The sequence below is a fragment of the Triticum aestivum genome, chromosome 1D (genome assembly GCF_018294505.1).
Source record: "Triticum aestivum cultivar Chinese Spring chromosome 1D, IWGSC CS RefSeq v2.1, whole genome shotgun sequence".
In the NCBI taxonomy this organism is placed as follows: Eukaryota; Viridiplantae; Streptophyta; class Magnoliopsida; order Poales; family Poaceae; genus Triticum; species Triticum aestivum.
Genome location: NC_057796.1, coordinates 439,259,090 through 439,380,584, shown reverse-complemented (window position 1 = coordinate 439,380,584; position 121,495 = coordinate 439,259,090). Strand labels below are relative to the sequence as shown.

At 43.6% G+C, this 121,495-nt stretch overlaps 1 long non-coding RNA gene, 10 other non-coding genes and 1 pseudogene across 11 annotated transcripts; all 12 read left to right on the top strand.

Moving 5' to 3' along the window:
- Nucleotides 1-45,211: 45,211 nt before the first annotated feature.
- LOC123182721 (uncharacterized) lies at nt 45,212-49,569 on the top strand. Its single transcript, XR_006492286.1, has 2 exons — nt 45,212-45,622; nt 48,803-49,569. It is a non-coding gene; the product is annotated as an uncharacterized lncRNA (long non-coding RNA).
- LOC123183830 (small nucleolar RNA Z43) lies at nt 45,719-45,814 on the top strand. Its single transcript, XR_006492824.1, has one exon. It is a non-coding gene; the product is annotated as a small nucleolar RNA Z43 (small nucleolar RNA).
- LOC123183905 (small nucleolar RNA U31b) lies at nt 46,445-46,531 on the top strand. Its single transcript, XR_006492892.1, has one exon. It is a non-coding gene; the product is annotated as a small nucleolar RNA U31b (small nucleolar RNA).
- On the top strand, nt 46,687-46,791 carry LOC123183863 (small nucleolar RNA Z107/R87). The gene has a single exon (XR_006492852.1). It is a non-coding gene; the product is annotated as a small nucleolar RNA Z107/R87 (small nucleolar RNA).
- On the top strand, nt 46,879-46,974 carry LOC123183737 (small nucleolar RNA R30/Z108). The gene has a single exon (XR_006492766.1). It is a non-coding gene; the product is annotated as a small nucleolar RNA R30/Z108 (small nucleolar RNA).
- LOC123183915 (uncharacterized) lies at nt 47,027-47,111 on the top strand (annotated as a pseudogene).
- Nucleotides 47,153-47,252, top strand: LOC123183850 (small nucleolar RNA snoR31/Z110/Z27). Its single transcript, XR_006492839.1, has one exon. It is a non-coding gene; the product is annotated as a small nucleolar RNA snoR31/Z110/Z27 (small nucleolar RNA).
- On the top strand, nt 47,293-47,373 carry LOC123183871 (small nucleolar RNA snoR77Y). Its single transcript, XR_006492860.1, has one exon. It is a non-coding gene; the product is annotated as a small nucleolar RNA snoR77Y (small nucleolar RNA).
- Nucleotides 47,432-47,611, top strand: LOC123183835 (small nucleolar RNA Z112). Its single transcript, XR_006492828.1, has one exon. It is a non-coding gene; the product is annotated as a small nucleolar RNA Z112 (small nucleolar RNA).
- LOC123183724 (small nucleolar RNA SNORD14) lies at nt 47,773-47,891 on the top strand. The gene has a single exon (XR_006492755.1). It is a non-coding gene; the product is annotated as a small nucleolar RNA SNORD14 (small nucleolar RNA).
- A 32,520-nt stretch (nt 49,570-82,089) lies between the features above and the next one.
- On the top strand, nt 82,090-82,176 carry LOC123183906 (small nucleolar RNA U31b). The gene has a single exon (XR_006492893.1). It is a non-coding gene; the product is annotated as a small nucleolar RNA U31b (small nucleolar RNA).
- Nucleotides 82,177-82,304: 128 nt separating this feature from the next.
- LOC123183866 (small nucleolar RNA Z107/R87) lies at nt 82,305-82,408 on the top strand. Its single transcript, XR_006492855.1, has one exon. It is a non-coding gene; the product is annotated as a small nucleolar RNA Z107/R87 (small nucleolar RNA).
- Nucleotides 82,409-121,495: the final 39,087 nt, after the last annotated feature.

The following is a 121,495-nucleotide window of genomic DNA, read 5'->3' as shown; positions in this document are numbered from 1 at the left end:
TTGTGTGTGTGTGTGGGGGGGGGTGCGTGCGTGTGTGTGTGTGTGTGCGTGTGTGTGTCGCGGGGTCCTCTGTGGCGGATGTAATTTAAGTGTGCATGGCTTCATCATAGAGAGGTGATGTGTATGGCAGAGGCCGCCAACGATGGGGTGCGAGAGAGAAAATGCCCGTAGAGAGGGAAGAGAAGGTATGTGCGCGTGAGAGGAGTCGACATCGAGAGAACGTGTTTGTTCGAGAGACACCGGGGAAGACTACTATATATCGATGGTGCATGTAGGCGGGAATTAAACAAAGGGATGGTCTTATTGGTTTCGGGGATATAGGGGAAGGGTGAGAGGCGGGGGGTAGCTAGAAGGAGATTGTTAAGTGTGAGTGTGTGTTTTACCCATCCAGGCGGAAGTTATGTGCACAAAAGAGGAGAACGATTCGATGTGGCGTTAGGATTGAGGGTAATTAACTACGTATGGAGACATAGAGACCTTGAACGTGCATGTGTGAGAGGTATACATGTATACGTGGGATGTGTGTGTGTGTGCGAGCGCGCATGATCGAGATAAAAGAAAGAAGACATAAGTCATAAGATCAACGACATGGGAGAGACAGATCGGTATGACAATATGCATGCATGTGAGAATGCAGGGAAGAAGGCCCGACAATTGAGCATGTGTTTTTGTCTTTAAGAGATAGTGGCGTGGGCTGGAGCATGCATCTATGGCGAGCAGAGGGAGTGAGGCGCAACGATTGTGCAAAAGAGACCAACCTATAAATGCATATGTATGGAGAGACATATATAGTGTGGGTGATAGGAAGCAAGACTCCGTGCGAGAAAGAAATGTTGACGGAGAAACTACAGATAGATACAGAGATGGAGATGCTAGCTAGAGGGACATCCGCTAGTTTGGGTGTTGGAGATGACCGTCGGGTGGTTCAAAAGGTGAAGTTATATATGTGTGTGAGAGGGCACTTGACTGCATGTAGAGAGAAACATATGTAGTGTGCGTGATAGGAATCAAGAGTGAGGGCGAGAAAGAAGGTTGATGGAGAAACAGATAAATAGAAAGATAAAGATGCTAGCTAGTGTGCGTTAGAGATAGGAGTCGAGTGGATCAGAAGGCTGGGTTATGTGTGTGGGTGTGAGAGAGATAGAGAGAGGGTGCATGTGAGTCACATACAAACATATATCAGAGAGAAATGAGATCCAGAGAGACGGAGTTTTGTGTCTGCGAGAGAGAAAGATATTTCACAACGAGAGGGATAGCTAGAGAGACATACGAGGGGACGCAAGATATCTCTAGGGAGAGAGGGTGTGTGTGAGCGACATACAAGAGAACAATGGAGAAATATGAGACCCTGGGAGACAGAGTTTGTGTTTGTGTGTGATAAAGAGATATTGAAGAGGAAGAGTCGTAGGTTCTCATATCTAAGGAGCGAAAGACATCTCTGTATGAGGGGTGTGCGAGTGGCACACATGGGAATAGTAGACAGAAATGAGACCCCGGGAGACAAAGTTTTGTGTTTGTGTGAGAGAAAGAGATTCCACATGGAGAATCATAGTTAGAGACACATAGCAGGGAGCGAGATATACTTAGAGAGAGATAGAGTGATGAAGGTTGAGGGAGAGAGTATCGTCAGTGTGTTACGAAGATAAAAGATCATTGTCGACATACAGGTAGCACGAGAGATACCTGAGAGACGATGAACACGTATAGGTCTAGAGAGATAGTCCTATATAAGCATGAGTGATAGCTATATGAGACGAATATCTGGATTAAAGGGGATTCAAATATTTAAACTGGAGATCACGACATCGATAATATCATAACGCAAATTGGTGTATCAAACATGCATATTCATTTGAATTGGGCACACGTGTAATGTTATATAGTTTATCAATATTGGTGATCCATAGATTCTTCAATTACAAACAATGCATGGTTTATATGCAATTAATGTCTAAACGGGATTACACTATATGTTGCGTGTGTGAAACACATTATACATGTTTGAGAAGTAAAAAAAACCCGCATGAAACACACATTAATTGGAGACAGTTAGCGAGGAATGCATACATTGGATTTCAACATAAAGTGGTTTCAAATATTTGAAAATCCAAATTGATGGATACAACCTTATGAATTTGAGATCATGCCATTTGTAAACCATATTTATGAATAAATGGTGTTGTGCTTTTGAAAGTATATATAAAAAATGATGTATATAGAATGTAATTCCAATTGAAAATGGATCCCGCCCGAAAAAAATAGAATACAAACGGGATTCGAATTGAGTTGGCACGGTAAATGTGCACTCTGCAAAATTTGAACGAAGCGGGGAAAGTCGCAGTAACCGCCCGAAACCAAAATCTGCGAGATGGAAATCACTACTGCCTATCCCTGCCACGCAAAGCCTATCTGCTGGATTTCTATAGGTTTCGATAGGGGTAGGTTTGTAATTTCACCCAAACGGGACGTAACCGCCTCTCACCCAGATTCATACACGGTGGGCGCCAAAACACAGTGTGTCCTCGGCCGAAATCGAATCCCTCCCCGATTCATATTCATACACGGTGGGCGCCAAAAACAAACTCTCGTCGGCAAATATTCGGTGTATGCGAGATTACCGTCCTATCCCCAACCGACTAATGTTGCTGTGATGTAGTAGAAATTTGAAACGGGGGCTAAGTTTGTAAATTTCCTCGCATTTGAGACAAGCGCGCCCTGAATACATGGTTCCCCCCTTCCTCTCTACCTCCCTTTTCCCCATTCGTACTCCGTGGGCGCCAAAACACCCTCTCCACCCCACCCTCCTCCGTCCGCTACCGTCCGCCACCCCATCCACCGCCGTCCTCCTCCACCATGCCGGAGCTGATACCCCAACGCCGCCGTCCATTACAAGAGATCGACCTCTCTCATCCACGACTTCAGACCGGGATCCTTGCATCCCGTCCTCTTGCTTCATCCCCGCCGTCGTCCACCTTGCCGGCGCCGCTCCTACGACCGTCTCGTCCACCGCGCCCCGCCGCCACCGTCTACCCTCCTAGATCTGCTTCCACGCCGCCGACAGCCATCGCTACCGCAGCACCGTCAAATTCTCAGCAGATGCGTACACGGCGCCGCACCAGAGGCGGTACTCTTTTGTATCTGCTCAACTTATTTATCGCAGCAAGAAAATAGATCGCCACTGCTTTACTCTGTTTTCTTGTCTTGGTTGTGAAGTTGCCTTTGTCCGGTTTGCACCTTCAGATCCGCCATGGCACGCTCAACACTATACTCCCAATGCTTATGGTTTTCCCCTTTTATATTCCACACTAGTTAAATCACAGTAGACTAAATTTCAAAATTGGGTCAGTCGATTTTTCAGAGCTCGCCGGAGTTCGCCGGTGCGATCGGAGGGGCTCGGGTGGTTGTGGGGCCTTGCCGAACGAAGAAAACTCGACACAAGTGGGGGTTGGGGCGGGGGTGGGGGTGGCGGAGGAACACAGGCGATGGGGGCCGGTGGTCCGGCTGGCGGCCCGTGCGGTGTTCTGTATGGGAAGAATCAGAGACGAGGAAGAAGAAGGGTTAGGAGACGTAGGATCTTCATCCAACCGCCTGAAATGGTCGAGAGACAGCAGGGAGTTGCATTCTTAATGCGCTCTGGTTCATCATGTGTGGGCACTCCGCAACCAACATTTTATTATCCAAAATCTGCTTGGTCTTCTTTACCATGTTCCTCTTCCGTTCTTCTTTAATATGTACTCTCTCCGTTCCTAAATGCAAGTCTTTGTATAGATTCCACCATGGACTACATATGGAGCAAAATGAGTGAATCTACACTCTAAAATGTATCTGGATACATCTGTATGTGAACCATAGTGGAAATCTCTACCAAGACTTATATTTTGGAACGGAGGAAGTATGATAGTAGTACAGTATGTTCCTTGTACTGAAGATGAGCAGGGACATTTGCAGTGTAGAGGTCTATACGGTCGGTTGTGATGGACACTTTGAGCCTCTTTGATTCGTAGGATCTTGTAAACATAGGAATAGGATTTGTAGTGGCCTGCCCACTTGAATCCTATAAGAATAGCAAGGAAATGCAGGGAGCTGTGTCGCCTTTGAGAGTTACACTGATATTAACAGTACCGCACCTTCACTTGAAGAGAGCTGGTATCCGAAGCCTTTCTAGCCGTACCGGCAATACTAGCACATATATTCTAGCAAGTTCCACTTTGCTGATTTTACTTTGATGCTTAAGGTTTTCCCGTTATATCTACACTATGATATGTGTAGCTGCTTTGTGTCGCACTAGCAGTAGTCCACTCTTGAAGCTAAACACTGCAATGACTTACAAAATTGGCACCAAGGCATTGAGTGCCATTCTGGATGCAATGAAACTCATACGCTCCCCACCTGTTGATTCTTGTTCAGAATATGATCCTAATGAATATTCTAACCTCGAGGAGTCAAAGGCAGATGGCCTGTCCTGTTCACCCATCAAGGTGCCTGTTCTAATTTGGCAATGTTTTATTGATTGCGGGTATCTTGCATATGTTGTCTTGCATTTCTTCTACTTTGTTGCACCGCCATCTGCTTAGTTTACTCATCATATATGTTGAGATGCCATGCCCATCCATTATCAATACATATTCCATCTGTCATCATACCATGTTTTTTCCACTCAAATGCTGTTCTTGTGCATCAGACATCAAAAAGGAAGAGGGTGATTGCCGAACCTGAAGGAGCACCAGCAAAGTCCTTGAAAAACGTGGTGGTGCCGGAGAAGTCAGACAACACCCCACTTATATTGGCTGTACAACCAGTGACACAAAACGTAGGACCGACTCCAGCAGACTGTACCCATACTTCACTGGCCACACCACTAGCCCCACCACACAGGACCTGCGCTCCAGCAAAAGGTATACCAATTTCATTTGCCATAGCACCAGCTGTACCACAGAAAAATCCCACTCCAGCAAAAAGTACAGCAAGTCCACCGGCCGAAGACCTATCCCAACTGCAGAGACGGCCAATTCCTGCAGATTGGAACCCCATTCCATTTATTCCCAGTTTAAAAGACAATGCTTTCAATGTTGTTAGGGACTACGTGCATATATTCCCATCATGGGAAGATTATTGTGAAGACAAACACCATTTTCACATCTTCCTGTCCAACTTACGTGTAAGTGCTATTATTCATGGTTATTATTTTCCTGTTTTCTGCTGATTGAACACATCAATGATTTACATTACATTTTTGTAACTAGGCGAGGGTCAATCTGGATAGTCATGACGAGCAACGCTTGCTTGTGCTTTTCAAGGAAGCATTGCAGCAGTATCGGTGTTACCTGAGGAAATCACACTTTGATGGCAAGTCTATAAATGAATTTCTGGTGAAGTCTCCAGTGCTAAATTTAGAAGACATTGAATGGAAAAACCTTGTTATGCACTGGTCTCGTTCCCAGGATGAGGTACTGTCTATGAAATCACATGACAATTTGAACTTCTACTTTTCCGCATGTGCCTAATGGATCTTTTTTGCAGGAAATCTGCTCGAAGAAGAATTCCGGTTTGACAAGAACGACAGGATATCGCAAATATGTTGCCCGCTGCTTTGCTCTTGTTAGTACCTGTTGTCTTGTATCACTGTACTTGCATACATACCTGGTACATTATGTGACAACAGTATGCATGATAGCTTGCTTATCAATTGTTCGCTCCAAATTATCTGATCTGTATGAATGGTTACATTAGTGTAGAATATATCCAATGCCAATGTTTTTAGCTCTGCATTGTTCTTGTAAGTACATGCTGTCCTTTATCAGTGTACTTATAATGACAGGTAGTTGTTCATGTACCATCACTCTGCAACTTATTTTCCTTTGCCCTCCATTTTCTACACATCAGATCTATATTTACTCTTACCATAAGGTTGGTACTGAAGAAGTTTAGCTGTGCATTGCTCTTGGCTGTACCTTTTGCCTGTATCGCTGCACTTACATTTATAGCTACTTGGTTATGTAGCATCACTCTTCATCTTATCTTAAATATTCTCCATTTTTTCGTATATTATCACATCTATATTTACTCTTAACAAAATGTAGAATAAAGGCAATGCTTTTGAAGAAGATTCTGTGGTAAACTTCTTGAATTGCCCCCCCATCAGCATGGACAAGGCCTTTATAGAGCCTGTCTTCACCAATAATGTAAGTTTATCCATCTCAAGCCTTAAAACTTTGTTGTATATATTTGGTTAGGCATGACTGCAACAGCTGTTTATTTTTGGTGTTTGCATCAAATTGCTTGTTTAAAGTTTATTATGTAGTTCATAAACAAAAGTTTGTCCTTTCTCAATTTAAGTTTTCAGTTGTACAACCAAGTTCCTTCTTCATACCATGTAAATTAAACTATACAGAGCAAGTGATCTTCTTTTGCACTGCATGTATGCTTCTGTTCTTCATTCGTAATCCAGTGGTGTGGTGAACCTACCCACTACAGCACAATGTCATATTCTGCAATGTCTTAACTATGAACAATGTCATATCATTCTACTATTATTTAAACCGTCTCTTTATTTGCCAATCTGAAATGGTATAAATTGACAGCACACTAACCATTGATACTTATGAGTTCTCTATCTGTAATCCAGTGGTGTCGTGAAGCTGCCAACTCCTTCACAATGTCATTTCCTGCCATGTCTTGACCTGAACAATACCATATTGTGTTAATGCAATTTTAAACTATGTCACTTTATTCGTCAGTAAGAAATATGATGAATTGTCAGCACTGATACTTTTATGCGCAAAACATGTCATCTGTCTGCTTGTTTATCTTTCAGAGTGAGGAAGATATAAGTGTTGAACAAGCGCAGTCTCATCATCTTGCTCAGCTGCTTGCGCTGCAGCTCCCCAGCAGGGCTAACCTTTCTTGAACTCTATTGAAGTGCTGTCGGTTTTGTATATTATTTTGTCGGCGTGTTTATTTGCACTGGTGGCGATCTTTGATGCCCAGTGTATGTAATCTGCTGTCTGCTTGTGCTTTATTATCATAGTGGCGAACTTTGATACCCAGTGGATGTAATATGACGTAATTTCTTTATTGTATAGTCTAGGTTTTTTCTTATTCACGATGTTGCAGTTATTTTACTGTATATATATCCTGTCTTCGCAGTAAACCGGCCAAACCGTAAAATTACGGTACATAATCGGGCCGTCATGCAATCATGATGTAGGTTGGGCCTGAAACGTGCCGAACAGCTCACGGGCCGGCAGCAGCCCGAAATGAACCCCGGCCCATGATTGTGCGAATCAAATCACGGGCTTTTAACAAGCCAAAATTGTCTCGGTCCTTGTTTGGCCCAATCAGATATCGGCTGCAAGCAGGCCGGATGCAAACCGGGCCGTAGTTAGGCCCAACTATATGACGGGCTTTTAACAGGCCGAAATTAATATAGGGCCGAAATGTTAAACGGACCCTTAACAGGCCAAAACTAATATCAGGACGAATTACTAAGTGGGCCTTTAGCAAGTGGGCCCAAAAGCATAGTGTCCAGTTGACGGGCCGAATCTGATATGGGCCATAATTGAGCCCAAAGCCTCTTAAAGGGCCGGACCTGATCTGGGCCGTAATTTGGCCCAGAACGTGGTAGGCTTTTAATGGGCCGGATCTCATATGGGCCACTATTAGGCCCGGAGCGTGGCAGGCCATTAATGGACCGGATCAAATATGGGCCGGCATTTGGCCCAAAACATGGCAGCCAGTTAATGGGCCGGCCTACTAGGGTCCTCAAAATCTTGTGGGCCTATAGCTGGGCCGGCCCATTAATGTCGGCGAAATCTCGTGGGCCTTTAGCTAGGCCGGCCCATTATGATCCGTAAGAATCTTGTGGGCCTTTACCTGGGCCGGCCCATTATGGCACAGAAAAATCTTGTGGGCCTTTACCTGGGCCGGCCATTATGGCCCGCAAAATCTTGTGGGCCTTGAGCTAGGCCAGCCCATTATGGTCCGCAAAATCTCATGGGCCTTTAGCTGGGCCGACCCATTATGGTCCGCAAAATCTTGTGGGCCTTCAGTTGGGACGGCCCATTTAAACTTGATGGGCCGTTCCACGTGTCAACATATCATAGGCACGTCTCGCCCATTGGATGAGTGACACCTGTGCCAACGCGGACCTGACACGTGTCTCCTCCAGCCAATGATGATTTTACACGTGGAAAATCCCCATTGGCCGGGGCTGTTAACGGGTTATCGGATCCAAAACCCGACCTGATAGCTTAATGGCGTTCCGTTACGGTGGATGCCACGTGTCGGTCACCCTTGACGAAAGCACTTCTGTGACACGCGATTTATCGTCATGGAAGTGGACACTTCCGTGATGATAATTTTGGTAATGTCATGGAACTCTTCTACGACAGCACAGGTATGACTATCTTGATTCTGTCATAAATTTGTCATGGATGTACATGCATGACAAAAAACGCGACCTACTGTGACAAACACGTATCATCACGGAAGTGTATTTTTTTGTAGTGATTAGGACTAATTTTATAACCAAAGCAAATTACCATGCTGTTCTAAAAGACTCTCAAAATAATATAGGTGAAGCATGAGAGTTCATCTATTTCTTCAAAATAAAACCACCGCCGTGCTCTAAAAGGATATAAGTGAAGCACTAGAGCAAATGACAAACTACTCCGAAAGATATAAGTGAAGATCAATGAGTAGTCGAATAATTACGTAACTATGTGAAGACTCTCTAACATTTAAGAATTTCAGATCTTGGAATTTTATTCAAACAGCAAGCAAATGCTAACAAAAGAAAATGACGCTCCAAGCAAAACACATATCATGTGGTGAATAAAAATATAGCACCAAGTAAAGTTATCGATGAGCGAAGACGAAAGAGGGGATGCCATCCGGGGCATCCCCAAGCTTAGGCTCTTGGTTGTCTTTGAATATTACCTTGGGGTGCCTTGGTCATCCCCAAGCTTAGGCTCTTGCCGGTCCTTATTCCATGGTCCATTGAATCTTTACCCAAAACTTGAAAACTTCACAACACAAAACTCAACAGAAAACTCGTAAGCTCTGTTAGTATAAGAAGATAAATCACCACTTTTGGTACTGTTGTGAACTCATTCTAAATCCATATTGGTGTAATATCTACTGTATTCCAACTTCTCTATGGTCATACCCTCCGATACTACTCATAGATTCATCAAAATAAGCAAACAACACATAGAAAACAGAATCTGTCAAAAACAGAACAGTCTGTAGTAATCTGTAACTCTCGAATACTTCTGTAACTCCAAAAATCCTGAGAAATTAGGAAGTCCTAAGCAATCTGTTTATTAATCTTCTGCAAAAAGAATCAACTGAAAATCACGTTCTTGTCATTTATTAAAATTATTTTCATGCGTGCAAAAGTTTCTGTTTTTCAGCAAGATCAAATTAACTATCACCGTAGGCTATCCTAAAGGTATTACTTGGCACTTTATTGAAACAAAAGCTATAAAACATGATTACTACAGTAGCTTAATCATGTGGACATACAAAAACAGTAAGGGTAAATATTGGGTTGTCTCCCAACAAGCGCTTTTCTTTAATGCCTTTTTAGCTAGGCATGATGATTTCAATGATGCTCATATAAAAGATAAGATTTGAAACATAAAGAGAGCATCATGAAGAATATAACTAGCACATTTAAGCCTAACCCACTTCCTATGCATAGGGATTTTGTGACCAAACAACTTATGGGAACAAGAATCAACTAGCATAGGAAAGCAAAACAAGCATAGCTTCAAGATTTTCAACACATAGAGAGGAAACTTGATATTATTGCAATTCCTACAAGCATATATTCATCCCTCATAAAAAATTTCAGTAGCATCATGAATGAATTCAACAATATAACCATTAAATAAAGCATTATTTTCATGATGCATAAGCATAGAAATTTTACTACTCTCCACATACGCAAATTTATTCTCATGAATAGTAGTGGGAGCAAACTCAAGGAAATAACTATCATGTGATACTTTATTCACATAATCAATTTGAGCATTAAAATCATGATGACAAGTTTCATGGATATCATTGCTCTTTATAGCATAAATTTCATCACAATAATCATCATAGATAGGAGGCATGCTATCATCATAATATATTTTCTCATCAAAACTTGGGGGCCTAAAAATATCATCTTCATCAAACATAGCATCCCCAAGCTTGTAGCTTTGCATATCATTAGCATCATGGATATTCAAGGAATTCATACTAACAACATTGCAATCATGCTCATAATTCAAAGATTTAGTGCCAAACATTTTAATGCATTCTCCTTCTAGCAATTGAGCACAATTATCGGAATCCTTATTTTCACGGAAGACATTACAAAGATGAAGCATATGAGGCACCTCAATTCCATTTTTTTGTAATTTTCTTTTATAAACTAAACTAGTGATAAAACAAGAAACTAAAAGATTCGATTGCAAGATCTAAAGATATACCTTCAAGCACTCACCTCCCCGGCAACGGCGCCAGAAAAGAGCTTGATGTCTACTACACAACCTTCTTCTTGTAGACGTTGTTGGGCCTCCAAGTGCAGAGGTTTCGAGGACAGTAGCAAATTTCCCTCAACTGGATGACCTAAGGTTTATCAATCCGTGGGAGGTGTAGTATGAAGATGGTCTCTCTCAAACAACCCTGCAACCAAATAACAAAGAGTCTCTTGTGTCCCCAACACACCAATACAATGGTAAATTGTATAGGTGCACTAGTTCGGCGAAGAGATGGTGATACAAGTGCAATATGGATGGTAGATATAGGTTTTAGTAATCTGAAAATATAAAAACAGCAAGGTAGCAAGTGGTAAAAGTGAGCGAAAACGGTATTGCAATGCTTTGAAACCAGGCCTAGGGTTCATACTTTCACTAGTGCAAGTTCTCTCAACAATAATAACATAATTGGATCATATAACAATCCTCAACGTGCAACAAAGAGTCACTCCAAAGTCACTAATAGCGGAGAACAAACAAAGAGTTTTTTGTAGGGTATGAAACCACCTCAAAGTTATCCTTTCTGATCGATCTATTCAAGAGTCCGTAGTAAAATAACACGAAGCTATTCTTTCCGTTCGATCTATCCTAGAGTTCGTACTAGAATAACACCTTAAGACACAAATCAACCAAAACCCTAATGTCACCTAGATACTCCAATGTCACCTCAAGTATCCGTGGGTATGATTATACGATATGCATCACACAATCTCAGATTCATCTATTCAACCAACACAAAGAACTTCAAAGAGTGCCCCAAAGGTTCTACTGGAGAGTCAAGACGAAAACGTGTGCCAACCCCTATGCATAAGTTCACAAGGTCACTGAACCCGCAAGTTGATCACCAAAACATACATCAAGTAGATCACGTGAATATCCCATTGTCACCACAGATAAGCACATGCAAGACATACATCAAGTGTTCTCAAATTCTTAAAGACTCAATCCGATAAGATAACTTCAAAGGGAAAACTCAATCCATTACAAGAGAGTAGAGGGGGAGAAACATCATAAGATCCAACTATAATAGCAAAGCTTGTGGTACATCAAGATCGTGCCATATCAAGAACACGAGAGAGAGAGAGAGATATCAAACACATAGCTACTGGTACATACCCTCAGCCCCAAGGTTGAACTACTCCCTCCTCGTCATGGAGAACGCCGGGATGATGAAGATGGCCACCGGTGATGATTCCCCCTCCGGCAGGGTGCCGAAACAGGGTCCTGATTGGTTTTTGGTGGCTACAGAGGCTTGCGGCGCGGAACTCCCCATCTAGGTTATGTTCTGGAAGTTTGGGTATATATAAGAGGTGTTGGCGTCGGGAACAAGTCAGGGGGATCTCCGACGCGGCCATGAGGTAGGGGGCGCGCCCAAGGGGTGGGGCGCGCCCCCCACCCTCATGGGTGCCTCGGGACTCTTCTGGTCCATCTCCAATACTCCGTGGGCTTCTTCTGGTCCAAAAATAACCTCCGTGAATTTTCAGGTCAATTGGACTCCGTTTGGTTTTCCTTTTCTGCGATACTCAAAAACAAGGAAAAAACAGAAACTGGCACTGGGCTCTAGGTTAATAGGTTAGTCCAAAATCATATAGAATAGCATATAAATGCATATAAAACATCCTAGATGGATAATATAATAGCATGGAACAATAAAAAATTATAGATATGTTGGAGACGTATCATGCCTATATACATGATCATTGCCTTGGATATCGTCATATTATTTGCTCTTCTATCAATTGCCCAACAGTAATTTGTTTACCCACCGTATGCTATTTTCTCGAGAGAAGCCACTAGTGAAATATAGGGTCCCCGGGTCTATTTTCTATCATATTGTTTTCAGATCTATTATTCCAAAAACCGAAAAATACCTTGCTGCACTTTTTCTTTATTTATTTTATTTTGTGTTTTTGTCGGATCTATTTATCCAATCTCATACAATTTAATCTATCTCAATACTGGGAGGGATTGACAACCCCTCTTACGCATTGGGCTACAAGTATTTGTTATTTGTGTCCAGGATCCGTTTACATAGTGTTGCTTGGTTCTCCTACTAGATTGATAACCTTGGTTTCACAGCCGAGGGAAATACTAACCGTTGTTGTGCTGCATCATCCTCTCCTCTTTGGGGAAATACCAACGCAGATACAAGCAATCAATCACCACTTTTCAAATATCATTGGGAAATAATATATGGAGTTGAGCACTATGTTTAAGTAGAGATTACAATAGAGAGAAGAGGTGTTACACCGCTGTATAGAGGGGGAGAGAGTTGTTGTTGACGGTAGCAAGATTGTTGATGTAGATCGCCGTCATGATCCTTGCCCTGGCGGCACTCCGGCGCCACCGAGAGAGAGGGGGAGAGAGCCCCACTCCTTCTTCTTACTTGGCCTCCCCCCTAGATGGAAGGAGAGTTCCACCTCTGGTCCATGGCCTCCATGGCGGTGGAGGGGCGGGAGCCCCTCCGAGATTGGATCTCCCTCCCTGTTCTCTTCTGTTTCGCGTTCCCCAGATTTGGCCGAAAACCGTTTCTTATATTTTGGGAGATCCGTAACTCCGATTGGGCTGAGATTTTAACACAATTTTTTTTCCAGATATAAGCTTCCTTGCGCCCGAAGTAGAGCTCCAATCAACGTACGAGGTGAGCACAACCCACCACCACGCGCCTGGCACCTAGGTCGTGCCCTGGTGTCTTGTGGGCTGTGTGGGCCTCCGTTTGCGTTGATTCCAAGTCCCAAAAATCACATATATTCCAAAATAATTCTCCGTAAAATTTTATTGCATTTGGACTTCGTTTGATATGGATTCTCTACTAAACAAAAAACATGCAACAAACAGGCACTGGCACTGGGCACTGGATCAATAAGTTAGTCCAAATAAATCATATAAAATGTTGCCAAAAGTATGTAAAACTTGTATAATATTGGCATGAAACAATCAAAAATTATAGATACGACGGAGACGTATCAGTATCCCCAAGCTTAATTCCTGCTCGTCCTCGAGTAGGTAAATGATAAAAAAGATAATTTTTGATGTGGAATGCTACCTAGCATAAACTTGATCATATATCCAATCATGGCATGAATATTAAGACATAAATGATTCAAAGCAATAGTCTATAATTTGACATAAAGACATCAATACTCAGGCATCCCAACAAACAATCATGTCTTCCAAAATATCAACGCTAAAGAAAGTTATCCCTACAAAATCATATAGTCTTGTCATGCTCTGTCTTCTTAACACAAAGTATTTATCATGCACAACCCCGATGACAAGCCGAGCCATGGATATAGCACTATGGGTGGAATAGAGTATGATGATAGGGGTGAATATAGAGAAGACAAAAAAGTAAGAAAGTCTCACATTGACGCGGCTAACCAATGGGCTATGGAGATGCCCATCAATTGATATCAATGCGAGGAGTAGGGATTGCCATGCAACGAATGCACTAAGAGCTATAAGTGTATGAAAGCTCATCATGAAAACTAAGTGGGTGTGCATCTAATCCTATAATGAAAAATTCCCACTAGTATATGAAAGTGACAACATAGGAGACTCTCCATATGAAAAACATGGTGCTACTTTGAAGCACAAGTGTGGTAAAGGATACTAACAATGCCCCTTCTCTCTTTGTTTATTTTTATTTCTTTTTTTCTTTTTCTTTTTTTCCTCTCATTGTCCGGAGTCTCATCCCGACTTGTGGGGGAATCATAGTCTCCATCATCCTTTCCTCACAGGGGCACTGCTCTAAAAATGAATAATGATGATCATCACACTTCTATTTACTTATAACTCAAAAGAAATAAAAATTACAACTCGATACCTATGACAAAGTATGACTCTATATGAATGCCTCTGGCAGTGTACCAGGATGTGCAATGATCTAGCATAACATGTATGAAGAATGATGAACGGTGGCTAAGCCACAACTACTATGTCGGCTATATGATCATGCAAAGCAATATGACAATGAATGCTCAAGTCATCAAACGGAAGCGGTGGAAGTTGCATGGCAATATATCTCGGAATGGCCATGGAAAAGCCATAATAGGTAGGTATGGTGGCTGTTTTGAGAAAGATATAATAAGGCTTATGTGTGATAGAGCATATCATATCATGGGGTTTGGATGCACCGGTGAAGTTCACACCGACTCTCGAGGTGAGAAAGGGCAATGCACGGTACCGTAGAGGCTAGCAAATTGCGGAAAGGTAAGAGCGCGTATAATCCATGGACTCACATTAGTCATAAAGAACTCATATACTTATTGCAAAAGTCTATTAGCCCTCGAAGCAAAGTACTACTACGCATGCCCCTAGGGGGATAGATTGGTAGGAAAAGACCATCGCTCGTCCCCGACCGCCAGTCATAAGGAAGACAATCAATAATAAATCATGCTCCAACTTCATAGCATAACGAGAGACTATACGTGCATGCTTCGAGAATCACAAACCTTAACACCAATATTCCTACTAACCACAACCGTTTACTAGTACCTCCCACATATTATCATCTCTATATCGCAAAACTATTGCAAGGAATCAACCATATCATATTCAGTGATCCATAAGTTTTATGTAGGATTTCATGACTAACCATGCAATTGACCAATTCCTGTTGACTCTCTAAATGGATATAAGTGAAGCATGAGAGTTTAATTCTTTCTACAAAAGATCATGCTCTAACAAATATAAGTGAAGAAAAAGAGCATTCTACGAGTAACGGTTTTCTATGTGAAGAGAAATAGGCAATCCAAACTTCAAATGATATAAGTGAAGCACATGAAGCATTCTATACAGCCACAGTCAAAAGATATAAGTGAAGTGCAATGAGAATTCTATAAATCAACCATGGACTATCTCATACTAGCATGGTGCATAAAAGAAAAGTGAAAAATAAACACAAAAGACGCTCCAAGATTTACACATATCACATGAACGAAACGAGAACGAAAACATACCGATACTTGTTGAAGAAAGATGGGATGCCTTCCGGGGCATCCCTAAGCTTAGACACTTGAGTCTCCTTGAATATTTACTTGGGGTACCGTGGGCATCCCCAAGCTTGAGCTCTTTCCTCTCATCCTTCTCCTCATATCGAGACCTCCTCGATCTTTGATCACTTCATCCACACAAAACTCAATAGAAAGCTCGGTAAGATCTGTTAGTATAATAAAGCGAATCACTACTCTAAGTACTATTGCAAACCAATTCATATTTTGTTTTCGCATTGTAGCTACTGTAATATAACTTTTCCATGGCTTATACCACCGATAGAATCGATAGTTTCATCAAAACAAGCAAAACAATGCATCAAAAACAGAATCTGTCTTAAACAGGACAGTCTGTAGCAATCTGAACATCTACCATACTTCTTGTACTCCAAAAATTCTGAAAAATTAGGAAGAAATAAACAATTTGTATATCAATAGTGTGCAGAAAGTTTCAGGACCTTTTGATGTTCCAGTAAAAAATGAAAATTCACGAGCTATAGCCAAAGTTTCTGTTTCTGCACCGCACATACCAACAAGCAATCTTCCCATCCTAAAGGCAAACCTTGGCACAATAATTTTACAGGGGATAATTATTTTTGTTGAAAAGTTTCTGTAATTCAAGAATCACAAAGTTTCCATGGGCATGAACAAAGTTCAAGGCATGCTTCAGCTTCCACAGTGCTCGTCCTTCTCACTTTCACTTTTCTTTTTGTGAAGTTTTAAGTTCCCCTCTATATTTTTTTGTTTTTAAACTTTATAAAAGCACTCAACAGTAAATGACTCTCTAAAACTTCCGGGTTGTCTCCCTGGCAGCGCTTTCTTTAAAGCCATTAAGCTAGGCATAAAGTGCTCAAGTAATGGATCCACCCGGATCCCAAGGTATATCAAAGCCAATTTTAATTAGCAATGATTTGGCATTTAGTAATGAGCACAGAGCAACATATATCATGCAATGACGAAGTCTAACTCTCTTCCTATGCATCGGCATGTCATACAAGAACAATTCATGCACATCAAGTAAAGGCCAATACATAACATAAGTGGTTTCTTGGAATTTTATCGTGTTGGAGACATAGAGAGGTGGAGATATAGTTCCTCTCTCATAATAATTGCAAGTAGGAGCAGCAAGCACATGCATATTATACTCATCAAAATTATCATGTGCAACGGTAAAAGGCAACCCATCAATATAATCCTTAATAAGAACAAACTTCTCCGTTATAGTGTAGTTTGGAGAATTCAAAAAGATAATAGGACTATCATGTGTGGGTGCAATAGCAACAATGTCATTCTTAACATAAGGAACTACATCAAGTTCATCTCCATAAGCATAATTTAAATTGGCATCATGGCCACAAGCATAGCAAGCATCAAGTTCATCAAAAAGGGATATTTCAAAAGAATCAACGGGATCATAGCATTCATCCTTCGGTAAGAACGAAGGGGAATTAAACAATCTATGAGTTGAAGAGTTACTCTCATTAGAAGGTGGCCACGGGTGATCAAGCCGCTCTTCCTCCTTTTGTTCTTTGCTCTCCTCCTCACCTTTTTCATCCAATGGGCTCACAATATCATCAATTTCTTCTTCCATAGACTCCTGCAAAATATTAGTCTCTTCTTGGACAGCGGAGACTCTCTCAATAAATACATCAATATCGTAATTGCATTCATAATTATCATAGCAATATTTAAGGATAGAAAAATTTTCAGGTCCATAAACAGAATCATCAAAATCTTCAAACTTTTCAAACAAAGGTTCAATTTCATAAGCACCCTTAAAAGCAACAAATTCTTCTATTTGTTCCACATCATAATAATCATATATATCATTAGCATAAGAAGCCAAAGTTTCATTATCATTAAATTCACATGAAAAGGGAAGGTGTGGGGCCTTCATCCTAGAGCAACAAGTATAATCATATCTCAAGCATAGCTCCCGAGCATACCAATGCAACATATGAATTTGATCCCATAACAATTTCCCTTTATGAGTCAAGCGATAATCTCTAAAGTATTCACGTTGATCCAACGTTACTCCCATTATATAGTTGAATGGGGTTTTCTCAGGATTATCAAAGTAGTGCATAATATCTTTCACATAACGAGCATCGAGGGTTTTAGGAGGTTCCCAATCTCCACGAGTAGCAAGTACCACTAATTTTTTTGGTGTTTCGTGTTCCATATCCAAAACTAAAGATAGAGAACCACTTAGAACAGGAAATAAGAACTACTTAGTGATAAAGCAAACAAGCACACACGAGAATATTCACCCCACGCTATTGCTCCCCGGTAACGGTGCTAGAAAAAGGTCTTGATAACCCACAAGTATAGGGGATCGTTTGTAGCCTTCTTCAATAAATAAGCATGTCGAACCCAACGAGGAGCTAAAGGCAGAACAAATATTCCCTCAAGTTCTATCGACCACCGATACAACTCTACGCACACTTGACGTTTGCTTTACCTAGAACAAGTATGAAACTATTTTGCAAGAATAAAACTATGAGTACTTTGCGAGAATATAACTATGAGTAAATTGTGAGGTAATAAAGGTAGATAGCTTTTGTCAATGAGAAAGTCGTTTGTCCCTAGGCAATCGATAACAAGTACCGGTAATCATTCTTGTAATTTTATATGAGGGAGAGGCATGAGCTAACATACTTTCTCTACTTGGATCATATGCACTTATGATTGGACCCCTAGCAAGCATCCGCAACTACTAAAGATCATTAAGGCCGTGAAACCCAACCATATCATTAAGTATCAAGTCCTCTTTACTCCCATACGCCATGACCCACTTATCCGCGTTTAGGCTGCTGTCACCCCCGCAACACCGACAATAAGCAAACCATGAACATATTGCAACACCCTACAACGGGGGCCCCTCACATTTGCGCGAGACGGAGGGCACCGTAGGACAGCACCATAAATAAAATATGCAATCATACCAACCAAGATCACGATTAACCCACAGGACAAAACGGATCTACTCAAACATCATAGGATAGCCAAATATCATTGGGAAATAATATATGGAGTTGAGCACCATGTTTAAGTAGAGATTACAATGGAGAGAAGAGGTGTTACACCGCTGTATAGAGGGGGAGAGAGTTGGTGTTGACGGTAGCAAGATTGTTGATGTAGATCGCCGTCACGATCCTTGCCCCGGCAGCACTCCGGCGCCACCGGGAGAGAGGGGGAGAGAGCCCCACTCCTTCTTCTTCTTCTTCTTCCTTGGCCTCTGATACGTCTCCAACGTATCTATAATTTTTGATTGTTCCATGCTACATTATATTCTGTTTTGGATGTTTAATGGGCTTATTTATACACTTTTATATTATTTTTGGGACTAACCTATTAACCTGAGGCCCAGCCCAAATTGTTGTTTTTTGCCTATTTCAGAGTTTCGAAGGAAAAGGATATCAAACGGCGTCCAAGCGGAATGAAACCTTCGGGAACGTGATTTTCGGAACAAATGTGATCCAGAGGACTTGGAGTGGACGTCAAGCAACCGACGAGGAAGCCACAAGGTAGGGGGGCGCGCCTACCCCCCTGGGCGCGCCCTTCACCCTCGTGGGCCCCTCGTGGCTCCACCGACCTACTTCTTCCTCCTATATATACCTACGTACCCCCAAACCATCGGGGAGCACCACGAAAACCTAATTCCCTGCCACAACCTTCTGTACCCGTGAGATCCCATCTTGGGGCCTTTTCCGGCGCTCCGCCGGAGGGGGCATTGATCACGGAGGGCTTCTACATCAACACCATAGCCTCCCCGATGATGTGTGAGTACTTTACCTCAGACCTTCGGGTCCATAGTTATTAGCTAGATGGCTTCTTCTCTCTCTTTGGATCTCAATACAAAGTTCTCCTCGATTCTCTTGGAGATCTATTTGATGTAACTCTTCTTTTTGCGGTGTGTTTGTCGAGATCCGATGAATTGTGGGTTTATGATCCAGATTATCTATGAACAATATTTGAATCTTCTCTGAATTCTTTTATGTATGATTGGTTATCTTTGCAAGTCTCTTCGAATTATCAGTTTGGTCTGGCCTACTAGATTGATCTTTCTTGCAATGGGAGAAGTGCTTAGCTTTGGGTTCAATCTTGAGGTGCTCGATCCCAGTGACAGTAGGGGAAACGACACGTATTGTATTGTTGCCATAGAGGATAAAAAGATGGGGTTTATATCATATTGCATGAGTTTATCCCTCTACATCATGTCATCTTGCTTAAAGCGTTACTCTGTTCTTATGAACTTAATACTCTAGATGCATGCTGGATAGCGGTCGATGTGTGGAGTAATAGTAGTAGATGCAGGCAGGAGTCGGTCTACTTGTCACGGACGTGATGCCTATATACATGATCATACCTAGATATTCTCATAACTATGCTCAGTTCTATCAATTGCTCGATAGTAATTCGTTTACCTACCGTAATACTTATGCTATCTTGAGAGAAGCCACTAGTGAAACCTATGGCCCCCGGGTCTATTTTCCATCATATTAATCTTCCCGCAACAAGCTATTTCTATTACCATTTATTTTGCTTTCTTTACTTTTAGTCTTTATCATAAAAATACCAGAAATATTATCTTATCATCTCTATCAGATCTCACTCTCGTAAGTGACCGTGAAGGGATTGACAACCCCTTTATCGCGTTGGTTGCGAGGTTCTTATTTGTTTGTGTAGGTGTGTGGGACTCAAGCGTGGTCTCCTACTGGATTGATACATTGGTTCTCAAAAACTGAGGGAAATACTTACGCTACTTTACTGCATCACCCTTTCCTCTTCAAGGGAAAACCAACGCAGTGCTCAAGAGGTAGCAAGAAGGATTTCTGGCGCCGTTGCCGGGGAACCTACGCACAAGTCAAGACATACCAAGTACCCATCACAAACTCTTATCCCTCGCATTACATTATTTGCCATTTGCCTCTCGTTTTCCTCTCCCCCACTTCACATTTGCCGTTTTATTCGCCCTCTTTCCATTTGATCTTGTGTTACCATGTGCCTTCTTTTTGCTTGCATCTTCGCTTGCTAAAAGTTTATGGATCCTTATCCCCTTGCTAATCTCTTTAAGAGATCCAATTATGATGAGCCTATTGCTAGTGAGTTGAGTGCACTAGATTATCTTTATGAGGTTTTGCTTGAAATTCGTGAATCTGGAAATTGTGATGAAGTGCTTTATAAAGTGATTCATGATAGATCTTTGAATAAAAAGCATGATTGCAATGATGTTACTATAAATTCTATTGATGTCAATTGTGCTAATAATGTGCAAAACCCTAAGCTTCGGGATGCTAGTTTTGCTATGTCTACTACTTGTTGCAATGATCATGATTGGGGTGATTCTTTTTATGATCTTGAAAATTTATTTAAGCCCCATGATGAATATGAGATTGATAATAGTGTTTGCAATAATATTGAAAGTGGGTTTGGAAGAGTGTCAACTTTAGATCCCACTATTTTGGAAGAGTGTCAACTTTGCATGCATGTGGATCATGTTGAAAATATTTTATGCGATAGCTATTTTTTTGAATTTGCTTATGATCCCACATGTAATTATTATGAGAGAGGAAAATATGGTTGTATAAATTTTCATGATAATAAATTACCTCTCATTATGTTGAGATTGCTATTGTTTCTTTCCGCTTCCTTGCATATGCTAGTTTTTGCTTGCCTTGATAATTTGTTTGCCTATAAAATGCCTATGCATAGGAAGTATGTTAGACTTAGATGTGTTTGTCACATGCTTTATGATTCTCCTTTTGTGCCTCAATTCTTGTCTTCCATGTGAGCATCATTAAAATTATCAATGCCTAGATAGGGGCGTTAAACGATAGCGCTTGTTGGGAGGCAACCCAATTTTATTTTAGCTTTTTTCTTTTTTCTCCTGTTTAGTAATAAACCTTTGATCTAGCCTCTGGTTAGATTTGTTTTTGTGTTTTTATTAGTGTTTGTGCCAAGTTAAACCTATAGGATCTTCTCGGATGATAGTTATTTGATCTTGCTGAAAATTCCAGAAACTTTCTGTTCACGAAAACAATTGTTCAAAATCACCAGAACGTGATAAAATACTGATTCCAATTGCAGTAGATCAATAAAAAAGTTATCTAGGTCTTCCTATTTTGGTAGAGTTTTCTGAGTTCCAGAAGTTTGCGCTAGTTACAGATTACTACAGACTGTTCTGTTTTTGACAGATTCTGTTTTTCGTGTGTTGTTTGCTTATTTTGATGAATCTATGGCTAGTAAAATAGTTTATAAACCATAGAGAAGTTGGAATACAGTAGGTTTAACACCAATATAAATAAATAATGAGTTCAATACAGTACCTTGAAGTGGTGTTTTGTTTTCTTTCGCTAACGGAGCTCACGAGATTTCCTGTTAAGTTTTGTGTTGTGAAGTTTTCAAGTTTTGGGTAAGGATCTGATGGATTATGGAACAAGGAGTGGCAAGAGCCTAAGCTTGGGGATTCCCAAGGCACCCCAAGGTAAATCTAAGGACACCAAAAAGCCAAAGCTTGGGGATGGCCCGGAAGGCATCCCCTCTTTCGTCTTCGTCCATCAGTAACTTTACTTGGAGCTATATTTTTATTCACCACATGATAAGTGTTTTGCTTGGAGCGTCTTGTATGATTTGAGTCTTTGCTTTTGCCACAACCATCCTTGCTGTACACACCTTTTGAGAGAGACACACATGATTCGGAATTTATTAGAATACTCTATGTGCTTCACTTATATCTTTTGAGCTATATAGTTTTTGCTCTAGTGCTTCACTTATATCTTTTAGATCACGGCGGTGGTTTTGTTTTATAGAAACTATTGTTCTCTCATGCTTCACTTATATCATTTTGAGAGTCCTACAAAACAGCATGGTAATTTGCTTAAATTGAGAAATTAGTCCTAATATGATAGGCATCCAAGATTAGTAAAAACCTTCTTATAAGTGCGTTGAATACTAAGAAAAGTTTGATGCTTGATGATTGTTTTGAGATATGGAGGTAGTAATATTAAAGTTGTGCTAGTTGAATAATTGTGAATTTGAGAAATACTTGTGTTTAAGTTTGCAAGTCCCGTAGCATGCACGTATGGTAAACGTTGTGTAACAAATTTGAAACATGAGGTGTTTTTTGATTGTCCTCCTTATGAGTGGCGGTCGCGGACGAGCGATGGTCTTTTCCTACCAATCTACCCCCCTAGGAGCATGCGCGTAGTGCTTGGTTTTTTATGACTTGTAGATTTTTGCAATAAGTATGTGAGTTCTTTATGACTAATGTTGAGTCCATGGATTATACGCACTCTCACCCTTCCATCATTGCTAGCCTCTTCGGTACCGTGCATTGCCCTTTCTCACCTTAAGAGTTGGTGCAAACTTCGCCGGTGCATCCAAAGCCCGTGATACGATACACTCTGTCACACATAAACCTCCTTATATCTTCCTCAAAACAGCCACCATACCTACCTATTATGTCATTTCCATAGCCATTCCGAGATATATTGCCATGCAACTTTCCACCGTTCCGTTTATCATGACACATTTCATCATTGTCATATTGCCTTGCATGATCATGTAGTTGACATCGTATTTGTGGCAAAGCCACCATGCATATTATTCATACATGTCACTCTTGATTCATTGCCCATCCCGGTACACCGCCGGAGGCATTCATATAGAGTCATACTTTGTTCTAGTATCGAGTTGTAATCATTGAGTTGTAAATAGATAGAAGTGTGATGATCATCATTCATAGAGCATTGTCCCCAAAAAAGAGAAAGGCCAAATAAAAAAAGGAAAGGCCCAAAAAAAAGAAAAGAAAATAAAGAAGGGACAATGCTACTATCCTTTTTTTCCACACTTGTGCTTCAAAGTAGCACCATGATCTTTATGATAGAGAGTCTCTTGTTTTGTCACTTTTATATACTAGTGGGAATTTTTCATTATAGAACTTGGCTTGTATATTCCAACAATGGGCTTCCTCAAATGCCCTAGGTCTTCGTGAGCAAGCAAGTTGGATGCACACCCACTTAGTTTCTTTTGTTGAGCTTTCATGCATTTATAGCTCTAGTGCATCCGTTGCATGGCAATCCCTACTCCTTGCGTTGACATCAATCGATGGGCATCTCCCTAGCTCGTTGATTAGCCGCATCAATGTGAGACTTTCTCCTTTTTTGTCTTCTCCACATAACCCCCATCATCATATTCTATTCCACCCATAGTGATATATCCATGGCTCACGCTCATATATTGCGTGAAAGTTGAAAAAAGTTTGAGATTACTAAAGTATGAAACAATTGCTTGGCTTGTCATCGGGGTTGTGCATGATGAGAGCATTCTTGTGTGACGAAAATGGAGCATGACCAAACTATATGATTTTGTAGGGATGAACTTTCTTTGGCCATGTTATTTTGAGAAGACATAATTGCTTAGTTAGTATGCTTGAAGTATTATTACTTTTATGTCAATATTAAACTTTTATCTTGAATCTTTCAGATCTAAATATTCATACCACAAATAAGAGGATTACATTGAAAATTATGCTAAGTAGCATTCCACATCAAAAATTCTGTTTTTATCATTTACCTACTCGAGGACGAGCAGGAATTAAGCTTGGGGATGCTTGATACGTCTCCAACGTATCTATAATTTTTTATTGTTCCATGCTATATTATATTCTATTTTGGATGTTTAATGGGCTTATTTATACAATTTTATATTATTTTTGGGACTAACCTATTAACCGGAGGCCCAGCCCAAATTGCTGTTTTTTTGCCTATTTCAGAGTTTCGAAGGAAAAGGATATCAAACGGAGTCCAAACGGAATGAAACCTTCGGGAACGTGATTTTCAGAACAAATGTGATCCAGAGGACTTGGAGTGGACGTCAAGCAACCGACGAGGAAGCCACGAGGTAGGGGGGCGCGCCTACCCCCCTGGGTGCACCCTCCACCCTCGTGGGCCCCTCGTGGCTCCACCGACCTACTTCTTCCTCCTATATATACCTACGTACCCCCAAACCATCGGGGAGCACCACGAAAACCTAATTCCACCGCCGCAACCTTCTGTACCCGTGAGATCCCATCTTGGGGCCTTTTCCGGCGCTCCGCTGGAGAGGGCATTGATCACGGAGGGCTTCTACATCAACACCATAGCCTCTCCGATGATGTGTGAGTACTTTACCTCAGACCTTCGGGTCCATAGTTATTAGCTAGATGGCTTCTTCTCTCTCTTTGGATCTCAATACAAAGTTCTCCTCGATTCTCTTGGAGATCTATTTGATGTAACTCTTCTTTTTGCGGTGTGTTTGTCGAGATCCGATGAATTGTGGGTTTATGATCCAGATTATCTATGAACAATATTTGAATCTTCTCTGAATTCTTTTATGTATGATTGGTTATCTTTGCAAGTCTCTTTGAATTATCAGTTTGGTTTGGCCTACTAGATTGATCTTTCTTGCAATGGGAGAAGTGCTTAGCTTTGCGTTCAATCTTGCGGTGCTCGATCCCAGTGACAGTAGGGGAAACGACACATATTGTATTGTTGCCATCGAGGATAAATAGATGGGGTTTATATCATATTGCATGAGTTTATCCCTCTACATCATGTCATCTTGCTTAAAGCGTTACTCTGTTCTTATGAACTTAATACTCTAGATGCATCCTGGATAGCGGTCGATGTGTGGAGTAATAGTAGTAGATGCAGGCAGGAGTCGGTCTACTTGTCACGGACGTGATGCCTATATACATGATCATACCTAGATATTCTCATAACTATGCTCAATTCTATCAATTGCTCGACAGTAATTCGTTTACCCACCGTAATACTTATGCTATCTTGAGAGAAGCCACTAGTGAAACCTATGGCCCCGGGGTCTATTTTCCATCATATTAATCTTCCAACAACAGGCTATTTCTATTACCGTTTATTTTGCTTTCTTTACTTTTAGTATTTATCATAAAAATACCAAAAATATTATCTTATCATCTCTATCAGATCTCACTCTCGTAAGTGACCATGAAGGGATTGACAACCCCTTTATCGCATTGGTTGCGAGGTTCTTATTTTTTTGTGTAGGTGCGTGGGACTCGAACGTGGTCTCCTACTGGATTGATACCTTGGTTCTCAAAAACCGAGGGAAATACTTACGCTACTTTACTGCATCACCCTTTCCTCTTCAAGGGAAAACCAACGCAGTGCTCAAGAGGTAGCAGCCTCCCCCTAGATGGGAGGAGAGTTCCCCCTCTGGTCCATGACCTCCATGGCGGTGGAGGGGCGGGAGCCCCTCCGAGATTGGATCTCCCTCCTTGTTCTCTTCTGTTTCACGTTCCCCAGATCTGGCCGAAAACCGTTTCCTATATTCTGGGAGATCCGTAACTCCGATTGCGCTGAGATTTTAACACGATTTTTTTCCCGGATATAAGCTTCCTTGCGCCCGAAGTAGAGCTCCAACCGACGTACGAGGTGAGCACAACCCACCACCACGCGCCTGGCACCTGGGGCGTGCCCGAGTGTCTTGTGGGCTATGTGGTCCAAGGTTTGCGTTGATTCCAAGTCCCAAAAATCACATATATTCCAAAATAATTCTCTGTAAAATTTTATTGCATTTGGACTTCGTTTGATATGGATTTTCTGCGAAACAAAAAACATGCACCAAACATGAACTGGCACTGGATCAATAAGTTAGTCCAAATAAACCATATAAAATGTTGCCAAAAGTATGTAAAACTTGTATACTATTGGCATGAAACAATCAAAAATTATAGATACGACGGAGACGTATCAGTGGGTGAACAAATTACCGTTGAGTAATTGATAGAAAAGCGCAAAGTTATGATGATATCTAAGGCAATGATCATGAATATAGGCATCACATCCGTGACAAGTAGACCGACTCCTGACTGCATCTACAACTATTACTCCACACATCGACCGCTATCCAGCATGCATCTATTGTATTAAGTTAACAAGAACGGAGTAACGCCTTAAGCAAGATGACAAGATGTAGAGGGATAGATCCAAGCAATAAAGTATGAACCCCATATTTTTATCCTTAATGGCAACAATGAAAATACGTGCCTCGCTACCCCTACTGTCACTGGGTGAGGACATCGCAAGATTGAACCCATCCCAAAGCACCTCTCCCATTGCAAGATAGATCAATCTAGTTGGCCAAACCAAATCAATAGATCAGAGATACAAAACTATCTTAATCATGCATAAAATACTTCAGAAAAGACTCAAATAATAGTCATAGATAATCTGATCATAAATCCGCAATTCATCAGATCTCAACAAACGCACCGCAAAAGAATATTACATCGAATAGAACTCCAAGAACATCGAGGAGAACATTGTATTGAAGATCAAAGAGAGAGAAAGAAGCCATCTAGCTACTAGCTATGGACCCGTAGGTCTATCGTAAACTACTCACACATCATCAGAAGGGCAACAAGGTTGGTGTAGAGGCCCTCCGTGATCGAATCCCCCTCTGGTAGAGTGCTAGAAAAGGCCCCAAGATGGGATCTCACGAGAACAAAAGCTTCCGGCAACGGAAAAGTATTTTTGGTGTGCCCTCTGGTGTAGGGTGAATATTTGGGTATTTATGGAGCTGAGATTAGGGTTAGGAGAGTCCCGAGGGGCCCACAAGCCCTGAGGGCGCCCCCCTGGGGCGCGGCCAGCGGGCTTGTGGCCTCCTCGTGGCTCTTCTGTCCTCCTCCCGAAGCTTTGTGGGTGTCTTCTGGTCCAAGAAAAATCCTCAAAAAGTTTAGTTCCATTTGGTATTGATTTTCTGTAAAAGACAAAAACAAGGAAAAAACAGCAACTCGCACTTTGGCACTGGGTTAATAGGTTAGTCCAAAAAAATGATATAAAATAGCACCAAAATGCATATAAAACATCCAAGATGGATAATATAATAGCTTGGAACAATAAAAAATTATGGATACGTTGGAGACGTATCAGTATGCTTCCATGGATGTGCATCAAAAGGAAGATATCATGTAACCCACGGAGGATGACATCAAGTGGTGATCGTCATCAAGGTTGCGGTGTGCCAGTTCAAGTGGGGCATCACGAAGAGATCGTGCTTGAAGCTTGCCATCCATTCTCGTGATAACGGACTTGTGAAGATGTGCCGAAGAGTGGCTCTCACATAGTGGAGTATGAGGGAGCAATCTACTAGTCTTCATCGAGCCAGCGCAATCAAGAAAGTGTTGGGTTCTACGGTAGGGTGTGTCAACTGCAAATTAAAAATTCCTACCTGCAGAACATCCAGGAACATGCTACGAGAGATGGATCACTGATCATTACCACTAGACGCGCAGTGTCGTGCAACGGAAGTAGAGTTGGGGCAGAGCGTCTTCGGAGTCGTCTCCTCCTTGTCCGATCTCCCTCGAACAGCCGGTCGTCGGATCCCATTAACAGGTTTGCTGGAGCGGCGCAAGCGCACCGCCTCAAACGTATCCACGCATGCAGGAGGAACACTGTGCAGCGGACTGCTAGGTCCGATCACATAGTCGGTGGCGAGTGGAGGTGGCTACTTGCAACACATGCAAATCCCTAGTGACTCCGCTGAAGCGATCAACCAAATGAGTGTGCCGCACCTCCACTTTATATAGGCATCCGTCGTGGGCTCAACACTTGGGCCTCAGACGGATCCTCAAGCCCAAAGTGTTTTCAGCCTGGATTCGAGTCCGAGTAGGATCACATCTGACTCGTGGAGTCGGATCCAGCCTCACTGGTTCCTTCCCTTAAGCGCGCGACCCCTTAGTTTCTCGTTCACTTGGTCATGAGTCCGATCGCATCTGGCTCGGCTAGTCGGTAGCGGCCTCTAGCAAAGCATGCCGACTCCAAGTGTCCGATGAAGCTGGTTAGGCGAACCTGTACATAACACTTCTGTTCCCTTTGCCACACAATATATGTTGTCGGGCTCAAGGCGAGTCTGTCATCCTTGTGCTAGCCCAACCTCTTTCTCTCGTTCCAGTGATGCCGACCACAAACTGGATTATCTCATAATCCTTGTCGCATGGCCATCCTTATCTTGGCCAAATCACACGAGGGCCCCAGAATATATCTCTCCTGATCGGAGGGCCAAATCCCATCTTGCTCGACCATGTCTCGCAGCATGGGTCTGGACAAGCCCAAAACCTACCTTTGTAACTACCCAGTCACGAAGTAGCGTTTGGTTGACCCAAAGCAGGTCTGTCACCATCCCGAGTACATGCGTCAGCTCGGGTCTTAGGACATAGAATGTATGTTGTACTAGAGACTCACAGATGACCTATCGCTGCGTCTCATAGTTGGGACTGTTCAAATCGGACCTTATCTCAACTCAGATCCGACTATGTCGAATCCGACCAGATCCTTCTGAGTTCATATTATCCGGTTAGCATCCAATGCTCCATGGCTAGTGAGACCAAGCCATCGACCGTGTCATATGCTAGTCTAGTCGGCTGCGCATCCACACAACCCTTTCGACTAGGGACCTTTTAGGGCAGTCATCATATAATGCATAGTCCCACAAACAAGTCACATACTTTATGATATACATCATTGATAATGTCCAAGGACTATCTTTATTCATAAACACATAGGAAATATCATCATACATGATTGCCTCTAGGGCATATCTCCAACAGAAAGGTGGTCCATCTTGAGGAGGACAGGATCATCATCATCTAGCTCAAGTGGACTATGCACAAGGTAAAGGTTTCACCTTGATAGGTTTTCTATTTTACTAGTCTCATGGTGTTAGTTGGGAGACCGGGTTATAGGTTTGTTTACCGTACTATCAAGGGGGCTCTCGAGTGAGTGGCTTTACCGCATCGTTCATAGAAAGCTCAAACCATCTCATCCTTGGCATCATCTTTCTTGGTTCTTGTTTTACTTTTCTCCATGTGAGTTTTTGAGCTTGTTGCCATCTTCATGACAATCTCAAGTTCATTGAAAATGGATTTCGTATGCATCATCTATTTGTGTTTTCGATGTTTTTGCCGGTTCTTCGCTCATGGAGGTTTCACACCTATATATCATTGGCATATTTCTCTTGCCCCTTCTGAAGATTTCCATCAAGCTCGAGCTCGTCAAAATCAGAGTTCATTTGCAGAAGTTATGACAAGTTTGGTCTTACTTGCATCCTTCTATTTGTGCTTGGGCCTTTTCGCAGAACCTAGGCGGTACTTCCGCTGGCTGGTACCGTGGCTACTTCCGCTTGGGATTAGTCTTCTGTTTCCTCTCCAACATTTCGCGGTAGTTGGACGGTAGTAGCACGGTAGTACCGCTAGTGCGGTACTTCCTATTACCACCGCTACTACTTCCGCTTGTGATCGAGGGTGTGCAAGCTCTTTGTTGCCCAAATTGCTCTCGAGGCAGTTGGACGGTAGTTACACGATACTTCCACTCTGGTGCCTCTCCACTACCGCCGGTTCCTCTTTATCCAGTGACAATTAGTGGTAGTACCGCTCATTGTAGTCGGTAGTACCGCTATGGCGAAACTACCGTGCGTGTACTACCACAGTAGACACTCGCTAGCACTGGAACTACCGCTCTATAAGCGGTAGTACCGCTTGAGCACGAGCAGAGTGCATAACGGTTGGATTTGTGCCCCCTCTATAAAAGGGGTTCTTCTTCCCCATTGCTCCCAACGACTTTGGGCAAGATTTCTCCTCCATTGTTGACCTCCAAAAGCTTTGCTTTCTCTCCATTCCTCCTATGAATCTTGCATCTTTTTGAGGGAAAAGAGAGAGAGGAGATCTAGATCTACATTTCCACCAATCCATCTCCCCTCTAAGTGAGGGGAACCCTTTGGATCTATATCTTGGAGTTCTTTGTGTTCTCTTCTTTGTTCTTCCTCTCATATTCCTCCATAGTTTTGTTTATTGTGGTGGGATTTAGGAGAGAAGGAATTGAGCACTCCGTGTATTCTTGCCATTGCATTTGGTGCATCGGTTTGAGTTCTCTGGTGATACGTGGAAGTGAAAAGTTGAGTAGCTTATTACTCTTGGGTGTTTGGGCATGCTAGAGCTTGTGCCTCTTGGGTTATTGGGCTCCCTAGACGGTTGGTGGCATCACAGAGCTCAATCATGTAAAGCTCCGGGTAAGCTTCGGGGTCTCCAATTAAGTTGTGGAGATCTCCTTAAGCAATTTGTACGTGTTTGGTGACCGCCTCCAAGGGTCGCCAATTGTACGGGTTCGGTGACCGTCCCCAAGGGCCGCCAATTGTACGGGTTTGGTGACCGCCCTCAAGGGTTCTTCAGTGTAATCACGGCACCTTGCATTGTGCGAGGGCATGAGGAGAATACGGTGGCCCTAGTGGCATTTTGGGGAGCATTGTGCCTCCACACAGCTCTAATGAAGATTAGTATCCACAAGGGTGTGAACTTTGGGATACATCTCATCTCCTCGTGCCTCGGTTATCTCTTATCCGAGCTCTTTATTATGCACTTACTTTGTGATAGCCATAGTGATTCATGTTATATATCTTGCTATACCATAGTTTTTTATATTGCTTAGCATAGGTTGTTGGTGCGCATAGTTGAGCCTAGTATATTTAGGATTTGTGCTTGACAAATTAAACGGTAGTTTTATTCCGCATTTGTTCAAGCCTAAACTATATTTGTTTTAAAGCGCCTATTCACCTCCCTCTAGGCGACACCCACGTCCTTTTGAAAAGTAGTGTTGATACTCGTGGAAGCGAACAAAAAATCATAGAAGAATCATATATACAAGACCCTTTATTTAGCCAATAGGAAGGATATCCAAAAAATATGCCTACTTTGGCACACGGCGGAACCGTTCTATTTATGCCTAGTGACCTTGTGATTGCGGGCAAAGGGGTCCACAAACACGAAGATAAGAATAAGTGAGATTAGTATGAACAAGAACTTCATGGCCCGAGAACATGGGTGTTAGAATTTTATTGATGAAATACAATTCTTGCCAACTCTATATCCTTTCATTTGGATGAACGAATCATAATTTTACACCGTAGAATTCTATGCTGCTGGCGACGTTTTGAGGTCTAGTATTTTTCCTTCCCGTTGGGCAGTACCAAGGAGAGGAGTAAGCAAAAGAAGTCCAACCTGTTTGGATTTTTTAGCATGTCTCAAAGACCTAAATATAGACTAAATCGTTTTTTTGTTAAAAGACGCATTTGTTAATTTAGATGGAATCTATAAGTCGTTGGAAGGGAAGATTGTTTTTTATTGGAGAGATTATTGGTTCACGTTGTCGTAGGCTTTCTGAAAGCAACACAGGGAATATATCATAGCTTCTTTCATAATGTTCTCCACCTCCCAACAAGAAACTTTTCTAGCGAGAGAAGAGTTGGCCTTAGGAATCATAATTTTTAATGAATAAAAAAGGGTTCATGTGAAGGATTGGTGTTAGAATCAGTCCTAAAAGTATGATAAGGATAAGATCACTTGCCAGACCTTTTCCTTGGCATCTTCAGAGCGGCAGTAGTAGGCATCGACATCCGGAGGACAGTCATTGTTGCTAGGTGTGCCGGAGGACTCACGCGAGGAGGGCTGATACATCTTCAAGATATCTATAATTTTTTATTGTTCCATGCTATTATAGTATCAACCTTGGATGTTTTATATGCAATTATATGTAATACTATATTATTTTTGGGACTAACCTATTAACCTAATGCCCAGTGCCAGTTGGTGTTTTTGCTTGTTTTTGGCTTTTCAGAAAATCAATATCAAATAGAGTCCAAACGGAGAAAAATCTTTGATTAATTTTTTCTGGACCAGAAGGGACCCACGAAGGTTTGGGAGAAGACCAGAAGAGCCACGAGGGAGTGATACGTCTCCGTCGTATCTATAATTTTTGATTGTTCCATGCCAATATTATTCAACTTTCATATACTTTTTGGCAACTTTTTATATTATTTTTGGGACTAACATGTTGATCCAGTGCCCAGTGCCAGTTCCTATTTGTTGCATGTTTTATGTTTCGCAGAATATCCATATCAAACAGAATCCAAACGGGATAAAAACGGACGGAGCTTATTTTTGGAATATTTGGAAAATTCTGGAAGAAAAATCCACGCAAGACGGTGCCCGAGGTGGCCACGAGGCAGGGGGCGCCCCTGCCCCCCTGGGCGCGCCCCTGACCCTCGTGGGCCACCCGTAAGGCGGTTGATGCCCTTCTTCGGCCGCAAGAAAGCTAATTTTTGGCAAAAAAATCACGGCGAAGGTTTCAGTCCAATTGGAGTTACAGATCTCCATATATATATATACGAAACGGTGAAAGGGCAGCGGAGAGAACGCAGAAACAAAGGGAGACAGAGAGACAGATCCAATCTCGGAGGGGCTCTCGCCCCTCCCACGCCATGGAGGCCAAGGACCAAGGGGGAAACCCTTCTCCCATCTAGGGAGGAGGTCAAGGAAGAAGAATATCAAGGGGCCCCTTCTCCCCTTCTCTTCCGGTGGCGCCGGAACGCTGCCGTGGCCATCATCATCACCACAATCTTCACCAACAACTTCACCGCCATCATCACCAACTCTTCCCCCCTCCATGCAGCGGTGTAACCTCTCTCTTACCCGCTGTAATCTCTACTTAAACATGGTGCTCAACGCTATATATTATTTCCCAATGATGTATGGCTATCCTATGATGTTTGAGTAGATCTGTTTTGTCCTATGGGCTATTTGATGATCAAGATTGGTTTGAGTTGCATGTTTTATTATTGGTGCTGTCCTATGGTGCTCTCTGTGTCGCGCAAGCGTGAGGGATTCCCGCTGTAGGGTTTGCAATATGTTCATGATTTGCTTATGGTGGGTGGCGTGAGTGACAGAAGCACAGACCCGAGTAAGTAGGTTGTTTGCGTATGGGATAAAGGGGACTTGATGCTTTAATGCTATGGTTGGGTTTTACCTTAATGATCTTTAGTAGTTGCGGATGCTTGCTAGAGTTCCAATCATAAGTGCATATGATCCAAGTAGAGAAAGTATGTTAGCTTATGCCTCTCCCTCAAATAAAATTGCAATAATGATTACCGGTCTAGTTATCGATTGCCTAGGGACAAATAACTTTCTCGTGACAAAAAGCTCTCTACTAAAACTAATTTAGTTGTGTCTTTATCTAAACAGCCCCTACTTTTTATTTACGCGCTCTTTATATTCTTGCAAGCTTATCCAAAAACACCTACAAAGTACTTCTAGTTTCATACTTGTTCTAGGTAAAGCGAACGTCAAGCATGCGTAGAGTTGTATCGGTGGTCGATAGAACTTGAGGGAATATTTGTTCTACCTTTAGCTCCTCGTTGGGTTCGACACTCTTACTTATCGAAAGAGGCTACAATTGATCCCCTATACTTGTGGGTTATCAAGACCTTTTTCTGGCGCCGTTGCCGGGGAGTCATAGCGTGGGGTGAATATTCTCGTGTGCGCTTGTTTGCTTTATCACTAAGTAATTTTATTTGATGTTCTTAGTTGTTCTTTATCTTTAGTTATGGATATGGAACACGAAATACCAAAAAAATTAGGTGTACTTGCTACTCATGGAGATGAGGAACCTCCTAAAACCCTCGATGCTGGTTATGTGAAAGATATTATGTACTACTTTCATAATCCTGAGAAAATCCCATTCAACTATGTAATGGGAGTAACATTGGATCAACGTGAATACTTTAGGGATTATCGCTTGACTCAAAAAAGGAAACTATTATGGAATCAAATTCATATATTGAAGTGGTATGCTAGGCAACTATGCTTGAGTTATGATTATACTTGTTGCTCTAGGATGAAGGCTCCACACCTTCCCTTTTCATGCAAATTTAATGATAATAAAACCTTAGCTTCTTATGCTAATGGTATATATGATTACTATGATGTGGAACAAATAGAAGAATTTGTTGCTTTTATGGGTGCTTATGAAATTGAATCTATGTTTAAAGAGTTTGAAGATTTTGATGAAGCTGGTTATCGATCTGAAAATTTAGCTATCCTCAAATATTGCTATGAGAATTATGAATACAATTCTGATATTAATGCACTCATTGAGAAAGTCTCCGCTGTCCAAGAAGAGACTAATATTTTGCAGGAATCTATGGAAGAAGAAATTGATGAAACTGTGAGCTCATTGGATGAAAAAGATGAGGAGGAGAGCGAAGAACAAAAGGAGGAAGAGCGGATTGATCACCCGTGCCCACCTTCTAATGAGAGTAACTCTTCAACTCATACATTGTTTAATTTCCCTTCGTGCTTACCGAAGGATGATTGCTATGATGACTATTATGACCCCGTTGATTCTCTTGAAATATCCCTTTTTGATGATGCTTGCTATGCTTGTGGCCAAGATGCCAATATGGATTATGCTTATGGAGATGAACTTGCTATAGTTCCTTATGTTAAACATGAAATTGTTGCTATTGCACCCACGCATGATAGTCCTATTATCTTTTTGAATTCTCCAAACTACACTATATCGGAGAAGTTTGCACTTATTAAGGATTACATTGATGGGTTGCCTTTTACCGTTGCACATGATGATTTTGATAGATATAATATGCATGTGCTTGCTGCTCCTACTTACAATTATTATGAGAGAGGAACTATATCTCCACCTCTCTATGTTTCCCACACGATAAAATTGCAAGAAACTGTTTATACTATGCATTGGCCTTTACTATGTGTGCATGAATTGTTCTTTTATGACATGCCGATGCATAGGAAGAGAGTTAGACTTCGTCATTACATGATATATGTTACTTTGTGCTCACTACTAAATTACAAATCATTGCTAATTAAAATTGGCTTTGATATACCTTGGGATCCGGGTGGATTCACTACTTGAGCACTATATGCCTAGCTTAATGGCTTTAAAGAAAGCGCTGCCAGGGAGACAACCCGGAAGTTTTAGAGAGTCATTTATTTCTGTTGTGTGCTTTCATATAGTTTAAAAACAACAAAAATAAAGAGGGGAACCCAAAACTTTTTCAAAAAGGAAAGTGAAAGTGAGAAAGACAAGCATTGTTGAAGTGGGAGAGCTCCTTGAACTTTGTTCATGCTCACGGCAACTTTGTGAATCTTGATTACAGAAACTTTTCAACAAAAATAATTATCCCCTTGTACAATTCCATTGTATTATAAAAATAATGTGCCAAGGTTTGCCTTTAGGATGTTTACAATGCTTGTTGGTTTGTGCGGTGCAGGACAGAAACTTTGGCTGTAGTGCGCGTATTTTACTTTTTTACTGGAACGTCAAATGGTCCTGATTCTTTTTGCACTGTCTTTCTGTACAAATTTTTTATTTTTCCTAGTTTTGGCAGAATTTGTAAAGTATCAGAAGTATGGTGAATGTTCAGATTGCTACAGATTGTTCTGTTTTAGACAGATTCTGTTTTTGATGCATAGTTTGCTTGTTTTAATGAAACTATCAATTTATATCAGTGGATTAAGCCATGGAAAAGCTATATTACAGTAGACACAATGCAAAAATAAAATATGAATTGGTTTGCAACAGTACTTAGAGTAGTGATTTACTTTATTATACTAACGGATCTTACCGAGTTTTCTGTTGAAGTTTTGTGTGGATGAAGTCTTCGATGATCGAGAAGGTTTCGATGTGAGAAGAAGGAAGAGAGGCAAGAGCTCAAGCTTGGGGATGCCCGAGGCACCCCAAGTAAATATTCAAGGAGACTCAAGCGTCTAAGCTTGGGGATGCCCCGGAAGGCATCCCCTCTTTCTTCAACAAATATCGGTATGTTTTCAAATTCGTTTCATTCATGTGATATGTGCAAACCTTGGAGCGTCTTTGCATTTAGTTTTCACTTTTCTTTTATGCACCATGCTGGTATGAGATAGTCCTTGGTTGATTTATAGAATGCTCATTGCACTTCACTTATATCTTTTGAGTATGGCTTTATAGAATGCTTCATGTGCCTCACTTATATCATTTGAAGCTTGGATTGCCTGTTTCTCTTTACATAGACAACCGCCATTTGTACAATGCTCTTTTCCTTCACTTATATTTGTTAGAGCGTGGGCATATCTTTTGTAGAAAGAATTAAACTCTCGTGCTTCACTTATATCTATTTAGAGGGATGACATGAACTGGTCATTCACATGGTTAGTCATAAAACCCTACATAAAACTTGTAGATCACTGAATATGATATGTTTGATTCCTTGCAATAGTTTTGCGATATAAAGGTGGTGATATTAGAGTGTGCTAGTTGAGTAATTGTGAAATTGAGAAATACTTTTGTTGAGGTTTGCAAGTCCCGTAGCATGCACGTATGGTGAACCGTTATGTAACGAAGTTGGAGCATGAGGTGTTTATTGATTGTCTTCCTTATGAGTGGCGGTCGGGGACGAGCGATGGTCTTTTCCTACCAATCTATCCCCCTAGGAGCATGCGTAGTACTTTGTTTCGATAGCTAATAGACTTTTGCAATAAGTATGTGAGTTCTTTATGACTAATGTTGAGTCCATGGATTATACGCACTCTCACCCTTCCATCATTGCTAGCCTCTTCGGTACCGTGCATTGCCCTTTCTCACCTCGAGAGTTGGTGCAAACTTCGCCGGTGCATCCAAACCCCGTGATACGATACGCTCTGTCACACATAAGCCTCATTATATCTTCCTCAAAACAGCCACCATACCTACCTATCATGGCATTTCCACAGCCATTCTGAGATATATTGCCATGCAACTTCCATCATCATCATATACATGACTTGAGCATTTATTGTCATATTGCTTTGCATGATCGTAAGATAGCTAGCATGATGTTTTCATGGCTTGTCCGTTTTTTGATGTCATTGCTACGCTAGATCATTGCACATCCCGGTACACCGCCGGAGGCATTCATATAGAGTCATATCTTTGTTCTAGATATCGAGTTGTAATATTGAGTTGTAAGTAAATAAAAGTGTGATGATCATCATTATTAGAGCATTGCCCCAGTGAGGAAAGGATGATGGAGACTATGATTCCCCCACAAGTCGGGATGAGACTCCGGACGAAAAAGAAAAGAAAAGAGAAAGGCCAAAAAAACAAAAAAATGAGAGAAAAAGAGAGAAGGGGCAATGTTACTATCCTTTTACCACACTTGTGCTTCAAAGTAGCACCATGTTCTTCATATAGAGAGTCTCTTGAGTTATCACTTTCATATACTGGTGGGAATTTTCATTATAGAACTTGGCTTGTATATTCCAATGATGGGCTTCCTCAAATGCCCTAGGTCTTCATGAGCAAGCAAGTTGGATGCACACCCACTTAGTTTCAGTTTGAGCTTTCACATACTTATAGCTCTAGTGCATCCATTGCATGGCAATCCTTACTCCTCACATTGACATCAATTGATGGGCATCTCCATAGCCCGTTGATTAGCCGCGTTGATGTGAGACTTTCTCCTTTTTTGTCTTCTCCACATAACCCCCATCATCATATTCTATTCCACCTATAGTGCTATGTCCATGGCTCACGCTCATGTATTGCGTGAAAGTTGAAAAGGTTTGAGAAACGTCAAAAGTATGAAACAATTGCTTGGCTTGTCATCGGGGTTGTGCATGATGTGAATATTTTGTGTGGTGAAGATAGAGCATAGCCAAACTATATGATTTTGTAGGGATGAGCTTTCTTTGGCTATGTTATTTCAATAAGACATAATTGCTTGGTTGGTATGCTTGAAGTATTATTGTTTTTATGTCAAAGGATAGACTATTGCTTTGAATCACTCGTGTCTTAATATTCATGCCATGATTAGACATATGATCAAGATTATGCTAGGTAGCATTCCACATCAAAAATTATCTTTTTTATCATTTACCTACTCGAGGACGAGCAGGAATTAAGCTTGGGGATGCTGATACGTCTCCATCGTATCTATAATTTTTGATTGTTCCATGCCAATATTATTCAACTTTCATATACTTTTTGGCAACTTTTTATACTATTTATTGGACTAACATATTGATCCAGTGCCCAGTGCCAGTTCCTGTTTGTTGCATGTTTTATGTTTCGCAGAATATCCATATCAAACGGAATCCAAACGGGATAAAAACGGAAGGAGCTTATTTTTGGAATATTTGGAAAATTCCGGAAGAAAAATCCAGGCGAGATGGTGCCCGAGGTGGCCACGAGGCAGGGGGCGCCCCTGACCCTCGTGGGCGCGCCCTTGACCCTCGTGGGCCACCCGTAAGGCAGTTGATTCCCTTCTTCAGCCGCAAGAAAGCTAATTTTTGGTAAAAAAATCACGGCGAAGGTTTCAGTCCAATCGGAGTTACGGATCTCCATATATATACGAAACGGTGAAAGGGCAGCGGAGAGAACGCAGAAACAGAGGGAGACAGAGAGATAGATCCAATCTCGGAGGGGCTCTCGCCCCTCCCACACCATGGAGGCCAAGGACCAGGGGGAAACCCTTCTCCCATCTAGGGAGGAGGTCAAGGAAGAAGAAGACGAAGGGGCCCCCTCTCCCCTTCTCTTCCGATGGCGCCGGAACGCTGCCGTGGCCATCATCATCACCGCAATCTTCACCAACAACTTCACCGCCATCATCACCAATTCTTCCCCCCTCCATGCAGCGGTGTAACCTCTCTCTTACCCGCTGTAATCTCTACTTAAACATGGTGCTCAACGCTATATATTATTTCCCAATGATGTGTGGCTATCCTATGATGTTTGAGTAGATCTGTTTTGTCCTATGGGTTATTTGATGATCAAGATTGGTTTGAGTTGCATGTTTTATTATTGGTGCTGTCTTATGATGCTCTCCGTGTCGCGCAAGCGTGAGGGATTTTCCCGCTGTAGGGTTTGCAATATGTTCATGATTTGCTTATGGTGGGTGGCGTGAGTGACAGAAGCACAGACCCGAGTAAGTAGGTTGTTTGCGTATGGGATAAAGGGGACTTGATGCTTTAATGCTATGGTTGGGTTTTACCTTAATGATCTTTAGTAGTTGCGGATGCTTGCTAGAGTTCCAATCATAAGTGCATATGATCCAAGTACAGAAAGTATGTTAGCTTATGCCTCTCCCTCAAATAAAATTGCAATAATGATTACTGGTCTAGTTATCGATTGCCTAGGGACAAATAACTTTCTTGTGACAAAAAGCTCTCTACTAAAACTAATTTAGTTGTGTCTTTATCTAAACAGCCCCTACTTTTTATTTACGTGCTCTTTATATTCTTGCAAGCCTATCCAAAAACACCTACAAAGTACTTCTAGTTTCATACTTGTTCTAGGTAAAGCGAACGTCAAGCGTGCGTAGAGTTGTATCGGTGGTCGATAGAACTTGAGGGAATATTTGTTCTACCTTTAGCTCCTCGTTGGGTTCGACACTCTTACTTATCAAAAGAGGCTACAATTGATCCCCTATACATGTGGGTTATCAGGGAGTGACAAGCTCGTTAGGCGCGCCCTAGAGGGGCGCCCCTAAGCTTGTGGGCCCCTCGTGGCACCTCTTGACCTAATTGCGCTTCTATAAATTCCCAAATATTCCCAATATACTAGAGAGCCGCCCGAAACACTTTTTTCGCCGCCGCAAGCTTCTGTTTTCCGTGATCCCATCTGGAGGCCTTTTTCGGTACTCTACCGGAGGGGGAATCGATCACGGAGTGCTTCTACGTCATCCTTGTTGCCTTCAGATGATGCGTGAGTAGTTTACCATAGACCTATGGGTCCATAGCTAGTAGCTAGATGTCTTCTTCACTCTCTTTGATCTTCAATACAACGTTCTGCTCGATGTTCTTGGAGTTCCATTCGATGTAATCTTGTTTTGCGGTGTGTTTGTTGGGATCCGGTGAATTGTGGGTTTATGATTTGAATATTTGTGAGAAGTAATGGAGTCTTCAAATTTATTATGCATGATTGTTATAGCTTTGTATTTCTCTCTGATCTATCCGTTTGGTTTGGCGAACTAGATTGATTTATCTTCAGTGGGAGAGGTGCTTTGTGATGGCTTCAATCTTGTAGTGCTCTATCCTAGTGATAGAAAGGGACAAGACACGTATTTGTATTGTTGCCATTAAGGGTACAACGATGGGGTTTATTCGTATTGCTTGGATTTACTTTGCCTACATCATGTCATCTTGCTTAGGCATTACTCTGTTTTATACTTAATACCATAGAAGCATGCTGGATAGCGGTCGATTTGTGGAGTAATAGTAGTAGATGCAGGCAGGAGTCGGTCTACTTGTCTCAGACGTGGTGCCTATATACATGATCATTACCTTGAATATCTTCATAACTATGTGTTTTCTATCAATTGCCCAACAGTAATTTGTTACCCACTGTATGCTATGTGTTCGAGAGAGAAGGCTCTAGTGAAAATTATGGCTCGAGTCTACTTTTATCATATATAAAACACAAAATACTTTGCTACAATTTTATTTTATTTCTTTTATTTTGCAATTTACTTTATATTTATCCACCACTACAAGATTCGAGCCTTGCAAGTAAGTGCCAAGGGGATTGACAACCCTCTTGATCATGTTGGGTGAAAGTATTTGCTTCTGTGTGTGCAGGTGTCGTTCACGTGGTCTTGTGTGATTCTCCTACCGGATTGTTAACCTTGGTTCTTAACTGAGAGAAATACTTATCTCTACTTTACTGCATCTCCTTTCCTCTTCGGGGAAATCCCAACACAGCTCACAAGTAGGAAGGGCCTCTAGCTACCCCGTACCCTGAGATCATTGCCACCAAGACCAAGTTCAGTGACCGCTCCGGAAGTCGTGAACAACTTCCGACGACATGTGTACCACTACCGCCGTTGAACCCCCAAAACCGCATCGCCACATGCTTCAAGGTATAACCTTTGAGACGACTGCCGATGCGATGAACATGTGATGTATGAGATGCCGTATGTATGCACCAATAGTTGCAGGTACCTCGATCGTTGTGTCACCGGCACGTGGGACTCCAGTTGATCGGGATCACCCTACTGTCACTTCTCACGACACACCCACACCCACACTTTAACCTTTGTACTGGATATCTAGCGGGATACAAGGTCACCAAGACGCCGCCATGGCAAAAGAATGTGCCACCATGGTGATCAAAACATTAGATGGGGCATTATATATCGAACTGCTCAGTAAATTGCATACATTCCAAATATGTTATTATCATGCATGTTGACAACATTTAAATTGGTTTGGGTCGCTAAATAAGAATGAGCCTTTCTTTAGATGTGAGTCTAGTTGAATAGCATTGCAAGTCACATTTCACTTAACTTATGAAATAATTGCATTGGATCATGTCAACATCATTTTTTTCATCTCATTAATTGCATGTCAATTTGCACCTATTGTTCCTTTCAAGTGTTTTGCTTCTTCGTGGATAGGATCCAGAAATGATGTGAGCTACGAACTAGGATCTGGCCATGTATCAGGCTACTAGTCCATCTGGCAAGCAAACCCTCCTTCAAAATTATTACACACCCTATGCTTTCTTCCTTATTCATGCACTAGTATGCCGATGTTGTGTATTGAGTCTTGAATTCTTGATCACATGCATAGCCTTATTATTTCCAACATGAATTGCTTTTACCTTCCATTCCTAGCATGCTATGTTTTGCTCGATCCATTGACATGCCCCACATATCGTAGTATGCATGCTTAGGCCAACTCTAGCCAACCCCCTATAAAATAGAGGAGGATCTGGTGGAGTAAAGCTTAGTGGAGTATATTTACTCCACTAACTTTTGGTCGGCCCTAGCCGATTGCCTAAATATAACAAAATATTTTTTTCGTTTGCATTTCAATTTCGGCCACCAGAACAAACTTCATGGTTTCTTTATTTCATTAAACGACATTTTGATACATTGGAGTACATAGTTCACCATTTCTTCACTACAAGAAGGAAACAAAAAAAACAAGAACCACAATTAGACACTTTAATAGATATCCAACTTCTATAACTGCTCCCACTAGTTGGACTAATATTTTCTCTATGCTTTCATTGTTGATTCTCTCCTTTGGCTTCTCGAGTTTGCACACTTCTTTCTTCTTCGGTTCACACGAATTCAACATTGCGTTGCATCTAGTCTCATCTCTATTATCTACTCTAGCAAGGAGTGCACGGACATCTATCAAATTTCTCGCTATTAATAGATCAATGTAATCTTCTTCCCGATACCAAAACTTGCATCCACCCTACACACAAATTTGAGCAAACAATGAGCTACGAATTGCGCCGAATCCGATGAACAACTGAATCAAAACAAGCACTCACCCATTCGAGCTGCTCCAGCGTGGTCGAAACTCGGCGCACTACCCATCGCCGGCAGTCGTCGCACTTTATGACCAGCAACGGGGAGCCGACTAGTTGTTGGGCCAGTGTCGAGCCTGGCCGATGGTCAGGCGTGTCTTTGCCGGTGAACCGCCGACGAGTGAGATCCGAGCGGCTAGAGGAGGAGGCCATACCTGCATGCGGCACAGAGGCGTTGCCGAGGTTGTGCGGTTCGGTACCCGACCAATCCATGACAAAAGCACCATCGTTGGCGGCCAGATGCTTCAAATCTGGCGGCGGAGGCAGCCGTAGATCTGTTGACTCTATGTTGGCGATGACGCAAGAGAGGCTCAAATCCGGGTGGGTGAGGACCGCAGCGGGGCCTACGGAGCGTCCGCGATGGCGGGTGGTGGCCAGCGAGGGCGGGAAGGATGGCACCGGCGTAGATGCGGCGGGGAAGTGGAGTGGGGGAAGACAGCGAGAGGAGGGGATTTTTTTCTCCCAAGTGGTAGCGGCCTAGTAAATATAGGCGCCGAATAGGAGGCAGTTTAAAAATTATCCTTCTCTATTCGGTTTAGGGGATTGACTAGGTGCATGTCAGAGTAGTAAAACCAAAATTTTACTCCTCTAACGCCGGATAGGGAATCGGCTAGAGTTGGCCTTAGGGCGTTGCCAAGTCATGTTATATCCTATTGTTGTTGCCTACGGGTAGCTGTTAACCTGGCTCCGACACACTCTTTAGTTATGTTATGCTACGATGTGAAATGTGGTAGTAATTTAGGATGATAACCTCAGGAGGCTATATATGGTTATGCATTGGTGGATTTTTCCACACGAGCCGACTTAGGATCCGACTTCGTATTGTCTTGATCAAAGAAGAAGCACGCTGACCACATGTGAGTCTTTGTTTGAGCCCCTTGATCGGGTATCCGAGGCCGTAGATTTTTTCAGGTTGCTTAACTTGGTTTTCCATTTTCTTTTCATACCTTTGAGCCATTAGGGGGGAATCTCCTGGTGTCTCGCAAACTTAGTGGCACGGTAGGCGGCTATTCCCGTGTTCGAGCGCTAGACAATCCTATTAGTTCTCACAAATGGTTGAGTTCGATTCGAAGACGTCAGGTGGCACATACAATCTCGTTGGCGAGGTGACTTGCTTTGGCGTGGTGGCCACAAGCTCTTTGGACTCCTCGACACCGAGCCACAATGCTTTCGCATTTTTGCAGCGGCGGGCAGTCCGTCTTAGGGGCAAACCCTAAACGGCGCCCTCTGCGCCCGTTCCTTCAGTGTACGCAAACCGGCGCACACCCCCAGCGCTGAGATGGGCCGGCCCATATCGCGTCCCACTTTTCGGGGATAAGTGATGCAAAGAAGAGTGCGAGCAGCGGGTTTCAAACCTACGACCTCGCCGTGCAAGCAAGCTGCGTAAGCCAGCTCGACCAATAGCACACACGTGTTTATAGACAACCTTTCCACTGCTTTATCATTCCTTCATTTTATTCTTCCTTTTCTTTTTCCTATTCTTTTTTTTCCTTTCTACCAACAAGCAAATGCGACCTTTTTAAAATTTGTGAAATTTTTTAAAATTGAATGAACTTTTATCAAATCGATGAACTTTTTCAAAAATTCGATGAAATTTTAAAATTCCATGAATTTGTTAAAACGTGAACAATTATTGAGAACATGAACAAAACTTTATATGCGACGAGCAATTTTCAAATATACACTGAACATTTTTTTCGGTGTACGATGAACAATTTTTAACTACACAGCGAACACTTTTTTGATAGACATTGAAATAATTTAAAACATATTTTTTTGATATAAGATGAACAAATTTTATACATTGAACATTTTTGTAATATAATCTGAACATTTTTTAACTACACATTGAACAATTTTGTGATATGCGCTGAAAAACCATTTAAATACCCATTGAACATATTTTGATGTACACTGAACGTTTTTGTTAAATTCGTGAACTTTTTCTGAAGTTTGTACAGTTTTTTCAAGACCAATGAACTTTTTTTCAAAATCGGTGAACTCTTTCAGAATCGATGAACTTTTTTCAAAATTGATGAACGCTTTTTTCAAATTTGATGAACTTTTCGCAGAACCGATGAACTTTTTTAAAATTCGATGAACTTTTTGCCTAATTTGATGAACTTTTTCAACTTGATGAACTTTCTTTCAAATTCGATGAGCTTTTTTGAAAATCGATGAACTTTTTTCTAATTCACTCAACTTTTATTAAACATCAATGAACTGTTTTTTAAAATTTCGTTAAGTTTTTTCAAAATTTGATGAAGTTTTTTCATAAAAAATCAACTTTTCCAAATTGTTTGCAAATACTTCACAAATCTAATAAATAGCGCTGATGCATTGGTTCATAACTATTTTGCGTTCTTTGTACTGTAGTCACTAGTCCTCACAAGCAGTAGTGGTTAGCGAAACAGTTCTTTTGTTGTAGCCGCAAGTCGTGAGGTCGAGTGCCTTTTTTTTTTTTGAGAATTATGAGGTCGAGTGCCTGTATCTGCACTTTTTTTCGCGAGACGTTTTTACCTTCTACTGCGCGCGGTGGGCCGGCCCATGGGGTGCGGCATGCGAGCGCCAGCTGCCTGAACCGGCGCTTAAGGCGCCGGTTAGGAGCTCCCCCAAACGCATTTAGAAAAAAACAAAGCGATGCGTTAGTGGGCCCCATCAGACGTGATCTATGGGCCGAGCAGATTACACCAGACTTATCGTACACATTTCTCTCGATCCTGGGCCGGTCGCCTGCGAGCCACGACGATCGGGTCTCAAAAAAAAAAAGGGGGGAGCGACGACGATCCAACGGCACGGGTCGGCCGGGCGCCTCTGCGAAACCCTAACCACCAGCGAAGAGGGACCTTCTTCCCCGCGCCGCCACCTCCCGTCTCAACAGGTTCCCTCTCCCTCCCCCATTCCTCTGCAGTTTTCGATCTCTCTTTTCTCTGCGTTCTACTCTGAGGGATTTTACTTGTTTTTGCATCCGGTTTGAGGTCCGTGGCGATTGATATTTGGTCTCGTTCGTCGTAATTGGCATTCATTTCCCTTGCCGACCATCCCGCTGAATCACCACCCATATTCTGAGTCTTTTTATTACATATAGTACTATCTTCTAGGTTTGACATGTTAATTCTTTTTATTGATTGTCTAGGAGTAATAGACAAGCATATGTCTCAACTCATTTCCCTTCATGAGGTAAGTATAATTAATAATGAGGCCAGAATCTTTTTGTTTTTGTAGTTCAGATGACCAAACTGTGAACTTGAACAAAAGTCTTTAGCTCCTAGTTGACGACCTTTAGGTTTGCCTGTGTAGTTTCAATTCTAATTGCACATGAGAAACCATTTCCTGAATTGAAGTTTTTGTTTTTGCTTGGGTTTTGAGCATTGATGCGAAAATTCACTCAATATGATCTATCTGGTGTGATTATCCATTGCTACTTCCTTACTGAGCTCCTTTCCGTTGACTTTTGCTTGACGTCATTGTGATGTCTTCTGGGTATTCTTTAAATATATAAACTAAGAACCAGTTTGTAAGATAGCAATTCGCAAATTGTTGGACAATTTGAAATTCTTTTAGAACTTTCATGTAGTACCAGCTGTAATAATTAATTATGTAGAGTACAAGATGATACAAATTGAGATAAAACAGAGCAGGTATAGTTGGAATGATTGAGGAGCATAGCTAGCTGATTTTGAATTGGCTATATTGAAGTTATGAGGATGATGAGTAAATATTTGTCGCCCCAGTCTTAGGATCTGCTTCGGTGGATCTGTGCTGATTGACATACTTGCGAATCTGACTTTGTAGATGAGAATTTGACTGCACAGCGGTCTTATGATGCTATGCTTACTTCTATACTGTTTTATTTTTGAGTTATCGTGCCTTCGTGACGCCTTTTGTGAGCAGTGTGAACCTTTCTCATTTGGTTCGATATTTTTTCTAGAATTTGGTTTGGATGATGGCAGTGGCGGTTTGCAAATATTCAAGCTCAACAGACCAAATCACAGGCTTTTCTCTCAGGAGTCGATTTGTGTGCTGATTATCCCGCTGAACCAAGCCATCTGATACCTGGTTTTTAGTCTGATGCCCATTGTTGTTTTCTCTTTCATGCGTCTTTTTGTGTTTGATGTGTTTGTTTGCTTTGGAGGATGTAGTTGCGATGAGGATAACAAGCTCCCTCTTCTGAAAGCATTGACGACATCGCTGGCAGAATCGAACCAATTAAACATTGCCACAACTGAGCAACTATGTATCTTTCTTTACTGCTATTCATCGTTTGCTTCTTACAACATCTGTTTCGATTGTGAGGAGGTATCGATGCATAATCCAACACTTGGTCCGAGGATGGCTTGAGCCGCCTGTATCTTTGCAACTGAATCCATTAGAGATCAGCTTTTCCAATGTTTTGTTTCTTTATTCCGTTAGTATCATGGGATGAAACCTTGAAACAATCTTAGGACACTTTCTGACATAGTGCTTATTTTTACCTGTGAATGAGAAGGCATTTATATTCTGATGATACGCCTTGTTTCCATCGATTTTATTTGAGCTATAATGCAATTGAAGCCCATGATGATTAGCTTTTTGTTGGAATTACCATCAGATTCTGAATGACGATATTTTTGCGGCTTTCTGAGGCTTAATACCAATAGCTTCAGGTCCTAGTATAGTTTGTATAGTTAATTTTGTCCGTTCTTAAATTATCCTTGTGAAGATTCTCAGACCATAGGAAGTGCCGTATGACACTGTAAACAACAGCTGGTTCTCTCCACTGCAAGTGTCCTCCTTCGCCCATAACCTTTGTTGTTTGTGGGCTGGAATATCCATTTGCAGCTGGTTTGGTTCAGCTGTGTGCATGATTTTAAGCTGGTCTCTGAGGGATTCTCTTTGATCTTGTTTGCTCTGTTTTTTGCATCGTATCTAATTTTTTGTTGGTAGTAACCTGAGACTGTATTTTGGTCGGTGTACTGAACTGTTTATTGTGATTAAATTTTGTTACGACTAGCTAACAAGTTGTGGTCAATATGATTTGAGGATAAGTTCTGGCGATGAGATAAATTTAAGGCTTGTTTCTCAAACATTCTCAGTTGCCACCTAAGAGCTTTTTCCCAGCTAGACTTTAGAGTTAATGCTGCTAATTCCTTCCTTGGATGTCTGAGCCTTGTTAACATCCCCATTTATTTCAATTTTACTTTGCTGTCTTCACTTATTCTTTGCATTGCAAATGTTGATAAATCAAAACTTGATTTTTTTCTGAAAACATTCACAGTTGCCGCCTAAGGCTCCTCTTTGATGCTTTCATTTTTATGTGTTGGTATTTCATTTGTTTGACTTGGGAATCACTGTCCCATTGTTTGGCCGCCATTCTCTTGGTGCATCTGAGTTTACAACAGTCCCGAGAGCTCTGTTTTTGAGTCGCCGACTAATCGCCGACTAATCGCCAAGTCGTCGCGGCGTGGCTGGCTCGCGCAGGCAACTTGACTCAGGGAGCAAGTCGCGCGACTCGCGTGGCTCGCCGGTGACTTGGGGCGATTAGTCGCACGACTCGCTGGCTCGCTGGCTCGCGTGGCTTGCTGCTGTTGTATATGTGATCATGTGGGGACTGGGGAAGGAGGAGGACCGAAGGAAAGAGAGCGCAGGGTGGGCCATATATGTGCTCTGCTTAGATATAGTATATGAAAGAGAGCGCAGGGTGGGCTCTATATGTGCTCTGCTTAGATGTAGTATATTTTCTCTGTTCTATATGTGCTCTTCTGCTGCTGTATATCTATGTGCTCTGCTGCTCTATGTACTGTTGTGCCATGGCGACTTGGGGCGACTAATCAAGCCAAGTCGCTGACTCAAGCCAGCAAGCCACTAGCCGCAGCCTCGGCGACTTGGCTTGACTTGGCGACTCAAAAACCTTGCCCGAGAGGTAATTCAGGTGGCGCTTAAGAGTGCAAATCCGTCTAGATGGATCTTGAGTTACGCTCGCCCCCAAATTCCAGTTTAATCTCCGTTATTTTTTTTTGTCTGTATAATTCTAGTTTTTGTGGGACTGCTGATTTAGCGATATGAACCTTTTTTGGTGCAGTGATTACTGATGGGAAATCCCCTCCTATACACCCATAGAATCTGAGCACCAACAAACAATATTTTTCTTGGATTCCTCTGATCCAAACATGAAGATGCACCGCGCATGCAAAATCTGTGGAGAAATAGGACACACCGATAAGGAACACCAGGATGGATGCCCCTATTGTGAAGCGAGCCACTTGGGTGAAGAATGTCCCACTACGCAAGTCACCTGTTTCATGTGTGAAGGGACTAACCACAATCCAGCCCAGTGTCGTCTACTCACCACGACACAAGTGGTTCAGCAACAGAGGAAAGGAATGAAGGAAGCTATCCAGGAATTCATGGCAGCACCCATGAAGAAAAGGAAGAAGAGGCGCTACGCCAAGAAGTGTAGAACAAGGGGCACTGTGCCAACGCGTGTCCAGAACTGAAAGGAGAGAGAAAGATGGGGGCGCTACTCCAGCCCTTGTCCAGAATTGAAAAGAGGGAGAGGGAGATGGGAACCTTGGAGCAAAGAAGCCCCATGACTTGTCAGGAGTAGTTTGTTTGATACTCTTCCTTTCTGTAAGAATTCATTCAGTACACTATTCCAGGGGAGCCAATGTTAGTAATTGGAGGACAGCTATCTGAGGCAAGCAATAAGTGTATTAGGAAACTTTTTACGTTATCTTGGAGATGCTGGGTTGATACGTGCAATGTCAATGGAAGAGGCTATACGTTTCCTGTGTTGTAATTGCTATTTCTTTTGTGAGCAGAATATGACTAATGGGTCCTTGCGCGGTGCTTTGCTGGTATGTCAATGTACTGGGTTTTTTGTATTTGGCGTAAACTTGTATGCACTGGGCGCTTCGCTTGTACATCGTGCTGGAATATGTGGGGTTTTACATATTTTTCTTCTTAATCACCATGCAGGCATAAATCTGTGGGCACACATTGTGCCGGAATGGGTGTTGTTGGTGAGATTCATAAGCATCAAGCTACAAAATTTGGCTTTGCCTGGTGCCGCAGCTGCTGTGCGGACTATAAGAGATGGCCCTACATTCCAATATCGATTGTGCTAACTGCTAAGTTGGTTGTGCAATATGCTCGGTGCTTTCCTGGGATGAGCACAAGGAAAACGTACGCGTTTATACTGTGTAAATGTTAGTTAGCTTGTGGAGTTTTGATTCGAATGACAAATTGATTTATAATAGAGCAAATAAAAGGGGTAGCCCTATTTATAAGCTGGTCATTTGACATGGATCTTCACACTTGTGCGGACATTACGATCTCTCAGGTCTCAGCCCTGGATGGCCAAGCTTGTGCGGACATGGATCAATATTTATAGCCGGCTCGTGGATGCACTGGCTGGTTTTGTCGCTCCTCTGTGTGTCTGTGGTAGAGCTTGTAACTTATGTTCCATCCAACATATGCAGACAGTGCGACCTACTAGAGTCTACTAACCATAGAGGTACAGCTTACGGTAAAACTACAGAATGTTCTTAAGAAAAACGTACGGGAAATCTGTGCAATCAAAAGGGTAGTACTATCAGATTTAGATCCACTAAACTAATCCACGTCATGATCATCTAGCCATGGTTTCTGAAGTGAATTTTTTTTTAAATTTAATCATGACCAAATCCACATGCAATAGCACACAAGAAAGGCACTCTTCGGGCGCCACCGCATCAACATGAAGTATTTCATTTAGGCGAAGCAGAGGGCGAAATTCAAAGGCATGCTGACCGGATCTTATCAGGAACGGTCCAGAACTTAAAATCCGATGACCAACCGAGGCAGCAGAAGCCAATGCAGGTGAGCATGGACATCGCAGGGGTGTACTCTGTCAGCATTCTACTTCCACCACCTACCTGATGTGGAATTCGACGATCAGACCTGCAGAATTCGGACCTTTTAGTTATTATTGGACCAACCCAAAGGCTAGCTTCAACGCCAGAGCTAGCCTATTTGTGGTGATGTTTATGTGGTCATGATGGATTCCAAATGGACAGAAGCATGGGTTCCAAGAGCCCTGCTCCGGTGCTCCCCCCTAACCTAATTTCAGAGGGGTATTTTTGTCCCCGCGAGTTTGTTTTTTTCCTGGCCCGCCGTAGCCCAGATCCAAGCCCTGTCTAGCCCTGTATAACCCAGACCGTATACGTACAGTACCCTGGTCCGAAAAAAAAACATCACACGACCCCACGTCCACGTAAGACCTGCCGAATCCAATCATTCACGCAGCTCCATCAATCTCGCGAGCATTGACGCAGCTCCATAAGTCACGTAGTAGATCTCCAGCGGCGGCTATCTCGTCGCCGGCGATCTCGTCGGACAGCGGGCGCGACAACGTCGTGAATCTCCAACGAGCGCGCACAGGTACCGCATCCCGCATCCCCCCTCTAGTCTCGCTCGCGGCAACATCGAATGAACTGCCGCCGCCAGTGGTAGTGGTTAACCTAGCGGGGCGGGTAACCTAGCTACCCGGCGGCGCATGCGATCGTGGATCTTATTCCAATAGTGCTGCTCCTCGTGATCTGGGTTCACGTAGCGTTGGTTGCCGTCGGCTATGCGCACCACCAGTATCGTTATTTGATGTGGCGGCTAACCTAGGTATCCGGCGGCAGAGGTAATCACATATCTAGCTAGGTGTTGAGATCGTGCAGTTCCTCGCGATTGAAAGTGATCACGACGGGTGCCGTGGCCATCTTCCTTACTAAGTTTGGCAGATCTGAACGACATCGGTTGCGGTTGTTTACATAACATCCGTGATCGTGTGCTATGTGTTGTATATTTCATCATTGATAATGTTTGCACATGTGATGATAAATATTATTGGTTGTAGGAAATGGCGGACGAGGAGTTAACTGATATCATGGTAGACATGGAGTTTGGAAAACTGATGAAAGACTGGATAGAAGATTGGTCAGATGATGAAAATTCAGATCGTGAAGATCGGTCAGAGAATGGGAACGAATGGGACGATCTTAATGTGAGTGGCATTGTCATGTTGTAATTTTTTGGTGGCATCCGACAACATTAAATCTTTGTGTTGAAAATTTATAGATCGATGAGCTTGATGATGATCAAGAAAACAACTCGGAGCTCTCGAATGGAGATTACATTAGTCAGGTACGTAAGTGAAATTTTTTGTTGGCATGCAAATTGAATTTCTTCTGGAATATTATATGATAAGTAATTATGTATTTGTGTTGTATTTTTCAGTTCATTTCCGAATGTCATAATGCGTACGACTATTACGATGAATCCGACGCGGAGACAGGCCTTAACGACGAATCATTAGACGCACCTGATTCTGGGGAGTCCTAGTCGTCGGTCATCATGAGTGAGGTATGTGTGTAATCAATGTTCTATGGAAGTAATGTTAAACCATAGAAAACTGTTTTCATGGCTGTTGTTTGATTGTGTAGGTGACACAAGATGATGGGGCAAAGAATGTCCAAGATACTGCCAGTGCAGATGATAAGAGGGATATGTTCAAGCAGATAATGGAAATGACCTTTACGTCTCACGATGCTGCGTATGATTTCTACAACAGCTATGCTAGAGATAATGGTTTCAGCATTAGAAAGAATAAGGTCAGGTATAGCAAAACGGAGTCACGTCATATGCGTTATAGGCGGTTTGTTTGTTCCAGACAAGGAAAACGTGACAACAAGTTGCTAACCGAGGAAGGACACAACCGTAGGCTCAGAGCCGAGACACGCTGCTTTTGTGAAGCGCACCTGACCGTCAAGCTTGACCAAAAGCATGGGGTTTGGTATGTTGAAAGTTTTGAGGACAAGCATAGCCATATGTTGGCAGGACCGGACGAGGTACCTTTTCTTTGGTCCCATAGAAAAATCAAAGAGTACCAGAAGCATGAGATAATGTCCACGGGAGCTGCAGGGATTAGAATTCACGACATGATGGATTGCTTCATCAGCAAACATGTATGGTACGACGGTTTTGGTTTTACCAGGCGTGAAATATACAACCTTTGCGCCAAGGAGAAGAGGAAGCTGCTTTCAAAAGGTGATGCTGCCACAGCCATAGGCATCATGGCCAGTAGGAAACAGAGGGATCCTAGCTTCTTTTTCGAGTACAAGCTAGATAAGGAAGGACATTTGAATAGGATGTTCTGGTGCGACTCCCAGTCTCGTCATGACTATGAGGACTGCGGCGACGTGCTTGTATTTGATAGCACGTACAAGATGAACCGCTATGGTATGCCATTCATACCTTTTGTTGTTCTTAACAATCACCGGAAGACCACTGTTTTTGGTTGTGCCATAATTTCGGACGAGACCGAGGAGACATACGTGTGGCTTCTGCAGACTTTTTTGAGGTCCATGTGTCAAAAGATGCCTAAGAGTGTTATCACAGACGCCGACGCTGCGATGATCAAGGCAATTCGCGAAGTCTTGCCAGACGTGTGGCACCGTATATGTACGTGGCACATAGAGAAAAATATGAAGATTCACCTTAGTCACAAGTCCTTGAAGGAGTTCCGAACTCTTCTGTACTACAGCATGTCCACGGCCATGTTTGAGAAGAGATGGCACGCATTTTCCAAAAGATGGCAGTCGGAAAAAACTGTAACATGGTTGAGGCGGATGTATAAGAAGAGGAGACTGTGGGCCGCGGCTTATCTAACAGAGGGGTTTTGGCTTGGCATGAAAAGCAACAAGCGGAGTGAAAGCCTGAACTCATGCCTTCACCTCCACCTAGACGGTGAAATGACCCTGGTGGATATGATTTTGCACTATGAGAACGCCGTTGTGCGTATCCGTGAAAACGAGGCGCGAGATGACTGCACGGCCTCACAGAGTTTACCGGTACCAGTTACTAGCTCGAGGGAACTTGAGATAGCTGCTTCTCACGTCTTCACTCCAGCAAACTTCTATATGTTGCAAGATGATCTTAGAAAAATTGACGGCATGGAGATTGTAGAAATTAAGCTGGGAGATGGATCACAGCAGTACATCGTGGCCTGGAAGAATAACCGGAAGCGCCGTTTTTGGGTGGAGTATACACCAGTAAATTCCGCAGAAACTATAAGGTGCAGCTGCAGAAGAATGATTCGAAAGGGTCTACCTTGCAAGCACATATTCCATGTAGTGAAGCACTTGAACATATATTCACGAAAGAAGCAAGGTTGGGACTGCCCGCAAGGCGCACAAGCGATTTGTTGGGATTTGGTTGGACTGGGGCCAGGGAAAGAATGAAATATAGCCAGGTCAGTGTGTTAGCGTCTGAAGCTATGCATGCGGCATGCAAACACCCTGCTTTGTGGGATCAGTTACAGGAGTGTTTGAAGGCTGTGATAGCTAAGAGTCATGAGTATGATCTGCTATAGGAAAATTTGTTGAAGCAAACAAATGACGTCAGTAAGTGTGCAGTTGAATATGTGGACGATGGTGAAGGCAACATGATTGAGGTTAAAGATCCTATGAAAGTGTCAAGCAAAGGTGCAACAAAGGTAGATGAGAGCCGCCCTGTCTCGAAAAATGGTAGACCACTCTCTTTTGATGAGTTGAAAACCCGGTGCGGCGCTTGCAAATTGGTAGGACACACTAGACGTAGCAAGAAATGCAAACTAAATCAGAAGTAAGTGTTTGTATGCATTGTGGATTATTAAATTTTGTATCATTCATTAACTTAGCTTGTCTTTTATCATGTGCAGAAAAGTGGAGAAGGAACAAGAGTAGAACACTTGCTTCAATTATTTACTGTGTTAATCGGCCGGCTCATACTTTGGCTAGGTAGCTATAGGCGATTGTGTTTCTTTGGTTTGGAGGCTTTCGCCCCCTGATTGTATCCTTAGTGTATTAGCAGAAGAGATCCCAGTCTTTGTTTAAATAAAGTAAGATGTTTCCCTCTAAACAAAAATCAAAAAAATTCTTTACTGTGTTATGACCGGGGCGGGAGGTAGAAAGAATATTGTACATTTCCCCTACCCATGTCCTAAATGCCATTAAATAAGTAACTGTACCACTCTCCCCCCACCACACACTCACCCACCTCCCACGGGCGCCGGTTCGAACTCCCCTCTTATCCCCACCTACAGTAGATCGAGAAAACCCTCGCCGGCGACCGCTGCAGCCGCCTCCATGGAGAGAAGCCTCGGCTGGCAGAGAGCGATGATGGACCTGTTGGAAATATGCCCTAGAGGCAATAATAAATGGTTATTATTATATTTCTTTGTTCATGGTAATTGTCTATTATTCATGCTATAATTGTATTATCCGGAAATCGTAATACATGTGTGAATACATAGACCACAATGTGTCCCTAGTAAGCCTCTAGTTGACTAGCTCGTTGATCAACAGATAGTCATGGTTTCCTGACTATGGACATTGGATGTCATTGATAACGGGATCACATCATTAGGAGAATGATGTGATGGACAAGACCCAATCCTAAGCATAGCATAAAAGATCGTGTAGTTTCGTTTGCTAGAGCTTTTCCAATGTCAAGTATCTTTTCCTTAGACCATGAGATCGTGCAACTCCCGGATACCGTAGGAGTGCTTTGGGTGTGCCAAACGTCACAACGTAACTGGGTGACTATAAAGGTGCACTACGGGCATCTCCGAAAGTGTCTGTTGGGTTGGCACGGATCGAGACTGGGATTTGTCACTCCGTGTGACGGAGAGGTATCTCTGGGCCCACTCGGTAATGCATCATCATAATGAGCTCAATGTGACTAAGGCGTTAGTCACGGGATCATGAATTGCGGTACGAGTAAAGAGACTTGCCGGTAACGAGATTGAACAAGGTATTGGGATACCGACGATCGAATCTCGGGCAAGTAACATACCGATTGACAAAGGGAATTGTATACGGGATTGACTGAATCCTCGACATCGTGGTTCATCCGATGAGATCATCGTGGAACATGTGGGAGCCAACATGGGTATCCAGATCCCGCTGTTGGTTATTGACCGGAGAGGCGTCTCGGTCATGTCTGCATGTCTCCCGAACCCGTAGGGTCTACACACTTAAGGTTCGGTGACGCTAGGGTTGTAGAGATATATGTATGCGGAAAACCGAAAGTTGTTCGGAGTCCCGGATGAGATCCCGGACGTCACGAGAGGTTCCGGAATGGTCCGGAGGTAAAGAATTATATATAGGAAGTCCAGTTTCGGCCACCGGGAAAGTTTCGGGGGTTATCGGTATTGTACCGGGACCACCGGAAGGGTCCCGGGGGTCCACCGGGTGGGGCCACCTATCCCGGAGGGCCCCGTGGGCTGAAAGTGGAAGGGAACCAGCCCCTAGTGGGCTGGGGCGCCACCCTTGGGCCTCCCCCCTGCGCCTAGGGTTGGGAACCCTAAGGGGGGGGAGTTCCCCCTTGCCTTGGGGGGCAAGGCAACCCCTTTCCCCCCTTGTGGCCGCCCCCCCCCTTGAGATCTCATCTCTTGGGGCCGGCGCCCCCCCTAGGGGCCTATATAAAGGGGGGGGAGGGAGGGCAGGACACAACAGCCTTGGCGCCTCCCTCCTCCCCTGCAACACCTCTCTCTCTCTCGCAGAAGCTCGGCGTAGCCCTGCGGATACCCGCTACATCCACCACCACGCCGTCGTGCTGCTGGATCTCCATCAACCTCTCCTTCCCCCTTGCTGGATCAAGAAGGAGGAGACGTCGCTGCACCGTACGTGTGTTGAACGCGGAGGTGCCGTCCGTTCGGCACTCGGTCATCGGTGATTTGGATCACGGCGAGTACGACTCCGTCATCCACGTTCATTGGAACGCTTCCGCTCGCGATCTACAAGGGTATGTAGATGCACTCCCTTCCCCTCGTTGCTAGTATACTCCATAGATGCATCTTGGTGAACGTAGGATTTTTTTTTAAAATTATGCTACGATTCCCAACAGTGGCATCATGAGCCAGGCCTATGCGTAGTTACTATGCACGAGTAGAACACAAAGCAGTTGTGGGCGTTGAGTTTGCCAATTCTTCTTGCCGCTACTAGTCGTTTCTTGTTTCGGCGGCATTGTAGGATGAAGCGGCCCGGACCGACCTTACACGTACGCTTACGTGAGACAGGTTCCACCGACTAACATGCACAAGTTGCATAAGGTGGCTAGCGGGTGTCTGTCTCTCCTACTTTAGTCGGAACGGATTCGATGAAAAGGGTCCTTATGAAGGGTAAATAGAAATTGGCAAATCACGTTGTGGTCGTACGTAGGTAAGAAACGTTCTTGCTAGAAACCTACAAACCACGTAAAAACTTGCAACAACAATTAGAGGACGTCTAACTTGTTTTTGCAGCAAGTGCTATATGATGTGATATGGCCAGAAGATGTGATGAATGATATATGTGATGTATGAGATTGATCATATTCTTGTAATAGGAATCACGACTTGCATGTCGATGAGTATGACAACCGGCAGGAGCCATAGGAGTTGTCTTTATTATTTTGTATGACCTGCGTGTCATTGAATAACGCCATGTAAATTACTTTACTTTATTGCTAAACGCGTTAGCCATAGAAGTAGAAGTAATCATTGGCGTGACGACTTCATGAAGACACAATGATGGAGATCATGATGATGGAGATCATGGTGTCATGCCGGTGACAAAGATGATCATGGTGCCCCGAAGATGGAGATCAAAGGAGCATGATGATATTGGCCATATCATGTCACTATATGATTGCATGTGATGTTTATCATGTTTTTGCATCTTATTTGCTTAGAACGATGGTAGCAAGTAGGATGATCCCTTATAATAATTTCAAGAAAGTGTTCACCCTAACTGTGCACCGTTGCGAAGGTTCGTTGTTTCGAAGCACCACGTGATGATCGGGTGTGATAGATTCTAACGTTCGAATACAACGGGTGTTGACGAGCCTAGCATGTACAGACATGGCCTCGGAACACACGCAATACACTTAGGTTGACTTGACGAGCCTAGCATGTACAGACATGGCCTTGGAACACGGAGGACCGAAAGGTCGAGCATGAGTCGTATAGAAGATACGATCAACATGGAGATGTTCACCGATCTTGACTAGTCCGTCTCACGTGATGATCGGACATGGCCTAGTTAAACTCGGATCATGTTTCACTTAGATGACGAGAGGGATGTCTATCTGAGTGGGAGTTCATTAAATAATTTGATTAGATGAACTCAATTATCATGAACTTAGTCTAAAATCTTTACACTATGTATTGTAGATCAAATGGCCCACGTTGTCCTCAATTTCAACGCGTTCCTAGAGAAAACCAAGCTGAAAGATGATGGCAACAACTATACGGACTGGGTCCGGAACCTGAGGATCATCCTCATAGCAGCCAAGAAAGATTATGTCTTAGAAGCACCGCTAGGTGAAGCACCAATCCCTGAGAACCAAGACGTCATGAACACTTGGCAGCAGCGTGCTGATGATTACTCCCTCGTTCAGTGCGGCATGCTTTACAGCTTAGAACCGGGTCTCCAAAAGCGTTTTGAGAAACATGGAGCATATGAGATGTTCGAGGAGCTGAAACTGGTTTTTCAAGCTCATGCCCAGGTCGAGAGATATGATGTCTCCGACAAGTTCTTCAGCTGTAAAATGGAGGAGAACAGTTCTGTTAGTGAGCACATACTCAGAATGTCTGGGTTGCACAACCGCTTGTCTCAGCTGGGAGTTAATCTCCCGGATGACGCGGTCATTGACAGAATCCTCCAGTCGCTTCCACCAAGCTACAAGAGCTTTGTGATGAACTACAATATGCAGGGGATGGAAAAGACCATTCCCGAGGTATATTCAATGCTGAAATCAGCTGAGGTAGAGATCAGAAAAGAACATCAAGTGTTGATGGTGAATAAAACCACTAAGTTCAAGAAGGGCAAGGGTAAGAAGAACTTCAAGAAGGACGGCAAGGGAGTTGCCGCGCCCGGTAAGCCAGTTGCCGGGAAGAAGTCAAAGAATGGACCCAAGCCCGAGACTGAGTGCTTTTATTGCAAGGGAAGTGGTCACTGGAAGCGGAACTGCCCCAAATATTTAGCGGACAAGAAGAAGGCCGGCAACACCCAAGGTATATGTGATATACAAGTAATTGATGTGTACCTTACCAGTACTCGTAGTAGCTCCTGGGTATTTGATACCGGTGCGGTTGCTCATACTTGTAACTGAAAACAGGAACTACGGAATAAACGGAGACTGGCAAAGGACGAGGTGACGATGCGCGTCGGGAATGGTTCCAAGGTCGATGTGATCGCCATTGGCACGCTACCTCTGCATATACCCACGGGATTAGTTTTAAACCTCAATAATTGTTATTTAGTGCCAGCTTTGAGCATGAACATTGTATCTGGATCTCGTTTAATTCGAGATGGCTACTCATTTAAATCTGAGAATAATGGTTGTTCTATTTATTTGAGAGATATGTTTTATGGTCATGCCCCGCTGGTCAATGGTTTATTTTTGATGAATCTCAAACGTGATGTTACACATGTTCATAGTGTGAATACCAAAAGATGTAAAGTTGATAACGATAGTCCCACATACTTGTGGCACTGCCGCCTTGGTCACATTGGTGTTAAGCGCATGAAGAAGCTCCATGCAGATGGACTTTTGGAGTCTCTTGATTACGAATCATTTGACATGTGCGAACCATGCCTCATGGGTAAGATGACCAAGACTCCGTTCTCCGGAACAATGGAGCGAGCAACCAACTTATTGGAAATCATACATACCGATGTGTGCGGTCCAATGAGTGTTGAGGCTCGCGGAGGATATCGTTATGTTCTCACTCTCACTGATGATTTAAGTAGATATGGGTATGTCTACCTAATGAAACACAAGTCTGAAACCTTTGAAAAGTTCAAGGAATTTCAGAGTGAGGTTGAGAATCAACGTGACAGAAAAATAAAATTCTTACGATCAGATCGTGGAGGAGAATGTTTAAGTCACGAATTTGGTACACACTTAAGGAAATGTGGAATAGTTTCACAACTCACGCCGCCTGGAACACCTCAGAGAAATGGTGTGTCCGAACGTCGTAATCGCACTCTATTGGATATGGTGCGATCTATGATGTCTCTTACCGATTTACCACTCTCATTTTGGGGTTATGCTTTAGAGACTGCCGCATTCACTTTAAATAGGGCTCCGTCGAAATCCGTTGAGACGACACCGTATGAATTATGGTTTGGGAAGAAACCTAAGCTGTCGTTTCTAAAAGTTTGGGGATGCGATGCTTATGTCAAGAAACTTCAACCTGAAAAGCTCGAACCCAAATCGGAAAAATGCGTCTTCATAGGATACCCTAAGGAAACTATTGGGTATACCTTCTACCTCAGATCCGAAGGCAAGATCTTCGTTGCCAAAAACGGGTCCTTTCTGGAGAAGGAGTTTCTCTCGAAAGAATTGAGTGGGAGGAAAGTGGAACTTGATGAGGTGATAGTCACCCCTTCCGAACCGGAAAGTAGCGCAGCGCGGGAAAATGTTCCCGTGGTGCCTACACCGACTGGGGAGGAAGTTAATGATGATGATCATGAAGCTTCGGATCAAGTTACTGAACTTCGTAGGTCCACAAGGACACGTTCCGCACCAGAGTGGTACGACAACCCTGTCCTGGAAATCATGTTGTTAGACAACGGTGAACCTTCAAACTATGAAGAAGCGATGGCGGGCCCAGATTCCGACAAATGGCTAGAAGCCATGAAATCCGAGATAGAATCCATGTATGAAAACAAAGTATGGACTTTGACTGACTTGCCCGATGAGCGGCGAGCCATAGAAAACAAATGGATCTTTAAGAAGAAGACGGACGCAGATGGTAATGTGACCATCTACAAAGCTCGACTTGTCGCTAAGGGTTATCGACAAGTTCAAGGGGTTGACTACGATGAGACTTTCTCACCCGTAGCGAAGCTGAAGTCCGTCCGAATCATGTTAGCAATTGCCGCATACTATGATTATGAGATATGGCAGATGGACGTCAAAACGGCATTCCTTAATGGCTTCCTTAAGGAAGAGTTGTATATAATGCAGCCGGAAGGTTTTGTCGATCCTAAGAATGCTAACAAAGTATGCAAGCTCCAGCGCTCAATCTATGGGCTGGTGCAAGCATCTCGGAGTTGGAACATTCGCTTTGATGAGATGATCAAAGCGTTTGGGTTTACACAGACTTATGGAGAAGCCTGTGTTTACAAGAAAGTGAGTGGGAGCTCTGTAGCATTTCTCATATTATATGTGGATGACATACTATTGATGGGAAATGATATAGAATTCTTGGAAAGTATAAAGGCCTATTTGAATAAGTGTTTTTCAATGAAGGACCTTGGAGAAGCTGCTTATATATTAGGCATCAAGATCTATAGAGACAGATCGAGACGCCTCATTGGTCTTTCACAGAGTACATACCTTGATAAGATATTGAAGAAGTTCAATATGGATCAGTCCAAGAAGGGGTTCTTGCCTGTATTGCAAGGTGTGCAATTGAGCACGGCTTAATGCCCGACCACGGCAGAAGATATAGAAGAGATGAGTGTCATCCCCTATGCCTCGGCCATAGGGTCTATTATGTATGCCATGCTGTGTACCAGACCTGATGTAAACCTTGCCGTAAGTTTGGTAGGAAGGTACCAAAGTAATCCCGGCAAGGAACACTGGACAGCGGTCAAGAATATCCTGAAGTACCTGAAGAGGACTAAGGATATGTTTCTCGTTTATGGAGGTGACGAAGAGCTCGTTGTAAAGGGTTACGTCGACGCTAGCTTCGACACAGATCTGGATGACTCGAAGTCACAGACCGGATACGTGTATATTTTGAATGGAGGAGCAGTAAGCTGGTGCAGTTGCAAGCAAAGCGTCGTGGCGGGATCTACATGTGAAGCGGAGTACATGGCAGCCTCGGAGGCAGCACAGGAAGCAGTCTGGATGAAGGAGTTCATTACCGACCTAGGGGTGATTCCCAATGCATCGGGCCCGATGACTCTCTTCTGTGACAACACTGGAGCTATTGCCCTTGCGAAGGAGCCCAGGTTTCACAGGAAGACCAGGCATATCAAGCGTCGCTTCAACTCCATTCGTGAAAGTGTTCAAAATGGAGACATAGATATTTGTAAAGTACACACGGACCTGAATGTAGCAGATCCGTTGACTAAACCTCTCCCTAGGGCAAAACATGATCAACACCAGGACGCAATGGGTGTTCGATTCATCACAATGTAACTAGATTATTGACTCTAGTGCAAGTGGGAGACTGTTGGAAATATGCCCTAGAGGCAATAATAAATGGTTATTATTATATTTCTTTGTTCATGGTAATTGTCTATTATTCATGCTATAATTGTATTATCCGGAAATCGTAATACATGTGTGAATACATAGACCACAATGTGTCCCTAGTAAGCCTCTAGTTGACTAGCTCGTTGATCAACAGATAGTCATGGTTTCCTGACTATGGACATTGGATGTCATTGATAACGGGATCACATCATTAGGAGAATGATGTGATGGACAAGACCCAATCCTAAGCATAGCATAAAAGATCGTGTAGTTTCGTTTGCTAGAGCTTTTCCAATGTCAAGTATCTTTTCCTTAGACCATGAGATCGTGCAACTCCCGGATACCGTAGGAGTGCTTTGGGTGTGCCAAACGTCACAATGTAACTGGGTGACTATAAAGGTGCACTACGGGTATCTCCGAAAGTGTCTGTTGGGTTGGCACGGATCGAGACTGGGATTTGTCACTCCGTGTGACGGAGAGGTATCTCTGGGCCCACTCGGTAACGCATCATCATAATGAGCTCAATGTGACTAAGGCGTTAGTCACGGGATCATGCATTGCGGTACGAGTAAAGAGACTTGCCGGTAACGAGATTGAACAAGGTATTGGGATACCGGCGATCGAATCTCGGGCAAGTAACATACCGATTGACAAAGGGAATTGTATACGGGATTGACTGAATCCTCGACATCGTGGTTCATCCGATGAGATCATCGTGGAACATGTGGGAGCCAACATGGGTATCCAGATCCCGCTGTTGGTTATTGACCGGAGAGGCGTCTCGGTCATGTCTGCATGTCTCCCGAACCCGTAGGGTCTACACACTTAAGGTTCGGTGACGCTAGGGTTGTAGAGATATATGTATGCGGAAACCCGAAAGTTGTTCGGAGTCCCGGATGAGATCCCGGACGTCACGAGAGGTTCCGGAATGGTCCGGAGGTAAAGAATTATATATAGGAAGTCCAGTTTCGGCCACCGGGAAAGTTTTGGGGGTTATCGGTATTGTACCGGGACCACCGGAAGGGTCCCGGGGGTCCACCGGGTGGGGCCACCTATCCCGGAGGGCCCTGTGGGCTGAAAGTGGAAGGGAACCAGCCCCTAGTGGGCTGGGGCGCCACCCTTGGACCTCCCCCCTGCGCCTAGGGTTGGGAACCCTAAGGGGGGGGAGTTCCCCCTTGCCTTGGGGCAAGGCAACCCCTTTCCCCCCTTGTGGCCGCCGCCCCCCTTGAGATCTCATCTCTTGGGGCCGGCGCCCCCCCAGGGGCCTATATAAAGGGGGGGGAGGGAGGGCAGGACACAACAGCCTTGACGCCTCCCTCCTCCCCTGCAACACCTCTCTCTCTCTCTCGCAGAAGCTCGGCGTAGCCCTGCGGAGACCCGCTACATCCACCACCACGCCGTCGTGCTGCTGGATCTCCATCAACCTCTCCTTCCCCCTTGCTGGATCAAGAAGGAGGAGACGTCGCTGCATCATACGTGTGTTGAACGCGGAGGTGCCGTCCGTTCGGCACTCGGTCATCGGTGATTTGGATCACGACGAGTACGACTCCGTCATCCACGTTCATTGGAACGCTTCCGCTCGCGATCTACAAGGGTATGTAGATGCACTCCCTTCCCCTCGTTGCTAGTATACTCCATAGATGCATCTTGGTGAACGTAGGAAATTTTTTAAAATTATGCTACGATTCCCAACAGGACCTCGCCGGCGATGACGAGGGGTGGCGCGCGCAGTTGACGGAGGTGTGCGGCTGGTTCCCCAACACGGAGATGTTGGTCAACCACGCGCGTGGCCTCGTCAAAGTCCTCACCGACGCTGATAGGAAGCGCGCCTTCCCCTACGGCCGCGGCGTCCCGCCGGCTGTCCTCCTCGTGTGGGCAATGCGAGAGGCCATGCTGAGTGACTCCCCTGTTCAGCGCACAAGGTGGTGGATGTACCGCTCCACCACCATGACGCTGCGGCCAGATTCAGCACGCGTCACGTCGAGGGCAGAGCGCGTCGACGTCGAGCTCGCTCTCCCTGCGCCCGTCAGCTCGGACTACCAGGTCTGCCACGTGCCGAAGCCAGTGCTGCCGTTGGGCTCTGACGTCGTGGAGGACGACGTGGAGGAGGTACTGGTCATCCCTGATGACCATGAGGAGGGCGAGGAGGACGCTATGCAGATGGTACCGCCGGTCGCCGTCGAGGGTGGTAAGACAATGCCCATCGACGTCGAGCTCCTTCCCCTCCTCCCTGACATAGTGAAGGTGGAAGAAGAGGAGGTGGCTCAGGATCAGGTGGCGCAGCTGTCGAACAGAACGGCGGTCAAGAAGAAGGCTTCTCCATGTGTGGTGCGCCGCTCACACCGCCTCAAATTTCTGAAGAAGTGAAGATGGGCACAGTTGCTGAAGGAGGAGGAAGCTGCTGGTTATCTTAAGTTAGGTATGCTGTTATATGTTTCAGCATATAAGTTAACATTATTTTGGGTTTGATGTTGGTTAGGTATGCTTTTATATGTAAGCATATAAGTTATGCAATCGGTACGGTTTGATTAGGTTCTTTGTGGCTGAAGAATTGAATATCTACTGCTCACCCTAAGTGTCAAGTTCAGTTAAATTTCTGAATATTGAATATGTACTGTTGCTTTGCTTCAGTGTTGCATCAAAGGTGTAGGTGCTGCTAGATGTTGCTCCTATGTTGCAACAAGACAATGAACTGGGCTGCTGCATAAATCAGTAGTGTTGCTAGGTGATGTGCCCATGTGCATCACATACCAAATATAGAACATGCCAAAAGTGCATTGTCTGCCAAATATACAACATGCCAAAAGTGCATTGTCTGCCAAATATAGAACATGCCAAAAGTGCATTGTCTACCAATCATGATGGCCCCATGTTATTTATGCTGCAATCTCTGTTACACTTTGCCCATAAACTGAATAGCAAATAATTCAGCAGCATTTCATCATGTCAATTACAATGATGTCAATAACTTTATGAACAATCTACTTGCTAACTATGACAGCAATCATAATGGCAAGCAGGCCAAGATACAGAAGACCTCCAAATCCTAAAATCCTATCCCTATAGAGCAATATTTCCTTGTGCATCTTAACCATTGCCCTCTTTTCTTTCTCATTCCTTTTAATTTCAGTTTCATATTCTGTAATCTTAGTCTCCAGTTTCTTGTTCTTCATGGCAAGATACTTAATGACTGACTTTGCTTTGCTATCCCACTCCCCATCAACCCATTCAACATACTCAGAAGTGATATCTTCCTAAATAAATCATGATAAATTCAAGTCATTTTATAACTGAACTTGTCACTGCAAGCGTTAAACACTGAACTTTTTTGCAGCTTGACCGCAATAGCAGTACTAGTTTGAAGATCATGCTCAGTAGACTAACCTCAAACACACATCCCCCGAGTGCACTGCCAAAATTGTCTGCATATATGTAGACACGGCCACCAGGAGTTTCCTGATGACCACATAGATGGAGCTTGTCATGGCCACATGTGATGAATTGTGGGCGATAATGCTGGGATGTAAAGAACAACGGTAAAGAACTTACCTTTTTGCCACCAAAGTGTAGCACTGAAGAAACCCTAGCCATGGGTTCTCCCGGCCCGCCGCCGCCCACGAAACCCCCGTCCCCTGTTCCACTTGATCCGCCGCCGCTGCCTCCTGTGCCACTGAATCCGCCCCACCTGCTTGCAGGACCCAGGGTTCGACCTAACTTGCGGTTGCCACCGCTCTTCTCGTCGCAGCCGCCGCCGCCCGATGCCCAGCTCACTGTCATGATTTCGCCGTCGAGATTTGGAGGCGCAAATGGAGAGAGAGGGCTAGGGATTTGGAAAGGGAAACGAGAAAAGGGGAAAGATCGATGTGAACCTGGCAAAATGGGCTGGTGTAGCGCTGCCGGCACGATAGCCCGCCTGTGGGGCCCCTCACGTGGTTAGATGGGCCGTGCCTGGCATCATGGTGAGTACAGAAAAAGTTAATTATACATATAATAAAAAACGATGGGTTTGTAAAACAAAATAGAAAAACATGATGCCTGATAACACGCGATAGAGCCAACGAGCTGACATGACTAATTTTGATCAGTGTAATATTACATTTTGGCTCGATATATTTACTTATCTACCATGACTACTTTTCATAATCATGTGATGAGGGGGAATTACCAGGAGATTATGCAAGATGATGACATGCAGATAGCTAAGGCAGATGGCTAAGCTTGGTAGAGGTTTAAAAAAAAGTAAAGATTGTGAAAATTTTAATATGAAACTTACGAGAGCAGTTGAAGAGAAAAATAGACTATTATAAAAAATTGGAGAACGAGAAAAATATTAAGCAAGAACACTTGATAAGTGAAGCCGTGAAGAATACAATTATAAAAAATTGGAGAACGAGAAAAATATTAAGCAAGAACAATTGATAAGTGAAGCCAAAACTTTATTGGTACGACCAAATTGTCTTCTCCGAGCGAATTGTATGACCGAATTGTCTGATACGAGCGAATTGTTTGACAGACACATACACATGTATGTGTCACAATATTCGGGATGCCCTGTTTATTACATAAAAATGATAGAACCCCTAAGATAATCATGCCGTCGAAACCTTCGACCGGACTAAATCTAAACCACTAAAACTTCAATCTTGCATGCCGCATGAATTCTTCAGGCGCGCCTTTTCCTTGCGATTTTGCAAATTTTGTTCTTCACACACTCCATCGTGTTCGAAGGTGACATAATCAACTCCGCGACGAAACGTCTTCTCCTTGCGTCAACGGTGGCCTGCAAAAAATGACATAAAGGTTACATGAACCGAAGTTGCTACACGACCATAGTAGCTAGTCTACAAACGTAAATAATAGCATACCTGTGAAAAATCACGGGTCATTCGGTCCCGGTCCCAATGTTCTAGACATTCTGTGACAAAAGGCCACAAGAGTTCCTGGTACATATGCAAACATTAGCGGTGGGCAATACGAACATGTGTGTTGTTGTTTGAATGTGCATGATGTCCTATTAACTCACCCATCCTCTTGCTGGGGCATGTCATACTCCTTGATAGGCCACTTACTTACGTCTGGATATTTCCCTAGTGTAATAAGATTTGCTAGGTGCATATCGTGTGCTATAGCCATTCGCTATAAAGAGGATAGTGTTAAAGAATAATCATAAACAACATGTAAGACCAATGGTACAAATGTTGGTTATATTACCGGTGCTTTCACAATCTTTTCTATCAGGTCCAGAGGATAGAGCGAATCGAGAACTTGGAATTCTTGCTTGATCAAGTGCATGACCACGGTCATCTAGTGGGCATTGTCGATATTCAACGCGATATACGTCTACAGTGCAAAAAACCATTGTGGATCAAATGAAATACTTGATGAAATGTCTTGCAGTGAAGAATTACAAACATAACGTACCTTATCATGCACAGTATACTCTTTCGTGACTCTATTAACTGCTCCAGCTTTGGACAGAGCACTATCCATGTTGCAGCTCGACGGCAATGGATCGTCTCGTGCGATAGCACGATCTACAAGGAATTTGGACCTCCACGCTGGACAGAGGTAACGATCATGACCAACGCGCAGCTCCAAATGTCCCATATAATCATCAATTACCTTCATAGAATATCAGGGCATTACATGTTGAAAGTTGAGACATAGATTATTGAGAATTTTAATAACAAGACATGCAAGTAGTACTCACATCGTCTGACAGCCATCTGTGAGTTAGTACCGGTCGAATCCTTTCGGAAGTCAGAGGTATGCCACGCCCTTCACTGTAGTAAAGTTTCTTCCCCTTATTCTTCTTGGTGCTAGCAGCTAACTCGACAAATGAAACAGCTGCATCAATTATTTCCGGCGTCAACTCATCTGCCACAACCTCCGGCTCATGATTTTCAGAAAACAGAGCTGCATGAAATAATTTGAACATCAACAATAGTGATCATATGCATTCGTAGCATATAACAAAATAAGAAAGTTAGTTATGATACCTCTAGTAGTAGTAGAAGTACCGGAGGGTTTCTGACCACGGTTGGGACGCCTGCTGGGCTTGTCAAGTGCGTAGGGGGATTCAAATTTCTTAGAAACGGTCCTCTTGCGCTTACCAGACATAACTTCCTCATCCTTATCGATTGTTGCACCCTTTTTTCCATTCGCCTTAGCCATGAACTTGCTGACAGAAGATGGACAAATGTCTATGTCCGATGAAGGTGCTTGAGTAGAAGTACCAACGACCCAAGGGTTTTCGGGTGTAGCACCACATTCATCATTACGCCTAATAGGTGAAGCTTCCTTGTGTCCATTCATCTTCGGTGGGGTTTTCTGTTTGGCAAACAAAATCGTGTGAATATTTCAGAACGTAAATAAATTAAAGGAGAAATTATAGACAGAAATATATATACATAGTACCTCAGGTACGGTTTTATGGTTGGGAACCACTTCATCAGGCTGCGTCATGTCAATGACATGCTCTCCGCGTGAGTCTATGTCATCCTTGTACACGAATTCCTTCTTTTCATATGGACCATTCTCGAACGAATCCAGTTCTTCATCCACATCATTGTCCGCGGATGGCACGGCAGCAGTCGGCTTGTACATGACATCTGATTTGTTCAACTTCTCCAACAACCTCTGCGATAGAAATATAAATTTAGTAATGCTAGCATGGTTTAAAACAGCAAACATACTGTAAACTATAAAGTTTGGGTGTGACACCTCAGCAACTTGATCAGGGATTTCCCTCATCTGGGTGTGTATGAAGTCCATGAACCGCTTCATTAGAAGCTCCATCAATTCTTCCGACATTGGGGCTGTCGTCGACTTCTTTGCGTTTCCATTTGCAGGCTTGGTTTTTGGCTTCATGTTAGGCGCATTATTTGGGATGTTGGGCTCCTGAGCCCTATACTCCTGGGTGATATTATTTTCGATCTGCATGCGATATTGAAGTACATGTGATGAATAAAAAATAAATATTATTAAGTTACAAAGCATTTAAGAAAGACGGAACACAATGACTTACCCTGACGTTACCACGGCCGCGCCCATTGTCATAGTCGAACCGATCTCTCCTAGTGGCTGCACCTTCGGTCCAGTTCCTCATAAGAGGTTGTATGGACAAGTTGGGATTATAGGCGCATTCGCCTTTGACCGGTTGCACCTTCTCCCAATACAAGTACTACAAAAAAATATAAGGATTTAGAGTTAGTACAATACATCACATAAAATTGCAATGATATGATAATTGACATTATGCAACAGGTCTCATATGTGTACCTGCAAGAGAGCCAAATTGCCTTTCGGCCATTGGCGGAGGTGTTTGCCTTTCTTCACTATGCGAAGGCAATCAAGGAGAACACACAGGGTGAAGGCATTCCAGTTAATCTTTGAAATACGTTTCACATCATCGACCAAAGCGTAGTACTGCTTTGGCACAATCTTCCTCGACATGGGAGCAATAATTGTTCCTAACAGGACAAGGACTACTTTCCGAAGGAAATCGTCATCGGTGGCTTTACTTTTAATTATGTCCTCAATGAGATTATCTATCACTATGTTTTCTGATGTCTTACTAAGAAATTGTGGCGGCACCCGCTCCTTGATGTCCTCGCCTTCTTCAGTCAGAATGTCCGAAGCGGACAGTCCTTGGTTCTCGAGGTTAACGATGCACTCGACGTCGACCGCACCGAGAGTCACCTCCCCAACCTGCTCTTGTATAATGAATCTGGCCGTGCTGGCCTGAAAATTCTCAATCATATACCTAATCAGTAGGGTATGCATCTTAATAGATGGTATCTGCAGCATGCTGCACAATGTTGTATCAGCCACTCTAGCGCGTTGACCGCTCGATAGAGCTGCAACAAGCTTGCACCATTTCTCAACGGCGCATACTATTTCTCCATTCAGCTCGTCCATCCTGTTGAAACAAAATATATAACTTCGTGACATTAGCGAACACTAAAGCAAAAATAACAATAGACATGCAAAAATATAAAACTTTTTGGCAGTAGCTAACACTAATGCAAAAATAACACTAATGCAAATATAAAACTAGCACCATGTATACTGCAACATGCAGCCAAGTGTGTGCTGACATGAGGCAATAAAAAAATAACTACAATTGGTAATTGAATTTACTTGCATCTGATCAAGTTCTTTGAGTATCAGATAAATTATATAATCAATAAATTTAATATGGTAAACTGTTACTAATTCGTCTGGTTGTCTTATTAACAGGGTGACAAATTGATGAGCTCTAAATAACTAGAGTCTATAGCAATGGTACCTATTTGAGGTTCATCAACATCTAATGCTAATAACTCTTTAATGTTCTATGTGCACAACAATATAATTGGATCGTGTGACAAAAATATAATTGGATCATGTGACAAAAAATCTATTGCATCATGCTTCTCGAGAAACAACATCTTATTCTACCATGCTATGAAAGAACCAAAGATTGTTTTCATCTACGCCATCTGGTCAGAACGCATCTAGTCGAGTTGATACTAGTTGAAAATATGTGGTAAACCTAAGTCCATCAAAGCAACGAGACGGAGGAAGTAGCTTGCTATGAAGGCGCGAGGTAAGGAGGACAATTTTACTTGATCGGTCGACGAAGATGAAAGAAGTCGGCGATGCGTTGTCGACATAGTTCGTCGAGGTCGGCCTGCACGTGCGGACGGCCTTGATCTTCTCGGGGTTTTTGTGGTGTGTGGGATACGGCGGACGGAGCTGTCGATGACTCGCCGACAGGAGGCGATCTAGTCGACGACATGTGCGAGGAGGAGGAGATTATATACGAGGTCGACTCCTAGGTTGTCGTAACTTCCCTGTGGCCAATCTCGCGATTTATATTTTCCTCCGTTGAAGCGAGGCTGAACGTGCTCCTCAATCGTAGGGATTAGAAACATATGGATTATCATGATCCCAGAATTGTGTAACAGAACGGCAACTACTCCCGTGATCGACGTGCGTGTGATCGACGTGCATGGAAAGCGCAGCGTTGTGGCCCCCCACAATATGGATCCGATAGTTATTTGCGGTCTGGGCCAGCCCACCTACCTGCATTGTTTCTTCCCTCAAAATAAATATCATTGGTTCTTCCCTAAAAAAACTCTTTGTGACACCTATTAGTTATTGTATACTTGTATATGTTCAACAATATTTATAGTATCTCTATCATTTCTACAATATTATACATTCAAATGTATTGTTCCTCTTTCCCTTTTAATTTGGTTTTCCTGTTATTTTATGTTTTCTCCTTCTTATTACTATTTTTTTTGTTCATGTTTCATAATTCCATATCACTTCTTCTCATTGTTTTCAATTTCATTTCAAATATGTATGATTAAATGTTGTCCTATTTATGACTTCCTAATTGGTGGGACCGGCAAGGAAAACCACTTTCAGACCTGCCCTCCGGCAGACCCGAATGGTCCTGTTTGTACACGGTGCATGTGGAGGCATGCATGAGATGACCCCAACTTTTGGGACCATGTGGGCATGGCCAATGTGGTCCCCAGGGAAGGTGTGCACAAATTCGGACACAAAACGCACGTTGCGTCACGTGGGGGCAGTGTTGTAGGGTTTTGTCGCCGGAAAAATCCTAGAAAATGCATCGAGTGTCGGAAATGAACGATACTTGTCATGCATGCATGCCATGGTCATCCTAGGGTATGCATAAAGTTTGGGATCATTTGGTGGGACCGTCAAGGAAAACCACTTTCAGACCTGCCCTCCGGCAGACCCGAATGGTCCTGCTTGTACATGGTGCATGTGGAAGCATGCATGAGATGACCCCAACTTTTGGGACCATGTGGGCTTGGCCAATGTGGTCCCCCAGGCAAGGTGTGCACGAATTCGGACACAAAACGCACGTTGCGTCACGTGGGGGCAGTGTTGTAGGGTTTTGTCGCCGGAAAAACACTAGAAAATGCATCGAGTGTCGGAAATGAATGATACTTGCCATGCATGCATGCCATGGTCATCCTAGGGTATGCATAAAGTTTGGGATCATTTGGTGGGACCGTCAAGGAAAACCACTTTCAGACCTGCCCTCCGGCAGACCCGAATGGTCCTGCTTGTACATGGTGCATGTGGATGCATGCATGAGATGACCCCAACTTTTGGGACCATGTGGGCTTGGCCAATGTGGTCCCCCAGGCAAGGTGTGCACGAATTCGGATACAAAACACACGTTGCGTCACGTGGGGGCAGTGTTGTAGGGTTTTGTCACCGGAAAAACCCTAGAAAATGCATCGAGTGATGGAAATGAACGACACTCACCATGCATGCTTGCCATGGTCATCCTAGGGTGTGCATACAGTTTGGTCTCAATTGGTGAGACCGAGAAGATAAACCTGCTTCTAGTACATGGTGCATGTGGAGGCATGCATGCGATTGTCCCAACTAGATTTGATTTAATAATATTTCAAGTATCAAATAGAAAATAAAATTTATAATTAGGAAGGACAACATATTATCTTACATTTAAAAAATAATTCAAATGTAAAAAAGATAAGATCTATCAGAATGAAGAAGTGCAATAGAAGATAACATATTATCTTACATTTTGGAAATATTTCAAATATAAAGAAGAGAACAAATATTAGAATGAAGAAGTGAAATAAAACAGAACATTTTATCTTACAAACTAAAAATATTTCAAAAATAATAAAGATAAGAAATATTAGAATGAAGAATTGAAATAAAACACACCATTTTAGTTTATATTTCGTAAATATTATCAATATACAAAAGAGAACGAACAAATGAAATAAAACACAACAGAATTTGGCATATTTTTTTAATTTTAGTAAACACTGTTAGAAATAATATAGAAAAAAATAGATTTGATTTTAAATATTAGAAATATAAACAAGAAAAGAAATTTTGGAGTTAAGAAGTGAAAAACAAAGAAAATATAAAACAGATCAGCGCGCGGGTAAGGCTGCCTTAGGCCAGCCCGCCCGAATTGGGCCCAAGGCAGAGTCGTGCAGGGCACAGCGCAGCGCACAGCCGTGGGGTGGTGGGAGTTTAGTCCCACCTCGCCAAGCGAGAGAGCGCCGCACCGGTTTATATACCCGGCTGCGACTCGCCTCCCAAGCTGCTATCATATGCAGGCAGTACATTGCCTAACTCCCGTCCCCTCTGCCCCGTGGGGCCTACTAGCAGCAGAAATTCTGCACCACGGGCGTGCATCCTGGCGCATGAACGGCTGGGTTCCTAGTCATATGCAGGCCGGGGTGTATGAATTCTCCTGCTCTGGTAGGTGGGCACTTTTTTTGGCATTTTGCCATGTGTTTTGATCTTCAAATCACACACTAAATTATACACATGCTCACTTGCATTCAATACACATATTTTTTGCATATATGACAAGTTAATGTTTTCACCTTCAAATCATCTAATAAATTTTACACATGCTCACTTACATGTAATACACATGGATATTAATGGGATTTCAAAAAAAATGAGGCCGTGGTGTATGAATTCTCCTCCCACATGCATGCCATGGTCATGGTAGGGTGTGCAAAAAGTTTGGGATCATTTGGTGGGACCGGCAAGGAAAACCACTTTCAGACTTGCCCTCCGGCAGACCCGAATGGTCCGGCTTGTACATGGTTCATGTGGAGGCATGCATGAGATGACTCCAACTTTTTGGGAGCACGTGGGCATGGCCAATGTGGCCCCCCAGGCAAGGTGTGCACGAATTCGGACACAATACGCACGTTGCATCACGTCGGGGCACTGTTCTAGGGTTTTATCACCGCAAAACACCTACAAAATGCATAGAGTGTCGGAAATGAACGGTAGTTGCCAGGCATGCTTGCTATGCTCATCGTAGGTGTGCATAAAAAAGTTTGGTATCAATTGGTGAGACCGAGAAGAAAAACCTGCTTGTAGTACATGGTGCAAGTGGAGGCATACATGCGATTGTACCAACTATATTTCAAGTATGAAACAGAAAAGAAAATATATAATTAGGAAAGACAACCATGAAAAGTGAAATAAAAGACAACATTATATCATACATCATTTAAATTTATAGCTGTCAAAACAAAGAAAAGAGGAGAATATAGAAAACAGAAGAAAAATTTGAATGAATAAGTGCAATAAAAGACAACATATTATCTTACATTTAAAAAATAATTCAAATATAAAAAGATAAGATCTATTAGAATGAAGAAGTGAAATAAAAGATAACATATTATCTTACATTTTCAAAATATTTCAAATATAAAGGAGAGAACAAATATTAGAATGAAGAAGTGAAATAAAACAGAACATTTTATCTTACAAACTAAAAATATTTCAAAAATAATAAAGATAAGAAATATTAGAATGTAGAATTGAAATAAAACACACCATTTTAGTTTATATTTCGTAAATATTATCAATATACAAAACAAAACGAACAAATGAATTAAAACACAACAGAATTTGGCATAATTTTTTAATTAGTAAACACTGTTAGAAATAATATAGAAAAAAAAGAGATTTGATTTTAAATATTAGAAATATAAACAAGAAAAGAAATTTTGGAGTTAAGAAGTGAAAAACAAAGAGAATATCAAACAGATCAGCGCGTGGGTAAGGCTACCCTGGGCCAGCCCGCCCGAATTGGGCCCAAGGCGGAGCCGCGCAGGGCACATCGCAGTGCACAACCGTTGGGTGGTGGGAGTTTAGTCCCACCTCGCCAAGCGAGAGAGCACCGCACCGGTTTATATACCCGGCTGCGACTCCCCTCCCAAGCTCCTATCAATTGCAGGGAGTACATTGCCTAACTCTCGTCCCCTCTGCCCCGTGGGGCCTACTAGCAGCAGAGATATTCTGCACCACGGGCCTGCATCCTGGCCCATGCACGGCAGGGTTCCTAGTCGTATGCAGGCCGTGGAGTATGAATTCTCCTGCTCTGGTAGGTGGGCACTTTTTTGGCATATTGCCATGTGTATTGATCTTCAAATCACACACTAAATTATACACATGCTCACTTGCATGCAATACACATTTTTTTTGCATATATGACAAGTTAATGTTTTGACCTTCAAGTCATCTAATAAATTTTACACATGTAATACACATGGATATTAATGGGATTTCAACAAAAATGAGGACGTGGTATATTCTCCTCCCACATGCATGCCATGGTCATGGTAGGGTGTGCAAAAAGTTTGGGATCATTTGGTGGGTCCGGCAAGGAAAACCTCTTTCAAACATGCCCTTCGGCAGACCCGAATGGTCCGGCTTGTACATGGTGCATGTGGGGGCATGCATGAGATAACCCCAACTTTTGGGAGCATGTGAGCATGGCCAATGTGGCCCCCCAAGCAAGGGGTGCACGAATTCGGACACAAAACGCACGTTGCGCCACGCCGCGACAGTGTTCTAGGGTTTTTTCGACCACCTCCAAATCACCTCAACTTTGGCACACATGATCTCTTGCACAAACAAAGGTAGGTTTCCAAGGTTTAACATTTTTTGAATTTTTTATTAATTTATAATGCCCTCTAGACTGACTGGTGAAAACATCGGTCTATACCTCAGGGGGGCATTGTAAAATATTCTTTTGCCAAATTTTCTTTATTAGGCATGATTGGCACATGTGGGTCACCATGTTCAAGAAAGTTTGGGTGATTTGGAGGTGGTGGGAAAAATCACATTTGTTCAAAAACTGCCCCTCCGGAATGCGGTCATTTTTTCGACCACCTCCAAATGACCTCAATTTTGGCACACATGATCTCTTGCACAAAGAAAGGTAGGTTCCAAGGTTTTATATTTTTTTGAATTTTTTATTAATTTATAATGCCCTCTAGACTGACTGATCAAAACATCGGTCTATACCTCAAGGAGGCATTGTAAAATATAATTTTTCCAAATTTTCTTTCATGGACATGTTTGGCACATGTGTGTCACCGTGTAAAAGAAAATTTGGGTGATTTGGAGGTGGTAGAAAAAACCACCTTTGTTCAAAAAATGGCTTAAGTTAAAGACCAAATGGCCCGTCCGAAATGCGGTCATTTTTTTGACCACCTCCAAATCACCTCAACTTTGGCACACGTGATCTCATGCAGAAACAAAGGTAGGTTTCCAAGGTTTTATATTTTTTTGAATTTTTTATTAATTTATAATGCCCTCTAGACTGACTGGTCAAAACATCGGTCTATACCTCAGGGGGGCATTGTAAAATATTCTTTTTCCAAATTTTCTTTCATAGGCATGATTGGCACATGTGGGTCACCATGTTCAAGAAAGTTTGGGTGATTTGGAGGTGGTGGGAAAAATCACATTTGTTCAAAAACTGGCTTAAGTTAGACCAAATGGCCCCTCCGGAATGCGGTCATTTTTTTGACCACCTCCAAATCACCTCAACTTTGGCACACATGATATCTTGCACAAACAAAGGTAGGTTTCCAAGGTTTTATATTTTTTGAATTTTTTATTAATTTATAATGCCCTCTAGACTGACTGGTCAAAACATCGGTCTATACCTCAGGGGGGCATTGTAAAATATTCTTTTTCCAAATTTTCTTTCATAGGCATGATTGGCACATGTGGGTCACCATGTTCAAGAAAGTTTGGGTGATTTGTAGGTGGTGGGAAAAATCACATTTGTTCAAAAACTGGCTTAAGTAAGACCAAATGGCCCCTCCGGAATGCGGTCATTTTTTCGACCACCTCCAAATCACCTCAACTTTGGCACACATGATCTCTTGCACAAACAAAGGTAGGTTTCCAAGGTTTTATATTTTTTTTGAATTTTTTATTAATTTATAATGCCCTCTAGACTGACTGGTCAAAACATCGGTCTATACCTCAGGGGGGCATTGTAAAATATTATTTTTCAAATTTTCTTTCATAGACATGATTGGCACATGTGGGTAACCATGTGCAAGAAAGTTTGGGTGATTTGGAGGTGGTGGGAAAAATCACATTTGTTCAAAAATTGGCTTAAGTTAGACCAAATGGCCCCTCCGGAATGCGGTCATTTTCTCGACCACCTCCAAATCACCTCAATTTTGGCACACATGATCTCTTGCTCAAACAAAGGTAGGTTTCCAAGGTTTTATATTTTTTGAATTTTTTTATTAATTTATAATGCCTTCTAGACTGGCTGGTCAAAACATCGGTCTATACCTCAGGGGGCATTGTAAAATATTCTTTTTCCAAATTTTCTTTGAAATTTATAATGCCCTCTTATATTTGTTTATAATGCCCTCTTATATTTTATTTGAAATTTATAATGCCCTCTTATATTTTCTTTCTATTTTTTTGAAATTTTTGGAATTTATAATGCCCTCTTAAATTTGTTTATTTTTTTAATGCCTCTTATTTTTTTGAATTTTTTTATTTATAAAGTTAGGTTTCCAAGATGGCTAGGCTGGCCCATGCTTTTCCTTTTCCTTTAGTTTACATAAAAATTACCTGAGCACTCAAAAAATAACATAAAAATTACATGACCCCTCAAATTATAACATACCAAAAATTCAAAAGGTATTTTTATCAAACACGTCTTTTTGAATATTTATATTTTCTTTTCTTATAAGTAAGTGAAATTTTCAAAATTCTAATAAGTAGGGTAATATAACTTTATTAAAAAATAAAGTAGATCTTATTTCAAATTCTTTTTTTGCACACATTATAAAGTAACTAGTATTACATTACTCTTCTAAATTTACATAATTCCTTCACACTTTGATGATGGAATATTTGCTCTGTTATTGCAACATTGGTTCAAATGATGGAACATTTGATCTTTTTTCTTATTGAAATTATGCATTGATGGAATGTGTGAGGATGAACAATTATCAGTAACTTTACGAAACCCCATGTACTATAATTCATGACAGCCAATTTGGAACATTGCCAGATTCAATATTTGGTATAATTGGCACATGCGCACAGCATGTTGCACTTGCCCACAGCATAGACAAGTGTTGCAGCATGTCTAAAGCAACACTGAAGTGCCATTTGTGATCATTGCACCATCGAAACAACAACTAAACATGAAGGAAGCATTCACCACCAATAAAGTTAAGGCCACACATATATAGATAGCATTCTAGGTTACCACCACAGGTACCAGGCAGTTCACAACATATCCAGTTCAGACACACAATACATTACATTACATTACATTACATTACATTACATTAATAGAGGTAGTTTCCAACCAGTTCAAACCCAGATGCAGCTTTCCAAAAGTAAAACATCATCAAATATACTGATGATGAGTACGGCTTCCAGCTTCTGATGATCAGCATGATGTAGGACTAGAGGTTAGGGTTTCTGAGGACCTTCAGGAGGGCAGAATGCTGAACCCTGATCTTGTACTCATCACTGGAGATCGATGTAGCCCGGCAATGTTCCATCAGATGCTCCAATAACCCAGACCCGGGCTTGGGCTTGCTGCAGAAGGGGCAGCGGTACTTTTCCGTCCTCCAGTTGTGGTACATACCAGGTCCTTGGGCCCTGATCTTCAACACCACCTTCTCTTCAAAGGACTCGACGTTCCCCTCGACCACATCATCTCCAGATTCATACTACACACATTAATGACTGACATTAATACATTATGCATTCAAATACTATAAACACGTAATACTAACTCAATGCACAATTAACATTTCAACTAGGCCTTACCTCATACGGCTCATCTTCATCAGAGTCATATGGGTAGAACCCAGTCTTGTCCCACTTCCTCTTATTGCCCACAAGATCCTCCTCCTCCTGCTATATTGTCAAACAAGCACATCAATTACAATGAATTGAATTGCAGTTCAAAGAATGTCATTACAGACAAAATTGTGAATGTGAACCACATTGGTATGTTGCAAGTGACCAAATGCTTTCCTTATAAATACAGAATCTAAGCAATCAATCAACAGACAAATGATTTCCTTCATAAATGCTAATGAAAATCCAAGCTGGATTCTTGACATTCCCTGGATTAACCCAACACTTTTCTTTTGAGGGAATCCCCCCCCCACACTACTTAATGGAAACATATAGTATATTTTGTTGCTAGGATCCTGCCTTGGAATGTTTACTTCATAGTTATACAATGGTGACATCCTAGCTGCATATTTTTGTAATTCATCATAAGTATTTGCACAAGAGGAAAATCTCTGGCCAGGTTAATTTTATGAGGCTGGACAATAGGCCTGCCTACAACATTTGGTTTATAAAATTTTGGGCAAGGACAATATTTCAAGGCCATGTTACTGTTTTTGAGGCCACCCTTCTGCAATTGTAAAGTGAGTTATCTCTTAGCCCCCTAAATATAAAATTACATCCATTGCTACTAATTACAGAAGCCAACTACAAATTTTAATATGCACAAATTACTGTTTTTGGGATAATGCAGCAAAGCTCCTACACATATTAACATAATGCAGTAGTTAATTAGGTACAACTTCAACTATAAATGCATACATCTCCAACAAACATCTAAAATTTCATTACTTACCTAAACAACAACAAATTATACTATAGATGAATCTTGTATCATCTAAATAAATTCATTGGCACATCAAAATTAATGCATTCCAAATCAAATATGTTTCCATCCAGTATCATTGAACCACAGATCAAATCAAATAATCATATATGTCTGCAGCATTGAGCTACAGATCTAATAATCATATGACGTCTATCTGACCTTAAATTCCCCCTTAAATAAGGTATTTAACCTCATACTAATTAAAATCTAACAAGCAAAAATTCCACTACTAATCTAATAAGCATCTGAAAAAACCCCAAGGTGCTATTATCTTTGAAGCAACGACATTGGAGAGGATGTTCAATGCTGTAAATATCTCTGAAGCAACGGCAAAATTCCACTACTAACCCAAACTAAATAAGCATAGACTGCCCCTTCCCCTCTCCTTCAGAAGCCCCAATCCAACACAAACAAATCCAGCCCTTGAGAAGCTCTTTTTGATTAACATGACAACACCCATTACATGAGTACATCCTTCACTATATTTACAACCAAACTAATGCACCATCTAATCACCTCAGGTAGACATTTTCCAAAAACACAAGGCCATGCACAACCCATCTCATAGCCTCTGCCTGACAGGCATCAATCAAGCATCAAAGAACTGCAACTATGACAACATGCATCAATCAAGCATCTAAGAATTGCAACTATGACAGGCATAATCCCTAGAACTAAGCATCCATTTAATTAATCATCAAGCCAAAGAACTAAAGCAGGCACCAACCCAAACCAATAGAGAAGTATATATTTGACTAATCCATCGTCTAATCCTCAAGCCAAACACCTAAAGAATTGCAAAAATTCCACTACTAATCTAATAAGCATCTGAAAAAACCCATCCCTCAATCCGGCTACTTCTAACCTAATCTAATAATCATATGAGGTCCACCATTCTTGCACGAATCAAATACACAAAAACCCTAATGCAGAGAAAACCCTACATCCAACAAATCTAACCAAAAAACCTTCTGGCCACAAACCCTACAATCTAAAAACTACCACATTAAAGTGATAAGCAGATACCTTCTGCTCCGCCTGCTCCTCGCCAGAGCCGGCCTCCACCTTCTCCACCTCGTGCGCCTCGCCAGAGCCCGCCTCCACCTTCTGCGCCTCGCTAGAGCCCGCCTCCACCTTCTGCGCCTCGCCGGAGATCGCCAGAGCGGGCGCATTTGGCTGGACTGCGCCGCTGCAGCCCGCCCCCGCCTTCTCCAGATCTGCAGCGGGGGGAGCACCGCGCTGGACGCCGACACGTCCCCTCACAAAGGTGCCCGCAGCGACCTGCCGCGCCTGCTCCACCAGATCTGCGCCCCAATCGGGGCGCTCGCCTCCTGCGTCCGCCATGGCGATGGAGAGGATGCGGTGAGGGCGACGAGGAGGTTGGAGAGGAGAGGGAGTGGGGAGAGGGAGACGATGCGGCGGGGGGAAATGGTGGGTGATGCGGCCGGAGGTGGTTGCCGTCCACATTTATATGATGGGACGGTTTTGGAATCTACCTGTGACACGTGCTGCCCCACACGCGGGCGGCTCCACGCGTGCACGAGACGCCGCCATATACAAATACGTATACGGCCGGGCATACAATCTAATCGGGCCCGTACGGGCCTCCCAGGGCTCCTCGACGGCTATACGCGGGGGCAACAAAGACGATCGTGCCCCTCGTTATGAACCGTTTTTGGTTCATCCTGGCCGTCGATGTGTTTTTCCACCTCGCGTTCAGCCCAGGGGGGAGCACCGGAGCAGAAACAGGGTTCCAAATGGTACGAACTGGAAAATTGTGACTATCCGTTGGGGTAATCTCCTTTCAAAAATTGGGGACCTTATTGATCCCATCACAAGAAAATGGGATGTAGAGCTTGTGAAGCAGACTTTCTGGCAGGTTGATGTGCAGCGTATACTCGCAATCCCTTTACCGTCGTATGGTATGGAACATTTCGTGGCATGGAGTTTGATGAAGAAAGACAGGTTTCTGGTCGAACTGCCTATTTTGAGGAGTGGGATCATCAACATGGATCGAAGTTGAGGCGCACCAATGAGATGGGAGCTGCAGGCTCAAATATGATCTGGGAATGTATTTGGAGGTTAAAATGCCCTAGCAAAGTAATATTCTGAAAGTCTGTTTTTTTAATAATGAGGTCAAAACCTGTTTGTTTTTGTAGTTTGGATGCCCAAATTGTGAACTTGAACGAAAGTATTTAGCTCCTAGTTGACGACCTTTAGCTTGCTTGTGCAGTTTCAATTCTAATTGCACATGAGAAGCTGTATCCTAAATTGAAGTTTTTTTGCTTGGATTTGGAGCACTGGTGCGAAAAATCACTCAGTATGATATATCAGGTGTGATTATCAATCTCTACGTTCTCACTGAGCTCCTATCCGTTTACTTTTGCTTGAAGTTATTGAGTCAGTTTGCAAGAGACCTGTTTTTTTTGCATATTGTTGGACAACTAAAATTCGTTCAGAACTTTCATGTCATGCCAGCTGTAATCATTATGTAGCGCACAAGATGGTACAAATTGAGATAAAACAGAGTACATATGGTTGGGATGACTGAGGAACATAGCTACCCGATTGTGAATTGGCTATATTGTAGTTATGAGGATGATGAGTTCATATTTGTCGCCCCCGTCTTAGGTTCTGCTTGGGTGGGTCTATGCTGATTGACGTACTTATGAATCTGACTCTATAGATGAAAAATTGACTACATAGTATGGTGCTATGCTAACTTCTATACTGTTAGTTGATCAAAATAAAACATGGATTTTATATTAAGATATCGTGCATTATTTTTGAATTGTTCTTTTCCTTGGATAATGGCAATGATGATTTGCAAATATTCAAGCTCAACAGACCAAGTCACATGTTTTCTCTCAGGAGTTGATTTGTATGCGGATTATCCCGCTGAACTGAGACATCTGATATCTCATGCGCTTTTGTTTTTATTTGTTTGTTTGTTTGCTTGCTTTGGAGGGCATAGTTCACGAAAAAAGCTTCTGCCCCCTTTTATAGATAAAGCACAAACCACAAATACTCGGCCAAATGATGTCACGTAAAAAGTGCAAAAATAACACCCACATGGTATATAGAATGATGATAACTCAGAAACACAAGATGTTACGTAGGAAACACAAGATAATGGCTCGTCATCTCTTTATCACGCAACCGTAGCACATGATGGGACTATGATTTAATTCAGTGCAGATTTATTGAGTAAGCAAAAAATTAAAGTCTTGGTCCTGAGAGAAAAGGAGAGGGTGAATTAGTTGTTTATATTTTTTGACATGACCATGCGGTAAAACTCATGTTGGTGTTGAAAATGCTCAAATATTGTTTGGAAATTTTTAAAGGAAATTATAGAGGAAAATAAATATGTTAACCCTATAAATACCATTTGTGGCCTTTCCAAAAGGATTTTAATAAATATATTTTTAAAAAGAATTTTTTTTGAAGTAATAGTGATCTTATATATAATAGACATTGGAAATGATTTTTAATGAATTACTGTTTTGAAATATAAATATTTTTAGTTCAAACCTCTTTTTTGGGGTTTTCAAAAAGGGTTTATTTGCTTTTTGGCCAAAATAAATTTCAGTACAGATATTTTTGGGCTCTACCCACATGGCACGATCATTGGAAAATATTTGGGCCACGTGATTGGAAGAGGATACCAAATAAAATAATTAAAAGAAACACTAAATTTAAACAAGGCAATAATAATATTCTAAAAAATTGAGTGAAGTAATGCAAAACACAAGATGTGAAAGATACCCCACCTCGAAGGTTATTTTCATAACAATAGGAACTAGCAGAATGTCCGTGGGTTGCTACGGGCTATCCGCAATATCTGTAACACCCGGGTTCAACACAAAAACCCCATCCTATGACTCACCTTCCCTTTTTCCATCGGAACCTCACAGTCCCGACCGGTTTCCCGCCGTAGTGGGACATTTCTCGTTTTTTTCCTCGCTGGAGCTACCTCCTTTAAAAGCAGATGGCGTACACCTCATCTTCGTTGTGCATTGCAATAAGGATGAAAATTTTCATGTTTACAATATAATAGAGTGGGTTAAACTAACACATAGTATTGACACAAAACAAAAAATAACTACAGAGATCATTCTCAAAGGTCCATTCAACTTTGCAAATGCAAATTGACATTGGAGGAGAGTGGCAACGTGAACGTATTCCTAGTCACCAATAAGCTCCACCTCCATCCCACATATGCTAGAAGGGATAATTGTCGTTCTTATCTTCCTCGTCTTTCCCTACATCTTCTACTCATCGCCTCTTCGCCAACCCGTTTCATTGGCGCCAACCAGCACCATAGCAACATTAGTGTGTTCGTCATCGATGCCTCATCTTCTTCTTTCTCCTTCCTCGCCAACTTTAGTACTCGTTCCTACTTATTTCCTACTGAAAGATCGTGGATGTCGCCTAGAGGGGGGGGGGGTGAATAGGCGCTTTAAAATAATTACGGTTGAGGCTTGAACAAATGCGGAATAAACCTAGCGGTTAATTTGTCGAGCACAAAACCTACAACAACTAGGCTCACCTATGTGCACAAACAACTTATGCTAAGCAAGGTAAACTAATAGGTGATAGCAATATGTATGGCAAGACACAATATGGATATCACAAAGTAAAGTGCATACGTAAAGGGCCCGGGTAAGAGATAACCGAGGCACGCAGAGACGACAATGTATCCCGAAGTTCACACCCTTGCGGATGCTAATCTCCGTTTGGAACGGTGTGGAGGCACAATGCTCCCCAAGAAGCCACTAGGGCCACCGTAATCTCCTCACGCCCTCGCACAATGCAAGATACCGTGATTCCACTAAGGGACCCTTGAGGGCAGTCACCGAACCCGTACAAATGGCAACCCTTGGGGGCGGTCACCGAACCTGTACACTTTGGCAACCCTTGGGGGCGGTCACCGGTACCCGTCAAATTGCTCGGGGAGATCTCCACAACCTAATTGGAGACCCCGACGCTTGCCCGAAGCTTTACACCACAATTATTGAGCTCCGAACACCACCAACTGTCTAGGGCTCCCAAGCACCCAAGAGGAACAAGCTCAAGGGCACCAAGCACCCAAGAGTAATAAGCTTCTCAACTGTAACTTCCACGTATCACCGTGGAGAACTCAAACCGATGCACCAAATGCAATGGCAAGGGCACACGGAGTGCCCAAGTCCTTCTCTGCCAAATCCCACCAAAGCAACTAATGCTAGGGAGGAAATGAGAGGAAGAACAAGAAGGAGAACACCAAGAACCCAAGATCTAGATCCAAGGGGTTCCCCTCACATAGAGGAGAAAGTGATTGGTGGAAATGTGGATCAAGATCTCCTCTCTCTTTTCCCTCAAAAACTATCAAGAATCCATGGAGGGATTGAGAGTTAGAAAGCTGGAAGAAGGTCAACAATGGGGGAAGAACACGAGCTCAAGAGATAAGGTTCATTGGGGAAGAAGACCCCCCTTTTATAGGTGGGAAACAATCCAACGGTTATGCTCACAGTCTGCACAGAGCGGTACTACCGCTCATGGGAGCGGTTCTACCGCTAGGGCGGTGGAAGCCCTTTGAAAAACAACAGCGAGGAGGCAAAAGGCTGGTAGAACCGCCGGAGCGGTACTACCGCTCGTCCTCATGGTACTACCGCTAAGGGTAGCAGTACTACTGCTTGCAAGCGGTACTAAAAAAATACATCCGTGGCTACTGCCGCTGAGTTTCGGTCAGTGCAAAAATCCGGCACGGTACTACAGCTCATAGGGAGCGGTACTAAAAAATGACATCCCCTCCAAGCGGTAGTACCGCTCCCATGAGCGGTAGTACCGCTGCAGCTTTTTTAAGAACACCAAATTGACACAACTTCTGCAAACAGACTCCGAATTCAACGAAACCAAGTTTGTTGGAAAGCTAGAGAAAAGGGCTAACACAATCTTGATAGAAAAAACAATAAGAAGGTAATTATAAAAGGCCCAAGAGAAAATGGTGAGAACCCTTCCTCGAATAAGATCGGTAAAACCTCCAACACCGAAAACGCAATAGAAGAAGCATGTGAACTCCGTTTTTGATGGAATCAAGCTTGTTAAGAAGATGACCAAAAGCTCCAAATCTCACAAGGAGAAAACCAAACAGGAACCAAGAAAGATGATGCAAGGATGCAATGGTTTGAGCTCTCTACGAATGATACGATCAAGCTACGCATCGAGAGCCCCCCTTGATAGTACGGCAATCGATCCTATAGCCCGGTCTCCCAACTACCACCATGAGACCGGTAAAATAGAAAAGCTATCAAGGGCAAACCTTTGCCTTGCACAAGGTCCACTTGAGCTAGATGATGACGATCATGACTCCCTCAAGTTGGACCACCTTTCTTGATGGCGTTGGCTTGATGAAGACTAGTTGATTGCTCCTCCATACTCCACTATGGGTGAGCCACTCTTCCGCACATCTTCACAAGTCCATTGTCACCACTATGGACGGCAATCTTCAAGCACTTGATCTCTTCGTGATGCTCCACTTGAACTTGCACACGGCAATCTTGATGACGATCACCACTTGATGTCATTCTCTCCATGGGTTGTATGATGTCTTTCTCTTGACGCAAGCCCATGGACACATACCTAACCCTACATAGAAATCTCACATAGACCATGGGTTAGTACACAAAGCGTAATGGACAATGCTTACCATACCATGGGATCACTTGATACCTCTCGGTACATCTTCTACACTTTGTGAGTTGATCAACTTGATTCACTCTTGACTTAGTCTTGATCAACCTTGAATCTTTCAACCTCTCCTTCATTTGTATGATGTTTTGAAGATAAACATGAATGATCACACAATATTCTTATTCAAGACATGCTTGCAATAAGCTCAACACTCACATGACCAATCTTTGGATAATTCCTTAATACCACCTTGGTCAACTCATAAACTCCTTGAAACCAACACATGGACTTCAAGAAATGCCTATGGACAAATCCTTCAAATATAACTCAATGCAACCATTAGTCCATAGAGAATGTCATCAATTACCAAAACCACACATGGGGGAACCGCATGTCCTTTCAATCTCCCCCATTTTGGTAATTGATGACAATCAATTTCAAGAGCGTTTATATAAGGAATTATGCATCACCATGCAATGCACAACCAATAATGCATGCGTATGAGATGCAAATGCTTAGGAATAAAACCAAAGCAAGAAGAAGAAGAAATAACTCTCTAAACTTCTCCACAAAACTCTCTGAAACATCTCCCCCATTGGCATCGATTGTCAAAATTGGCGAAAAGCTTAGAAGGCCAATATAAATTGTGGTCCTTCATAAATTGTGTATTTCTCAACAAGAGAGTGGAATGCAATACACATATCCATAGGTAAATACTTGGAGGAAGACAAACTATATTGAGGCCCAAAGATTGCAAAAGAATGATATGCCACAAAGACATAGCAAAGAGAGAAACAAGCAATCAAGCAATCAAAAGATACCAATTGAAGCAAGATATCAAAAGATACCAATTGAACCAACTAGACCAATGATCCTACGTGCCACATGAATAAAGGATATTATGATATGAGCAAAGGAGTGTTCTAAAGAAACTAGAGAAGCTCCCCATGATTTGTGCACACATAAGAATTTTTGTATTGGGATACACCTTACACAAAATAGGATCATAGCCCCCCCCCCAAATCAATAGAAACTCACAACAAGTGCAAGTGAGCATATAGGAAACAAAGCCTAGCACTTGCAACAAACAAATGGTTGAGCAACATGTAAAAGAGGCAATTTAAGAAAAGGCTCAACCAAAATGATGTGTGCGAGTCATGACAAAGCACTTGAGAAGACTAATATAAGGATGAGCATAAAGCATCAACAAAGTCTCGAAAAAATGAGACACACGGTGCATGACATGTCCTCCCCACACACACCCAACAAGCAAAAGGGTTCATAAGCTCACTAAAATGTGAATTAACAACAAGGCTTGCGACAACCCATGGTGAAGATAGAAGATGAAAGCCTTATCAAGACGAGGGATACCAATTAAGATGGCAAAAGCCTCGTAAAGACAAGCATGATAAAAAATCTTCACCACACGAGAGTGAAACAAGATGCAAAGATATAAGATCTGCACTCAAGACAAATCCTTTCACGGAGCCACCTAGGGAATACAAAGGAAAGAAATATGGACGTGAAAGAATAAGGATATCCACTAAAGATGTAACATCTCTCAAGTGTGTAAGATTCTAGGTAGATGAAATGATATCAATCCACAAAGAAGGATGCACACAAGAAATGGTTACTCAAGGGAAGAAAGGGATACCCAAACGGAAGTCACAAAATATACTGATAATATCTTTGCTTGAAAAGCATATCACAAGGCTAAATATTATCTTATTGTATATCAAAGAATTCCACACATGAACATCAAATATATCACAACTATCAACAAGAGATCATTGTTGGGTTGCTTTGACAAAGGAAACATGTATCACAAGAAAGAATGAATTACATGCCATGATGCAACCTACACAAGGTTGATGCAAGAAATGTGTGCATGAAGAAGATGGTGATACTTGTTCCCGAGATATCAATGGAAGGATGTAGTAGATACCAAAGGTAGACAGTAGTTCATTGATCATCCTAGCTTGACTCCAATAAGCACATGGTGACACCACCTTCCTTGTGAGTGAGCCGAGCATCCAATGCATCTCCAATTGTTCCTAGAACAACAACACAAACAAAATGGTACCAAAACTCATTGGGACCATAGAGTTAGAAACACCAATACATAGGACAAACTCCACATAGATATGTACACATAGATATGAAATAGAATTTCATGCACATCTCATCCAATTTGAGAATTGGTGGAGTTTCCCCTATATAATGGGTCAAAGAAAGAAAGCATGCCAAAGAAAATACATGAAGTAAATATGCATGCTCAAGACTTTCAAGGACCGAAACCAAAAGAAAAAGAAATACCAAGTGAAAAAAGAATACCAAATGGAGAAATCATCACTAGGAAGATATCATTAAAAGATACATCAAGGAATGAGATATCCATTAAACACACAAAAATATGTCAAACCCCCAAAAGAGAGGTTGGTTCCAAACAAACCAGGCTCTCTACAAAGTTTCATGTTGGCACAAAGTACCAAAAAGAAACGGCTTGCCTTCCACCAACAAACTTGATAAGGATCACAAGATGAGTGTTCTTATAGAAAATACGATTGCTCCCCCAAGAGTAGTGCATTATAGAGAATTTGCATTTGAATACAAAATGCACAAGGTGGGATCACCACTTTCACTATGTCTAGAAAACACTAGACAAGATCAAGAAATTAACAAGATCCACAAGTGGTATGGAAGACAAAGGTAGTTGACACAAACCTAGGCAAGAGATAAGGCAAATAAAAGCAAAGGCCAATGTAAAGATGATCAATAATTTCTACCACACATAAGTGAGTACCAATTGCCAAAAGACAAGAAGTATTTGGAAATAATTCCCGTTGGTAGATAGCAAGGATATCCAACATCATCTTCACACCAAACACAAGCAAATTGCAACTTGTAGAGCTAACATGCCACCTAGGAACAAGATAATTTACAATATCAATTCTAGGTGAAAATATCTCAAATGTACGCATTTTCTAGGCTTGTAATATGCACATATCATATTACTCCCCCATAATGTGATGCCAATAAAAACTTAACAAGAGGCAATAAGAGGATACAACAAGAGATAATTAATGGACTATTATATTTAGATTTTGAATTTCTCATGAGAAGACATACCACATAGCGACTAGATAATCTTGTAATATCAATACTAGATGGTATTCGTCATGTACACACATTTATAGGATTGTGAGGTGTACAAAGCACATCACTCCCCCATAATGGGATATTCCATTAATCTCTCACAAGAGCCAACTAAGATACAAACAAGATGCATAAATGCTCAACGTACGACACACATGTACATGATGTGTAAACCAACACGCACATACTTGATTACTCAAGATAAGCAATTGGAGGCACAACATATACAAACACATGCAAGGAACAAAACCAAAACATGCAAAGGGGCAAGTAACTTTCAAGTAAACAATTTAAGTACAAGTTACCGCCAGGAGGGACATTGGATAAAAGATAGAAACTTGAAAACCCAATTCACTTGGCTTGAGACAATAAGAATGATGAAGTCCCCTTAATTCTTCATATTGTAGCCAAATATTCAATGCCCTCCAACAACACCTATTGATCAAGTTTGAGCTTGTTGGTCCCCAACCAAGTTGGGTCCTAAGAGGTTAGTCACAATAGGCTTGGCAACCCAAATGGTTCTTTTCTTGACACCACTTTGAGTACCAACAAACTTGGCAAACACATTGCCAACCTTATCCTTCCCAAGAGAATAGATACTATCAATAATAATTGGGTTGGAAAAGTTACCACTAGTGCATGAAGAAGCGACGTGACCTTTCTCATGACATAAGTAGCAACGTCTACTCTTCATTTTCTTCTCACTTGATTTCTCAACAAGAGAAGCAATAACTTGAGTATTCTTGCGAAGTGGACTTTCTTCAACTTGAGGTTGAGCTTGAGATTGAACTTGTGTCCTCTTCCCTTGTTGCTTGTCACAAATTGCCTTCTTCTTCAATGGGCAAGATCTAACATGATGCCCTTTAATTTTGCACTTGAAGCAAATAATCTTGGCCGAATTCTTGAGTTGTTCTTGGCCCTTCTTCTTGTTTCTCTTGGATTTCTTCTTCTTATTGGAGTTGAATCCAAGTCCACCTTTGTCATTGGGGGATTTTTGCACACTCAAGATTTTGTTGAGTGTGGACTTCCCTTCATGACACTTTTCCAAGTCTTTCTTCAAAGAAGTGACTTGGTCCTTGAGCTCTTTTATTTCCTCTACATGGTTAGTATCAACACACGTGCTAGAGGAAGTATAAGCTTAATAGTTAGAGAACCAAGGCAAGGAAAGCAATTCATCACAAGATGTGCCAATGTTATGCATAGATGAATTACGAGGACTAGCACATGGCAAGATATCATTTTGACTTGAATTAGTGCTAGTATCCACATGAGACTCACCAGATGTTACTTTGATAATCATAGCCTCATGAGCTATCTTTAGCACATTATGGGATACTAGAAGATCATCATGAGAGCTTGTGAGCTTTACATGACTTTCTTCCAATTTCTCATAATTGCTAGATAGCAACTCAAGTTGAGCCCTTAGCTCAACATTCTCCTTCAAAATGGATGCTTAACTAGAAATAGAGTTAGTAGCACAAGCATCATCAATAATAGCAAGAGTAGCAGGCAACTTGGCAAGCTCTTTAGAATATGAAGCTTTAAGTTGAGCATGAGACTCGCTAAGTTTGATGAGCTCACTCTTAATGACCCTTGAGCCATTTTCGAGGTGCCCAAAGTCCTCAAGGAGTTTAGCATGCACAACATCAAGCTTCTCATTTTTAGTTTGAAAACATTGGCCACCTCAGGAGCTCTATCATGAGATTCCTTCACTCTAGATAATTCAAGAGCAAAAGTCTCCTCAAGAGATTCCTTGGTGGTTTGTTCAAGTTCGAGAGCTTCGGAGAGGTCCGCAATCTCATTAGCATAATCACGCTCATGACCTTCCATTTTATCAATGGTGACCTCATGCTCCTCAAGACAAGATTCCAACTCATCAATATATTTCTTGCCCTCAATAGCAATAGACATGATTTCCATGAAGTTGGAACGAGCAATTTTATTCTTAAGAAGAGCTTTAAAAATCATTTCCCCCTTAATTTTAAGGAGGCAACATTATCGTTCTCTTCATCATAATCAACATCATCATCATTCTTGCCATCATCAATATCATCACAAGATATATTGGGATTCAAAGTGGGAGATACCTTTGAAGCCCCGGCCATAAGGCAAACTGCAATAGATGATGATGTAGGATCCCTTGAAGCACCATTCAAGACCACATCTTGTTCCATGGGGTGTTGGGTTTCCTCTAGATTGTTAGCACAACAATTCGAGGAAATAGATGCATTTTTATCATGGCAACAAGACATAGTAAGCATATCATCATGAGATTTAGTCAAGCAATTTCTACATGATATGCAAGGACTATCAACACAAGCATGTGAAACATTTGGAGTGCTCGAAGTGCTAAAGTCCAAAGATAAAGCATTGCAATAAGAGAGTGATGAAGGATTATCAACAATAAGCCCACTGTCATCATTGCAATGAACACCACTACTCACCATGTCATTACCTTGTGGCAAACCACATGTAGGTGAAGTAGAAGAAGTTGAGAACACAACACGACCGGAGTGTTGGGGAATGCAGTATTTCAAAAAATTTACCTACGATCACGAAAGATCTATCTATGCAATGCATAGCAATGAGTGGGAAAGTGTGTCCACATACACTCGTAGACCGAAAGCGGAAGTGTTAAGTAATGCGGTTGATATAGTCAAACGTCTTCGCGATCCAACCGATAAAGTACCGAACGCACGGCACCTCCGGGATCTGCACACGTTCAGCTCGGTGACGTCCCTCGAACTCTTGATCCAGCTGAGGCCGAGGGAGAGTTTCGTTAGCACGACGGCGTGATGACGGTGATGTTGATGTTACCGACGCAGGGCTTCGCCTAAGCACTACAACGATATGACCGAGGTGGAAATATGTGGAGGGGGGCACCGCACACGGTTAAGAATCAACTTGTGTGTCTATGGGGTGCCCCCTTCCCCGTATATAAAGGAGGGGAGGAGGACAGGGCCGGCCCTCATAGGGCGCGCCCAAGGGGGGAGTCCTACTCCCACTAGGAGTAGGTTTCCCCCCTTCCTAGTTGGAGTAGGACAAGAAAGAAGAGGGAGAGGGAGAGAAGGAAATGGGGGCTGGCCCCCACCCCAATTCGGATTGGGCTTGAGGGGGGGGCGCCCTCCACCTGGCCGCCTCCTCCTCTCTTCCACTAAGGCCCAATAAGGCCCATTGACTCCTGGGGGGTTCCGGTAACCTCCCGGTACTCCAGAAAATGCCCGAACTCATCCGGAACCATTTCGGTGTCCAAACATAGCCTTCCAATATATCGATCTTTATTTCTCGACCATTTCGAGACTCCTCGTCATGTCCATGATCACATCCGGGACTCCGAGCAACCTTCGGTACATCAAAACACATAAACTCTTAATACCGATCGTCATCGAACGTTAAGCGTGCGGACCCTACGGGTTCGAGAACTATGTAGACATGACCGAGACTCATCTCCGGTCAATAACCAATAGCGGAGCCTGGATGTTCATATTGGCTCCCACATATTCTACGAAGATCTTTATCGGTCAAACCGCATAACAACATACATTGTTCCCTTTGTCATCGGTATGTTATTTGCCCGAGATTCGATCGTCGATATCTCAATACCTAGTTCAATCTCGTTACCGGCAAGTCTCTTTACTCGTTCCGTAATGCATCATCCCGCAACTAACTCATTAGTCACATTGCTTGCAAGGCTTATAGTGATGTGCATTACCGAGAGGGCCCAGAGATACATCTCCGACAATCGGAGTGACAAATCCTAATCTCGATCTATGCCAACTCAACAAACACCATCGGAGACACCTGTAGAGCATCTTTATAATCACCCAGTTACGTTGTGACGTTTGATAGCACACTAAGTGTTCCTCCGGTATTCGGGAGTTGCATAATCTCCTAGTCATAGGAACATGTATAAGTCATGAAGAAAGCAATAGCAACAAACTAAACGATCATCGTGCTAAGCTAACGAATCGGTCTTGTCAATCACATCATTCTATAATGATGTGATCCCGTTAATCAAATGACAACTCATGTCTATGGCTAGGAAAGTTAGCCATATTTGATCAACGAGCTAGTCAAGTAGAGGCATACTGGTGACACTCTGTTTGTCTATGTATTCACACATGTACTAAGTTTCCGGTTAATACAATTCTAGCATGAATAATAAACATTTATCATGATATAAGGAAATATAAATAACAACTTTATTATTGCCTCTAGGGCATATTTCCTTCAGTCTCCCACTTGCACTAGAGTCAATAATCTAGATTACACAGTAATGATTCTAACACCCATGGAGTCTTGGTGCTGATCATGTTTTGCTCGTGAGAGAGGCTTATTCAACGGGTCTGCAACATTCATATCCGTATGTATCTTGCAAATCTCTATGTCTCCCTCCTTGACTTGATCGCGGATGCAATTGAAGCGTCTCTTGATGTGTTTGGTTCTCTTGTGAAATCTGGATTCCTTTGCCAAGGCAATTGCTCCAGTATTGTCACAAAAGATTTTCATTGGACCCGATGCACTAGGTATGACACCTAGATCGGATATGAACTCCTTCATCCAGACTCCTTCATTGGCTGCTTCCGAAGCAGCTATCTACTCAGCTTCACACGTAGATCCCGCCACGACGCTTTGCTTGGAACTGCACCAACTGACAGCTCCACCGTTCAATATAAATACGTATCCGTTTTGTGACTTAGAGTCATCCGGATCAGTGTCAAAGCTTGCATTGACGTAACCATTTACGACGAGCTCTTTGTCACCTCCATAAATGAGAAACATATCCTTAGTCCTTTTCAGATATTTCAGGATGTTCTTGACCGCTGTCCAGTGATCCACTCCTGGATTACTTTGGTACCTCCATGCTAAACTAATAGCAAGGCACACATCAGGTCTGGTACACAGCATTGCATACATGATAGAACCTATGGCTGAAGCATAGGGAATGACTTTCATTTTCTCTCTATCTTCTGCAGTGGTCGGGCATTGAGTCTGACTCAACTTCACCCCTTGTAACACAGGCAAGAACACTTTCTTTGCTTGATCCATTTTGAACTTCTTCAAAACTTTATCAAGGTATGTGCTTTGTGAAAGTCCAATTAAGCGTCTTGATCTATCTCTATAGATCCTGATGCCCAATATGTAAGCAGCTTACCGAGGTCTTTCATTGAAAAGCTCTTGTTCAAGTATCCTTTTATGCTATCCAGAAATTCTATATCATTTCCAATCAACAATATGTCATCCACATATAATATTAGAAATGCTACAGAGCTCCCACTCACTTTCTTGTAAATACAGGCTTCTCCAAAAGTCTGTATAAAACCATATGCTTTGATCACACTATCAAAATGTTTATTCCAACTCCGAGAGGCTTGCACCTGTCCATAAATGGATCGCTGGAGCTTGCACACTTTGTTAGCATCCTTTGGATCGATAAAACCTTCTGGTTGCATCATATACAACTCTTCTTCCAGAAATCCATTCAGGAATGCAATTTTTACATCCATTTGCCAAATTTCATAATCATAAAAATGCAGCAATTGCTAACATGATTCAGACGGACTTAAGCATCACTATGGGTGAGAAGGTCTCATCGTAGTCAACTCCTTGAACTTGTCGAAAACCTTTCGCAACAAGTCGAGCTTTGTAGACAGTAACATTACCGTCAGTGTCAGTCTTCTTCTTGAAGATCCATTTATTCTCTATGGCTTGCCGATCATCGGGCAAGTCAACCAAAGTCCACACTTTGTTCTCATACATGGATCCCATCTCAGATTTCATGGCCTCAAGCCATTTCACGGAATCTGGGCTCATCATCACTTCCTCATAGTTCATAGGTTCGTCATCGTCAAGTAACATGACCTCTAGAACAGGATTACCGTACCACTCTGGTGCGAATCTTACTCTGGTTGACCTACGATGTTCGGTAGTAACTTGATCTGAAGTTACATGATCATCATCATTAGCTTCCTCAGTAATTGGTGTAGGAGTCACATGAACTGATTTCTGTGATGAACTACTTTCCAATAAGGGAGCAGGTATAGTTACCTCATCAAGTTCTACTTTCCTCCCACTCACTTCTTTCGAGGGAAACTCCTTCTCTAGAAAGTATCCATTCTTAGCAACGAATATCTTGCCTTCGGATCTGTGATAGAAGGTGTACCCAACAGTCTCCTTTGGGTATCCTATGAAGACACATTTCTCCGATTTGGGGTCGAGCTTATCTGGTTGAAGCTTTTTCACATAAGCATCGCAGCCCCAAACTTTAAGAAATGACAACTTGGGTTTCTTGCCAAACCACAGTTCATAAGGTGTCGTCTCAATGGATTTAGATGGTGCCCTATTTAACGTGAATGCAGCCGTCTCTAAAGCATAACCCCAAAACGATAGCGGTAAATCAGTAAGAGACATCATAGATCGCACCATATCTAATAAAGTGCGGTTACGACGTTCGGACACACCATTACGCTGTGGTGTTCCGGGTGGCGTGAGTTGCAAAACTATTCCGCATTGTTTCAAATGAAGACCAAACTCGTAACTCAAATATTCTCCTCCACGATGATATCGCAGAAACTTTATTTTTCTTGTTACGATGATTTTCCACTTCACTCTGAAATTCTTTGAACTTTTCAAATGTTTCAGACTTATGTTTCATCAAGTAGATATACCCATATCTTCTTAAATCATCTGTGAAGGTTAGAAAATAACGACACCGCCGCGAGCCTCAATATTCATCAGACCACATACATCAGTATGTATTATTTCCAATAAATCTGTTGCTCGCTCCATTGTTCTAGAGAACGGAGTTTTAGTCATCTTGCCCATGAGGCATGGTTCACAAGTACCAAGTGATTCATAATCAAGTGATCCCGAAAGTCCATCAATATGGAGTTTCTTCATGCGCTTTACACCAATATGACCCAAACGGCAGTGCCACAAATATGTTGCACTATCATTATCAACTTTGCATCTTTTGGCTTCAATATTAAGAATATGTGTATCACTACTATCGAGATTCAACAAAAATAGACCACTCTTCAAGGGTGCATTACCATAATAGATATTACTCATATAAATAGGGCAACCATTATTCTCAGATTTAAATGAATAACCGTCTCGCATCAAACAAGATCCAGATATAATGTTCATGCTTAATGCTAGCACCAAATAACAATTATTCAGGTCTAAAACTAATCCTGAAGGTAGATGTAGAGGTAGCGTGCCGACGGCGATTACATCGACTTTGGAACCATTTCCCACGTGCATCATACCTCGTCCTTAGCCAATCTTTGCTTAATCCTTAGTCCCTGTTTCGAGTTGCAAATATCAGCAACAGAACCAGTATCAAATACCCAGGCACTACTGCGAGCATTAGTAAGGTACACATCAATAACATGTATGTCACATATACCTTTCTTCACTTTGCCATCCTTCTTATCCGCCAAATACTTGGGGCAGTTCCGCTTCACAGAACCAGTATCCTTTGCAGTAGAAGCACTCAGTCTAAGGCTTAGGTCCAGACTTGGGATTCTTCACTTGAGCAGTGATAATCCCCAAGTGCAGGGAATCATCGTAGCAATTCCCAATGGTGGAAGCGATAAGTATAGAGTGTCGAACCCACAAGGAGCTAAAGGTAAGATCAATATTCTCTCAAGTCCTATCTGCCACTGATACGACTCTACATACACCGAACGTTTGCTTCCAACTAGAAACGAGAAATAAAACTACGTTGGGTATGAAGAGGATAACTTTGCATGATATCAGAGAGATAAAATATAGAAGTAGGTGCTGTTATCATAAAGTTAGAACATATTACTAAGTATTATAAATAGCGAGTGTGGAATAATGATGGGTGGGTGTGCGGAATTATCCTAGGCAATCATTAACAAGACCGATAATCACTATTGCAATTTCATATGAGGGAGAGGCATAAGCTAACATACTTTCTCTTCTTGGATCATATGCACTTATGATTGGAACTCTAGCAAGCATCTGCAACTACTAAAGATCATTAAGGTAAAACCCAACCATAGCATTAAAGCATCAAGTCCCCTTTATCCCATACGCAACAACCCTCTTACTCGGGTTTATGCTTCTGTCACTCAAGCAACCCACTATAAGCGAATCATAAACGTATTGCAACACCCTACAACGGGAATCCCCCACGCTTGCGCGACACGAAGGGCACAATAGGACAACACCAAAATAAAACATACAACACATACCAATCTATATCATCAATCAACCCAAAGACAAAGGATATCTACTCAAAACATCATAGGATGGCAACACATCATTGGATCATAATATTTTTTATATTTTCCAGAAAAAATCTCCTTTGATTTTCAGCGCATTCCGAGAACTTTTATTTCTGCACAAAAACAACACCACGGTAGTTCTGCTCAAAATAGTGTCAGTCCGGGTTAGTTCTAATCAAACCATACCAAAGTCATATAAAACTATTGCAAACATGGCATGAATACTTCATAAATTATAGATACGTTGGAGACGTTCAGTATCCCCAAACTTAATTCCTGCTCGTCCTCAAGTAGGTAAATGATAAAAGAAATTATTTATGAAGTGTGAATGCTAGCAAGTGCATAAGTCCGATCAATGATAGTTCCAATCACTTTTTCTAGCATCATTATATATCATAACAGTAGTTCAACTCATGAAACTTCTCATGATTAAGTAACAAGCTATTCACATGTTAAAGTATGGATCATAAACTTTCTTGAAACTAACAAACTATATTCTCAGTGATCAAACAATTGCAATTCATCTTATTTTCAGGAAGGGTCTGTGTCAGAGCTTTGATTTAGCAAACTCCACATACTCAACTATCATTTAATCTTTCACAATTGCTAACACTCATGTGATATTTATGGGTTCAAAGTTTTAATCGGACACAGAGAAAGATAGGGGCTTATAGTTTCGCCTCCCAACCTTTTACCTCAAGGGTAATGTCAACAATAATAGTTCATGATAACTTACATCCAATTGGATATATATATCAGGATCTTTCCAACACAATGTGCTTGCCTAAGGATAAAATGTAAAAAGGAAAGGTGAAGATCACCATGACTTTTGTATAAGGTATAAGACAAGAATAAAAGATAGGCCCTTCGCAGAGGGAAGCAGAGGTTGCCATGTGCTTTTATAGTTGGATGCACAAAATCTTAATGCGAAAGAACGTCACTTTATATTGCCACTTGTGATAGGGACCTTTATTATGCAGTCCGTCGCTTTTATTGCTTCCATATCACAAGATCGTATAAAGCTTATTTTCTCCACACTAATAGATCATACATATTTAGAGATTTTTTGCATGCAACAATGACAACTTACTTGAAGGATCTTACTCAATCCATAGGTAGATATGGTGGACTCTCATGGCAAAACCGGGTTTAAGGATATTCGGAAGTACAAGTAGTATCTCTACTTGGTGCAAAGAATTTGGCTAGCATGAGGGGGGGGAAACAAGCTCAGCATGTTGGATGATCCATGACAATATACTTTATTTCGGATATAAGAAAACATAACCCATTACGTTGTCTTCCTTGTCCAACATCAACCTTTTAGCATGTCATATTTTAATGAGTGCTCACAATTACAAAAGATGTCCAAGATAGTATATTTATATGTGAAATCTCTCTTCCTTCAATATTCTTTCATGAATTGTTCAAGTGACCAATTCTGCGTTTGCTAACTTTCAATAAATTTACCACCTATACTTATTATGTGTGAAGTCATTACTCCCCATGGTATAAGCATATGAAACATGTATAAATTCAGATTTATGATATTCAATTCATTCAACCAATTACTCGTAGGATATACGTGAAGCACGTGAGTAAATGACAAACTACTCCAAAAGATATAAGTGAAGAACACTGAGTAGTCAAATAATTAACTAGCCATGGGAGGATTCTTTTTCATTCAAGATTTCAGATCCAAAGATTTTATTCAAACAGCAAGTAAAATTGAAAATACGCTCCAAGGAAAACACCTATCATGTGATGAATAAAAATATAGCTCCGAGTAAGGTATACCGATAGTTTTGAAGACAAAAGAGGGGATGCCTTCCGGGGCATCCCCAAGCTTAGGCGCTTGAGTCTTCCTTGAATATTACCTTGGGGTGCCTTGGGCATCCCCAAACTTAGGGTCTTTCCACTCCTTATTCTCCTCATATCGATATCTCACCCAAAGCTTGAAATCTTCAATCACACAAAACTTTAATGGAACTTCATGAGATAGGTTAGTATGATAAAGAGTAAACCATTCACTATGGTACTGTCAAAGACAAGGTTCATAACTGTTCTCACACAATTCCTACTATACCATATCATTTGTACAATTTATATTGAGAAATATAAGCCATAGACACTAGAAAACAAGCAAACTATGCAATGAAAACAGAATCTGTCAGAAACAGAACAGTCTGTAATGATCTGAACAACAACCATACTTCTGATACTCCAAAAATTATGAAATAAATTGGTGGACGTGAGGAATTTGTCTATTAATCTTCTGCAAAAAAAATTCAACTCAAAAGCACTCCTCTGTAAAAAATGGCAGCTAATCTCGTGAGCGCAAAGTTTGTGTTTTTTATAGCAAGATCACATTAACTTTCACCCAAGTCTTCCCAAAGGTCTTACTTGGCACTTTATTGAAACAAAAGCTATAAAACATGATTACTACAGTATCTTAATCATGTAAAAACACAAAAATAGTAAGGTTAAGTATTGGGTTGTCTCCCAACAAGCGCTTTTCTTTAATGCCTTTTAGCTAGGCATGATGATTTCAATGATGCTCACATAAAAGAAAAGAATTGAAACATAAAGAGAGCATCATGAAGAATATGACTAGCACATTTGAATCTAACCCACTTTCTATGCCTAGGGATTTTTTGAGCACATAATTTATAGGAACAAGAATCAACTAGCATATTAAGGCAAAACAAGTATAACTTCAAAACTTTAAGCACATTGAGAGGAAACTTGACATTATTGCAACTCCTACAAGCATATATTCCTCCCTCATAATATTTTTCAGTAGCATCATGAATGAATTCATCAATATAACCATCACATAAAGCATTCTTTTCATGATATACAAGCATAGAGAATTTTCTACTCTCCACATAAGCAAAATTCTTCTCATTCGGAATAGTGGGGTCACTAATTCCTAAAGTTGACACTCTTCCAAACCCGCTTTAGATGATAGTATTATTCATACTCCAAAAGATATAAGTGAAGTTCATGGAGCATTCTAAACTTAATATAGTCTAACCAATATCCAAACTCAAAATATATAAGTGAAGCACACAAAGCATTATATAAAACCATACTCAAATGATTTAGGTGAAGCACAAAGAGCAATTCTATAAGATCATACTTAAAAGATATAAGTGAAGCACGTGAAGTATTCTATAAATCAATGAAGGGCTATCTCATACTAGAATGGTTATTAAAGGGAAAACAAAAACACAAAGGACACAAATCACGTGAACAAAACAAAAACCAAGGTATACCGATAATTGTTGAAGAAAGATGGGATGCCAACCGGGGTATCCCCAAGCTTAGATTCTTGAGTATCCTTGAAATATTTACTTGGGGTGCCTTGGGCATCCCCAAGCTTGAACTCTTGCCTCTCTTTATTCTTCTCATATTGATAGCTCCTCGATCTTTGAACACTTCATACACAAAAAACTTTAACAAATACTTTTTGAGATCCGTTAGTGTAATAAAGCAAATCACTACCTTTAGGTACTGTTGCAAACTTATTCAAATTTCATATTAGAACTATATCTACTGTATTACAACTTCACCATGGTTCATACCCCCCGATACTACCCATAGATTCATCAAAATAAGCGATCAACACATAGAAAAGAGATTCTGTCAAAAACAGGACAGTCTGTAGTAATCTGGAAGTTTAGCAAACTTGTGTTACTCCAAAAATTCTAGAAAAACCATGACAATTTTAAAATTTGTACAGAAGTAATGTGCAAAAAGTTTCAGACCCATTTGACTTTCTAGTAAAAAAATGTAAATTCACGTGCTACAGCCAAAGTTTCTGTTTTTGTACTGCACAAAGTAAACAAGCAATCTAATCATCCTAAAACCAAAGCTTGGCACATTATTTTTATAATACAATGGATATATACAAGGGGATAATTATTTACAGAGAAACTTCCATGAAAAATTATACATTGTTTCCATGAGCATGAACACAAGTGCTCAAGGTCGACCCTCACTTCTTCAATGCATAACTTTCCATTCACTTCTCTTTTTGAAAAACCTTTTAGGCATGAGAGGCAAGTAATTTTTTTTGGCATTTTCATTCTTTTAATTTTTTTGTATGTTTCACCCACAACTAAACAGAAACAAAAGTGAAAAACAAAACCTACTTAGTGAAGAAAGCAAACAAGCACACACGAGAATATCAACCCCACGCTATTGCTCCCCGGCAACGGCGCCATAAAAGAGCTTTATAATCCCTAAGTGCAGGGAATCATCGTAGCAATTCCCAATGGTGGAAGTGATAAGTATGGAGTGTCGAACCCACAAGGAGCTAAAGGTAAGATCAATATTCTCTCAAGTCCTATCTACCACTGATACGACTCTACGTACACCGAACGTTTGCTTCCAACTAGAAACAAGAAATAAAACTACGTTGTGGGTATGAAGAGGATAACTTTGCATGATATTGGAGAGCTAAAATATAAAAGTAGGTGCTGTTATCATAAAGTTAGAATATATTACTAAATATTATAAATAGCGAGTGTGGAATAATGATGGGTCAGTGTGCGGAATTATCCTAGGCAATCGTTAACAAGACTGGTAATCACTATTGCAATTTCATATGAGGGAGAGGCATAAGCTAACATACTTTCTCTTCTTGGATCATATGCACTTATGATTGGAACTTAGCAAGCATCTGCAACTACTAAAGATCATTAAGGTAAAACCCAACCATAGCATTAAAGCATCAAGTCCCCTTTATCCCATACGCAACAACCCCCTTACTCGGGTTTATGCTTCTGTCACTCAAGCAACCCACTATAAGCGAATCATAAATGTATTGCAACACCCTACAGCGGGAATCCCTCACGCTTGCGCGACACGGAGGGCGTAATAGGACAGCATCGAAATAAAACATACAACTCATACCAATCTATATCATCAATCAACCCAAAGACGAAGGATATCTACTCAAAACATCATAGGATGGCAACACATCATTGGATCATAATATGTGGCATAAAGCACCATGTTCAAGTAGGTATTACAGCGGGGTGCGGGAGAGTGGAGCGCGTAAAAGAGATGAGGATGGTGATGATGATGGTGATGTTGATGAAGACGGTCACCGCGGCGATGATTCCCCTCCCGATGGCACTCCGGCGCCACTGAGACAGAGGAGGAGAGGTTCTCCCCCTTATGCTTCCTCCTCCATGGCCTCCCCCTACATGGGGAGAGGTTCTCCCTCTGGTCCTCGGCCTTCATGGCGATGATGGCCCCTCCGGGATCCTCCTCCATGGCCTCCGGTGATGATGGCCCCCTCCGGCAGGGTGCCAGAGAGGGCCTAGATTGATTTCTCGTGGCTACAGAGGCTTGCGGCGGCGGAACTTCCGATCTAGGTTATTTCTGGAGGTTTTTGTATTTATAGGAGAAGATGGCATCGAGAACCAGTCAGGGGGCCCCACAGGGAGTCCACGAGGAAGGGGGCGCACCCCAGGGGGGTGGGCGCGCCCTCTACCCTCATGGGGCCCACGGGACTCCCCTCCGATAACTCTTCGTTCCAGTATTTTTTATATTTTCAAGAAAAAAACTCCGTAGATTTTCAGCGCATTTCGAGAACTTTTATTTCCGCACAAAAACAACACCATGGTAGTTCTGCTAAAAACATCATCAGTCCGGGTTAGTTCTAATCAAATCATACCAAAATCATATAAAACTATTGCAAACATGGCATGAATACTTCATAAATTATAGATACATTGGAGACGTATCAAGCAACAACTTGCTTGCTGTTCTTCTTGAAGTTCCCCTTCTTCCCTTTACACTTTTTCTTGAAACTGGTGGTCTTGTTGACCATCAATACTTGATGCTCCTTCTTGATTTCTACCTCCGGAGCCTTTAGCATCGCGAAGAGCTTGGGAATTGTCTTATCCATCCCTTGCATATTATAATTCATCACAAAGCTTTTGTAGCTTGGTGGCAGTGATTGAAGAACTATGTCAATGACACTATCAACTAGAAGATTAACTCCCAGCTGAGTCAAGTGATTATGATACCCAGACATCTTGAGTATATGTTCACTGACAGAACTATTCACCTCCATTTTTACAGCTGTAGAACTTATTGGAGACTTCATATCACTCAATCTGGGCATTTGCTTGAAATATTAACTTCAACTCCTGGAACATCTCATATGCTCCATGACGTTCGAAACATCGTTGAAGTCCCGGTTCTAAGCCGTAAAGCATGACACACTGAACTATCGAGTAGTCAACAGCTTTGCTCTGCCAGGCGTTCACGACGTCCAGCATTGCTCCTGCAGCGGGTATTGCACCTAGCGGTGCTTCCAGGACGTAATTCTTCTGTGTAGCAATGAGGATAATCCTCAAGTTACGGACCCAGTCCGTATAGTTGCTACCATCATCTTTCAACTTAGCTTTCTCTAGGAACGCATTAAAATTCAAAGGAACAGTAGCTCGGGCCATTGATCTACAACAACATAGACATGAAAAATACTATCAGGTACTAAGTTCATGACAAATTAAAGTTCAATTAATCATATTACTTAAGAACTCCCACTTAGATAGACATCCCTCCAATCATCTAAGTGATCACGTGATCCAAATGAACTAAACCATGTCCGATCATCACGTGAGATGGAGTAGTTTTCAATGGTGAACATCACTATGTTGATCATATCTACTATATGATTTGCGCTCGACCTTTCGATCTCAGTTATCCGAGGCCATGTCTTCATATGCTAGGCTCGTCAATTTTAACCCGAGTATTCTGCGTGCGCAAAACTGGCTTGCACCCGTTGTATGTGAACGTAGAGCTTATCACACCCGATCATCACGTGGTGTCTCGGCACGACGAACTTTCGCAACGGTGCATACTCAGGGAGAACACTTGTACCTTGAAATTTAGTGAGAGATCATCTTATAATGCTACCGCTGAACTAAGCAAAATAAGATGCATAAAGGATGAACATCACATGCAATCAATATAAGTGATATGATAGGGCCAACATCATCTTGTTCCTTTGATCTTCATCTCCAAAGCACCGTCATGATCACCATCGTCACCGGCTTGACACCTTGATCTCCATCGAAGCATCGTTGTCGTCTCGCCAACTATTGCTATCACAACTATCGCTACCGCTTAGTGATAAAGTAAAGCAATTACATGGCGATTTCATTTCATACAATAAAGCGACAACCATAAGGCTCCTGCCAGTTGCCGATAATTGTTACAAAACATGATCATCTCATACAATAATTTATATATCACCACGTCTTGACCATATCACATCACAACATACCCTGCAAAAACAAGTTAGACGTCCTCTACTTGTTGTTGCAAATTTTACGTGATTGCTACGGGTTTAGCAAGAACCGTTCTTACCTACGCATCAAAAACCACAACGATTTTTCGTCAAGTGTGCCGTTTTAACCTTCAACAAGGACCGGGCGTACTCACAGTCGATTCAACTAAAGTTGGAGAAACTGACACCCACTAGCCACCTGTGTGCGAAGCACGTCGGTAGAACAGTCTCGCGTAAGCGTACGCGTAATGTCGGTCTGAGCCGCTTCATCCAACAATACCGCTGAATCAAAGTATGACATGCTGGTAAGCAGTATGACTATTATCGCCCACAACTCTTTGTGTTCTACTCGTGCATATAACATCTACACATAGACCTGGCTCGGATGCCACTGTTGGGGAATGTAGTATTTCAAAAAATTTACCTACGATCACACAAGATCTATCTATGTGATGCATAGCAACGAGTGGGAGAGTGTGTCCACGTACCCTCGTAGACCGAAAGCGGAAGCGTTAAGTAACGCAGTTGATGTAGTCGAATGTCTTCGCGATCCAACCGATCAAGTACCGAACGCACGGCACCTCCGCGATCTGCACACGTTCAGCTCGGCACGTCCCTCGAACTCTTGATCCAGCTGAGGCCGAGGGACAGTTTCGTCAGCACGACGGCGTGATGACGGTGATGATGAAGTTACCGACGCAGGGCTTCGCCTAAGCACTACAATGATATGACCGAGGTGGAAATATGTGGAGGGGGGCACCGCACACGGCTAAGAATCAACTTGTGTGTCTATGGGATGCCTCCTTCCCCCGTATATAAAGGAGGGGAGGAGGAGAGGGCCGGCCCTCATAGGGCGCGCCCAAGGGGTGGAGTCCTACTCCCGGTAGGAGTAGGTTTCCCCTGCCTAGTTGGAGTAGGAGAAGAAGGAAGAGGGGGAGGGAGAGAAGGAAAGGGGGCCCGGCCCCCACCCCAATTCGGATTGGGCTTGGAGGGGGGCCTCCACCTGGCCGCCTCCTCCTCTCTTCCACTAAGGCCCAATAAGGCCCATTGACTCCCGGGGGGTTCCGGTAACCTCCCGGTACTCCAGAAAATGCCCGAACTCATCCGAAACCATTCCGGTGTCCAAACATAGCCTTCCAATATATCGATCTTTATGTCTCGACCATTTCTGTCGGATTACGGGTTCCGGCAAATCCTTGAGGTTCGAACACTGGGCTGCGCACGAAGAACTCTCTCCCCCTATCCCACTCTCGCAACGATCTCAAGGCCTAGCTCGCCGAACCCAAGGAACAAGGGACACAAGAGTTTATACTAGTTCGAGCAACCATGGTGGTGTAATACCCTACTCCAGTGTGGTGTGCTGGATTGCCTTGTAGGCTGAGGATTAACAAGTACAAGGGAAGAACGACCTCCTGAGGAGAGGTGTTCTTGAGCTCACTGAGCTTGAGTGGTTGAGGATGATTTGAATGATCTATCCCCCCGTCTAGATTAGCTGCCTCTCTGTGATGATGGCTAGTCCTATTTATAGAGGCCGTGGTCCTCTTCCCAAATGTAGGTGGGAAGGGATCCCACAACGGCCAATTTTGAAGGGAGACAACTAGTACAAGTTATTCTGACTAAAGGTGGTCTTCGCCTGCCAAAGGCTCTAGTGGTGATGTAGCTGTGGGCTCCGCGATGACCTCCGTCCTGCCGTCCTGCTGGTCTTGGTCTTGTTGCACTGATATGGAAACCTTTGCCTGATGCCTCGGGACTCCTCTCCTGTGCCTGCCTCATTAGCACCAAAGAGGAAACTGATACGCTGCGCCCGCTGGCACCCGCCTGGCGCCCGCTTGGCCTTGGTCGTCATGGCTCATGTCACGGGAACCTCGCGAGGTACCCCTCGCCTTGATCTCTCCGCTCCTTGCGAGCCAGCCTAGTGAGGCTGCCCCTAAGGAGGTCTTGTGTCGTCCGCCTCGCGAGGGTCTTGAGTGGTTTGCTGATGAAGATGGGTTGTACCAGGCCGTTAGTGGAGCCACGCCGTGGGTCGCAGGCAGGCAAGTCTAGGGACCCCCGTTCCCAGAACACCGACAGTAGTCCCCAGGCCCAAGGCGCGCTCGGACTTGGTTTCGAGGCGAAGCCAAGGGGCAAGTGCGGAGCGCGGCAGGCCCCAACCGCCTGCGACCTTGATTGACGCATGGCGATTGACGGGACATGGGTGTCTCCGCTTTCCCACGCTGCCTCGGCAACTGCCCGACTAACAAAAGGCTGGTGCGCGCCATGCTGCCTTCATTGCTCCCGTTCGTTTTACTCTAGATCCCCTTTCCTGCTCCTCGCTTCCAAAGACTCCATATCCACACAAATCCTCGTTCGAGCCTGCCATCAATGGCGCCCAACAAAGCTTAGGCCGCTCCTCTGCCCTCCTGGTACGAGCCTGCGCTGAAAGCGCCTAGCGTCTAGGAGAAGAACCTTGCCGCCATGCTCCTGATGATGGTGGAGGGAGACGAGAAGAGAAAGACCACGCTCTGGGCTGGCTCCGCTGAGCCGGAGGCCTCAGGCAGCACCATCTATCCCTTCTTCATGAGCATATTTGTCGCGGGGTTGGTTCCCCCCTTCTCTGATTTCTTCTATTCCGTCCTTAGCAATTACAAGCTTCATGCCCTCCATCTTCATCCCAACTCCGTCCTCCTTCTTTCGATCTTCGCCTTCTATTGCGAGGCATACGTTGGGGTGATGCCGTCCGTGGTGCTGCTGCGCCACTTCTTCTATCTCCGGATCAAGGACGACCACTGCTCGGGGTGCGCCAACTTCATCACCGCCAACAAGACCAACGCGGTCTCGAAGGCCGGGAAGAAGGCCGAGGGCTTCAGGAGCAAGTGGGTCCTGATGGATGCCAAGTGCTCCCACCCCCGGCTGGTGCTGCTGACAGAGATGCCCACGTCTCATGACGGGTGGTTCCGTGCGAGGCTCACTGACCCCTGGGCGGAGCAGGTGCTGGAGAGGATGACCGCCGACCTGAAGCCTGACGACCCAAAGGCGGCAAAGCTAACGGGGGCCATGATCGTCAAGGAATTCCTGGCGCAACGTGTGGCTCCTCTCCAGGCGCGCTCGCGCCCCTTGTGGAAGCTTGGAGACGAAGGTGAAGACCTCCGCCTACGTTCGAAGGCCTTGTCTGACGAGGAGCTGGGCACGGTTCTCCGCCTCTTGGTCGGGGACGACCAGGGGTATCCACCGGGCACCTTTGTTCCCCTGTACCGTCGCCCAGATAGGGCGAAGATCGCCGCCGCCATGCCTGTCTTCGATGGGCGCGGGCTTGTGCCGCCGGCGCCCTCTGAGGCCCCGGTGGTGATGGCTCCGGTGATGGTGTCCTCCGATGACTCTGACGAGGAGGAGGAGCAGGACTCGGAGGCGACCCCGGAGGGGACTGGGGAGACCTCCCCTCCGCGCAAGGCCGACCTCCTCCGTGCCTTGCCCGACGACGACGACGCTGACGACCACCCGGTGAGGGAAGTCCTGCCCCTGCTGGGGTCACTACGAGGTCCAGGGTCTCCCCCTCGAAGATGCCGCCGCCTGGGGTCCCGACGAAGAGCAGATCGGCGCTGATCTCTCAGGGTGATGCCTCCGCCTTATCGCCGCCCAGGGCTGCCAGGGCCTCGTCAGCTCCTGGGGCCCGTGCGCCAGTGCCCCAGGCTGCGAGGCCCCTAGGCTCTACGCTTCTGAAAAGGCCACGGGACTACGCCACCGTGGACCTGTGAGTATCCTGTCCTGACTTTGCTCTTGCTCGTGCTTCCGTTGCAGCTTCCTGATGTTCTCTTCTTGTGCTGCTAGGCCGACGCTGTCGATGAAGAAGAAGAGGGAGAGGGCGGCCGCATCCTCGGGGACCCAGCAGCCTGGCATGACCGCACCTCCTCTGGCGCAGAAAGGCGGTGATGGCACCCACACTTATCCCGCTCGGTCATCCTCGCGAGACCCAGCGAACCGTCCTCAGGAGAAGGCGACCCCCACCGCTACGCCTGTTCCTGAGGCGCCCGTCCCCAGTTCGCTGGCCGAGGTCCCACAGGCTCCAGAGCTTCTGGCTTCTTCTTCCGCCGCCATCAACCTGAAGGTCTTGACGACGACGCTACCTTCTTCTTCCGCCGCACCGCAAGCTCGCGGTCCTTCCGCTACGCCCGACGCCCTGGAGCATGCTCTTTCTGCACTGACCTGGCTGCGGGATGATCTTCAAGGCGCCGACTGTCGCCTGGTGGCGGGGCGCCTGGAGCTGATCTTGGGCTGGCTGCACTCCGATGCGTCTATCAGGGTGGCGTTGGGCCAGGCCGTGGCAGCTTCCGAGGAGGACAAGTGAGCCATCGACCGAGCCGCGGCCGCCCGCGAGGTGGCGCTGAAGGACGCCGAGGCTGCCAAGGAGCGTTGCCAGTCGATGGAGCTCGAGATGGATACCATGCGCAACGAGCGCGCGGCCGAGGCTCGAGGCCGCAAGGCAGAGGAGGAGAAGATGAAGGCCCGAGAGGACGCCGTCACAGGTCGCGACACCGAGCTGGAGCAGTTGGCGAGGGCGCAGGCCGCAGAGCGCAGCCGTCTAGAGAAGCTGGAGCAGAAGGTGGAGGCAGAGAAGGCCCAGCTGGAAGCCAAAGCGAAGGTTCTGGCTGAGGATCGCGTGACCTTCAAGTCCCTCGAGGAGAGATCCCGCGAGGCGCTACGGGCGCTCTACGAGAGGGGCTTGGAGAAGCTGCTGGTGACGGACGACGAAGGTCCCGCCCAGCTGCTTCCTTATCTTGTCGTGGCGCTCGAGGGCGTCGTCGACGGGATTGGCCCCATTGTGGAGGGGGAAGCCCACGCACTTTCTTCTTCAGCTTTGACGCGTGTCTTCAGCCACCTTCATCTTCGTGATCCTGACGCTGACCTTGGCGAGTTGCTCGAGCCCGTGGAGGAGCGCTGCGCAGCTGCTGCCACAGCTGTGAAGGGCCAGGTAGAGGCCCTGTTGAAGAAGTTCCTCGCCGTCGACCCTACACCTCCAACCGGTGGTGCCGCCGATCCTGCGACCAGGGCCGACGATGCTGCTGATGGGAAGGCGCTTCCTAATGACGGCGCCCATGGCTGAGGAGGAGGCCTGCTGGTGAGCGGTGGTGTTGCTTCCCATTTTATCTTCCGGCGAACTTTTCTGAGATACGTAATGTGCCTCGTGGAGGCATTAAAACTCTGCTTGATGTCTGGAGACTATATGCTTTGTAATATTTAGTTAAGATTCCACGATTTCCTTCCCGTTCGCTTGGTTTTCTACGTTGGTAGGGCCTGACCCCGCGTGTACCTCAACCACCGTTGGATCGTCCGGATCACCAGGACGAGACCAAGGGGTGAGGGGCTATGTGGCTAGTTAGGCTCCTGAGTTGCGATGCTCAAGAGTCCCCCTTGACACGCAAACAACTTACGGAAAGGAGATGCGAAAGTAGGCCTTAGTGTTCTACGTCGCCAGGGCCCGACCCCGCGCATACCTCAACCGACGTTGGACCGTCCGGATCGCCAGGACAGAACCAAGGAGTGAGGAGCTACGTGGCTAGTTAGGCTCCTGAGTCGCGATGCTCAGGAGTCCCCCTTGACGTCCAAACGACCTCATACCTTTTCCTTCGCCGAGGCTCCGCTCGGGAGGGACGCGTGACGACCAGGTCCGAGGGACCTGGCAGGGTGGCGTACGCTCGGGCATGACCCGGGCGCAGCCCCCGTGGCCAGCCCCCTCGAGCAACTCTCCCGAGGGGAAGTGTTGCGACGAGACTGGACACCGAGCCCGGGGGCTCCCTGAGGTTGGTACGGCCATGGGGCCGCCCTCTGTTGTTTATCACCAGCGCGGAGCATAGTGCTCCGCACTTGCACGGGCATAGCTGCTCCTCGACTGCCAGCGTGGAGTATGGCGCTTCCACTGGTGCGTGGGTGAGGGCTCCCTCTGAGTGGAGCCCCTGGGGCATGTACAATCCTACCCTGACACGTGGCTTGCACGGCAAGGCTAGACGAGGTGTGTTTGGGCACTCGTGAGCCAGCGCGGGACTCGCAAGGCCCTACCTCAAGGCGGGTTGCGCCTGGTCTTGATTCTTGATGGTTGTGGTGGTCCTGCGAGACGGTTAGGCAACTTGCGCGGGACGAATATCCTGAGGCGATAACATGAGAAGGCCAAACACCAAGGACCCCAGGAGGTGACGTGAACGGGGCCGGCCCGCCAGACAGAGCTCGGTCGTTGGATTTATCGACGCTGCAGGTACGGACCCGAGCACAGATGCCGTGCCTAGTCTTCTCATGCGAAGAATCTTGAAGAAAGACACCCAGCGCGCGGCTCCCGCGGTGGCGAGCCACCGGGTTGCGCGCCCTAGCCTGTCCATCCATGATTAGCTCATGCGAGAACAAGGCACCAAGGGCCATGGGAGGTGACGTACACAGAGCGGGCCCGCGAGTCAGAGCTCGGCCTCTTGGGTTTGGCGACGCTGCAGGGACGGACCCGAGTACAAACGCCGTGCCAGTCCTTAATCATGGGGCGGTCGTGGGCGGGCTTGCAAGGGCGTACGACGTTCATGTCATCGAAGTACCGGGCAGGCAGGTGGTAATCATAGGTAACTCATGCAAGGGAACAAGTTAGTTCGAATAGATGCAAGGATGATGCATGCCACAGGGACGGACCCATGTGGCCTGGGGATGATGCAGCCCGAGGGGCGCCCCCAATTAGACTAAACTTAAAGATGCAGAAAGATACATGCCGCAGGGACAGACCCGTGTGACCTGGGAATGATGCACCCGAGGGGTGCTCCCAGCTGAGTAAACCGGAAAATGTCACCTGGTACCATTGTCGAAGGGGCATTGAAGTAGCTAAAGACGCGCGTTGAAGGAGTCGCTTCTCACGAGCCACCAGGGCCCTGAGCCTCGGGTGGCTCCGGGGGCTCGGGTGGTTCTTGGAGGACCGTCGCCACCTCCGCCAGGACTACGTGATGCCTGGCCTCCTGAGCCGCCAGGACTACGTGATGCCTGGCCTCCTGAGCCGCCAGGACGCTCTGCAAGTGGCGCTGGAAGGCGGCAGCCACGTTCGGCAAGCCAAATGGCATGCGAACATAGCTATGAGGCGGACCCTCGCACCGACCAACGCGCGAAGGCCAGAAGCGCTCTTGAGATGCAGCCCTGTTGAGCCCTGGAACGTCGATGCAGATGCGTAGCCCACCATCCTCGCTAGGATGGGGAGCTGCACCGGGTGGTGGGCGGCGATCACCGCGCATGGCCCTTGCTTCTTGAAGCTCCTGGGTCGCCTTGACGATGAACTCCTGAGCACCGGGCGCTCCTCGCCCAGTGCCCTCCTAAGGGAAACGTGCAGTGAAGCACGCCTCCACATGGTGCCCGAGTGCCTCCCTCATGATGTTGGCTAGGTCTGAGGCCCTCCAGAAGAGAGCCCCCAAGCCCTGCCCGAGGAGGGCACCGGGTGCGCCTTCCTATGCGAGGGAGGGAAGCGCCCCAGCTGTGGGCACGGATCCTTAGGTGGTGCCGCTGGAGAAGCCGCTCTCTTGAGGCCCTGGGTGGAGTAGCTGCTTCTTATTCTTGGGGATGGCCTCAGGAGGGTAGGGTGCCTTCTTTGTCGGGGTCTTCGATCGCAGCGGCTTGGATGGCACGCTCAAGGGAGCACACTGCATCTCTTTCTTCGCAGGGGACCGTGATGACTCCGCCGCTCCCTGGCATCTTGAGGACATTGTAGCCGTGGTGGGTCACTGCCATAAACTTGGCCAATGCTAGATACCCAAGGATGGCATTGTACGACAGACGGACGTGGGTGACATCGAAGTCAATGAGCTCGGTGCGGTAGTTGTTACGCTGGCCGAAGGTGACAGGGAGGCGGACCTGCCCTATCGGGGTGGTGGAGCCGTCGGTCACTCCTGAGAAAGGCTTGGTAGGCTGTAGGTGATCTTATGGCACTTGGAGGCTATCGAATGTCTCGACGGACAGGACATTGAGCCCTGTGCCACCGTTGATGAGGGTCTTGGTGACTTGAACATCGCTGATGATGGGTGAGAAAAGCATCGGCAGGGCGCCGGCAGTTGCCACGCACTTGAGCTGGTCCGACGAGCTGAAGGTGATGGCACACTTGGACCACCTGAGCGGGCGCGTGGCCTCGAGCCTGGGGAGGGCTGCGTTCACCTCACGAGCAAACTGCTTGAAGATGCGCTGGGAAGCTGGGGCCTGAGCACCGCCCAAGATGCAGGCGATAGCGTGCGGCTCCTGGAAGCCCCCAGCCTCCTCGTCTTGATGGTGGTCGTCGTTCCACCTTGGTGGTGGCGGAAGCGAGGGGAGACCGGCGTTGCCCTGAGGACGGTCCTCACGAGGCAGGTCCCTCCAGGCGCCCTCGCGAGGCTGGTCCTGCCAGTGGTCCTCATGAGGCCGGTCGCGCCACTCCTGACGGGGGCCGCAGTCGTCCCAACGTCCTCCACTTTGTCCTCCTCCTCAGCCGTAGCCCCGGTCGTTGCGCTCGGGGCGTCGACCAAAGCATCCATATCGAATGGCCCTGAGCTCTTGGCAGTCATTGGTGTTGTGGTTGTGTACGTTGTGGAAGGCGCAGAACGGACGGCTGCTCTTGGACGACTCGGGGTGGTCCCGACCGCGCTTCGTGTCCGGCTCCGCCGCGACCACGGCTACTTGATTTCTACTACACAACCTTCTTCTTGTAGACGTTGTTGGGCCTCCAAGTGCAGAGGTTTGTAGGACAGTAGGAAATTTCCCTCAAGTGGATGACATAAGGTTTATCAATCCATGGGAGGCGTAGGATGAAGATGGTCTCCCTCAAACAACCCTGCAACCAAATAACAAAGAGTCTCTTGTGTCCCCAACACACCCAATACAATGGTAAATTGTATAGGTGCACAAGTTCGACGAAGAGATGGTGATACAAGTGCAATATGGGTGGTAGATATAGGTTTTTGTAATCTGAAAATATAAAAACAGCAAGGTAGCAAGCGGTAAAAGTGAGCGTAAATGGTGTTGCAATGCTAGGAAACAAGGCCTAGGGTTCATACTTTCACTAGTGCAAGTTCTCTCAACAATAATAACATAATTGGATCATATAACTATCCCTCAACATGCAACAAAGAGTCACTCCAAAGGCACTAATAGCGGAGAACAAACGAAAAGATTATGGTAGGGTACGAAACCACCTCAAAGTTATCCTTTCTGATCGATCTATTCAAGAGTCTGTAGTAAAATAACACGAAGCTATTCTTTCCATTCGATCTATCCTAGAGTTCGTACTAGAATAACACCTTAAGACACAAATCAACCAAAACCCTAATGTCACCTAGATACTCCAATGTCACCTCAAGTATCCGTGGGTATGATTATACGATATGCATCACACAATCTTAGATTCATCTATTCAACCAACACAAAGAACTTCAAAGAGTGCCCCAAAATTTCTACCGAAGAGTCAAGATGAAAACGTGTGCCAACCCCTATGCATAGATTCCCAAGGTCACGGAACCCGCAAGTTGATCACCAAAACATACATCAAGTGAATCAATAGAATACCCCATTGTCACCACGGGTATCCCACGCAAGACATACATCAAGTGTTCTCAAATCCTTAAAGACTCAATCCGATAAGATAACTTCGAAGGGAAAACTCAATCCATTACAAGAGAGTAGAGGGGGAGAAACATCATAAGATCCAACTATAATAGCAAAGCTCGCGATACATCAAGATCGTGCCAAATCAAGAACACGAGAGAGAGAGAGAGAGAGAGAGAGAGAGAGATCAAACACATAGCTTCTGGTACATACCCTCAGCCCCGAGGGTGAACTACTCCCTCCTCGTCATGGAGATGAAAGTGCGTTATATCGACTAGAGGGGGGTGAATAGGCGAATTTTATGAATTCTTCACTGAGGAATTTGCGGGTGAGGAAATTCCTAAGCGAATAACTACTTGCAGCGGAATAAGTACTCAGATGTAGACATAACAGAACACAGGCATGGTCATCATGATGAAATGAAGACAAGCAAAGAGTACAGAAAGCGTAAACACAGGATGAAGAAAAACAGACTGAAGAAATTGAACTGAGGAAATTGAGAAAGTCTTCGAACAAATATGAACAGGCACACAACACAGTAATGAGGAAATGAAAGAGTTGAGGAAATAGAACCAGTAAGCTTGGTGAAGACAATGATTTGGTAGACCAGTTCCAACTGATCTGTCAGTTGTACGTCTGGTTGGAGCGGCTAGGTATTTAAACCTGAGGACACACAGTCCTTACCGTATTCTCCTTGAGCTAAGGTCACACAGACCTCGCCCAATCACTCATGGTAAGTCTTCAGGTGACTTCCAAACCTTCACAAACTCGGTCACTCGGCGATCCACAATTTTCTCTTGGATGCTCAGACCATGACGCCTAACCGTCTGGAAGAAGCATAGTCTTCAAAGGTAACAAGCGTCAGATCTACGCAAGATCAATATCTTCAGTGATGCTTAATCACTTTGGGTTTGTAGGTGTTTGGGTTTGGGTTTTCCTCACTTGATGATTTTCGCTCAAAGTCCTCGAAGGATGGCATGCTCTCAAATGACAAGTGTCAGTTTCTCTCGGAGCAGCCAACCCGCTAGTGGTTGTAGGGGGGCGGCTATTTATAGCCTAGGGAGTAGCTCGACATGATAAGACATAAATGCCCTTCAATGATATGACCGTTAGGTGGGTAGATATTTTGGGACAGCTGGCGCGTAGCACAGCAACGGTCAGAATTTTGAGTATCAAATACCTCAGGGCTATCATGTTCCTCACTGTGTAGGCAATCCGCACTGGCGAATTCCTAACTCCTCAGTCAGAACAAATTCCTCAGAGACCAGAAGAACTTCGTCTCTGTCACTGAAGAAATTGACTGAACTGTATGAGATTTCCAATGGCTTCACTCGAAGGGATTGGTAGGTGTAGGATCTTGAGTTGAGCATCACATGGAAATTTTTCCTTAGTATTTCCTCGACCCCCTTTAACAATACGGTGTTTCCTAGGACTCAAGAAAGAGAAAATGGAACTACGAAAACAAAAGTCTTCACGCTTCATGTTCCTCGAATGAATACCAAGTCTTCAAGGTCACACTAATTTCTTCACTTTCAAAGTCTTCAGAAAGTCTTCAGAAATCCAGAGTCTTCAGTCGAAGATATTCATTTTTAGGGGTCGACTTTCTCTGTAAATATCAAACTCCTCATAGACTTATAGACTCGTGTACACTTATAGACACATTAGTCCCTTAACCTATAAGTCTTCAATACACCAAAATCACTAAGGGGCACTAGATGCACTTACAATCTCCCCCTTTTTGGTGATTGATGACAATATAGGTTAAGTTTTCAACGGGGATAAATATATGAAGTGTAAATACTGATATTGAGGAATTTGATAGCAAGATATAGGAGAACTCTCCCTGAAGATGTGCATAGTGAGGTATTTGCTTTTGAAGCAATGCACACTTGAAGAGTAGAATCATGGCGATCTCCCCCTATATCTTGTAAATCATACACGCATTTGACATATAATGTGAAGAATTTGAAATGCATGATGAAATATGGTGACTGATGTAATTCAGCATGCCTGCATTAACATTAACGAAGAATAAGCATGCAGAAAATCTCAGCAAAAGTATCAGACCACCATAGAGTTTAAGTTTACAACTCAATTGAATAAAGTCTCAGAAGAACAAGAGTTGTAACTTAGCAAAAAAACGCCCATATAGATAGACCCGCTTGAAGACTAACTCAAATTTCTCCCACTTTGTCATTGAATGACCAAAAGGATCGAAAAATGAGGACTAACGCCCCTGAAGAATATCAAGTTGAAGAAGGAGCGCCAGCGTTGTTGGGGTCGTTTGTTGTTGCAGGGCCTACCGCAGTGTCGTCCAAGTCTTCATGCTCGTCGGTTTCGCGTGATGAAGAATATGAGTTGGCCACCAAGGAAGGAAACTTGACCTTCTTGAATTTCTTTGTTGGTGGTTCAGACCAGGCAAAGTCCTCCTTGAGACCCATTTGCTTCAGATCTTCTTCACCATATAGATGTGACAGAATAGCCCAGGTGCGACCGAAGACTTCATGGAGGTAGTAATGGTTTTTCTTCACTGCATTGTGTGTAGCAGTCATGTTGTGAAGAATAGAACCAAACTGACACTTAACCCATTTGTGGTTTTGATCCACCTTCTGGTGAAGACTAAGAAGCAGCTCACGGTCAGTCATCACTCTGGGAGCTGTGGCTTGAGGATTTGGCTTTGATGCATGAGCGGCAGAATCATGAGTAGCAGAATCATCATTGGTGGAGTAAGATGCAGCTTTGCGAAACTGACCATCCAATGGACGACTGCCTTCATCAATAACAGCAGCGGCCTTGCCCTTTTCATCAGTTGAGGAAAATGTCCGCTTGAGGACTTCAATTGGGGGCAAGTAGCTGAGGTGATTATAAAAATCAGCTTTGTAGTTGAGTGAAGACCTTATTCTGAGGAATGTCATAATCCAAGGTGCGTAAGGCTTCAACTCAAACGGAGAGAGTGCAACATTTGCTAGAGTCCTCATGAAGAAATCGTGATAGTTCACAGGAATGCCATGCATGATATTGAACAGCAGATTATTCATGATGCCAACAACTTCTTCATCAGTTGAGTCGTGGCCTTTGATTGGACTCAAAGTCTTCATTAGAATGCGATAGACTGTTCTTGGCACATATAGAAATTCCTTCACGAGGAATTTGGTCCTTGGGGCTTGACCGGGCTTCAGAGGCTTCAATAGCACTTGCATGTAATGGGCAGTGAGTTCAGGCTCATGGTACAGGCAACGAGCTCCTTCAAGGGCAGGACTGATTGGCAGGGCGTGAAGTAATTCAGAGGCCGGTGCTTTATAATGAGTATTTTCGGTCATCCAGTCCAATACCCAAAAGTTGATATCATCAGCATCTCCTGTAACATGTAGAGTTGCATAGAATCGAAGAATGAGCTCTTCATTCCAATCGCAAATATCCATGAAAAGTTGAGTAGTCCTGCATCATGAAGCACACTGAGGACTGGGGTAAAGCAAGGCAGTGATTCCATGTCCACGTGAGGAATATGCTCATGGTCGAAAACTTTGTCCTTGTTGAAGAGCAGACAAGAATAAAAATTTGCTTGGCTGGCAGTCCAGAAGTGCTTCCTTCTAAGACGAGCAGAGTCATAGGGATTATAGTCTGTGAAGAACACATGCTTGCCGAAGAAGTCATCAGCCTTGAATTTCTGCTTCTTCGAGAAGGGATCCTTTGGCTTGGGCTGAGGAGTATCAGTCAGTTGCATCACCGCCTCAGGAATCGCAATCTCAGGTTCCATAGGCTGAGGAATTTTAGCTTCTGCGTCAGTGGCAGCCTGGGTCTTCAATTCTTCATTAACAATTTCTTCAGCACTAGTGGCTGGAATCTCTTCATGGACAGACGGTGTGGCATGAGGTTCTTCAGATCCCATTTGTACTTCAGTATTCACAGGGGACTGAGGAATTTGTTGAAGGGGTGTGAACAGAGGAGAATTGGGGTGCTGACTTTCCCAAAAGTCATCGTTCAATACTGGAGTTGTGCACCCAATGTCCACATGTTCTTCACTCTTTTCTTCAACGCTGGCCTCTTCAGTAGTGAACTAAGGCATGGGCGATGAGACTATTGGGGTTGAAGGGATTGCATCCGCTTCAATTTCTTCATCCAACTGCTCTGACGAAGCAGCAGAAGGAATCTCTTCATCTGATCCACTTGAAATCACATATTCTTCATCAAAAGGAACAAGGTCCTTTGATGGCATGGATGAGACTGGAATAGCATCAATTGGATTTTCAAAAGAGCTAGTCAATGGCTTCATCTTCTTCGGAGCTGAAGAATCTGATGAAGTTGATGCTTTCCTTTTCTTCACAGCTGCACGCTCTGCAGCCTTGGTCTTCTTCACATTTGATGCAGACGGAAGAATCAGAGTTGGGGTAGGTGCAGGAGGAGTAGAGGAAATTGGTTCATTTACTTCAGGCTCAGCGGCAGAAGCTTCAGCTGGCCTAACAGTTTCTTCAGGCGCAACACTAGTGGTTGCCCTGGCAATTTCTTCAGCGGCTGGAATGCAGTCATCAGCCCTGGTACTCTGAGTTTCTTCAGCAGCCTGAGTTTCATCAGCGGTGCTGGCATGATCTTCAGTCGGCTGAGTAGATGCCTCAGCCTGAGGAATTTCTTGTTGCGACGGAGTTGCAACATTTGTAGTGAACTTCTCAGTTAAATTCACAAACCTGACTTTGGCTCCAAGCCAGTCAGCGCGGTATACGTCAAATTCATCACTGAGTTTCTTAATCTCAGATTGAATAGTGATAAGTTCTTCAGTTGTCATAGAGACAACGTTTTTCTTCAGGAAACGCTCCTTCCTGTACTGCGCTTTCTTCAACTGCCTGGCCTTTTCAAATTTCCATTTTTCTTCCTGAATAAAGGCAGTCAGCATATGACTTTGGCCAGGAGTCAACTTGAAGTCAGGCATAGGAGTGTTGGGGTCCTTGTGCCAGAGATCAATGTAATCAAGGATCAATTTTGGATCCAAAAGTAGAGGAACATTTGTGCCTTTGGCTCTAGCGGCCTTGAGCTGTCTGTCTCTTATGATTTCAGCAAGTTCTTCATCATCAGCTTCGTCTTCATCAGACGACACTTGAAAGGCGACCTGTTTCTTGTGAGGACTTGGTCGAGAGCCTCGTCCAGCAGTGGCCTATTTCTTCAGCAGAGAGGGGCCAGGTGATGAATTTGGTGGAGCTGAAGAACTAGCAAAAGCTCATGAGGCAATAGAGATGCCTGTTGTCCTTTGGCACGTGGCGAGATGCACAGGTGCTGAGGATTTTGTCGGAGGAGCTGAGGACTTTGGCGGAGGAGCTGAGGACTTTGGAGGAGCTGGAGCAGCTTGAGGAGTTGGCCGTGAGGGCATTTGGGGTGAAGCACTTGGCTTATGAGCAGGCTTCTTTGCCATGGCCTTCTTTGGCTTGCTTGCAGAGGCCTCAGCAGTGGTAGCAGCAGCAATAGAGTCTTCATGAAATTTCCTCACTGCTTCCTTAGCTATTTTGACTAGCTTGGCCTGGCGCTTGGACCATTCATTAGGATAGTCCTCACCACGTTTGAGGCTGGTGGGATCAGCTTCTTGGCCAGGTGCCAATGGAGGTCTTGGGCATGGAGGATTTAGAGCGAATTTCTTCATATACTTGGGAGTAACATATCTGTACTCCCTCCATTCCCGTGCCCATCTCCTCTCTATCCTTTGTATGCGCACCTTGCGCTGATTTTTGTCCTCCTTGCCAAACTTGGCCTCATCAGGAGTGCAATAATCCTTGTATATGTCATCAGGGATCTCGAAAGCAGTATTGACCTCAGGCCTCTTTCCTCCCTTCTGAGGCTTTTTACCGTCAACCATTTTCTTCAGCTGAGGAATATGAACAACAGAATTTTCTGAAGAGGTGTGCAACTTTTCTTCGAGAAACGCTGCAAATGAGTTAAGTTGATGAGAACCTAGTGATTCAGCAGCAGACATGAGTACCTGTGAACAGAGTATAGTTGCGAGGAATTTGGAGAGGTCATATGCGTTCTCAGAAGTTTTTCAAAAAGAACAAGTTTGAGGAATTTGACCAGATGAGTCTTGAAAAATTTCACTAAGCGTTCTTTGACTTAGGTTTCAGAGTTGTACAGATTGAAAAATCCACACAATTGAGGAATCTTGAAGAAAAACGTTCCTTAGGGAAACAGATCAAGAACATATGTTATGAGAGGTGTTCAGTGTTTGAAGATTTGAAGAAAAAACAACTTTGAAGATTTTGTAGAAAACATTTGAATCAAAGAGGCAGTAAAAGTAACTTTTAATTACCCTTGATGAAGAACACGACGAACTGGGAAGTGTAGATGTGAAGCTCGCCAGTTCAGATCTTCCACGCCCTGTAACATCCCAAATTTTCAATTTGGAATGTTATACATTAGATCATCATGGCATAGCATATTTTATTGCATTTTGGCGAAATCCTCGACAATCCTAAGCAACTCAAGGACCCTCGGAGAGAGTTGGGGATTTCTCGCGGTTTTCACATTTAATTTTTATCAAATAATGGAACGAGGATTTTTGGTTTTACTTATTTTTCTCTCTGAAAAATATTTCGTATTAAAATAAATGAGAGGAGAAAATATGACTTCTCCAAAATAATTGAAATATTGGAGGAAAAATATTAAAATCAAATATTTGATTTTATTCGGATTTTATTTGCAATTTTAATTGCATTAGAAAAATTGCACGTTTTCAAAACTGCATTTTTGGGCCAACAAAATATTCATCTCGTTCTAATTATTTTAATTAGACGGTGAAAATTTGTTTTGCAATTTTTGGATTTTTATTTATTTTTCTATGATTTTTTTTAGGTTCGGCGAAATTATTTAAAAAAAACGCGCGAGCGCCGACTGGGCCGAAGCCCAGCCGCGCGGCCCAGCCCGTCGCCCGAGTCCCGCTCGTCGCCGCCGCCCCTTGCCCCTCCCCCAAGGCACCCCCCCTCATATATACTCCCCACCCCGCCGCCGCCCTCACCTCACCCCGCCCCCGACCCGAAGCCGCCAGGAGCCGCGCCGGAGCCGCCCGACCCCGCC